This window comes from Takifugu rubripes, chromosome 3 (assembly GCF_901000725.2).
Source record: "Takifugu rubripes chromosome 3, fTakRub1.2, whole genome shotgun sequence".
NCBI classification, from domain to species: domain Eukaryota; kingdom Metazoa; phylum Chordata; class Actinopteri; order Tetraodontiformes; family Tetraodontidae; genus Takifugu; species Takifugu rubripes.
Window position 1 is genome coordinate 8,460,100 of NC_042287.1, and position 139,523 is coordinate 8,599,622.

A 139,523-nucleotide genomic window follows, 5' to 3' on the forward strand; every position below is an offset into this window, starting at 1 on the left:
CGCCGCCTGGCGAAGAGAGAGGCGCGTTGCTCCCGCGTGGGACGCAAATTACTATCTGACCATGTCAAACGCCACACTGGGAGTTTAAATGACACGATTTTAATCCCGGGTGCTGAAATCACGTGGTTTGCAGTTATCTCTGGCGTTGGCAGTTAGAAATGTTAAGATGTTTAAATGCATTAATGTGATAGGAAATTTAGCATGTTTGAGGCATATGGGAAACCTGCACTCCTAAATATATGAATGAATATTTACTGACGTACACACGTTACAAGTAAAATTGTTTTAACTGTCTAATCCAATTGTAGTAGATGGGGGGGGGGGGTTCTGTTAATATGCAGTGTTTACATGTTGAAGTTATAAATCTGAGTCACGCTTTATATTTATCCATGCAGTGTCTATATTGTCTTATTTATGTCAAAACTGTATCTTGAAAAATGTTTTTTTTAAATAACATAAAAACAGAACAATGACCAGATGTGAAATAATGTGCATCATCATTTATTTCAGTTCAAAATTCTAGCTTCCAAAACAGGGAGGTGGTTAAAGGAAATCATTTCCTGTACAGTTAAGGTCAGCAAGGTCAAGTTACAGTGCTGTTGAAAGAGACCATCTTGAGGCGAGATGTCAGTGGTTCTGAAGAACAGTTACAGTAAATGGTGTGCTCGTAACATGTCTTTTCTGATGTTCATGCTACATTCTCATGTTCTGTCCACCTCTAACGATAGAGGGTTATTTGTTCATGAGGCGCTTAGGAGGTTCAGAACTTCAGGCTGTGCACGCGCTAGAACGAGCCAGTCTATGAAAGACAACGGGGGACGTTGGACTAAGAGGAGCAATGAAATCTTTTGGTTACCCACTTCATACTCAAGCAGACACTAATGATTAGTTATGCATTTGTCTTCATGGATGATTGAAGTTCGGAACTTAATTGTTACGCACAAATTGATGATCTTTAGGCTGTGGAAAACCTGTGTACATTAGTTCCTCACCGACGCTGAACTCGGGACTAGTAACTTATCCTGAACATTCAACAGTAAATCATGTATTTAATTCAAACGAGTGTTTAGAAACAGAACAAGAACTAATAAAGAAAAAATAACTTGTCAATGTTTTTGGTTGTGGAAACAATTCTTGCGGCATCAACTAATCCTTGTTAAATATATGTAGATAATTTGATTTATGTATATATTCACAAACCCATGAGAAAAACATGAAAGACTTAACTTTATTATATTTGGACTTAGAACCATGATAATCGTTTCACACAAATAGGGTAAATGCAAATTAAAAAAAAAAAAAAAAAAATCAAACCAGATCTCCTTTTTCCTCTATTCAAAATCTTTTGTGGTTGCTGTTGATGTCATAGGGCGAGAGACAATGAACGTGAAAGATCCCTTAATCATCGGAGCAGGTCAGTTGATGTTAGCATGTGGTCCTCAGCCAGGTCGTCCAGTCTGTTTCTCTCTCATCCAAGTGTGGATCCTCTCCTTCAGTTCAGGGACTGAAGAATAAACAACAAACAGTGAGAAGCCGCCTACTAACCTGCACCTCAGTGATTCCTTCCCAGTAACAGATCCGAGGAAGCCGTTCCCTACGCGAACACACGGTTTAAGACGCGTTACCTGACTCCAGCATGCTCTCCGTGAGAGGCTGCCGGTTGAATGGGTCGGTGGGGGAGTTGAGCAGGTGCCGCAGGATGATGGATCTGTCCATGATGTTCCCGGAGGGCAGAATCACGGGGTCGGTCATAAGAGTGTCCATCAGTGGGTCTGTTGTCACAAAGTTGCAGAAAAACATTTAAAAAGGAATAGTGATTCTCATTGTTCTGCACAGAAAGTTGAGTCGTGCTGCATTTGGGTATTTTGTATACGAGCACCGAGAGCTGCTGCAGGATTTAATTACATTATCAAGGCCTTTGCACCCATTTTCAAGAACTGCGCAATAATTTAAGGGCTGTAAAGCAGTAAATTTATGTCGTGATGTCGTGTCATGAGGCATCACGTGCCCTGTCCAGCCCCGACAGCTGAAAAAACGATAGCGCTTCAATTACCGTGGCTGTCAAAACAGCAGCGAAGAAAATATCAAATATCTCCTCCGGAGCATTGGAAAAAGGGGTGACCTACGCCAAAATGTCACAAGGTACAGTGCGACATGAGAGCTACAAATATAATAGCTGTCGTGGGAAATTTTAAGCGCATAGAAACGTGATACTCCAAACTGCTGCATGGCACACTCCCATCGACTGTGGTGGGTTTGGCTGGCATAACAGCGTATCAAAGGAAGTATGCGGGTCGTGTTCTCTTCCCAGATTATATTAGGCTGGTGGTTATAGGATAGCCCTGCTCTAAGATGCCTATACGACCTCTGTGAGCCGTTGAATCCTCTGTAAATGTCTGGTATTCAACAGTAACACAGGCAGCGGAAGATTCTTTCTGTCTGCACTCGCCAACCTCGACTCAGATCAGAGATCTACATCTCACACCTTTCCTGCTGGGGGGACAAATATTTAGTGATTTATGGCTGTAAAACTTGTAAACACTTTCTGCATGACTATGATTCCTAATTTATTGTCATTATTTCCCATTTGTCCTCAAAGAATTTCATTGAAATTGTCACAGGAAGCTTGTTTGAGGTGTGTGGATAAAGTTACATACATAGAGCTTTACTTTGAAGGACACTGGATCCCAACAAGTGTTTACTGATGATATTAATGACTATAAATTCTAAGTGTTGACTTACTGCACTTATAGGCTTGTGCCAGCTAGACATACCTTTGAACTCATCAGGTGCGTCGCTGTAATCCATTTCAGACTGAGAGTTCTTGGCAACTATTTCCTCCACTTTCTCCAACAACAGTTTGAACTTCTCAATGGCGATGGAGGACTTAATACCGGCCTTCCTCATCTTTGAAATCACTTCTTCAAAGAGCTCGCGGCTGTAGGACCTCTGTACGCATGAGACAAAAGTGATAGATACTGTATAAGGGCAGAGAAGCAAACGACCCCTGTGATCTACCACAACTGCCTGCAGCTCAACTCATGACATGACCCATGCTTCATCTCTGAGAAAACTGATTGGATTTGCTATCAACAATGCCCACCTGGTCATCTGCAATTGCTTTAGCGAAGCGGGCACAGTCTAGCTGCAGGTAGATATCGGTCAGTTGGTCTAAGAGCTTCTTGGGCTCAAACCCGTATTTCTCCGGGTTCTCCACCTTCAGGTCACGACACTTGGGCCCACAGAGCTGTTGGAGGTTGTAGTTCAGCATGGCCGCTAAACGAGGCCCGAGCTCCTAAAAACAAACGTGTGGTTTATTAGATGGAGGAGGCTGTGACGTCTTGCTTCACAAATTCCACAGTAAGATGGGGGCTACTCTGTAAATCACTTACAGGCCTGAGGAAAGGCTTCTGAACCTGCTTGGTGAGGATGTGGAACATATCCACAGTCTCAGTGGCCAGGGCAAGATAGGAGCGAGAAACCCGCTCGTCCTGAGTCAGCTGGGACTGGCGGCTCTGCTGCTGCTCCTGAAATGTTGGCACAGAAATATGACACCATTCTCCTCTGCTCCAGACACCTTGCAGCTCAAAAGTAGGTGAGGTGACGACATTCAACACAATAACCACAGTCCGAGTTTTACCAAAGTAGAGACTGACCCTGGGCAGCTGATCCCACTGCTCCTTATTCCTCATCTCTTCTTGAACCTCGTGAATACGCTTCAGGGACTCCAGACTTTCGTCTAACAGGAAGGTGGTGTCGTTAATCAGCATGTTGATGTATCGCACAAACTGCTTGCCGGAGCTAAAGATGGGAAAGGTGGATGTTAGACTCAAAGTGGCACAGACAATTCAAAGTGCAGTACGCTGTGTCATCACAATAAAACTAACTTGAACTCCTCCAGGAAAGTGCCATGGTGGGCAAGGTTCTGCCAGAGGCTCTTGAAGATAGTGCTGATATGGTACCGTATTGTAAACTTATCGTAGAATTCGCTGGTGGCTCCAGTATGCTCGACATCTGCCCAGTGGAGAGAATAAAAAGCAAGAATATTTATTCTTCTAATATCAGGACTAATTCCTGTTCACTACTAGAGCTCAACAATCACTTGACAGACAGAACCCACCGGTGTAGAACTTCATTAGGGCAGGCACCAGCTGTTTGATGCACAGCGGATGGTTTTCCATCATTTCAGAGAATCGCTGAGTACGAAGCTGTACAGCTGGGTTGGTGACAAATAGCACCTCCACAAGCTTGGCAATAAGATAGGGGTTCCTGATATAGTTCTGGCTGCAGATGAAAACCACCAAAAAGGTGACGATGTCCTGGACACATGGCTCATATAAAACCTGGGGAGAATACCTTCAATAACAGAGAGGAGGGCAATCAGATGGAGAAAATGACTCATGCAGTGTTAGTATATAATTCTAAACTCCCAGGACAGTTTACCAATCAAACTTACTGCACAATAAAAAGCAGAAACTCAGTAACATCTTCAATGTAGAACTCAGGCAGAGCAGCAAAGCTTTTAGGAATCTCAGGGTTCAGAGGCAATGTGATGCTGCGGGAGAACCAATACAGTAGTTTAGCAGTCATGTTTCTGTGTTGCCTCATCTATTCTTAAAAAAACAATAAACATGACAGTGTAACACACTTAGGGTAAGCAGGGTCCACCATGCGAAGAATAAGCTGGATTACTGTGCTGTAGAACTGCAGACATCTGCGTAGTAGGTTCTCATCCAGAAGGCCCATGTCAGCACAAGCTTTGGCTCGGACAAGTTTCTGACAGGACAAAGTCAAACACACTGAGCATCAAAACTAGAAATGTGCCGCAGTCAACACTGCAATACATGTGAGCTTCATAATAAGGATAAAATAGCAGATTTACACAATTAGTTTCGTGTGGCAATTTGTGATATTTTTCCAATATATGTATTTAACTATACATTAGGGTAATAAACACTCAGAGTAGATTAAATCTTCCAGTCTTTGTTAATGAATACATTTTTAAAAGCCTACACAGTATGCAAAATGTACTCAAGAATGAAAACAGTTCCCCTGTATAAAACTTATAAATTGTGTATAAATTGTGTTGGTAAAACAAAAATGAAGTCATTGCTGGGTAACCTTTTCCTGATGTGGCTCAACTCTCTGTGAGAGAACGCAGAACTGACCTTGAGCTGGGTTTTGCATCGCTTCAGCATCTCTCTGTGTCGACTGGCAAGGGGAGAATCTTTCCACTGGCTTTCACTGTTCTTTAACTCTTCTACACTCCTAAAATGGATAACATCCCAAACTGAGCATGCTAGAAATGGAACTCACCATCTGTTTGCAAGTATGCATGTACCTGTTCAGTTCACGGATTGCTCGCAACCTGCCAATATAGCGCCTGCAGCTCGGCAGAATGGACAAATGGTGGGTGTGTAGTGTCAAGAAGAAACACTCAGTGGGGAATTTGGGTTCTGAGAACTTGCGGGGATCTTCATCTGTTCATGTGAAGAAATAAAACAAAGTTACAAATGTAACTACAGTAGTGTGAATCCCAAATGACCATCAGAGTCCCAATTTGTGGGACAACCACTGTTAGGGCCACCATAACAGAGAAAGAGCTGATCCATCCTCTAAATGCATCCTTCAAGGCCTGCACTACAAACAAAAGATCACACTCCTCCCTTCTCTGCCAAATTCCACCTTAAACACAAGCCACTGATCAACAGGACGTGCGGCTCACTGACACACTGCACAGCGGTGGTGGCCACACGGAACACAGTCTTACAAGCAGCCCACCTTCAGCGCTACCTGTACCAAGGGCTTTTCTTGGCTCTCGGATGATGTAATCTCCAAGAAGACGGACACCAGACAATGGCTCCCCACTGTGCCGTTGTCAATCCTCACATCGACGAAATATTGCTCCCAGCTCAAGCATATTGATGTGTTTGCCACATGGGCCATCCTGCTCTGCCTCACTGCACCTCATCCAGAGGGGCAGGCATCTGTGGTGACAGTCTCCTTTTGAGACTGAACAGAGCCAAGAGGGACATCCCTGAGCATTTAGGACCTGTCCCTCCAACGAGGTCAAGGCAACGAGATACTGCCATGATATCTTGAGCTTCCAGCACTTGTGCCACTCAGCTTCTAAGTAGAGCTGTTCAGCCACCTCTGCAGGGGTGCAGCAACAGCAAACCCAGAGGAACCACAGCTGAAATGTACATTAGTTTGCCCAAGAGATGAAGAAAAGTAACAGGTCAACCGACATCCCACTCAGAATAGCCCAAAAACGGTGCAGGAACACTGTAAGGGTGAGGTCTGGCTGTCGTAGTTACACCGTCCAAAGCCACCCTAGCCTCCTAGATATGGGAGGACCTTCAAGCCGAGACCGTAGAGGCGCACGGGCTGCAGCCTCACACCTCGTCATCAGCCTTGTGATCTGCCCGTGGAGGCATTATTAAGCAATGTGTGGAATTGTAGAACCATTGTACCATATGCCAAAGTCTGAAGTCAATCTGTTGTGGTTGACATTTGGAGGTGTATGCCCTCAACCCACCAGCGAAAAGACGCCACGCATCCACGCGCTCAGGAGAGATCGTGGTTGCAGCTACTGGAGGGCAACCGGTCGCTGCTCTGACAGCTGCAGAGCCACCAGCAATGGAGAACACGATACCTGTCCAGGCATGTCAAACTCAGTCCCCGAGGGCCACGATCCTGCCGGGTTTTCTATCCCACTGAATGCATTTTCAGCCTGGTAGGACAGAAAACCCGGCAGGATCGTGGCCCTCGAGGACTGAGTTTGACACATAGACTATTCAGAGCTAAAAGCAACGCCTCTCGCGGTCAGCAGGGATGAAGTAGAACCCATCATTTCAAATACATCAACACGTTAAACAAGCTATCAAAATAATCTGCCAGTGTTTTTTTATTTCACATGAAAGCTAATAATAGGATGATTTATAGAACTCCATTTATATTTATTTAAATCAATTAAAAGCAAAAGCTGCAGGAATACAATATGACTATACAAGAATGAGCTGGACCATCTCTGGGATGTCGAATTCCTTTTTTAAAGCAAATTTAAAGCAAAATGCCAAAATGGCTTCTGTAGCTGCAGTTAGCGAGTTTCTCGAAAGGGAAACGGACGGATGTAATGTTTTTCATTTCATAATTTCTTTTCATAAAAGCAACAGATAAAATTCTCAACATACTCAGCTCAGTAAGCCAGCTTTTGAGCTCCTCCATGGTGGCTTTCAGGCGGGTCTCCTCAGGACTGACAACAAGGCGACAACGTGGGTGGAAAATATAATAAGGGTCCACTGTTTCCAGTTTGATCTTCATACTCAGCTGCTGCAGCACCCATAAAAAGTTGAGCATGAAGCCATCCGTCGATACCAGTTTATCATCAGTCTAAGAGAGCAAATCAGACACAATTACATGGTTTACATTCACATTAAAGGAACATGGACTTGTATTTCAAATTTCAGAATATCAAACCAAAAGTTTGCCAACACATCCACAGACGCATTTATTTACTATCCATTTTAAAAATTTTGAGATAAGAAAATGAAAAACTTACCTGCATCTGAGCTTTCTTCACATTGTAGTTAACTAGAGCTGCCATGTAATTAAGCGCTGACTCGCGCGTTTCTCCATTTAGTAAAATGTTATGGAGCATTTTGAAAAGATCACCCTGAAAAAAAGGCACACAATATTTTCAACATTTACTCATATGCAACAAATGGACAATGAGGATGATACGCACCCTTGCTGATTCCAGGTAGTGCTGCATTGACTGGCTGACAACTCGCGTGTTCTCTATTGTGATGGCTGGACCAGAGAAATACTTCTCTCCTACTTTTGCCTGAGGATGAATTCAATATATACTTTAACAACAGAACTAAGACTATGAATGTCAACACAAATAAGAAGATAACTGACATCGTCCTCTGCAAAGACAGAGAGGCTGAAAAAGGTTCCCAGGTAGGACAGTCTCTGGAGCTCTCTGCCACAGCCAGAACTCAAAGGTTTTGGACACCATAGAGGGAGGGACGTTATCTGAATATTAGAGTCATGATGTCACGTTTTAGGAAAACAATCAGCCGGTTATTCAAAAAAACAGAATGTTGAAAACTTAGAAGAAGGAGCATAATTACCAAACTACAGACTGGATGAGTCTTTCCAAACTTGATTTCACAGAGCTCAGCTAATGCCTGTAAATACAACATGTAGCTAAATAATGGTAACAGATCCAGGAGGCAGAGGCTTCCTCCTTTAATGATTTCCTACAATAATCTTCTTTACAGAAACATTTATAAACATGATTTTCAGAATATTCATGAAATATAACTGGAATAATGCAGGATTTTATTCTCTCCTAAAGGTCTGAATTCTACATTGCCTTACCATGAGAGGGAATTTAAAGTTATCACTGTCAAAGGAACATTCTTTCATGGCCAGTGCCAGTCCATGGAGGATGGGGACAAATATCTGGAAATCACAAAAGAGGTTTTCTAGATGTTTTATGCCATAAACTGTTACATGAAGACTGAAGTTTACTGAATGTGGGCAGTCATAACCTAGCAACAAAGTAAATGTCAAACCATAAATTAATAATTAAAGATATTTGCTTTCCACCTGTCTGAAGACCTCGTCATCCTGGTGTGTAATGCGCACCAGCTCCTGAATGAAGCCGTATGGAAGGTTCCGACACAACATATAAGGTACCAGAAAAGATTGGTGGAGTGGGCTCCTGCACGTGGGACAGAACAGAACAGACAACGCGGTGTTGGAATTGAACAAATACGTGATGTGTCTTTGGTTGAAATGAAAGAGTAGTTGCTATGGTGACTGACATGGGAAAGGAACAGAATGTACCAGCATCCGTAATGACTAAGATTGTGAGCGATGGCGCTCTTACCGAGGCTGGGTCAGGGTGCCTTGCAGGACGATAGCGACGTGAGAAATACACTGAGAGCGAATGTTGCTGAGAAGCTGGCTGACGTTTGGTTGGCTGCACATCTGTGTCGCAAACAAGCGCAGACGAGTCGCACAGGTGGGAATAAAATTTAGTAAAGCTGTTTTAAACCTGGTGTTGGTTTGTTATAAAGGCGGTCACCAACCTTGGGAGCTTTCCTCTCCTCAATGCCAACACTGTCAAATCGCTCGATGAGGTAGTTCAGCATCTCTGTCTCTTTGCACGTTTCAATGGTGAAACGGTCGCTGGGTGAGTCACAGGACACCCCCCCACCACATGCACCGAGACTACAAGGTAAGAGAAAACAGACAAGGACAGAGAGGCGTTATCTTGTATATCAAATCAAACATAACCATAAATGTATGGTTAATAAAGCCACTCTCAAGGGTCCTGCAAGAAACAAACCACTGCATTAGTGAGGCCCCACAGCCGCTCAATTCTGGACCCCTGAATATGAAAAACATCATACATTTTTCAGAGCTGATGGCTTTTAGGCAGGTATTAGGATGTTGCCAACTAGAACCCAGAAACCTGAATTGCTGTTAGTGGTCATACAAAGCACAACCTCACAGAGTAACACATGTTCAAATATAAATCCATTTCAGAACTGCTTCATGCCAGATTAAAACAGCTTGATGATATTGGAGTTCAATATTTTTTCAGTGTTGAGAGACATTTATAACCAGCATTTAAACACCACTGTTTCCATTTCTACCACTCAAGAGTATATTTGGACAAAAGCACTGCTGAAAAAGGTATTTAATACTTACGTCCGTCAAGGCTTTAACAATGCGAAGTTATAGCTAAACCCCTGCTGAGCAAATGTACAGTACAGTAGACTGAAATGTGTTTGTGCATGGTTAGTGGTAAGGCTCACAGAACCACTGCAACATGCAGCGGACTGAGCAAGCACAGACAGGCACGTACACACCCACACCGTGCATCAGTGTGTACCTGGACCCAAACTGAACCCGTGCAAAATCCTCCTCCTCTTCCGAATCTTCGTCACTGCTGCCCTGAGACATGTCAGACAGGGCATGGAACAGGAATGACAAGGGGCTATCAAGACGGGGGGGAAAAAGACAGGGGGGGTGAGGGAAGGAACGAAAGTAACGATGGCGCGCACGCGAGAGGATTGGGGGGGCATAACAAAGATAAAAGTCGACTCTTTTAAAAAGCCACAAGAGGACAAAGATGATGGGATGCTGGAGGTGTGCATGCTTCGAGCCTACTTCTGGTGCCGCTGCTGTTTCTGAAAAATTCATTACTGCCATTTTGTCTGCAGCTTCAACTCACTGTCAGAGGTTTTTTGAACTCTTAACTGAACTGACTGTCACAGTCAGTCACTAAAGCACCAATCCACAGAGGTGCATGTCACATCTTTGCTTAACTATTCAGAAGCAATTCAGCACAATTAGAATTACAATCCAACATCAATAAGAGTTTCGAAAAAGAAGACAATAAATGTGCCTTAATATCAACTACCATGCATGAAGAAATGCCTGTTTTGGAATTTTAATTGGGCAACTGGTGTAGATGAAGCTGCTCTGGTCTAAATCTTGTTTCATATGAGAACCAACTGCATGTAAACTGATGAAAGGAAGTTACACAATAAAATGAATCTGATTTACATTCAAGTTTAAACTCTTCTAATTTCTAAATACTATGCTAGTAATATGTCTGTGTGCAGGTGGACCATAAAGTAGCATGCAACTGGAAGATGAGATACCTAGAGGGTGGGATCCTGGAAGCAAAGGCAGCTGGAAGGGTATTTGATCTGAGAGAGGAGGGCATCACCGGGGGGAATGCAGAGGAATGTGGGTTGTGAGCCCTGGGTGAACTCAAGGAGAGAGGCTGGTGATTCAGTGATGGAGCAGGAACGGGAGTGTTGGGAGGAACTGGAGGCCCCGCTGGACTAGGAAAGGGTCCAGAGACACTGAATCCTCTGTAGCCAGGGCTAGTCGGGGAAGGGGCCGTCCAGGGAGACATGACGGAGTAAGGCCGGTAACGCTGAGAGATGGGCATGGGGGCAGACGCAGCATTCGGAGTGTTTCTTTGACTTGCTGGGGTAGGAGGGCTGGGGGGAACAATGAACTGTGGTGTAGAGGGAGATGGAGGTATGGCGAGGGTGGTGGGGGCAGAGAAAGATGAGGAGGTCCCCCTGCTTGCATCCATGGTCACCGAAAGAGGACTACCACAACCATACAAACTGTGAACAGTATTGATGTTTTGAATATATACACCTGGCAACAAACACTGCAAAAATTCCAATTCTGGTAAAAGCAGATAAGATTCCCCAAAATTGAATAAATTAAATATAACTGGGTGTAGTAGGTGCAGTGTCAGAGCTCAATAAATCATGGTACTTGCCTGGACAGAGAGCTGGCTCCAAAAGACCCTGAACTGGGACCCATGGGACTGCCCCCGTGGCTGGAGGGCTGAACTAATGTCATGCGATGATCGGGAGATTTGGATGCTGTGATTGGTTCAGAAGTGGCGGTTAAGCTGGCGAAAGGGTTGTGAATACGCGACTGTGTAGACATCATTAAGACTTCCATTAGGATCTGGCCTATCAGGTCTTTAAAGTCGGAGTACACTGCAGGAGGGACAAAACCATCGGTCAGGCATAAGTACGAGTCAGGTGGAACGCACAAAGAGAGACAGCATGGGGTGACACCAACCATCTTTAGGGTTCTGATGGAACTCTATGGCCAGTGAAGGCAGATAGATAACATCTCTATCCTGCTCCTTCCATGACACACGGAGGATCCTACAAATAAGCTGCAGGGCTTGTTCCTCTGACACATCCGTGTTTGAAGAGGTTTCCTGAGGTGGAAGAAGCCAGACCGCAGTGAGATTTAATGCAAATGTACATGCAAAATAGATCGTCCTACTGTCATTCTGACATTTACAACTAATCTCCCAACTAGGAAGTCTGGCCTGCCAGAAAATAATGAAACTAAAAGTAAGAGCAGCGTGGAAAGTCCCCAACCAACTTCTCTGTACATAACAACAGACCATTAAAAACTCAAAAAGACAGGTTAAACATGACTCTTCTGTGTGGTGTTGGGTTCCAGTTTTGACCTTTACCTTTTCAGTCAGGTTTCTCTTCTCCCTGCGATCACTGTCCTCCACCTCCATGTTCTCTATCCCTGAGTCCACATCCACCTGGGACATGCTGGAATAAAACAGAGCGCGACTCTACATCATGTGTACAGAGCAGGGCAGGTAGCAGTTTATGACGCGTTAACTTCAGCTGAAACTGTAAAACACGCGGCTACATGACTTTTGATGCGCTTCTCCCTGAGAATCACAGCTCTTCCTTTCTTTGCAACGAGCTGACATCTCGACATGCCACTGAACAACAGGTACCTCTTTTCGCAGGAGGCAGTGTCGATGTCCATGCTCTGGGACCGTGACAAACTCTGGGATTGCGTCTCGAGGCTGTTGGAGGGGGAGCTGGAGAGGGAGCTGACGCCCTCGCTGCTCTGACTGCCGTATGCCACACCTGTCAAAGAAAAAATCCACCTATATTTTAACGGAAGGCTTGTATATCAACAGCAGTACCTCTGCATAAACAATTTCAGGGAAAAGTCAATGTAGCCATTTATAGTTGACCTGTATTTTGAACCATAGAAAATTAAAAGCAAGCATTTCCTTCATGCAGTAAACTTACAGCAAAATCAAAAGGCGGCGTATTTATATCTCAATTTCCTGCCTACAGGTCATAAACATAGACTCTAATCTTTAATTACGAGGTTATAAAGATATTTAAAATCGAAAGCGACTAAGGGCTAAAAAAAAACAACTCTGCTACAACAACCTGACCGTGTTAAGTTAAAGACACGCTGGATTCACAAAAGAAACACTTCAATGACAATGTGCACGTATCTTTTGGCCTGATGTGGTTCTTACCAGCGGTGCCTACTGGGGATGTGGCGGGGGTGCCGCTGTGGACGTTGAGTCCCAAAGACTGAGAGGCTGCTGGTAACGGCTGGCTGGTGGCACCTGAGGGTCCAGGGAGGGGTCCAGGTGGGGTCTCTCTCTGTGGGGACGTCAGGGGCGTGCTGAGGGGGGTGCTGGGCTGGGACGTCTGTCCACCTGCCAGTCGCGCAAGTCTCCTTCGACGAATCTTGAACACAAATGACAGCAGATATACATTATAAAGGGGGTAGTATGGAAGCCCTATAGGCCCAACTACCACTTGGAGATTATTTAAACTATTCGTGAAGGCTGTATCAAAAAAGAAATAAATAAATCAGAAATAAAAGGAACAAGTTGAACTGTATGACACAGATTATAATGATTGATCATTAATCGGTTTCATGTCGAAAAAAGAAAAGAAATAAAAAAAACAGACGAGAGCCTACACGAAGAAGCTTCTGAAAACTCCAAGTTTTAATGATTCTTAACGAGATGACAATGTATAAAGGAGATTAATGGGGGAAATTGCAATGAATTACAGTATGGAGAGCAAAAGCGCAACAGTCTCTGCGGCCCACTTTAACGCACAATGGTGGCCCGGTGGGTTTTTATGCTGAGTCGTCTCACAGGCTAATTTCTGTTAGCAAAACAATGTTAGCAACTGCCAGCCAGCTCGTAGCAAATTAGAAAGTCTACAAAGCATGATAACTGGTGTTCACTAACAATCAACAGGGCGCATTGACTTGATATAATGCCATTTATAGGGAGTCAACGTTGTCCCTGAACCGGATTATTGCCGAGGTTCTGACACTACTTTAGCAGGTTAGCATTGAGCACCGGCTAAATAAATTAATGCTGTCAAAACCGTATGACAAAGTTATGTGAATATATTCGTTTTAGTGAATGAAAACATGGGTTGTTCTAACTGGCACACAACCAACCATGCCGGTGATGCGCTCGCCGTGAAATTTATTTGGGGATTTGAAAAATGCTATCTATGCTATCGTACTATTAGCTTTACAGCAAGCTCCCTACTAGCGGGGCCATTTAAATGGATGTCAAATGAAATAAAATACATTTGTACTCACGCGTATTCATTGTAAATGTTAGAATAAATAGCAATACTTCTCGGCACGCATTCTATGTCATTTTCGAGTATCATCTTACCTCATCTGCGCTCAATTCCTCCATCGTAGCTAAGTTAACTAGCTATTTCACTTCCAATGCCTTCACTGTGTGCCAGCCAGAGCCAGCTAGCTAGCGTTTTTCGAACTAAATATGCATTGTCTAAATTATTCTGGAAGTGTCAGTCTAAATTGCACTACAAATAAACATAGGACGACAGATTGCGGTGGATGTGAGATATTGTTCCCCTAAAAAGCCTGTCGTTCGCTTGATTTCAACCTTGAAACAAAAAGAAAAGTAGGTAACTGTTACACGTCAAAATACAACAGCGGCCATTTTGGTTCTGCAAAATGTCACGTGATTCCGGGGACGGCGCATCTTGTACATTAGATGCAGTGACAGGCTGCCGTGTCATACCGTAAGAAATCCTAAATATAGTAAATATTCAAAAACAAAACACTGGACTTATGATTTCTTTTAAAACGTTTTATCGTGCAAAGTCCACAACACACTTCAGGAATGCAAAGGAACAGTTAGGGTTAGGGGTTGCAGTTAGGGAGGTTAGAGATTTCTCTCATCAAACCTGCTCTGACAAACGACTTTTCAGCTGGCTGACAGAAAACAACACCGAATGTTCAGTTAATTCTAAAGAACACAGACCTATATATACACATTAAAATCACCTCGTCTTGATTGCATCCAAAGCAGCTGTGTTCTATGAGCACATTGACAGGGAACCTCTGGTGGGGCCTCTGTTCTGCACCATTCCCATCATTACTGGCTGTTTTTTCAGTTCACAGATGAAGCTTTTAGTCCTTTCAGGATGATGCTGGAGGAGGATTTTACACTGGTGCATGTGACAACTGCACCAATGTTCGGATGCAGAGACTTCCAGGACGACATGACGGCAACGTGAGATGACACTGGGTTTAATGTGGCCAATTGATGTACAGTCTCAAAGTAAAGTACTGGCACTTTCCGGAGGGGTTTATTCAAATTCCAAATCCCATTAACTCCTCTTCACTCATTCACTTTCTTTTTGAAAACCTGTTTGCAGACTTCTCCTTCACAGAACAGCTCCTTTAAGCAACAAGAATACGGAACATTACACAACAGGCCTCCACAGTGCATGTCGGCTGGATTCATTCTTCTGTAATCTTACATACTCTTGTCTTACCAGGTGCAGCTTGTCTTCTTCCATCCAGTGAGTCCAACCTCGGCACTTTTTCTCCCCAACCTGCTCACACACCATTTTCTTGCCGTGCCATGTCACCATTGACTGTTGCAGATAACAATAGAACCAAATAAACAGGAGATCCACAATGTTCCCCCAACATTTGCCTGGAATTCCATCTTCACCTTAACGTGTCTGTTGTCCAGCCCTTCTGTGAACTCCTGGAACTCTTGACCCACCCTGAAAGTGGTGGCATAGTTACGGAAGGTACTGCAAGTTTTGATGATGTACCGATCTTCCTGCTGCTCGATGACCTTCTTCAGTTTCAACCTCAGAGCGATCTTACGTAAGTACAGGTTAATGCCTGGGGAGTTCGCAGAGGTTCCCATTTAAATTAACAGAAGACAAACTTTTCCACCAGCATTCTCTGTGTCAACACAAACAGCTACACAGAGGAGAACAATCCCCTTCTGGTACTCACCACAAGGGTAAACATTATTTGTGCATGTATTTCACAGCACTGGTAAATAACACACAGATGCCTTAAGTCCTCCTGCACAGATGCAACGTATGAAACAAAATCTGACAACTTACCAAGTGCATTCATGTAGCCTTCAAAGTTGACATTGCTGATTATTTCCCAACTACCACAAAAGCTGTCCGGCATCTTTGAGGGTAAAATACGATCCTCAAAATGCAGGGTTGATGAAAACAGGTTGTCGTCCGGGAAATGTGGAATTACAAATGCATAGGGGCCTCATCTGAGAGGCTGTCTTGTGTGGAGGGAGGAACCCTTCTCATCATTGCTGAGAAGTAGAGAAGGACGAGTCCAACTGGTCTCACCCTTCTATAAACCATGATTAATTGCAAAGAAATGTGTTGAAATGATTGAACAATGTTTGCGGGACTGCATATTTAACTGGTGGGTAGAATTGTGTGGAAAACCTGCAATTAAGTTACCTCAATAAAGTAGATTTTGTTCCCCTGTTAAGGCTGCCAGATGAGCAAAAGGAGGTAAACACATTGGTGTCACTAACACAGGAAGAATGACGCAAATGAACAAAAATGACTGTTTTTGTTAATTTATTTCCGACTAGAGGAGGGCAAAAGGTGAGACTTTGCAGAAAAAAGTGACCAAAGGTCTGTTTAAATTTTCGCTCTGTGTGCCAACGGTTAGCTTGAGCGACTATTATTAGAGCACAGGACGTGAACTGTCGACGACACAGAAACGACAGGAGCGCTCTGGAGAAGAACACACACGGTTTGGTTTATTTCACTCAATACAAACAGCACCACAACTCTCAAACTGTCAGCATTTAAACACAAATCCCCCAAAATCCTTTGTTTAGCTTCGTCAGCATCATGAAGAGGAACCAGATAAAACATCCAATACACAAGACTTAAATATTTTTCTGCTGCAATGAAATCAAATTGATCTTCTAATATAAAAATTCAAGCTGCTCCTGAATTATTGTATTTTCTAAAAAGTCCTTTACATTCAGGCTAACATTATGTAAAAACAGCATTTGCATAACAGGCACTATTGGAAGCATAAATAAAGGTGAGTGTGTGTGTCTGTATGTGTGTTTGTGTGAGTGTGTGTGCAATTGTGCGTGAACCTGTGCGAGAAAAAGAAAATGTAAACAGTGGTACGTGTTCTACTACTCAGATTATCTGCATTGCTCAGTCTAATCTTTGACTAAAGGCCGTTTTAGACCACAACTGGATCTACATTTGTGTGGCATCCTGATAAAAATGCAGAATTTAGAGCACTGACGTCCCCTCTTTAGCTGGAGGAAGCACCCGTGTACCTCTGCAGGGGGGCGAGAATCACATCTGCATTTTTCTGCTCAGTATCAGAGTTGTAGAGTTGGTGCTCTTGTATGTATTGGACCACGTCGTCCGGCAGCAGGTACCTGACACTCTGGCCGCGGCGGAGCGCCTGCCGCACGTGCGTGGCTGAGATCTCATTGGTCACCCACTCCGGGACCACGTGGATGTTCTTACGGTACTTCCACAGCAGGTCTGATTGGTGTATGAACTTGTACGGGTCGCTGCCGCTACGGGTGATGCAGACCAAACCGTAACGGCCCAGGATTTCAGCGATGTCGTCCTGCTTCCATAGGTTGGGAATGACAAAGGACTCAAGGACGTCCGCTCCGCACAGCATCATGAGCTGAGGACACTCTAGGCATGAAGAAAGAAGCTTAGAGAGAAAAAACAGGAACCAGCAGGAGAGTTTCACTGTTGTTCACAAGTGTGTTGTGCAACCAGGCGGGATAGTTAGTCATGTGATCACTGTTCATGTTGAAGAGGCTCACCTCTCACTTTCTCACATTCTGCTGTTGTCAAAAGCCACCCGCAACAACATTTCAGTATATTTAAATCAAAAATCAACCATTCTGTGCTCGTGCAGGACCTACCTCTGATTTTTAGATGAGTTGTACCCTCCAAATAGCGCCTCTTTTTGGCATACCTGACCGTGTCCACATCGTCTTCATTCTGCTCTGCAGCCATCTGTTCCTCATAGTGATGCCTTGGTGGATACAAAGAAGATTAACATGGCATCCTATGGTCAGATTCGGTTTTTTTATTTTTTAATAATGCATGACATTGTAGCAGGTGATCTATCATCATCCCTGGATGTGTGTCAATTCTGCCTCATGGACACTTGCATGTGTTTGTGTGCCCACTGTGACGACTGATAGCACAGCTGCAATTGGAATGTGTGGGTGTGTATGAAATGTAAAGAATGTAAATGTTGATCTGTGTAGAAGTGACTGGGTGTGGGTGTGTGTGTGTGTGTGTGTGTGTGTGTGTGTGTGTGTCTGCACACATGTCTGGGTGTAGGAATGTGTAAAAAAAAAATAAAAAAAAATACGGGATGCAACCAAATGGAAGAAACACAATGAAACACTGCAACATTTCCTTGAATCAGCACCAAGACTGGCATGAAAATCATCAAATTACCGGATGACTTTTAGCGTCTCCACCCACTCTGGCTGCAAACACTCCCAAGAATCCACTGTGATCCACTGTGAGTTCTCTGTGGCCAGTCTGGCCATCTCCACACGGTGGCAGGCCTCAATCAATCCCTTCTTCTTATAGCCGTCACTCACTGGGGAGATAATGCCCTTAATCACGCTGTACCGACCTACAGGAAGAGAAGTGAGGAGTTCATCACAGAAACATTTTAATTGTCAACTCAAAAATTCAAAATTCTAAAATTTGTAATTGAATATAGTATTGGTGACATTGATATCATTTAAATTTTGGAGAGGAAACACTCCTGGTTGCAGCTGCGTGCAGCCTGTGTTACACCATGATGTATACAATGTCGAAATAAAGCTTTTTTTTTTCTATAAGAACATCGGAAACAAATGATTAAAATGCAAACAGTGACAAAAAATATCTGTTTTTCTTGCTGGAACACAAATCTCCCACAAAAGTCCTTGGAAGCAGAAGGTTCTGCAAGATTTCTTTATTTTAAAAATAATAACTCTGAAGGTCGGCATATAAGCAACCACTCAACAAGATGATTCACAAATTCTTTTGTTGGTGCTGATGTGAGAAGATGAGTGTCCATCAAACACTAGGTGGAGTCTGACGCCCACAATACTCCATTTTGGCCTCATTAGACTATTGAACCCGTTCTGAGACATGTTCCCTTTAAGGCTTTTAAAGGAGCTAAACCATCTTTTACAAACCTGTGTCCTCCAGATGATCTCGGGCGAGTTCAAACATCCGTAGATGCATATTGGTAATGGGGTTGAAGGAACCACAGGCCAGCAGGACCACTTTGGACATGTTCTGACCCTCCATCTCTCATTATGGAGGTAGGCTTACCTGACATAAGGTGAAAAACATTTATCAAAACATATGTGATTGATCACAACAGTGCAGAATTGTATGGCATGTAATCTAAATCTGTTGTGCAACAATATCACATGCGTACTGAATCTCGCTTCAATCATTTATAACGTAATTTATAAAGTAATTTGACCTGATAACAAAAGTTTAAGTAGCATCGAGCATAGATTAAATGTAAAGTTTTATGGGAAGGAATGCATAAATAATGCTTATAATACCTGAAGGATCAGAGGATATTTGCTTTAGTTTTGTTTTTAACGTAAAGCGTTTTGGTGTCGTTACATCGAGAAATCTTATTGGACGGATCCGACCCGGAAGTAGAGAGCCGCACCCACCGCTGCGAGTTGCGTTCACGAACACCAGTCGAAAAAAGCCTCGACTGGCTTTAAAGACCCACTGATGACGTTAAAAGGTTGTTAGTTTTCAGAAGGAATTGGTAGTTTACTTAAATGAAACCTCTTTTCGCTGAATTTTCAAACATTTAACCTGTCAATCGACTGTGGAAGGCGGTGAGCTGTTTTTCCATTGCTTGGTAGCTAGCCTGTGAGCTATATGAATAGTGTCTGGAATCAGTTTAATCCACCGTTTATAGTAGGCGTATCGTCTAATATCGAACATTTTATATTGCTACTAGCTCCACCCTGCAAAGAAAATCGGATTATGTTGGAGTCTTGCTAGATTGGTTTAAGTTAAATAGCAGTATCGGAGTCAGCTTTATTTATTTGAGTAAGTTTGAATTTGACCGACATATTTTGCTGTAAGATTTTTCTACAACATACCGCCGAGAAAATACGAGTTAATCGAGGGTATGACGTACCATATGGTCGTGTTTATCTGATTTTTCTTGTGTTGTCAGAGTTTTGTAACTGCGACTTAGAAAATGGCTTCCCGTGGGAAATCCGAAACTGGAAAATTGAGGCAAAATTTGGAAGAGCAGCTCGACAGATTGATGCAACAGTTGCAGGACCTGGAAGAATGCAGGTAAAAATGTCCATTTAACACTAGCAGGTCCCTTTTGACATCCCGATGAGCGAGTCCACTCCAAAAATGCCTGTGTAGGCCTATGAAGGTTAATTTCCAGTTCGCTTCCATTGTGTATTCTCAGAGAGGAGCTGGATGAGGAGGAATATGAGGAGACAAAGAAGGAAACGCTGGAGCAGCTGCATGAAATCAATGACTCCCTGAAGAAGATCATGACAGGAGACATGACACTTGTGGATGAACTCAGTGGAATGCAGCTGGTACGAGATGAAGACCTACAGCTACAATTCAGAATGAGTGTCGTTTGTTGAACCCATCCCAAAATATGCCAGCCTAGAAATTACCTCCTGCACATTCTCCTCTAATGTGTTTTCCAGGCAATTCAGGCTGCCATTAGCCAAGCGTTCAAAACCCCAGAAGTGATTAGACTCTTTGCTAAGAAGCAGCCAGGGCAGCTGAGGACCAGACTAGCAGAGGTGTGTAAATGTGCACGCAGAGCGTGTTTTGTTACTCTGTTCCTGCGCAGCACTGGTATCTCCGCCTGCTTGGCCAAAATTTGTGTCTCATTTTGTGCAGATGGACCGAGACGTCATCGTGGGAAAGCTGCCGAGAGACGTGTACACGCAGCAGAAAATGGAAATCCTCACAGCCCTGAGGAAACTGGGAGAGAAGGTGACCTCACCCACAGCTCACTCGCTGATGGTCGTCCTGGGCCGACTCGAAATTAGCTGTATAAATATGATCACACGTCAGAAGGAGCTGCGTGTCGGAAGGCTTTAATAACACTCTGGTCCTTTTGCTTCCCGACAGCTGACTGCAGACGACGAGGCGTTTCTCTCGGAAAACGCTACAGCTACTCTCAGCCAGTTTGAGAAAGTGACGCCAAACTTGGGTAAGAGCAACGATACGCATGCACTGATGCGCTGATGCTTTTTTTTGGACTAATCCAGTCTTACTTTTTCCTGCTGTTTTAGGTTCTGAAGACAAAATTATGGCTTTAGCGAGTTCTGGAGTGAAAACCAAGGCGTAATCATTCTGCCAAATACTGATTTTAACCGTCACGATGAAAAATCAAACGTGCCAACCGATTTTTGAAATTGTAAATACCTGGTCTAACTTTAGGTGTTGCAGTAGATGCTATCACTTTTTAACAGCCTTGTTTTTATATGCCAGCTTTTGTAAATGTCTTGTATTTTCCTATTAGTTGTAAAATTGTATAAGTCCATGCATGTGATGTGTATATAGACATGTGAATGTTGGCGCCAACGATACTGTGATGCATACAAGAAATCCCTCACAGAAATCAGGTGTGTGTCTCTGTGTGTGTGTGTGTGTGTGTGTTGGGATTTTAGATACTGTATATAAAAAATGAGCAGTGGAGCAGAAATAACAGCCTCGTGGCATCAAAAAATAGAAACATGGCAGAACAGTAAAAATGAATCATGAACTGTGACTGAATGGTCTTGGGAAAATTTTGCAGCCATTTTGTGTCCTTGTCACACAGATTATTGATCCAGTCAGAAAGAAAACAACAAGACATGAAACATACTGAGCTGCAGTGATAATTAGATTAAAAACATGGGGAAAACAGTTTAGTATCCTTTCTATCATTTTGTCCACTCTACAGTTTATACACACCAGTAAACATTATTATTCACTTAGTCTGACCAAGTTAAACTAATTTAATAAGAATTACATTATATCTTGTTAGTTATATATATTCTTTTCTAAATCCGTTTGAGTCTACGGGAGGTTAGATTTAGGGGTGTATGTCCTCTGTGCGGCCACTAGGGGGCACCGATGTTGTAGATTTAGCAGCGGGCGTGTCCGTCGCTGCCCCAGTGCACCAGTGACGGTGCATGAGTCACGAAGAAAAGACAGCAATCTACCCCAACTCAACATCCTTTATTTTTGTTCACGAGCAAGCATCAACTTCACTTCAGTTTGCCTTCCAATTGGTAGAAAAGTGAGAGCAGCTCCAACAAACACAAAGGAAGCTTCCGCTTCTGAAAACATCGTCTCCTTCCATTGAGTGAACACCTCAAAAAAAAAAGATATATATATATATATCTATATATATATATATCTGGATGACTGAAGCAGACAATCTGAGATTTAGTATTGTATCAACATTTCCACTCCAGTCTCGACCTCACAGGTGTGCGCTCCCACATGGTAAAACCGCCTCACGTCTCGGTTACAACAGTATGGCTGCAATTCAGTTTGTCAGGCAGTGGCCTCGAGTCGCCCCGCGTCCACTTGGTGCAGATCTACCCAGAAAGTGTTAAAGCCAGAGAGTTGAAGATGGGAGTCGCTGTGGATGGAGACTCGGGAGTGGGTGCGTATGTGAGTGAGATCACTGTTTATGAGTGTTTATGAGTGGTGGACATCAAGTGTTTGGATGAAATCGAGCATTTGACGGGTTCATAACTGGTGCTTTGGTGAATTTCATGCTGCCCTCAAGATCATTTTCTCAACCACTCAGGCAACAGGACACTGTTCACTTTCCACTATACACAATCGACAGTATACCCATTTACGCCGTTAAAGCAAGTTCATAATGTTTCTGTACATCTTTAAAGGTGAATTCTGTCAATGATTAGTACACTATCTATAGAAGACACAATATGGATCTACGTCCCCTACACATCAACATGGACACGTGAACATCTATGTAAAATTTCACTTGTTACGACTAACTAAAGAGAGAAAGAAAATCGCCAGCGCTGGACAAAAATTAGCATTCAACAGTTAAAAAAAACAAAAAAACAGCCACAAATCAAAGAGCACGGATGAACGTTCTTGTTAGACCTGCTAAATGATGGGCTATGATCATAAAAAGGCACTCCCATCTCAGCCGGCTCAGACCTGATCCCATCCCTCCCTCCAGTTCCTTTTTTTTTTGTCTTTTTAAAGTCCTCATGGAGTCGAGAGTGTTCCCCTACAGACATCAGGAAAAAAAAGAAGAGACAAATGTGCAACTCAAACCCTCAAAAGTGGTCTGGAAACTGTCTCCAAACAGAGCCGTGAGCGTGATTACTATTTTTAATTCAATCGCATGCAAACAATCGATGCATTTGAAGCCCCGATCATCAACTGCATCGGTTTAGTGGAGGATATTTACAGTCGCGCCCAACATCCGTGTCTGAGAGGAGATTTAGGATCAGGACTCCTTTTTTCCAATCAAATGTAGTTTCGTACGACTAAAAGGAGGGAAAGAAGTTTACCAAATGTAAACAAACATCTCAGAACATCTCTAGAGGACAGTTCAATGTACAATAAAACCCACTGCTCTACTGCTAAAAATAGTTCCTTTTTAAAATGCTTTCTTGTGCGGTTACGTTGCAAAAGGAAGCCAGTTGAAAAATGGAGCTGACAGCGGTTTTTGTTATTTCAGCCACTGAAAAATCAACCTGCCACAATGTGCGTCCACGTCCCGTCTGTCCCCTGAACCAGACTATCATCCCGGCTCCACCCAGACCGCCGCGACGCTGCTCTTTCACCAGCCTTCTGACCTCTGCGTTCTCGGGTCGGCAGCTGGGCAGTGGCGGGCAGCTGGGCGCCCACGCCCTGACGGTGCGCGAGCGTTTGTCTGACTGAACAATAAAGAAAATCCCTTCTGTTCAACAGAGCTCTGCTGGGAATGAAGCGCGCTGACGCCTGGAGCAACGGCGACGCAAAGCAGGCCGACGGGGGCGGGGGGAGACAAAATGGATGCTGCGGCGTCCCGGAAACCCTAACGATCTTAACGCAAGCGTGATGGAGCAGCTTTCGTGGAGAGTCAGCGACATGCTACAGCCTCTGTGACACAAATAATCTACATTACACACTGCGTCACTGAGGTTATGGAACCTCGTTAAGTAGGGCTTCACTAACACATTAACTAATTACATGAGTTCTATTTACAAAATATTCAAAAAAGCAATGACTTCTTACAGGTCTTCTCAAATAGCCTCATGCACTAGATGGAGAGAAGAAGAAAGGAAAGATGAGCTACTTCTTAAAAGCGTCTGTTGTGGACCGGAAGTCGACAAAGCTCAAGTCAAAGCTACAGGTGAGCTCCTGAAACCTACAAGCGATAAAAGACCGTCAGCCGAGAGAGGAGGATCTTCATCGGAATCTGAGGGGAAACACAAAGTGCAGGGTTGGCTTCCTCACACAGCTCAAACTAAAATGCAAGCCAAGTTTTCCTGGGAATCCAAATATAATAAATACAAAAATAAACAGTAAAAATCAGCAATCCGGTGATGACTACACTACACTGAGTACCACCACTAACATAACAAGAGGAAAACCTTGACCATATATAAGCTGAAGGGAATTCTTCTCTTTTTGTATTTTTTTCTTTATATCACGGCTCCATGGACATGGAACTGTGTGTGTGTGTGTGTGAGGATCTGTGTGTGTGAGCCTGGTGTTTCTGCGTGTTATTCTAGTAGGTGAGGGTGGAGTCGTCCCACTCCAGCTGCTGCTGTCTGCTGGCCCCCTGCTGGTCCTCTGGCTCGGCGCCCTCCTCATCCTCGCTGCTCTCTGACTCAGCGCTTGTAATGTCATCTTCCTCCTCTCCGTCCTCGCTCTCCTCCTCTTCCTCCTCCTCCTCCTCCTCGCTGCTGTGCTGGTCCTCGTATGTCTGCGTTAAGGACAGGGCGGAGTTTGTGAACAGATGTGTGCTGTGGCTTCATGAATATTTAACGCCAAAACTTGTTTTTTTTTAAAAATAAGACGCGCGTCTCATTGTTCACCTTCACTTCTAACAGTGTGCCGCACATCTGGGTGTCTTCACCTGCACTGATCAGACAGACTCACCCAGAACAATCCTATAACAGTGGAGTGACCTTATCACTTCACTACTGCACCACTGAATGGTGTCACAGTGAACAGAAAGGTATTACAGCAGCTGTAATACCTGCAGTGACCTTTGCTGCTTGTCCTTCCCACCTGCTCTGCCTGTCAGCTCCTCACCATCTCCAAGTTGAGATCTGTTTCCCTCAAAGTTCTCCTCTTCCATAAAACCCCCTCTTTTTCTGTCGCTCTGCTACTGTTCAGGCTGTCCTCAGCAATTGATGATGCTAATATATAATTCATCCAACAACTGAATTTAGAATTTATGATATTCTAATTAGTAAGGTGGCACTCTGTCTATGTCAGGGCTGCCAATCACCAGCTCTCACATAAAACTAGGCCAGTTTCACAGCTGCACCCAGAGAGCTTTAGCAGGATCTGTCTAGACTACCACCCGCCTTTGGTGTGGGAAATTAGCTTCTCTCTGCCGGCTTTAATAAAGTGCTTAAACGGGTCCTGGTTTTACCTCCATGGGATTGACGGTGATGGTCAGGGCCGAGTCGTCCCAGTCCATCTCGTTCTCTTTGCCGCTCTCCTGGTCCCTCATGGTGCGCTGGTGTGCGGCTCGGATGCGGAAGACCCCCAGGATGATCATGAACACCAGGAAGCTCACGCACACCACGATGACAATGGTGGCAGCACTGGGAACCACTGCAATGGAGCAGCACGCCAACCCAAAATGGTTACCTCAGCCTTTTTCAGACATTTCACTTTGAGTTTCAGTGTAACTCTACACCCAATCTTGTTTCGATGGCTTCTTAGTTTTAGGTGTCTGTGTTTAAATAGCCTCGCCTACCTCTCCTCTAACCTGCCCCACTTTCCTCTATATTAGCAGCTAAGTGCCTCTCTTGTGCAGCAGCAGGCTTACTCAGCCTGATGGCCTAAAGGATTACTGAGGAAATAAAAGGTTGTTCTCAGACCACCGGCTGTACAGATGTCACAGGCAGCACTCACAAGTAATCCCTTAACTTGTGCCATTAAAAAATTAAACGGACAAACACCCCATATTTTATACATGACCCAGTTGGAGATGAAATGCCTGTAATCCCTCTTTAGTGGTGCTTAGTTTATGGTAGGTGGTCAAATGTTCTGTGGTAAACTGTACTGTATACTTGGAATCTGGGGTCCACAGGGTCAGCTTTTGTTCATGACCTCCTGTTTAACACACCTGAGGCCTGGTGAGCATTGACCAGGTTGTGACCAGACAGGTCCACAGAGGCGTGGTGCACAGGGTTAATGAAGTTGGGCTGCATCATGGCGTTGTTGGCGTGCTCCACAGGATTGGCCGTGTGAATAACATTCACCTACAGAAAAAGAGAGTTAAAAAAGAATGACATGGCCTTGTGTGTCATTCAGGCTCTCTCTTGGGTGTCTTGTTATGCAGCCGTTGTTAGATATCAGATGTCTTACCTCCACCTTGAAATCATTGCTGACATATCGACCGTTGAGCTCCGAGCAGACCAGTTTGAATTTCCTGTCAAACAGAGCCTCTGTGTGCCAGTTTTTGTAACGGATAAGATGCAGGAGCTGCTCATAGTTGGCCATGGAGTTCACCCCTAGGACATACAAAGAGGGGCTTGTTGTTGGAAATAACAGAAAATGCAAGCTTGTACTGTAACGTTACATCATTTATGTTCTGAGAAAAGTAGCTTTTCTACAAATGTGTCAGTCTTTCATCATCAACAACAGCTCAGGGGTCTGTACCGGTGATGACCAGGCCCAGGTTAGAGGAGCCCATCACCAGGCCACGCTGTTGCAGCTGGGACATGTCCAGCTCCAGGCTCTCGTGCTCCCCGTCCAGCTCGTCTCCCACGACCGTGACTTCACAAGTATCCAGATTGTGCATGATCTCCTCCGACACCACTGTCTCTTGGACTGAAGGCAGAACAGAGACAAAAGAACATGGACGTCCACATCTCAGCTCAAATTTGGGACTGTCTGTTGTCAAACTCGTGTCGAGTCCTTACTCAATCAACCAGCTTTTATTTTAAAAACAACAAAACAATGATTCAAGTTAATGCTACATTTTGCAGCTCCAGACCCAGTGAAAGGTCTAATTATGGTATCACCTGTTGTGATTCCTGATCTGTTGCCTGTACAACCTAGGGCGGGTAATGCTAGCTCTGGTCTCCATATGGCCTGCTATCCACCACAGGTCATCAAACCTTCCTGTATCTGTGTCAACCTCTGTGCGTGTCTATTGTCCTTCCTCACACACAAGCACAACAGATGGTGGCGTTCACAAGAATTAGTAAACAACTTATCTCTTTCCTCCCTCCCCCTCTCTCTATCCAACCCTGTCTGCTTCCAGACATAATCCTCCCTGCAACCACTTACTAAACATCTATGCAGCTATTAACTCTGCATTATCTGTGCCTACACATCCGTTCAGTGGAGAACACCGACACCTGTCTCACACTGCCTTTGGAAGCAAGGTAAATAACACAGTGGACCCATGGTGAGAGCTTAGTGACACCTAAATATTATCTGTAGTTTGCATCAGCTTACCTGTGGGGTCATCATCTGCTCCCTCAGCTACTTCAGACTCGGGGTCTGTCTCCACCTCGCGGGTGATGGTGCTCACGATGCGTAGCTCGGGGAATAGCGTCACGCCTTCCTGGCTCTCAAATTCTGCAGCGCTGCGGGCGAAGTGGTCGATGCCGCTGAGGCTGATCTTGGGCTCCTCTGGCTGCAGCACCATCACGTAGCCTTCCACGTCAGGCACGGCCACGCACGACTCGCCATTGAAACATCTGGTGGCAGACGTTAGAATGAATACCTGGGATATCTACATTTTTATAACTTTCATTTGTGTGAATATTCTGCTGCCTACTTGACAGTGGTGGAGATACGAAGGTGCCTGATGCCGGGGGTTGGAAACTGGCGCGAGTTTAGGTAAGAGATGTGCTGCATGACTTTATCGAAGGCATCGATGTCATCGCCTTCAACAGTCAGAGAGGACTGGCTGGGATTAAACTCCACCTGAGAAGAGAATTGTGACTGTGATTGCCATGACTTGGGATTCACTGTGTTATTTTTGGCCTCTAAAACCTTTTTGCTCTCCTCACCTTGACAGCTGCCGCGACCTCCTCAGGCAGCTGTACGTCCAGTCCTTCCTTACACGTATACAAGCAGTCGATCACCTTCTTGTTCTCTAGCTTGCCGGAGCGGATCATTAGCCCTGCCAGGTTTCCCCGGAAAAACTGAGCCATTCGCGCATTTCCACCTTTCCCGGCCAGACATGAGAAAGAGAACAGTAACACACATACAAGGACAAGTTAGCGCGAGTACAACCCAGAACGTTATTTGCCTGAAACATGCAGTGTCATTGTGCGAAAGCTGGTGTGGATGAGGGTCATGCACGTTAGTATGTGTGCTCTTACAAGGCCCTGAGCCCAGTAAGAGGGACGGCAGTATGAGCATGGCTTACACACACCTTAAAAACATGCAACATCCGCACTGACAAACCATTGCCTGAATGTAAATTAAACAAACCAGCAGGATACTAAAACACAGGAGTGGACCTAAAGTACAAAACTAAACAATACAACTTAACAGATGATAAAGAAGAGTAATGGATAAAAATCCTACACTGTTACTTAGTATTGCTGTGAAAATGAGCAATCCTGACTAATTACCAGGAAAAATCCGGTTCCATATCCCCACCAAACCATTATGACCCTAAAGTGACTGTAAAGTTGACCTGCAGCAGGCAGGCATAAGCATGAACAATGCTTCAAGGTCACAGTCATAAAGAGTGAGTGTGTGGGTGTGTGTGTGTGTGTTCTTTGGAATCTGATATGCAGGAGCTACTTCTTTTGGCTGAAAGGTCACGTTCTTTAAAAGACGCAGCCAAAATGCTGCAGCCAAGTCACAGTTTATTATTCAGCGTTATCTGCTTCTCCTGAAAACTCCGGCGAGGCTAGAGGTGGTGAGAAAAAGGTCACAACGGAAAAGAAAAATAAAAGCCGAAAAGAAAGCAGGCAGGAATAAAATGGCACCGGGCTCATCCAAACTTTACCATGCTTTAAAAAAAATCTGCATCCAACATGTATGAATCATTCTAGTAAACATGGTATGAAGGTGCAGTTAGCGTGGTGGGACACCGTGGACACATGAAGACATTTGAACTTTAAGGGACTCGAGCAACCTGAAGTGGGCTCAGAGACTGACTCAGTGTCATTGTCATGTCCTGAATTGTCTGTAAAGAAGAGAGTGGGGAGAGACAGGAGAGAAAGATGAAGATCCGCAGTAGAATCAGAGGTTACAATTGGGGACAACTTTATTTTGTCAAAGTTTGCTCCAAAATGTCATTTCAAAGAATGACAAGTGAAATGTTTCATCACAAAAGACAATTACTGACAGAACTGATAGGAAGAGCTGCTGAGTTTACCCTGCCAGCAGGCACCGATGGTGAGTTGAGTTTCGATTTTGGAGGCGTGCAGTGGGTAGTCCTCTGTAACCAGGAATGGCTCGAACATAGTTCCATCCACAAAGAGCGCCACGCTGGGGACCTCGACGTTCAACACGTAGTGATGCCACTCTTTGTCACATGCCTGTGAGACACAAAGAAGAAAAGTTGCTCTTAGAATCACTTCAAAGCCAACAATTGCGTCAGGTTCTGTCAGCAGTGGGGGGCTGACCTGGTCCAGTTTCCAGTGGAACTCAGCCGGTTTGTAGTTCTCAGCTTCCGACGGATCCTGGCGGAGGAGGAGGATCAGCCTGCAGTTGTGCACGTAAAGCGAGTAGTGGTGTCTGTTCATCTCTGCGGTGCAGGAAAGGAGAGGTCAGGGGTCAAACTGAAAGTACCGCACAAGCCAATCAACATCTCACAAGAGAGAACGGCATAACCATCTCAAATAACATATGTCTATAATTTATCTGGAGCAGTTCTGACTTTTATAGGATGCACACATGCGCCACATGAGTGGAGATGAAGTGTATGGGATCTTCCTGTCCACTGCACAGACACTCTGATGTAATCCTTCTTATATAAGCGGACAGAAGCTGATGAGCTATGTCGCACAGTCTGTGATGGCTGAGACTTTACTGTCAATAAGATCAAGAAGACTGTAACCAGACTCAAAATCTGAGGCTGACTACAAAAGCAAAAAGGGCAGCATGCGTTGGACGGGGGTGAAAATACAGCAGAATATGTTGTTATTACACAACCAATTCCTCTAGTCAAACTGAACCTATGATCTCACAGAGGTGTATTTTTAGATGCCATGTTGGCAGCAAGAATGAGAGTGTCAGTGAGATCCCACAGCAGGATTGTGGATATTTTCACATGCTTCCAGGGGAAGTTTAATGTGCTGAAGTAAAGTGAGAACATCAGGGTTTCGACGAAGCTTAACCAGTCCATATAGCACGTTACAGCATGTTATGGTGCACACGCGATGTGCTTTGCTAGTACGTTATTCTTGGGAGGTGATGTTACCTCTCTTATCGGAGTTGCAGAGGATGGTCTCCTTCTCATGGGCACCAGGGCCGTGTCTCATCCACACAGAGATGGTAAAGGGCTCCTTCAGGTTGGTGTTCACCATGCCCTCAGGAACCTTGATAGCCTGGGTACCGTTGAACTCAAAGACCTGGTCACTGTCGTGTCCGTTGTCTGTGGGCAGTCCGACAGTCCAGTTGGCAGAGCTGCTGGGCGCAGGCAGAAGCTCTACAGTGCCAGAACTGGCTCCTTAATTAAAAGTGGACAGAGCCAAACAATTAAGGGCGGGATGGAAGCGAACTACAGACGATCATCATCTCAATGGGACGCTTATTTACCACAGAGAGTGTGCAGAGATTTCTCAGAGTATGTGTCACGATCGCATCCTTTCCCAATATGGTTGGTTTCCAGCTCAATACTGGCCCGGATGGATGTGATCGGCTCGTCACATGTCTCCAAGTGCATGCTGGGGAAAAGGCCAAGGCTACCTGTGCCGGGCTCATATTCAATCCTCTTGCTGAATCCTAACAGATACATCAGAATGAAACGGTGACCTTCAGTACACTAACGACAACTACATCCAGTGACAGTGTGTACAGGAGGCCTTTGGCACCTTGCCAGCTGGGCTTGCAGGTGGGCTTGACGCTGATCTTGACCAGAACATCTTCAGAGGCTCGGTTCTTCCCGCAGTCATAAGCAGTCACAGTGAGCTTGTACATGCGCTCTTTGCCATAGTTTAGCTTCTCTGTGTTTTTGATGAAGCCTGAAAGAAGCAGGAAAAACAGATTAGTGAGCCCCAATAAATATATCCTCTTGCTAATATCTTAAGTCGTTGTTATTATATATTCTTTTTACATCAGTCTTGGGAATATTAACTAAGCGCTTGTACTGTGCTCTGAATGCCAAACCTGGATGACATTCCAAGGAGACCACGGCTGTCTCACAAGACTAGAGGCTGCTGTGAATTTGAACTGACTGCTGCATATTTATGCAAATCAATTCAGGATGTGATGCATGTCAATAAAATCGTGTCTCCGGCTACACATAGCCCATACCGTCTTTGTCAACCGTGAAGGGCACGTCAGGCGTGACGATCTCATAGTTGCAGATTTGGCTGAACTGGAAGGAGCAGTCGGCGTCCACGGCCTCCACTTTCAGGATGCTGTCGTACTTCTTCCCCTCGAGGACGGTGGCTTTGTAGGTTTTCTCCTTGAACACCGGCGAGTACTCGTTGATATCGTTCACCTGGATGTGAACAGTAGCCCTGATGGAGGCAAATGTCAGTTTAGTACATTGAATGTTGATCTAATGAATGACAAGCTTGTTAAGCACATGTTTGGCTTGTGGTTTGTTTGGGTTTTTTTAACTTTGCCCACTCACTTGTGAGATTTCTTCATGTTGGCGCCATCGGGACCCTCTCCACAGTCGTATGCCTGGATGGTGAACGTGTGCTCCTTCTGCAGCTCGCAGTCCATCTTGTCTTTGGCCCGGATGACTCCCTCTCCAGTGGACTTGTCCAGGACCACTGCCTCGAATGGGACATTTTGTCCGTGGATCCGGAAGCCACAAATCTCACCTAAGCAATACGTCAACAGCCAAAAGAGAATTTACTCAGAATGGCCGACACTGTTTTGTTCTATTGAAAATGGAAAAGAAAAGTCAACGGAAATGCAATAAATTCAGGTGGAAAAAAACGTCAGCCACAGGTTTTGAGGGTGCCGTTGTTGTGAGGGTGGGGGCTGTGGAGGAAAGCAAAAAGCACGGTCCTGCACTGCAGGTGAGTAGTCGGGATGATATTGGGAGAGGGTGAGGGAGTTTTAGTATCACAGAAGACATGGTGTCTCTTCAAGCCATTTCAAAATAGTGCATCCAGTCATGCAGGCAGAAACTGAAAAGATGTGGAAAGGCATTTCACAGGAGTACTTAAGATTCCAAATCAAAGGAGCGAAAACAAGCCCAAAATGTAAAAACAGAAAGAACAATATCTCAAACACCCACGTGTGTTCGTAACTGACAAATCAAAAATCCCTAAGAACAAAAACCATTTAAAACGTTAAAGATATAGTCTTATAATGACACGACAAACCTGTCCTCAGCCATCAAAATCCTGAAACTGAAAGGAAAAATTCCTTTTTCACCACCTCAAAAAGTAGATCTCTGAACTAAAGAAAGTCTTCCTGTGTAATTGTGCCCCTCGCCCAAGCTACGGCAAAAAAAACATTCCACGGAAAATGAAATCATAGTGAACAGTATTAGAACAAATTAAAACGCACTGGATGAGAACTGGGGTTAGAAATATCAACTTGCTTGACATCCACATTAAAACGACAACCGCAGCCATGCTAATGGAGACTGAACGGATCCACTGAGGCAGAGATGCAACAACAGAAATTTTGAGCAGAGAGAGTTTGCATTAGTTAACAATCTCAGCAGCTTTCAGTTACAGGTGTCAAAAGACCACAGGAGTCCGTCTTTTTGATCAAATATCAATTCTAGAGCCAGATTTTACTCCACGAGAGACAATCTTATTTCAATTTGGATTAGACTTGGCCGTTTTAGTCATGCTAATGTAACAATTTTAAACTGAGGGAGCAACTTTGAGCGACTGAAAACTCCTGTTTTCAACAGCTTTTTCCAGGTGGCAGCTGAAAAAACTGTTAGGTCTGCAAACTGCAATGGATGTCACATGCACAGATATTTCTAAGTGCAGTCAGCCCCACGTCACACTTTTCATCCAGCTCTTGGAAAACACAAAACCGAGAACCAAATGGGGGAATTACAGAGCACGGCGGGAGTTTCCGTATCAACATGGGGATGCTCTCTTTGCGTTAGTGGGTTAATAGTAACAATTATGCACAAGGCAGAAGAAAGAGCCCAAGATCACCTTCTTCAGTGAGGGTCACTTCAAAACTCTCTACAGAGAAGGAAGAGAAGATAAACCCAAGTCAGTTAAAAGGAAAAGTTAGAATCCCAGAAATAGCAGAGAAAGGACAGGAGGGAAATATTAACTACCCAAAACTTCTAAATTCTTTTTTCTCCTGTCTTCTGCCAGCAAAAGCACTGAAAGAGTTTAAACATTTATGAGAAGCTGGGGGTTGTTGAAGTGTTTGCGGTTTTATTTAAGGCTCGGTTTAGAAGAAACAACTTTGGAAAATGACAGAATCTCAAATTAAAAACCACCAGAAGCCAAAACTTTTGGATCATGTCAGCATGTTTCTGGATTCTGTGCAGTGAACTTGTTTGTTCATACATCCACAGTGAGAAGTCACACAGTCTGTTTCAAAGCCCCGTCAGGCCCTCCTGCGGGCCGGATCCTATTGTCTCCATCTACTACACAATTAAAGGAGAATGTGAAGCTGTTCTGGGCCAGTCATGCAGTGGAGTCTCAGTAATGACCACTTCACACTCGGGCTTAAGCCAGGGTTCAACCATCTTCTCAGGTGCCAATATTGATCTGTATTGATCCGGCAGTATGTTGAGTCCTTTAGTGGTCATTTAATTGTTGCTAACAAATCTTATGTGCACAGAAAAATATGGCAGCAGAACAATTTTTACCAAACAGGAAATGAAATAGCATTGCTTCAACCACTTACCCTGATTCTCAACGATTAATCAAATATCCAAATGATGTAACTAAAAAACATCTAATCGCGCCTCCTTAGCCTGTGGGTTAGCTGTAGCTAAAGCTAGAGCAAAGCTCCGGTCACCCTGCTACCGTGTGAAACCCAACAGATTGCTCCCATTTATCCAGGAATGCCGTTCGGTCCGAAAGGCTGCTTCATTAAAGCAGGGAGCCCCATGCTGGAGCCAGCAGTCCCTCCATTTAATGATCATTTACTGTGAAAGGAGGTCAACATTACACAAAAAAATGCATTCTCAACCCCTCAGGAAATGTCTACTTGTTGCGGAAGTCATTTATAAAAATAACACTGCTGTAAATCACATAAGTCGGAAAAAACAAGCAAAGGAGAACCTTGAACTGAACAGTTATTATATAAGCTATTCGATGGTAACCGCGACACAAAGTCGTGAGAGGCCGTGGCTGCTGTCTGTCCATGTAAAGGCAGAACTGAGCGGCGATTGTAAAAAGACCTGTTGGCCGAGCACAAACACACACGCAGCCGCCACGATGGGAAATATTGGGACGTTATAAATCCATGGCCAATGCTGTCTCGAGTCATAAAGCCCAATAATTATGGCTCCCCTCTGGGACGAGGAAACAGAAACATGAAAGGGGATTTTGATCTGCATATCAAAAGGCCAAAAGTGGAGGATATGGTAGCCAGCTGTACACCAGTATATGAGGCAAGCCATAAAACCTAACAGGCAGTCAGTCATCAAAGCGTACGGGCGATGATTGACGGATACTTCCTCCTTTGGTGATGTCTACCAATACTGAAGCCAATAAATCCTGCTTGAGTTAACATCACATGTTTTAGGTCACGGTTGTCATTGTTCAGTGTAAAACAGTACCTTTGATATTCAACACTCCCAAAAATCCATACATTAACATTAGTTATACATTATAGCCCATAATTCCAAGGACATGTGACACTGAGATCGGATCATCGGCAGTAACAGACCCAAGTGCTGCTGCTGCCAATCTCTAGCTCACCTCAGTTTACATTGACTTGATCATTTACATGATGTTTTAGGAAGAGACTCCCTCATATACGTAGCTCGTGCACGCCCTTATGTATATCATGTACAGCCTCATATAGATCATGTGTGCTCTTATATAAGTCATGTACACCCTTAAATAGATAATGCACACCCTTATATAGATCATGTATGGCCTTTTATAGATTGCGTACGCCCTGATACAGATCATGTACGCCCTTAGATAGATTGTAAACACCCTTATATAGATCTCTAAAGATAATCTGAGAAGCAATATGAAAACACACCAGAGAGAAAAAGACTTTGTTTTAATTGTAGCGTAGTTTTAATCGCTAGATGAAGGTTGAAAGTCGATTCCTAACAAAACTTTCATTTACTAACAAGTAAATATCTATCAGAAAGATTAATTTATATAAATATGAAGAGAATGTTAAATGGAACAATCCTGAAGGAGGTGAAGCAGGGGTATGGACTATACAACCTCCCTCACCTGCGTAGCGTAGGGGAGCATCTTTGTCCAGGGCGATCAGAGGGGGGTCCAGAAGAACTTTGTCATCATTTTCTGTGATGATCCCATGGTAGGTCGTCTCGATCCAGGGTTTGTGCTTATTGACTGAAACGGAGAGAGAGATTGCAATAGAATTACAAATAACGACTGTGATGGGGGCGTCTTTGTTTGTTCCCATCCGTTTTTTCCTGCTCTTCATTATCATTGTGCTAGAAAGCTTGTTCTTACTCTATTCCTTCCATCCTAAATGAACGTTTAATGTTTAATTCTAGCATAAGCTATTAGAGGGATAAAGTCAGCTGTTTATAGCCAGTCTGCCAGGATACGTCTGAGCTGCTAACAAGACTGTGATGGAGGTGCAGACGTCCTGCAGTGACTGACATGTCTGTGCTGCTTCAGACAGCAGCGTTGATGCAGGGAGGATGTGGCGCTCATCGTAAGGCGGTATGATGGATGACGCCCTGATGCACTGATCTGGAAATGTGATGGTAAAGATGGTTGACTGTTCACACGGTGAAACAGTGGGAGAGGTCAGCAGGACCGACTCCCCGGCACATCTGTTGAACACCGAGAGGCAGAACAACAGCGGAGGTGCAGACGAGAGGACGCAAACTAGACGTGTGTATGCTAGGAAAGAGAAAAACGCCATCAAGTGTGAACTAAGAAGCTGAGAGCGTGGCTGGCGCTGCTGGAAAATGAGATCGTTGCAAGCTAAAACAATAGTAAATGCAGTTATTATTCAGAAAGTCTGCAACACTCTCGATATCTTGGTGGGTTTTTCCACCTGCAGCCAGTACAAGTACGGTACTATTTTTTAAAAGCATAATCTAATTTATTGCATGTAGGTGTTTGCTGTCTAATGCCTAATTATCAAAGATTCGTGAATCCTGATGAATATTTGCTTAAATGAAATAATATAATAATATCACACACGGCGTTTTTGCCGAGCATTTTGCACATGACGTGGCGGAGTTTAGACGGGCTGCCAGGACAGATGACAGCAATAATCTGCTTTAGCCACACAGGACGGTTATAGTTAGCCCGGTTATAAACAGCCCTCTGCAGGAAGAATGGACCTCATGGTCATTTTAGTAATGGGTTTTTTCTCCATTTGCTCACATCATTTCAAAAGATCATGGAAACAATCCACCTGCCTATGGAATCAATTTAATTCTTCCTTCTGCCATCATGTAGTTACTTAGTTAGAAAGACCAACTCAGCTCGATGCTTAAATCTATTACAAATCAAATGCTTGGGCCACTAATGAGTCTTCTCAATTAATTTTGAAATCATGACTTAAAGAGGAACTCGGCCCACAGATGGTCGCCGCTGACTGGACCCACTTACGACGCTGCAACAAAGAGGCTTGTGCTCAATCCTGTTAGGAATGAAATGAAGGTATCCACATTTAATCTTCTGATGGCATATGTTGATGCGTTTGCTAACAGGGTAACGCAACGTCCCTAAAACCAGTAAAGCCAAGTTAATGATTTAATAACAGATGCAACTAAGTAATTATCGACGCCAACACGTGCAGCGTGTTCACGCGGTTGTTTCTTTGCATTAAAAATAACTTTCACATTTTCAGATTTCACATTTTGATTTTCAAGCCCTCCGTCACTGCACATTTACTGCGTTTAATTAAGAACTTCATAAAACAACGTGATGCTGCGTAATGTCCTCTTCATCATCGAGAAGCGGGAGGAAGAATTCCCACATTTCCAATAAATCAATAAACAACGACATATACTGTAAGAGCATCGTGTTGTTCGTGACGCTGGGTGATGCTGAGGGAACCTCTGAGGGCATGTTGCGCAATAACGATGCAGCCCAACATCACGCAGCCAATGTTTTCATCGATTTAGCTCAAAGTTTAGGGTCCTTGCGTACAGCCCGGCTGCTGCATCACCTACATATACACTGAAAAGGTCAAGAACTTTTTAAACGCCATCAGTTAATTATCTAGTGATTTGTTGTTAATGCTAACGTATGCTAGCGGTGCAGAGTAGAGGTTGGGCCTGTGCACAAGAAATTATAACTTCACCACAAATTCACACGTATTTTCCATTAGCAGCTGTAGACAGCAACAGAACACATCAAAGGTTGCAGCTGAAAAGGTTCTGGTGAAGGCGGCAACCTAAATAAGCCGCGCACGGTCTGCAAAGCCGACACACTCCCATGTTTGCCTTGTCTTACAAACTGCCCGGCTTGTTGATGCACGCCACCTTCAGCACAGACTGAGGGCTGTTGAAGGAGACCTCGAAGACCCCCTTAAAGGAAATCCAAACCTCAGGGGCCCTCGCTCCACAAACACACTGCTCACACAGGAGAGTCTCTCAGTTGGCCTGCCAGGCAACAGCATTTGTTTGTCCTCTGCGCGGCCCTAACCACCCGAGAGAATGAACACACCCTCGACGAGCACAGCGCTGATCTGAAGAGGGGGCTGGGAGCCACGGAGAATGCAACTCAATCGCTGCTCTGTGTGAACGCCACAAAAGAGCCAGTGAGAGCGGAGGGCCGAGAGTGAGACTAGCAGAACTCCGCAGGCACGCTCGGGTACAACAGACCTGACGCAGGTAATGAGTTCTTTGGTTACAAGTTTCCCATTAAGCCTGAACACACCCAGGATAAACAGGTCTGCGGGTCTCCAGGAAACAAGGGGGGGGGGGGGGTGTCCAACAACCGACTGGAATTAGCATTACTCAGCATCTTTTGAACACGCGACACCAATGTGACAGATTTACAGTCCGGAGCTCATCTACATGCCGACTGCCAAGACATCACTTGTGTTGTGAGGACATCATTTCCATTTTTAGGGAATTATTGGTAATAGAGGCATGACATGAACATCAGTTCAATTCCAAATTACTTTCTGAATGTCACCTTCTCAGTGTGTTACAATATTACCCTGTGGCTCATTGTGACAAAAGGTTCTTTCCCGTGTCTGATCTGACTTTCCAGTCTTCAGTCTTCACAACTTAATATTCACAACTGAGTGACCCATTGGTGACGGTTCAGCGGCTCCATTCAGCCGTGGAAAACGCTGCTGAAAGCAAAGTCACCTCGCTCCCAAACAGGGTCGATTATTCTGGTGCTGGCTCCCACTGGCAACATCACAGCGCCACGTAGGACGGCTCAAAGATAATACTGCAATTTGCATTACTGGTCAGATTTACCGGGAGTATCCAGTGAGCGTTAATGTTTAGGCTGTGACGACCTGCCTGTGTCACCGTGGGCACTAAAGATCTGTGCTATCTGGGTTTATCTCATCTAAATGTTCAGTTGCCTCGTTACAGTAACCTTTAACCTCACTTTAATAGCTTAGGTGCTGTTGTGCCGGTCAACAAATCGCATGATGCAACTGTCTACGTGAAATATGTTGCTTACTTTATGCATTCATTCTTTCCATCATCCCTGCAGTGTTGGTGCATAACGTCTACAGCCAGTGGGAGCTGGCCAAGTCAAAGTGCTTGAAAAGCTGAGCACTTTTAGAGGATTATGTCATTCACAGATTCTTGAGGGGCTTGAGTGCCAATCCTCCAACAGTGACCGCATTGTGGAGATATGGATCCTAACGTCTGCTGCTGAAACTGTGGTTCTGGGGGAAACCGACGGAAATAGTCGACAGTCAACTCAAACAAGGTCTCTGAACAGGACAAGCAAGTCATTAAAAGTCTTTGAATAAGCAAAATCAAGAGAAATGTGATGCAGAACTGACTCTTTTGGGGTTTCTGAGCCTTTCCGATGCCATGACAGGAGCTTTGGTGGCTGCAGCAGAGGCACTTTGTATCAAATGTCTAAAATACCGTAGCACCCGCGGAAACGGCAAATGTTGTTTTAACCCCTCGGCTCCAGCGGTACAACTGACTCGTGTCGCTGGAGAATTAATAACACGCAACTGTAAATATGAATGTTGTAATATCAGAGAGGAGTTTGTGTCTGCAGCCTGCAGCTGACCTCACAAATGATTTAAAGAGTCTGCCATACACGTCCGTGCCGGGCCTGCGGGGGATACAGCCCTCCTCACAACTCATGTCCAACAGAACCTTCATCAACTTAATAAACCACAGGATTGAGTGACTCAAGTCACTTTTGGGGTGTTTGTTGCTGCAAGGGCGAACTGAAAGGATCAACGTCAAAACATGGAGAAAGGCAGCAGGTGACAGGTAAACAGGCGAGCGGCCTTTGGTTTGTAGAGATACGCCCCGTGGAGACGGTGAGTTCAGAGGCAGCAGCATCTGATAAAGGCAGGGAAATGTGCAGCTGCACTTCACAAACACGTACCTGACAACAGGATAAAGAGACAGGTTTAATGACAACCAGGAGGGGGGGGGATAAATTAATTACTCTACCAACTGGTGCATTCTTTTGTTTACTAGTGCTGGTTCACAATTCTGAATCAGTACAGGATGTGTGTTTAAGAGCAAAACCATGTGCTCAGAAATGATGAACACAACATCTTCCCTTCATCATGTAGTTAAGTTCTTTAAATGTGGTCTATACCACAGTAGTTACCACTGTTGTGCAATTCTGTCGAAGGTGGAGTTCATCAGATCTACTTTTGTCATTTTTAGATGCCATTTTTTCAGCCTGTTGCTTAGCTATATTAGGTTTAATATACCACCAGATCACAAGTCATTTCACTATGACTAACACTGAGCAGGTTGAAGCCAAACTCCAGATTATCAATTAACCCGGAGGCCACGTGCCGCAAACAGGAAGTAATGAGGTTCTCCAGTCACATGGAGCTCTTTCTATTAGATTACTTTAAGTTACACTGGTTCCATCTGATGCCAAATGCAGTTTAATGTGGTATAAACTATTCCACTTGGCAATGACATCATTCAAAATGAGGGAACAATTTCTACAGTCATCAATAGGTTTGATGTTAAGAGTCAAGAAGGGGTGTTGCATGAAGGGAAACAACACATACTGCCCTGTGACGTTGGTGGTATTTATGCTGCCAGTGAAGAAAATGCACCTGCCTCCACACACACACACACACACACACACACACACACACACACAGACACTGAAACATTAGTCTCACACTGGGGAGTCGCTGTGTGCAGTTTAACGTTATAGCACAGTCTATAAATTCATGCAATGCGGGCGTCGATGTCTGGGCAACTGTGAGGAGGGAGGTGGACCTCCCTGCAGCAAAGACATGTCCATGCACGGCGTGCAGCGGTGTCCTGCCGACACACTCAAAAAAAAGAGCTCCATTCCACTTCTTAGCTCCCATAAACAGTCTCTTAACAGCATGCCCGGGCCCACAGAGGAGCATTCTATTTAAATCTGTGATCACAACCCATGAATTTTTAATTCCGACGACAAAAGCGGGGCTTATGTGGAGGATCTGCAATGCGTAGCGAAGCGCTCCATCCTGGGGCCAACGCAACCCTGTCAAACAGAATGTGACTCGCAGACAACTTATGGCTTCAGCATATGCGATATATGCGATATGTGCGATGATAAGTATATCATTTACCAACTGGGAGAGGGGAGTAAACATAGCAGCGTCCCTTGTGTTGATCCCAAAATTCCTAAAGCGCAATAATAATATTTTTTTAAAAACAAAAAAAAACACTGACGGGTACAATGAGTACCAGACAAGGGGGAGTAAAAAGAAAATATTTTTTCCAGTAAATACATGTTTAGATCTTTAAAAAACCACCAATAACAACAACCAAGGGGGACTAAATAGAAGGTGAAGGTGACAGAAGGAGGGCGTCTTGTGGCCTCGATATTATCTTCAAAGTACCCAATTATGGTGATTTTCACTTTCGGATAAATAATATCCCACTGTTGGGCTCAACCACAGACGTTAGTGGACAGTTTCTGGTGGGTTTCTTGGCCATTAAAGCGTGTTTAGCGGCCCCGGGTGCACTTGCTGCGGGATACTTGACGACATCCATCAGTTGCGGCTCCATCCCTGAGCAGGTTGGTGAGCCCGCATCACACCCTTTCAAATTTAACCTTCAACGTCGGAAAAGGGGCCGAAAACACGGGAGAACGCTGTCGACATTTTTACACGACGAGAACCTTCCCTGACACGTTCGCACAGACAAAACACAGCGGGAAATAAATCCCAGCTTAGTTACCTTTAGCTGCTTCCACCGCACATAATAGTCCCAGCAGCAGTCCCACAGCGGAGGCACACTGTGTATTCCCTCGGAATCGCATCCCGACTTCGAGTTCAACCGCAGCAAAGGAAAACAAGGAGCCTTCTTTTTCCTCCTTCAGCCAGGCGGAGTTTCGATGTGACAATAAGAATAAAATCCAGGAGATGAGGGTCGGTTACCACGGTAGCTAAGATGGCCGTCGTCGCTCGCCACCGCCGCTCGCCTATCCGCTTCAATCGCCGCTCCTCGCAGTTTTGCAGCCCGGTGCGTTCACTTACCGTCGGACGTTTGGCGAGACTTTCCCCGGCGCGTTGGATACCAATATGGTTTTCATGAATAATGAATTACAAATTAAACCCCCCAAAAATGCTGAACATGAAATCTCAAACAACTGAATTGAATTAGCACGATAAAATATTTGCCACTGATAACATTCGGCCTCGCCTAGTTCCAACAATAAATAAAATGTGGAAGTTCCTCAGTGGAAGTCAGGTTAAACTTCAAAACCATTTCCAGTCTTACTGGGTTGCTAATGAAAAAACAGTCCAGTTAAAACAACAGTCAGGCTGGATATTCGGGGTAAACTGCAAGGTAAACACTCCGATTGTGAAATGCAGTGGGAGCCCGTAAACGCATCGTGTGACCACCGATGTCCAGTGACGTCAGTACTTATATTGTGGGAGCTCTTGCAGCCAGTTTAGCACCAAGACAGTGGGTGGGGGCCAGAATGTCTTCTGTGCTACCCAGTGGTGATCTGAGATAAACCTAAACAAAGACCTTCAGAGACCTCTATTTGGCAAGACAATTTCAGAATTAAATTATAGTCGTGTCTTTGTAAACACAGCTTGTCTCAGAACAGAGGTGTCATTTGTAGCTGCCGTCTTGTATCAAAAGGATTGGACAGATGTTTGAGGCTGAGGCTTTTGCAGGAAGCGTGACAAACCATTTTGTATGGTTTGTCATGGTTTGCGCCCGATTCTGTAATCCAGCCATGGGGATTGTAAAAACATGACAATATAGAATGTGTCTAAAAGCCACACTTGTATTTTACATTTTCACATCAGTTATCATGAATTATGCAGGAAGTAACATTGATAATTTATGGCGTACGATTAAGTCTTCCAACAGAACAACCACACCTCAAAAGGTGCAGGTACTGAATTGCAAATTGGGAGGGTGTAGCCATGAATCAGACACCTTCAGATGTGGAAAGCTTCCCCTTTTCTTGCAACACCTGTGAACATCTGATTGTTTTCAGCTCTCATGATGTTCTGTGCCATCGTTTTATGAATCCTGTCAATACATTTTTTATGCCTGCATCAGATTCCAAATTTTCTGATTTGCCTGTCCAAAAATGCAAATAGCTAACTTTGTTAAAATAACTCAAAATCCATTATTGATCAATTTAATTTTATTACACCCTGTGTAGCAGCATTGGTTTAGGAGAAGCGGTAGAGAAAGGGAACAGTTACCGTATATGGGAGCGCAATTAAGTGCTAGGTCTATAAACGGGGTCAGTTTATGAGCACCAGAGCAGGAGCAAACTGACAAACAATGCTCGTCTGTTCCCACTTTGGCTTCATATAAACTGGCCAAGTGAAAGTGGAAGCCCACCACCCCCCTTCACAGATGCCCAACACTCTAGAGAGGACACAGCCACCATTATCATTCCTCCGGGGGACAATGGGTAAGAATGAGGCGGACGTGTGAGATATCAGCCAGTGTTGAGTAAAGGTGGAAGTTCCTGCAGACGGTCTCCACCACTGCTGAGAATTTCCATCACAAATGATGGTTTGTGCCCCGCTGTGAATGCAGACCAACCAACAATGCACTGTTTTGCAATGGAAAGTGATGCTGTGTAATTGAGTGCTCTCTAGCTGTGGCTGTCTTTTCCTCGTGCAATTCCGTCTGCTGCCCGTTATTGAATTGTCACATTTAGCTTTATTTTGAGTAAAGACACCATGAACTGACAAAATGCATTTATCTTCATCGGTCTGCCTTTAGTGTGGTTTAAACCCCCTCCTAATCTCTGAGACTTCTGAAAATAGACTGGCAGATGAGTTATGTTACAGGTATGAGTTATTTATAGCTGCAGCATTGTTTTCCAGCAGAAAACCACCTGACACGCCATCGGTCACAGAGCTGAGCTTGCTCTCGAGCCCCCAGACAAGGATTTTGGGATTAGTTGCGCCACGTTATTTTGATGGTCTTGGGTCGCCGATGCCTCATGGCTGCTCACAGTGTGTAAAATCCTTCTCCCTCAGTTTCCATCCTTTCGCCTCGCGCTCCCAGTCTATATGTGCAGACAGACATGTTTGTGCTCAGACAGATTTTGCTCCTGCATTAAAAGAATTTCCCTCACGGGACTCAAAGTTGTGGGGGCCATTAAACGCCACTGCCTCGCAGTATTCTGCTTCCTGTCTTGTGTCTAGACTGCAGCTTGTGCCATTAACCACTGCTTTCCTGTTTGCCCCTGCAGGAGATCAACAATCTTCTCCAGTTCTGCTGCAATAGCAAAGATTAATCCAGATAATAGCCCGCCAGATAATTGTTTTAATAAGTCTGATTTTCCTAATGGCATTTGCACGTGTGGGCGAACGGTAATGATGTGTAAACATGGAGACAGAGGAGCCGATTTGAAGAAAATATCTTCAATATTTACTCTAATTAGCTGAGATGCTCGGAAAAGTTATTTAGAGGATTTTAGCTCTGCATGCTGAATTACCTTTATTTGAGGAACACAAATCCTCATTATTTCTGTTTCAGATGATCAAAAATGTATGGAATAAAACCACTTCATAAATTTATGATCTTCAATCTTCAGTGGGCATTTTTTTTTGTTCAAATATTAATTCAGTCATAAAGCAAGCCTCTAATCTTTTTTTCTGCTTCAGTGCAGATGTCTGCTCCCAAATACATTTTTTAAAATTCTTGACTCAGAGGAAATTAAATCTCCCTTCAGAACTTCTGGATATTATTGATCCCCCTCCTTTCTAAGCCAGAGAGTCCGCGTGCCAGAAATCTGGTAACGTGCGCATGGGGAACCGCAGCGCCGAGCCTCAAATCTACCTTTGCTGTCTGATTCCTTCACCAAAGGGAACATTTAAAACCTAACCTCTCTGATTGATCATTGCCCAACTAAGCTGTCTGCACTTATCTTTGAGCTCCAGCCCAGGTTGGTGCTCATATTCATTTAGTCATCTCCAGCCTCCTCCATGCGCTCTACATTTTACATATGAAGCCAAACTATTACATTGCTGTGTTTTCGCTGGAGCCCCATTGTTACTGATAGAACGCCAACAACACATGGAGCGAGCGAGTGGGAACCCGACAGATGGGGGATTGAAAACCACACAGAAAACTTTGGCCCTCCCAGATGAAGACCTCAGCCTGTACATGCACAGCCATCTGACATTACGCTGATATTAATCGTGAAATTAGGTGGATTTCTGAAAAAAGGGAAATCCCCTTTCATCCAGAGATTCCTCCAGATGGGCATCAGGTTGTTGAATAGACTGCGGGTGACGTGGCGTCCATGTGCTTGTTTTGGGACCTTGACCCCTGACCCCCACGGAGGGTCGCCTCTGACGTGCCATGTGGACCGTTGACACTGCGGGTCAAGCTGGTGTCAAACTCTTGCCTCCTCGGCTTTAGTGCCTCATAGAATTTAAGGGAGGTGGGGGGAGACACGGCTGTCACAATAAATCCAATCATTCATTTGAGCGTGACAGGCACCTCTGGTCATCTACAAACTCTGGAAACTAAAATCATAAAAGGCTAACGTGAGGAATTATTATACATATATTAGCATATAAATAAATCTGATTCATTTTTTCAGTTTTAACTAGTTCATTTCCTTTTAACTTTAACTGATGCTAATAAAAGCTGACCCCCTTATGCAAATGGGGTAGTTCAAAGCGGACAAGCATTTGCTCAATTATCGTGTTTATCACGATTTTTGCAATATTCATGGTAGATGACAACAGTACGAGACTGAGTGATTGAGGTCACCGGCACGTTAGGCCCTTTAAACTGGCTAACGAGCTACATCTGAAAAGGTTCTCGGGTTTATGACTGTGAGTAATGACACGCTGCTGTAGAGTTCTGCACAACAAATGTCTCAGATGAAAAAAAAAAAGTGGAGGAAAAAAAAGCCCACATCCCGGATAAAGCCAATAACGCAGTTGCACCGGAGGCACATCGCCCACCCTTTGTACGAACCCCCAAGTTGAGGCACGTCTATGATTAAACCTCCTCCCCTCCTATTTGCACAAGGAAAAGGCAAAGCGGTGCCCCCCTCCCCCTCCCCATTGCCTCTGAAAGAGAATCAGACAGGCAGCAGTGATATTAAAGTGGGGGAGTTTAAAGTGGGCTCCTGTGCTCGGGGGGGGTGCAGTGTAGATGGCGGCCCAGGTGCCCTTGACAGTATCAACCTAAACTGTCCAGTTGGAGCGTAGTCCATCACAGTCTGGGTCATTCGGACTGATGATGGTTATTTCATCTGTTCCCCTCGTCTGCTCCGATCCTGTGATGCAGATCTAGAGGTCACGTCGGGGATTTCTGCCTCTCTCGAGAGTTCATAGAGTAAATCACTCTAATATCTGGGTCTGACTCCGGTCCCCTCCTAGCTGCTAATAATTATGTGGTTAGTCGAGATGATTAGGTCACCGACCCAGACAGGCCACAGTAAGTCTGTGATCCTCCCACCATGACAAAGCAACTGGAAATGACTTTGAGCTTCCATAATGGATGAAACATGATCCTCCAGCTTGTTCTGTACAGTCCTAAATAGAGCCACCAGAGGAACTTACTAATCCTTCTAGTCTGAACCTTCTGTTAAATCTTCCAACAATATTGGTGCCCATCATTCAAATGAAAGAGTCAGTGATGCAATAAATAATGAGTGTGTTTGATTCCCTGTTCAGGAAGTCTCGACATGACATCAAACCTGGAGAAACTAGTTCGGCCAGTGCCACCATGGTGACATGATGGACTGGGGATTTCAGTCATTTTGAGCCCATTAATGAGCACAGAAGAACCTTTTCAGTTTCATTTCAGTTTGGAATCATTAAATGGAGAAAGGGACTTTTTAAAGGTCCCTGATCCACTCAACGAGGATGTGTTGACCTTCAAGAGTTAACATGCTGGATGATTGCATCTTTAGATCTAAAACTCAAATATTAGATGATACCCAACATGTGGAGTAACAGGAAATATGTTAGTTGACTGGTAAGACAGAACTGGGTGATGCTGAGAGGAGGAGGACATGACAGCGGTACCGAGAGGAGAACGAGAAATAAATCATATCTAAAACCAGAGCGGCGGGATTCTGTCCCACTCTGTCCTGGAGCAGGAGGCCACCAGCTGTGAGCAGCTGGCAAACATCAGGTGGATCATTTCTGGGACCCAAGACTGTGATACTGTGTTTTAATAAAACACTGATGGCTGTGCATCAGGATGGGATGTTCTCTCCAGGTGGCACCTTTGATGGACCGGTGACGTTTATAAAGTCAAAATAATACCACTCCTATGACCGTAATAACAGATAAATAAGAGTTTATCCGGCTATCAGTGAAACCATAATTCAAACATTAAAACCAGTCCCAGAGCTCGCTGCCACTGGGACCACTTCATCAGTGTCAGTGCTGGATCGATAGCTGCTTTCAGTCTTTGGCAACGGCAGACTGCTACCTTGTGTTTTTAGAGGCTAATGTAATCCACTTAACCACGGCAGTCACAGACGGTGGTGCAGGGAGCAGCAGAACACGCTGAGTTTACCCCGTGGTGAGTTCAGATAGAATAAAAAATCAGTATTTATAATTCTTATGTCACATTAGCCCTAAACTCCTGGTGACCTCAAGTCACGAGAGGCAGATTTCAGGAGGTTCTTTCTAACTCCTTTCTCTCTTGCTCTCTCTCTGTCTCTCTCCCTGTCTGTCTCCCTGTCTGTCTCCCTCTGTCTCCCTGTCTGTCTGTCTCTGTCTCCCTGTCTGTCTGTCTCTCTCTGTCTCTCTCCCTCTCTCTCTCTCTCTCTGTCTCTCTCCCTCTCTTGCTCTCTCTCTGTCTCTCTCCCTGTCTGTCTCTCTCTGTCTCCCTGTCTGTCTCTCTCTGTCTCTCTCCCTCTCTGTCTCCCTGTCTGTCTCCCTCTGTCTCCCTGTCTGTCTCTCTCTGTCTCTCTCCCTCTCTGTCTCTCTCTCTGTCTCTCTCCCTGTCTGTCTCTCTCCCTGTCTCTCTCCCTCTCTGTCTCTCTCTCTGTCTCTCTCTCTGTCTCTCTCTCTTTCTCTCCACAGGACCTTTTAATTATTGATTTTCAACTCACTGGGCCTCATCTCTCCTCTCATCTCTGCTGTCTTCCCTCCTCTATCTCTCTGTCCTTTTGTCTCCAACACGAAATCTCTCACAACAGCATCAAACACACACGCGCACAGATCTAAAAACACGTGCGCCTCTCCTCCTCCTTTCTTTTTCCTGACTTGCCTCCATGGCAGAATTATGCAGCGTCAGTGGGAGGGCCCAGTGATGGTAATTCACCCCCCGGTCCGTCACATCACTACCTGGAGGTGAGTGAGCACAGCTCTTTCCCGAGGAGCCCAGAGCAGGAGCTCAGGGGCATCAATAATCCAGCACCTCTGCCCGTGCTAACGGCGGCCTCACACAGGCTCATTAAACGCAGCGTGTTGGTGCTGCAGGAGCACAGCGTGAAGCTAATGACAGATTTCTTCCACACGTGCACACCTGTGAATGAATGCTTGTAATATTTGGTCAAAGCATCACATTTTATTGTGGAGATTATGCAACAGCCCTCCGGATGAGATGCGATCCCAGCACTGGGATGTTGGCGCGTGGAAAGTCCTCAGCGTGTTCACGCCCACGAGAGGTTTGGGTAGATTTTCCATCGAGCGGCAACCCAACCCGGTGAGAGGCTTCCGTAAATAGGCTGTTGCTGCTCTCAGAGGGGCTGAAACACACGTACAAAAAGCGACGGCTACGTTTTCAGAGCCACAAGCGTGTAGAGGCACGTGCATGTGCGTCGCAGCCGAATCCAAACTTGATTGTTCTGACCTTGGACTGAGCCAAATACCCTTCAAAACATCTCCATTAGGAGCATAAATTGAGCAGAACGCCCCGACTTTGGCACATTCATACAGACACGAGCCCTCGTGTCCGCGAGGCCACTCCCAGGATACAAACACATTTTAAAATAGACACTTACAAACACCCAAAATGGCTCCCAGCTCCATTCCTCCTCTCCGCATCCTCCTCGGGATAATTCTGTCCGGGGTATTCTAGGACTCGGGATAAGATAATCCGGGGACAGCTGCTCTCTAATTTTAAGTGGAAGGCCCGAGGATACGGGTATCACAGTGCACGTTAAAGTGGGTAAAAATGGTGCAAACGCTGGGCAGATTCTTATTTCCCACGCTTCTTTGAGGCACTTACTGTAGTTTCAAGTGCCCTGAGCAGGTCAGTGTCTGAGCGGGCTAGGCTATAGCTAAGTCATGACTCGCTGGGAGCCTTTCGACTGCCGTTGCCATGACAACAGTGCCTGCAGACGGATAAAACCAGCACGCGGTTGCCTCACTGGAGACTGTGAGGTTTGTGTGTGTGTGTGTGTGCGTGTGTGTGTGGTGATTACGACAAATTTCATGCAGCCAGCTGGTCACATAACCATCAGTTACTGGCATAATCATCTGACGGTAACTGGTGCCGCTGGCTGTGGCCCTGCTGCTGCTGCTGCTGCTGCGTGTCGATGACTAACGATGATGTTGCGTAAGGTCCAGCAGATTCCGTATTAGCGTCAGCATTATCCAGTTGATGCAGTGATGCGATCTCAGCGGCACCAGGGCTCCGCCGTCACCCTGGAAGAGCATGGCTGTGGTGGGGTGCCCACAGTTCTGCTGGGCAGGTCCTGCATCTGCAGTCGGAGCACTCAGAGGTGAAGTTCATCCTTCAGATGTGAATCTTCGGAGGAAAAATAGGAAGGCTGGTTACTGTTTAAAAACTGGGACGTTGTTTTTTTTTTTTAGGTACATTTAGAATATTGTATCAAAAAAAGCTTTCTGATACTTTGAACATTCTCAGATATTTTTTTTTTCTGAAATCGACAAAAAAAAGATTCCAAATGTCACACGTTTTAACCTCCCCAAATCATGTCCTGTTTCATCTGCTCAGAAAAATGTCACAGTTCCATTTAACACTTGACCTTTCCTCAAAACCTGACATTTTTATGATTAAAAATGCGGTGGTTCACTGACACCAGGAAATCTCTTCAACGTTCCATCCGCTAATTGCCAGAAACCAGCAAACACAGGTTTTATTGACTCCTCAGTGGTTGGAACGGCGGAGGTGAAACCTCTAAAGCTGTGACTTGGCTGTTGTCTCAATCACAGCCAGAGTTTCCCCCTCCTCTGTTTCCACTGCTGTCAGACGGGCGGGAGGACCGGAGGTCAGGTTCCTCAGCAGAAGTCTGCTCTGTCCGCACTCTGCCAACAGTCACAGTGACCATCGACCGGCAGCGGCCCGTACAGGCGCTCTGATTGATGTCCCCCCCAATGCCAAACCCCCGCAGAGAACGCTGACTCATTCTACTCATTCCCAGCATTCAGCAGGAACGTCACGCATACCTCACCGGTCCAATTTATCCTGAGGTCAGAGCCCATGAATAGTTCAGCCGCAGGGTTTAACAGGCAGTGTTTTCCTCCCTCATCAAAGGAGGCGATTTGGTTGTTCGTTGTGTCCGTGGGAAACACAAACAATGCTGGCATTTTGTTCTTTTTAGCTTTCCCAGAAAATGGAATATGAAGAACAAAAGATTTGATTGTCCTTTTGTCTAGACTGCAGCTACGCTGGGTGAATTCAAATGAGAGAGTTGAGCATTTCTAAAGGAAGTAAGATCAAAAATGGGAGATGGAAGGTTCAGATTCTGATGTTTTCCACACCTGTCGTGGAAAAACCAGACCATAATCATTCCCACACAGTGTCATGTGCAGGAAATACATTTAGCAGTCCGGAAGCGCTCCAGTGGGAATCCTGGAGGTGGACAGGTATGGTGATCCGGAGGGAGCACCGTGTGGAAACCAGCTTCTGTCCAAGCAATAGAGCAGCTAAAAAGCAGCTGCAGCTGGCGGCTACCGGCCTCAGGTCCCAGCGGTGCAGCTGCAGATATTTTGGTGTCATGAAGGACGTCTCCTGCAGGCAGTTATTGATGGGCTTGAAACCGGATGCATGTTTCTTAAGAGGAGATGATCGTGACAGAGGCGGACGCACGAGCCGACTCAACCTTTGCTAAAATCGACACGGCCTAGATTTGGAGCAAACAGGTGCAGCGTGAAGGGAAAAAAAAGAGACAATAAAAGGCTTCCAACAACATCGAAGGTTTTATCTCAGGGTAACAGGGACCAAAGTTTGTGTGGAAACAATGACTGGTGTCTCCAATCTGGGAGAATCAAAGGTATTAATCTAAAATATACCAGCAGACGGGCAACAGGAGGCGGAATGAAATATTAATGCGTTCAGACAGATCGTCAGTCTTTGCTGTTGACCCCTCCAGCCCCACCGCTCGACCTCTTCAGAACCCCGCGGTGGAGCCACACTTTGTTCACATTCGCCATGTTGCGTTCTCCTAGAGACGCGAGACAACAACGTGCAAACTGGCTCACGGAAGCATCATCTGGGAAAAGGATGCAAACCAAGCAAGAACAAAACAGGGACAAAGAAAATCAATCCAAAAGCTTTTGAATGACGGGTGTGGTGAAGCAGAGTTGGCAAGTAGAATGATCATACGATGCCTTTTATGTTGGCAGGAGTGTGTTTGGATGAATGTTTTGCTCATTTCCTGGTTCTGGAAAATAAGGTGTGACAGTAAAAAAGGGATTTTATTTTATTTTTTTTAACTCAAAAATGCAATTTTACCAAACACTTTCAATATTCACCAGAAAGTCGATGAAAAAGTTTGAGGAGGAAGCAGCTTTGCAGCCAAATCCAATAAAGCAGAAGGGCCGAGTCTCAACCCGATAAACAGAATAAAGAAGGAATTGGGCTAGGAAAGCAGTTTTGTGTTAAAAATCTGAGTTGCTGCTCTGCGAGTGAGACCTTATTTTCAGATACATGAAATATTCATGCGAGCTTAAAGGCTGATCCCTCTAACAGATCACAGGGATTGAAATGAACCCAGGAGAAGTTGATCGTCTGATACATCAAGGGAGGTAATTTTGCTGCGAGCTGCAGGATGTGGGAGCAGAGCTGCTCTGAGTCAGGAGGTTTAGGCCTGACTCACCGAGCCTGCAGAGATTTGCCAGTGACGGTGCACGCTTGCTCCGCACTGTGTGTCCTCCTCACCTGCACGGCTCATCTCAGGTCTCCTCCCGGCTCGGATTAACCGGTGAGTCAGGGCGAGAGTCCCCTCCCGCACCGTGGCAGCACGTCCTGGATTAGAACCTTCTGTTTAAACTACAGAACACAGCAACAGAGCTGTTCTCCGGGCTGTTCTCTGTCACTTGTGCTTTTTTTTGTGTTAAATCACCACATCATTTGTGGACAGGGGGCACGTTTTTGTGCATTTTCGAGCCTGACCTTGAAACGCTGCCTTTATGCAGTTTTTGTCTTGGCCAGAAATGAATTTAATCACTCGATTTGGTTCCTTTTTCGTTTTGATTAAATTGACCTTCAGCATGAAATTCGTAGAACACTGTGCCAACAAGTGTTCCGAATAACTCTAATTAAAGTTCTTCTTCAAACAGAATTAAAAGGGTCTCTCAGTAACACACACACATGTTCTATCTTTGTGGGGACCTGCTCTGACATACTACATTATCCAGCTCTTCACTTTAACTCTAACCATCCCAGCAACCCCCCCAACCCCTGACCCTAACTCTAACTGAAACCCATTCATATTTTTGAACATAATATGTACCCCCCCCTCCACACACACACACACACACACACACAGTTGCGTAATGCGCTGTGATAGAGCGGCTGTGGCTGTGATCCCTCTGACGGCAGGATGGGAGCTCACGTGTACAGTCAGAGGCAGCTTATGTGGCTGGAAGGACGAGAGCGCACGGTCACATGACTGTCTGTTTATAATATCAGCCTGCAGCAGGCACAGCGTGGCAAACACAGTCCGCATGCCGCCGTCCCGCCGTCTCAGACCACTGTTAAAAATAAAACACTAGAACGGGTGAGGAGACACTTCTCCATGGTAACGCTGCAGATATCAGGGTGTGAAATTGCTCCTGTCCCAGCTTCTGATATGACAAATTATATTCTGCTGGCAAATCTGGTTATTTTCCACATGAGTTTGGTGACGCTATTAAAATATCACTAGGGTACATTTTAGAGGGACACAGATGGAGACCCAAACATCAACCACGCAGCTCTTATTAGAAGCACCTTTTGCAGCAGTTCCAGCCTCTTTTTGGCTTTGACGACAACCAGGAAGGACATGGAGATATTCTGATGTTGGTCTCTGCAGATCCTCTCTGGGTGGATGGAACATCAGGTGTCCCCAGACATGTTTGAAGCGTCACATCTGGTTTTCAAGTACAGTTTGTCCCTGGACCTTCCTACATCCAGCTGCCCCTCAGCCCTGGACAGTGTCCCTGTCCCCCCAGGCTTCACTTCTAAACATGTTGCCCAGAATTAGTAAGAAGTCTAAATGGTTTAATCTTGGTTCCATCAGTCCAGGTGTCTGATCCAGTGTCAGAGAAGCCCGACCCAATCAGAGGGACGCCTGGTCTCTGTCCCCTGAAAGTCTTGGTTGTTTGAGGATGATGAAGACCAAGTTTCATATCCTCCTCCAGATGTTGGGGAAGTTTCCAGGCAGTTCTGCCCTCATGGCTCGGTGTTACCCGAGTCGCACTCTGCTGAGCTCAAACACAATCAAGAGATGCAGAAGAAGCCCCAGAGCTTTTAAAGGAAGAGACAAAAGCAGCTCGTGAGTGTTTAAAATATCTTTAATGGATCAGTTGGTACTGTGTATGATTTGGAAGCATTAAGTCAGGACACGATCAGCAGCCGTACAAAACAGAACCCAACTAATGTCGACAGGGAAGAAAATCAAATACAAAAACAAGTCAGGCAACATCAGTTCATCACAGTAAAAAGATTCATCAGTCAGAGTGAAACTCAACAGCATGCTGAAAAATCAAAAATGTAACCATACAGATGACCTCTCACGCACGCACGCACGCGCACGCACGCACGCGCAGGCTTGAACGAAGGCTGGGGAAAATATACAGTAAGACGCCTTAAAGAGAGCAAAAAAAAAGATAAAAATGCATAGACAAAATGTTCTGAAACAACAGTAAACATAAGACAAAACACCGTTGTCCTTTAGGAGGACAGCGTGCTGGCGGGTTTACATTTGTGGCGATTTCCGAGCACATTCAAATAGAAGTTGCAGTCAACGAGTTAAAAATGGACAACGCATTTCAAACTCTTTAAAAAAAAAAAAAAGAGCTCCCACAAATGAATGTACATACAATGGTCGTCATGGCCGAAGACGAGGCTTTCAGAGACCCAGGTGAACGAGCGTTAGAGACCACGATGCAGACATGCTTGGCTTCAGAAACATTACAGTTATCTTAATTTATACAAGTTACTCAAAACACATTAAATATTGAGCCTGTCACTAGAAAAACACCTCGGCTTGGGTCTGCCGCTTTTTTTCTTCTTTGAGTCGCTGAAGGAATAAAAAGGTTTTCAAAATTGTTCTCTCTATCGACACAAACAGCGCTATGCTAAAAATCTAAATTGACTTTTTATTTTTTGCAGGTATCCCACTGATAATAGTGCAAGTGTTACAGTACAGTCAGAAACAGCACACGGTTCTTGTGTTTGGCCTCAGGTGTTTCCTCACAGGTAGTTCAAGATTAGAGTTTGAGGGTATTTTAGTGTGAACAGAGTCACAGATAAATGGTTGATTTTAATGATCTGTCGGAGGATTCGCTGAACAATAAATTATGACTACAGCTCTTTTTTTTTTATTCTTCTAATCATTTTTTTTTTTTAAATCTTTCATGTAAAAACAAAAAAACCCCAAAGAAATACAATTGGCACAATCATTTAAACATTGTATTTTCCCAACTATCTGTACAATTAAAAAGATCTTTCCCATGTTACAATAACACAAGAGCAGTGTTAGTTTGTGAACACCTGTGATCGGTGTGATTGTATCTGCTAGTGTCTTTAATTCTTGTGCCTTCCTTGTGACAAAAGCGCTGTTGCACTTGACAGCCTACAATTCAAAATAAAGCTGCAGGAAAAACACACACACACACCCACACACACGTGTACATACGCACACGCACACACGGGGCCTCATTTACAAAATGATTCAACACCATCCTCTCACGTTAACTTACTTCATTTAGAAAAAAAAAGTTCTTGCTAATGTTTTTTGGCCAAAGTGGCCTTTATGTGTTTGTGTACGCCTGCATCATTTTCTTAACGCACAGAATCTTTATGAATGAGGCCCCCAGGACAAAAATTTAAAAGAAAACGCCCCGTTTGGACAAGCAGATAAAAGCAGATAATAATTTACATGTCAATCGTTGCGACTTAACCAAAAAGAAAGAAGGTATTTGTCTTTGCTTCGTTGGCTGCTGACAGGTCAGTTCCCCAGCAGCAGATACCACAAGTAACACTGCCCAAAGTCTCATTCAAGACAAAATAATACAAACTAACAACACCCGACAGACAGAAAACAGAACTACTGATAATCATCACCGAATCTGTGAGTGTTTTCACTGACTTCCTCCATGCCGTTTGTATAGTGGGGGGTGTTAAGAGGACGGGAGAGAGCCGGGCAACGGCCTGCTGCTGCCTCCCCCCTCCTCTCCTGCACCCCTGCCTGGTGCCTCCCCGCCCCTGAGCTTGTCGTTGTGTTGCGTGGGTGGAGTTTCTGGCGGTGTGGGTCACGTACGGGATGGGAGGCGGGCATGGCTGGATGCGGTGGGATGGCGTGAGAGCGGGAAAGGGCAAAGGTCACTGGCGCCTGTCCTCCGTCTCTGACCGCGAGAACGCCGTCACCACGTCCTCTGCACCTGAAAACCACCAGGAGATTATTCACCTTTGTCTGGACCGCCGTAGTGGGCAGAGAAGCAGTGACGACTCGGCATATTAAAGGGATTTCCTGTCATTATTACCCTGTAAACGCTGTCGGCTGCATCTGTGAGCGAGGGGGGAGAAGGTGGCGCTATCCTGTTCTGCTATTATAACAGTTACATCGGAGGGTGCCAATCAGGCAGATTATAAACACGTACGTAAAACTCACTAAGCTGTGGAAACGCAGATGTGCCCGAGAGATAAGAGACGCTGAACTAATTTGATGATGAGCCCATCGATGGATCCTGCCACCTCCAACACTAAAGCCACTTTCACTCCTTCATTAAAGCATCGTCACAAATTGGTGAAGTGCGTGAAATAAACGGCGCAACCGTCAAAGACGCCCCGAATGTGAGGCAACTGTCCTCAAACTTTGATTAAATACTCATCTTTTAAAATAGGAAAACAACAGCTGGCAAGATTCTGTGGCCCTTGGCAGGTGTCAATAATCACTGCGGTACAATTGACAAGATACTTTCTCATAATTAACACCCTCCTTCCACCCGCAGAGAGCTCTTAACGGCACCTCTGGCACGCTGGCTGCGGGAAAAACTCCACCCTGCAAGGGCTCGTTAGCTTTAATTATTGCAAAGGTAAAAGTAGGACAGGCTGAGCTGCTGCGTGCATTTGGCACCAACTGCGAGGACTCTCCTCCTCAGACTGCACATAATGGTGCAGTTTTGTGCCCTCTTCAGCTAGCTGTACAAGGAGGCTAATTAGCATGTTTCTTTTCAGGTCAGCGTGATCATCTGGAGTTGTTTGGGGGGGAGGGGATCCCCCAGATCCTCTTCTCACAGGATCCCGCTGGTTTACCAACAGGCTGCTGAGGCTGTTGGTCAGGATGACAATAACTCCGTGTTATTGTCCTATTATGACAATTTATCAGACCTGTATCTCTTGCTAGCTCTATGAAGGACTCCATAACTGAATGGACAGAAGCAGACAAGTCTAACACGGTGTGTAGCAACCACGTCCCGGGTCCTTACAAACATTTCTCGTCACGGCAGTTGCCTAGTGACAGATAAAAATCAGACAACTCTAATGGTTGGACGCCTGCTGCGGCTGCTTCTGAGGGAACATCTCAAAGCCTCGGGCCTCCGCCACCATCACGGCACAGACGGCCCCTCGCCAGGACCTCCAGAAATAGTTTCAAAGTAATATACACGGCTCAGGAAAAAGATGTTTAAATCAGAAAAAAGAGGCCGTCGGCATCAGGAATAACACCACCAGCACACGACAGTGGCGGCTTCATCCTTCCTTTTCTCCTTGTTTTGATTGCTCAGATTTTAGGAGCAACATTTACAGCAACACTGAAATGGCAGGATTTTAGACCCCCCGCCGCAGCCATCAAGTCTTATCGGGTCTCCTGCCTGAATCCAGAGACGGAATGATACCGAGGTTGCAGCATTTGAGGTCACAAGCTGTGCAGGGTCAGCCGAGAGGATAAGGACCCCCCAGGAAAACAGCAGCAGGGGTGGGTTAAGAAGCAAGTATGACCCACTGCGAGGACGTCTGTGTGGTCCGGCATGTTGACGACAACAAACAGCAGGACCTCTCTGACATTTGAGTGATTAGCTGCTGTTTAAGAAGATGAAAATAAAAGTGAGGGGGGCAAAAGCATATTTGGTATTTGACGTTGGTGTGAGTCAGGCAGCCCGAGGTTCTGATTCACGCTGCAGTAAAGAACCCAAGAGTCAGTGCCACCCTGTCCGGCTGAGTAACGAAGGTGGGCCCTTCTCTGCGTAATAGCTCTGGTTTGAACAGACCGGAGTCACAAGGATTGCACAAGTCTGCAGTGTGACGGGGGCGTGACCATGCTTGTGAACGGCGAGATGGGAGCGGCTGACCGGAACATCACACCTTCTCGTTAACACTTTGGCTCGCGGACGGGCCCCCTAACGACAGCCGCCTTAATCTGCTAGATGCGGCACGTCGCAGCAACACCAAAGTCCGCAGGGACGCTTAGATTTCCTAGGACAAGCGTGGTTGCTATGGCAACGCCTCCGTCTATGCTCTTTTGTCAAAGCCCTTTCTGGAAGGAGCAAAGTTGTCACATCAAATCAGACAAAGAGGGAGGCGGCTGGGTTGATGTCATGTGTTCTGTCTGAAACACGCGGCTACAATTTAACAGGTGGTCCCAGTAACTGGACTCACACACAAACTCAGCTACCACACTATAAAGTATGATCCTCTCTTCTGCTGCATTTGGCAGAAAAACCATTTGGCCTCAATAAACTAGCAAAACAAGAATTTACATGTATGGTAATCAGCCAATTAAAACCATCTAAATGTAGACTCTGACCCATGGAATAGAAAAATGTGCATGATCTGTGAGTTGCTCCACACAAAGAGGGAGATTTGGGGTTTGGAGAGAATTATCACTCAAAGGGAAGACAGGAATGCTAATCCAAAAGTATGTTTGCTCTCGCCCACTTCTATTTAACACGTCCACGACGCAACCTTGAGCTCGGAGGAATCAATACCTGAGCGTGTCTTAGCTCTGCTCGTGTCTTTGCTGTCCTCTAAATGTGCTGCCGGTGGATCGATGGGGCCAGGCCCAGGACGTGACACCGTCTCTTCAATCAGAGACCCGCTGAGGACGCCGGTATGAGAGCGCCCTGAATCAGCACATCCATGCACTGTCCTCTCCTTCTAACCTTTTAGCTGGGTGGTGCCTGGAACTCTCACCCCTAACGGTGGTTCCAGTCCTGCCCGTCGATGCATTTACCAGTTTAATAATATCCCAAAAATTGCTGATTTCAAAAGGCGTGACCGAAGCTCTAATCATCCATCCGGTGACAGGAATCGTTTGAGGCTAGAAGGAGAAACTCCAAGGAGACAGCGTACTGACACACACTCTCCCAGACAGACAGACAGACAGACAGATGACCGAGGCTCCGCTACCAAATTACAGTCAAACACAGACCACAGTTAAAATCAATGTGTCCTTCCAACTCAGAACACAGCTTCAATCTTCCATAGTCATGGCCGATGACGACTTCGACATTAAAAGATTTAGTCCAGTGGATTCAGCTCTAAATTACAGGGAGGGTTATGATGCCCTCAGCCTGTAAATGGAGCTCTTGGAATGAAAATTGCCTTTTGATGCAGCCCGTTTAACAGAGAGAAACATATTTACCTGAAGCAATAACAAACATGCAATCTATCAGTAGGCAGGAACTGGGGTTGTGAGTTAACTCTTTATATCACCTGACATTATTGCTGAATAATCTCAGACCATCAGCAAAGTGTTTAAGTGTGATTAAATCTGCTATCTCTGTGACGCCTAATCACGGTTCAGACGCAGACCACTAATTATTTATGGGCGCAGAAGAGCAGGCAGAATGCCAGAGACTTTAAATGTGTCTGTGATGTATAATGCATACTCGTGCACCTTTCACCGCATCCTTCCATAATTAATGAGGCTCTTCTTGGCCCTTTTGAGTCCTGTAACTAACAGACGGCAGAAAGGCTGAGAACATGGGTATCCATTACAAATGTTAGCTGGGTCTGCAGGAGTTTGAACAGACTCCAAATGTACTCCTCTTGTTTGAATCACTTCAGTCTGGTGCTGATGGGATTGAGGGAGAGGACTGTTTAAGGTGCCTGTCCTACCTCATTCATTTATCTATAAAAGCCGCTGCTCTCAAGAAGATTCTATTTAATACTCCCCTAAGTGTGAAGGCTAAGCTAAGCCTGGCCAGCGACTGATAACTCGCTGCTTGCTCGTCCCCAGCGCCTCCTGATATTTGGTTGACTCCAGCGCCCTCTTGTGGATCAAAAACTCTGAGCTCCCCCTCAAAGCACGGGCGCGCGCACTTATTGGGATTTATGTCTACAGTAATACATATATTGCTTTTTCTCACCATCGGGGAGGGATGAATCTATAGCTGTAACCAGTGCAGCCGTGAGCGGTGACAGTGAAACTGGTGCAGCTCTCACAACAGGCCTGAGTCATGCGTTCCCAGCCGGCCACACTTGGCCCAGTGACTAATCGCACGGTGCCGCTGGGCAGCTGAGTGGGCCTCAGTGCTCCCTCAGGGAATCCGGGCCTGTTGTTCTGATGACTAAGGTGCAGCCTGTGAGAGGATTTTCCCTTGCTTTCAGGCTGTGTGACGTGGTCCTTTCGGGACGCGTGGAGGCGGTGGTTGTGAACTGATTTGACGTCACCACCAGCTCCCAAGATGACTATTTCAAACATGTAAGACTGAAGTTTGAGCGTCCTTCCCAGCGCCTTACCTTGGTCGATGTTGTGCTGTGGCAGCTGGCTCATCTGACTGTGGACCACACCCGCGTAATTCCGGAGAAAAGCCTCCTCGCTTGGTGTGAGCTGAGGAAAACCAAAACAATGTTATTGTGTTAATGTTAAGGCTACAGAAAACACCATCTTCTCCGGCAGGGGTAAACGGTGCATTTATGAACATTATTAGTGAGTTCAATGAGGGCGCGTGGCTCTGTGTGTGTTTAAGGCACATTTGCCGATGGGCGCTAATGGACGCGATCAAGTCTGATCACCATGGTAACGGTGTAAAACCTCTGTTTCAGCATAAGGATCCAGGTAATGTCACTTTCACAGTGCTGATGGCTGATGTATTATTAATGCGCGTGCAGAGAAGACGCCTTAAAAACAAACTTGCTCCAGAAAAAGCACACCTGCTACTTCAACATGTGACCTCTTAGAGCCGCGTACATGTGAAGTTTTAGTGAAAGCTGTGATGCTGCTGCTGCACCATTTATCATTTATTCATCCTGACCGTGCAAAGAGCATCATTTTATTCGAGTTCTGTCGTTGGCGGTCACGCACTCGAAAGTAGAGCATCCTCAAATGTTGGCTTTGGTTTACATATTTTATGAAATATTTACAGCTACAAACTTTACAAAACACTGTTTTAAACAGATGTTAAACAGCTGTGCTAGAATCTGGCTGTGCCGTGGAAGGATTATTTCGGGAGTCTAAATTTAGATGCAAGAAGATCTAAATTTTACTTTTGTCAAACACAAGTATTCGACCACAGAACTATTCAACTACATGGTTATAAGGTAAAATGCAAGTTATCAATTACATTTTTAGATATTTTTCGGCACCCATAGCGGAAAACAGGAGTTTAAAATAACGTGTAAATCCTGCTTACATTTGATCCCATTTTCTTTAACATAAGTAGGACCCGCACTTTCTGCTGGATGTACATGTCTTCAGGAGACTTCCCAGGGGCCTCCTCGCGGTTCATCCCCGCTTCTCCCGTGGCTCTGGAAAGACAAAGCAGAAACGTTGACTAGGAAACACTCAACATTCTCAGATTAGAATGATTTATTAATTGCCTCACATCGATGGTGATAGTTGAGATGCATACACACTGAAGAACGTACACAACAACCCCCCAACCAGGAGCCAAATGGGGCGTTTGGCAGCGCGCGGCTGATGACACTGCTAAGCTTCCATCTCTGATTCTCTCTGTCTAATGACCTATTTTTCCCTGTCAGTCTACAGAAATGATACAAAATCTAGTAAGGAAGGAGTGAAGGCTGGGCAATGACATGGCTGCCAAAGATAATGTGGGTGCCAGAGGAGGTGGAGGTGCTGTTACAACAGTGCACGCCGACATCAAAGTTGCCTGGATTTACATCACATCTGTGACGCGCCACAAAGAAAGACGCACGTCTTGGAAAGAGCTCTGAAGGAATTAATCACAGACAAAAGGCCCTGAAAATCTCGAAAGGGACGAATCTAATTCAGCACACGCAAAAACAAACGAAATGATTATCAGCATGCGAGTCAGGAGCTGTTGTGGCCTTCGATCTCAGGCAGGGAAACGGGAGCCTGGGTGTGATGCTCCTGCCAGTTACTCCGGCAGCTCGTCTACGCAAAACACTGCTAATTCACGTTGACAGGCTGTTTGATGTGGGACTATGTTTAATTGAGCAGCCGGCTTGCCAACCCCACCTCAGAGCCTGGGGTGTGTGTGTGTGTGTGTGTGTGTGTTGGAGGGGAATGAAGCACCACTGACTGTTTGTGAGGATACAGAGCAGCTAAAGACCGTGTTCCTGCTTCCAGTCCTTATAATTACAACAACCGTCGGTGTCTGTTTACAGCAACCGGGACTTTGTCTCCCCGTCTTTCTTCAGCCACACACAGCGGCGGGACCCTGAACGCGGACAGGCGGACACGCTCGCCGCTCACTTTTGTGTAGATTCCGCTATTTAATTGGGAGAGCGTCGAAGAGGACGAGCCAGGCCGACATGAAAAGGGGGAAGCGCCCGTGCTGCGTTCCAGCTCCTCTGTGCACCTTCAGGGTGGCGGTGTGTGGTTGTATTTGGGACGGGGGGGGGGTGGAAACGCAGCGAGGCGGTGCCTTCGTGTCAGTGTCACTGACATGTTTGATCGTGCGTCTGAGCTCCCGGCTTCAAACGGATGCAGGAGCTGAGTCTTGGATCAGAGGGAGCCACCAGCGAGGAGCCATACGGAATGAACGCCGTCGACTCGGGTGCAAACTGGGAGGAAAAAAATGAGCTGGCGCACGTGAGCACGTGATGAGATGAAGAAAATGACTGCAGAAGGGGATCGATTTAGAGCGCCACAAGGTGTTGAGAAGCTAGCAAGGTGTAATGAGCGCGACATACATTTTAAGATGTTTGACGGTTTTTGTATTTTAGCTATTTGCGGCAGAACAAAAGGCCGATGTTTTCCATATTTATCGTCAGTATAAATAGGCTCGCGGCTTTGATGATGGAGGCAGTTGATGCCAGCTTTTGAAGTCTGAAAAACAGCCATATTTAGACGCCATTTGGAGCCTCAGCAGCATCTGAAACATTTAATCTGATCCCACTTTCACAGAGATTTCTGCAAGGATCCCAATAGGGAAACATGGAAGGCTGCAGAAATGGGGTGAGATTGGAAATGAGGGCAGCTCTTTTCTGCTGTCGTCACGTGTTTAGGGAAAGATCTGGAGAAAAAAAGGGCTTCTTTCTTACTCCTTTTTTAACCAACCTGATCTGAAGTCGTGCTGGGGGGCACACTTTACCAGGTTCCCACACATTTTTATGGTCAAATTCAAGCACTTTCAAGGGAGCTTTCAATTATTCCATCACCGCATTACTGGGATAAAATATATATCTAAAGAAATACATGTAAATGGGATTTTTGCCCTGACTTTTTTTAATCGCAGTGATATAAAGTGATTGTATTATGCTATACACATCAAAAAATGATGTTTTATAACAGCAAAAAATATAATTCAAGCACTTCTCAGACCTTGAAAACAGTATGAGACTAATCCTTTGGGAGGAGAGGAAGGCAAGACACCAACACCACCAACCTGATTAGACTTCTGGAGGTTTTCTCATTAAGGAAACTGAGGAGTGACCTATACGACCTTAGCTCATGAAAAGGAAGAGAGCTACCGTGCACTGAGCAAGCAGGTCAAATTCAACCCTCCCCTAGCTGTCAGTCAAAGACCTTTTACTGCGAGGAGACGCCAACACAAAGGAGAGGAAGACACAGAAGGACATAAATGTAAAAATAATTGAGTTTATATACCGGAACCAGCAGCCACCGTTGGTTGTGGGCGACTTTGGGTCAAGTGTCCACTGAATGACTTGGATTCACGTTATAATCATGATCACCGCAGATGTAAATTTGACCTCTCTTTCCATAAAATGGTTGTTTAATCGTTCGCCCACAGTTAAAGCCGAGCCACAAACAGGTGTCATGTTGTTTACACCCTCAAACAAAAGATTTGTCGATTCTCTAACCTCTTAACTTAGTTAGTCTGATTAAAATAAACTAGCGTTATTATGCTTAATAGCAGCGCAGGAGTGCCAAACATCACTCGTGCCACTGGATGACAACATTTACACGACAGTAATGAACACGTAATTGTATAACGGGCTCGTCCATCCAACCCTACTGAACAAACACCCTTTACAACCATTTCCCAGATGAGCTTCGACTTTGTACAATTCCACACACGTGTACACAAGTCCTAGTTTCATCTGCATCAAAACTGGATTACAACAAATCCAGATTCCAAGATCCACTAAAAGCTGCACCTACCAGAGCAAAAATATAGAAAAACCATATAACGTAGACTACAATAAGGCTTCTGTCAGGCTCCTTTGTGTGCTTGATGTCAGATTGTAGAGGTGGGCTGGCGGAACACTAATCCCTGGAGATAAGCTCAGCCAGCCTCAGATGTGTGGGGCTAATATTTGTGACACAATCAAAGGAATTCTTTAATGCTGCTCTGCTTCTCGTCCCCCCGTCTGTGCAACCCGGGATTGTAAGAAATTCCAGCTTCGTGATAGGTGGAGATTATGCTAAAGAAAAACATGCTAATTATACAAACTGCTCATATTAGAAAAAGTCTTCCAGCAGTCCTGAAGCAGATGTGATAGATCTAGCAGATATATCTGGAAAAAGGAGCTTTTTTAACACATTTACACCTGATTTCGTCCTGACAGAAAGCCCATTTGGTGCTATAGTAGGATGAAACGGCCAGAAAACTGACACAAAACAAAATGTAAGCAAAGAAAAATGGTTTGTGCCCAAATGAGCCGGGTCAGAAAACACGAAGACTATTCCAACACTGTGACTAGGCCACATAGTGCGGCCAGGATCTGCTTCCAGAGATTACTGTATGCAATGTGATAGCTCCTCACATTTGCTGAGGGTCACGCAGGACAGAGGCTGCTGCGGCCCAGTCACACATGGCCAGGTCCACTTACTGGGCTTTTTCAGCTGCTCACAGGATGCACAATGTCCGATTGTTTCTGAAATCAAATTCTCCAGCAGCAAGCAGAGAAGAGAGGAACCCAGGGCGGGTTGAGCAGGAACAGCGGTGCCACTGGGAGGCACACTTCTGTGAGCCCTCTGAGAAAGACGAGGCGGATGGAGAAATAACCTCAGTCCGGAGCTGCAGCGACAAGCTGAGAAAACGTGTGAGAAATTTAAGAAGGTGGGAAGTCTGGCGAGGCCGCCAGCTGGACCTTCAGCAACCTGTTCTGGTGCTGCAGAGCAGCTGTTGCACGGCAGGTACACACACACTCTAGTTTCCTGACGACACAGACACACACTCTCTGTTGCCTGATGTCCAACTATGGCACCAACGTCCACAAAGCTGCAGATGGAGCAGCGATGCTGAAGTCAGGGGCGGGTGTTCTGCTTTAAAACATCAGTTTTAAAGAGCGTCGGACTCTCTCGGGGTCGGGGCAGCGCGGGGGGGTCTCAAAACAACCAGCGTGAGCCAAACGGGCACAATATTGAAAAGAGCTCCGACTTGCAGGGCGGCTACGCGCTGTTTTTGTGCCGTCTCCTTACATGTACCGTGCACACAACAATGGCGGCAGTATTTGGGGACAATGCTGCTGATGTGGATTGTGGAAAAGATGATTGATAAGTAGGTCAGGCCTTGTTGTCAACATGTGAGGCATGAACTCAAACAATTCTGCTTAACTGTAGCAGGCCTGGTCCATAGCTGGGGTTCAGGGTGCGCTTCATTATCCTTTGACTACGTCCCATCCACATCACAGTGACACCGGGACCCCCAAGACAATGAGTTACAGTACAAAGAGCATTTAGTACATTTACCTCTTGAAAAGAAAAGTGATTCATTAATATAACGTGACTACGACACCACACATAATACAAAGCCTGTACGCCACAGCAGGATTAATGCATATTGCATGTGTTCTTGATATTCTGCAGCCCCAAATTTCACACACAACAATGCTCTATAACATATGTAAATTGGGTATATGATCTCACAACATCTTAGCTCTCTCCTCAGGGCCCCTCAGAAGAACTGAAACAGAAGCTGCTGCCTTAAGCTGGTCCCTCGGGGGAAAGGCTGCCAGCTTTCAAAAACACCCGTGTCTATGTAGTGCATAAAATTCTGAAACTTGTGCGATCAAAGAGATGGGGGAGACATATATATATATATATAAATATATATAAACAAACACACACACACACACACATAAAGGCATGTAAATGCTCGGGATCCCGTCCAGAAAAGACCAGATTGCTAGCTTTAAAAACCATTAAGGCGTTGTATTCATTTGGTGGCCTCGGTCACACTGGGGCGAGCGGCTCTTGAATTAAGTCAAGCCACGACCGGCTACGCTGTGCGTCAGTTAAAGCTGACAGATTGCCAATTTCTCGTGCCAAAAGCAGAGCGAGAGATTGTGAGATGACATGACCCACCCTCCCAAACAGTCCGAGCAGGCAGCTGATGAGGTCCCCCTCCAGCTCAAGGGGGCCGTGCCAAGTGCTGGAAAGCACCTGCCTTGAATATGAAGAGGCGAGGGAACGAGACGAGGTGAGGCCCAGGGTCCTAATTTCACTCCAAAATTGTTTCAGGGGAATGTGCAAAGGAATACAAGCCAGGCATGCTTTAACCAACGACGGGAAGCACTCTGCTGCTACTGAGGGCGATTAGGAGCGTTTGCCAGCAGCCTGGATCCCCACTGGGTGCAGCCGTCGTCAATGCCCCGGCCATCGACAGGGTGTCTGCTTCAACGCTCTGGACTGCCAGCTATCTGACAAGTGGGGGAAAGCAGACACTATAAAAGGCAGGGTGGCACAATGCACCCAAAGGTGGCAGGAACCAAAAATAGAAAACTAATGTAGGATGGGAAAACAAATATCAACACAAAAATGAATAGATCACTTGTTCTTGCTGCTTAAAGGGCATTTGAAATGTTAGAAGGTAATAGCTAAACATGCTGCTCTGTAAATGTACCATTTTCTGCCCAATTCCTTTTAGGAGAAAACTATAATAATATAGAAGGACGGGTCTGTGTGCACGTATATATATATATATATATATATATATATATATATATATATATATATATTTGTGTGTGTGAATGAGAATGAATTAGCACAGAAAACTAAATTGTTTGGGTGAGAAACGTGAAACATGACTGAGGGCTTGTTGTTGTGCTCCAGATCCCAGACTCCTCTAACTGTAGCCAAGCTTTCGCTAGCGAGGAGCAAACCTTCCCTGCATTTCGGTTCGGTTCGATTCTCAAGCAACAATCGACACAAAGCGACTAATGGTCCGGCGTTCTCGTTGACTTTGAATCCCTCCGTATGTTGACTTCATAAACGCCGAATACAGCGTCCGCCGAACCGGCGCGACTCTTAGCAAAGCATCCAAAGCTAATAAGGCATGCTAGCTTGTTAGCATGCCGGAGACAAAAGCCTGAATGAAGTTCCTCTGGGTGAAAACACCATCCAGGTACCGCCGCTCTACCCGAGGTGGAAGCGCCGGAATTCAAACACAAAGATAGTTTTGATAGAACAGAAAAAGCCCAAACCCTCGCCTGAACAACGAACCACTCGAGCTTACCCCTCCTGGTCCAGGTTTTCTTTCTTCTGTGCTCCGTTTGAATGGTGTGTTGCTGAAGGAAGGCGTCCTGTTCCGGGGTCACATCCCTCCAGTCGGCGGAGCTGCGGAGGACTGAACGAGGCGAGAGCTGCTGGAGGCTGCGCTCACCGCCGGCCGCCGGGGGCGCTGTCGAGCCGCGCACTGACAAAAAACTACAGTCTATTGCGATCATCGCCCGAAAGAAAACACCTTTGTGATATCGTGTCAATATACGTAGAAACACGTTGTACTCAATAACTAAAAAAAACATCGTGGAAAAAGACACTTTTTATTTTTTTAATGCATTTTAATTTAGATTTTATATATCAAATTTTCAGGCTTTGAAAAAAAAAAAAGTTTCCTAAATATTTGTATTGCTCCATAAGAATGAGGAAAAATACAGCTGTCTTTGATGGTTCTGGTCTTTATTCATGATCAGCCTTCACTGATGATGTAAAAAAATAGATAAAAAGTAACTGATGGAGAAGGATGGAGAATTGAGTGTTTAAACTCACCATTGCTCATTATTTTGTATATTTTACACCTTTTGGCTCATGGCTGCATGGCATCAAGATTCAGAATGTTCTGCTGTTGCCTGCTGAATGTATAGCCCATCTCCATACACTTACACACACACTTGATATATTAGTATGGCTTTTTAAATATGCTTCCCACAGCTCTCTCTTTCTCTTATATAAAAGTCACCATTGTGCATATTAGACATTTAAAAAAAATGCACAGCATAACAGATTATAAAACCACCGTGTCTTCTCCAGAGGATTAACAACAAGATATAAGCATAATACAAATAATGTCAGCGCACACACTTGTATCACACAGCATATAATATTTTATACCAAAGCATAAAGGTTTGTGGGAATATATGGCACCTGGTCCATCAGCGATGGGAATGACACTTAAATGCACCTCTCAGAAATAAACACAAGCGTGGACACGGAGTCTTTGTACACTCACTCTACATTATTGTCCAAAGTTAGAAAACAGATGCGTGCACAGTACAACAGTTTTAGAAACACAACCACACATCTATGGCTTCTCCCTCTACAAGTTTAGATTCCTTACAGTAATCTGATTTGTAAAACCCTCTGGTCAACCATCATTCTCTGCTTAAACGTGTGATGTAATGTGATTGTTTGTTATGTTTCTGGTAAAACTATAACCTTTAACAAACCTTCAGTGTTTTTCATTAAAGATGCTTCAGGTAGGCCAGGCTAGCTGCTTCCAGGCTCAATGCTAATCTAAGATATGAGTAGGCTGACGAATCACAGCAAGAAAAGGAAATTTTGCACAATTTTGCTTAATTGCTTTCACACCAGTGGCTAGAAAGATACCAACACACAGAGATACCATCAACATAAAACGTCAATTTGACATTTAAATTCAACTTTAGGTTAATATGCAAATGTTACAATGCTTCCTGTCTACTGGCTCTACAAAGGCAACATACTGTACTCTAGTGCAAGGCAGTATCACACAGCAATAACTGATACAGCAGTAAAACGCGTCTTTTAAAATATCCATCATGACTTTTGGCAAATTAAAATAACATCATATAAAAAAAACAAGACCCTGTCGAAGAAAACAAGACACTGGCGAAGAGGCCCTTTAACAGAAAATAGTAGTCAAGGGTTGTAAACCTTAAAGTTTGGAGGTGGAAACGTTCATGTATTCCATGTCGTAATGTAAAGTAATGACAAAAGTACGTCCCTTTGAGTGATGCAGTCAGTGAGGCGAGGTTCAGTTTCTACCTGTTCTCAAGCGACTGGTGTTATTTTCACACAGTTTTCAAGTAAGAAGCACAGTTTAACAGGTTCCTACGTCCTTTAGCAGGTCTTCGGTTCATTCTTTGATGGGGGAATGAGGAGTGTGAAGCATAAATATCTCTTCTGCAGTAACACTGCCGTGATCGTGATGTCCATGAGTTCATCAGTCTCATGTAAACAGCCTTGAATGCCACATTGTTTTTTTTCCTTTCCATGTAATGTACGACCATAAATAAACAGAAATCCAGTATTTTTGGTTGCCCTTCAGGTTCAGTTGTTGTTCTTCAAGGTCTGTTGTCTTTGGCCAGTGAGTGCATCATCCAGTTGACCTTTGTCTTCCAGCTTTCTCGCAGAGCTTCGTTGAACTTCACTTTGAAATTCTTCAGGGCTTCCTCCTCCGATTTGCCCAAAGCTAAAGAGTCCTTAAGAAAACAGAGAGCAAAGTCAAACCCGCTGCGTCCTGTTACTCAGCCGCATCATCGCTGATGTTTTTAATACCTTTAAGTACTGGATGTCTTTGGAGGACGTGAGCTCTGGCAGACCTGCTGCCTTCATCATAGCGAACAGGTTGACAAACAGCATTCCGTTCCGACACAGGATCTTATAGGCCCGCTCACAGTATTCCCTGAACCTGACAACACGGACAAAGTGATCCACCTTTACTCACATAAACCTGTGAACAGGATACAGGTTTTACCTTTCACCTCTCAACACTTTACCTCTCAAACTTCTCACTGTTGTTGGTCCGTCCTTGCTGAATCACGTGCACAAAATCATACGTCAGGATGAATGGAACGCGCTCCCTGTTGATACCAAGTTTCCGCTTGAAGTTTCCCAGGAAATGTCCGAAATCGATGTGGAAGAGCTGAGGAGCAAAGACAACGTTCAGCACACGAAACCCTGCAGAACCTTTGAAAATGACACTTCCTATAGATGAAACAGGGAGTTTGATCAAGTCCCAGGCCAGTGAATCTACATCGGTGCTGAGTAGTGAAGGATTATAAACAACCCTCTTCACATAGACAAACTATTACAGTCAAATATCACCTTACCTGTCCGGTTTCCCTGATCATGATATTGTCATTGTGACGATCCCCGATGCCCAGGACGTAAGTAGCTACACAGTAGCCAGCACAGGACAGCGTAAATTCCTCTATTGCTTTTTCAAGTTTGCCCCTAGTAACAATAAGACAGGACAAGGAAGTGAGCCACGAGTGGCTTTTGTTCTAATAAACATTCCTACGTCTCTCTCGTACACTCAGCAGGGACCGCGCTTGCATTCAGTCGTCCCCACCAATCATTTATTTGACTGATATTGGGGCTTTGGGAAACCAACTTTGTTATTTTTAAGCTACATTTCTCATCGGGAAGTCTCCTCATCGCTGTCTGCTTGGAATTACTTTTTTTTTTACTGTGAATCTGCACATATTCTGCACGCTTCTTTGTGCATCTTCCCAAAAACGATTCCAAAGCTAATGTGTATGGACAACCTTCCCAATATACACATATTGCGTGGTTTCTACTACAAATATTTTGATGAAAACTGTCACACTCACTCCGGATTCTTAGATTTGAGCCAGTTGAGCAGAGCGTCCTTGTTGAAGGCTGCAGTGGCGGCACTGTTGCTGCTGTTACGCTGGATATTTGCGATGGTGTCCGAGTTCTTCACGACCTCGATGAGACCCATCTTGTTCCCGGTGGACAAGCAGCCGTATGGTATCATCCTGGGTGTAGGGCGACAGTAACACTGCTGGGATCGATTCAATGAAAGCTCATCTGACATAGGGTGCTCCCCCTGCTGTACCTGAGGTCCAGGCCCTCTTTCTTCCATAGAATCTCCATAAGTCGGATCATCTGGAGGGTCAGCATGTCTTGTCGAAGATCTAAATTGAGACCGAAGAAGAGTTAGTTGTTTAAAATTTTAACATACAGTTTACTTAAAACTGTTCTTCACATTCAAGCTTGCGTCCAAACCTTTTTTTTTTCTACTAAAATCAATACAGCTAAAACCCCACACTGATACTCACCGTCGCCATTTTTAAAGATGATGCCCATCATATCTCCTTGAGCCCAGGGACTCTTATACATCAGCCACAGAGGTTTCATCTTGGAGTCCATAAACCTGCACTTGTCTGCACTGCAGGGCCAAACAAAGTCAAATTAGTCCCAAAGAAAGGTTCTTGAAAAGGCGTTTATTTACAGGAGCCTATTCTACTGTTATATAATATTCTCGTTAAAATAGGCAGCCAACAATAGCGTTTAGAGCTGTTAGCAGGGTCATTTGATTAATTTAGGGGCCTGCTCTTCAGTATCTGAGCTGAGCTAATTAGCAGCTGCTGGTCTTTGTGCGACATTTTCTTGGAAAAGCAGTGGAAAAAATTGTGTCTGTCCTTTTGTAGAGATTACTGAGTGACAATATGAGTGGATCACAAAATGGGAAATCAGTTAGTCACTGTCATTCTATGCACTAGAAGATTCCCACAAATGCATTTACACAAAAGAGACGAGAGGGTTGGCAGCATGTGGGCCATTAGTATAAAAATGGCACATTGGCTGGCAAAGCCGGTGTCAGCTACAACGCGAATAACGCGAGGCAAACACAAACTCTGAACTGAAACTCAGCTGCAGCTGGGGAAACCCAGCTGGCAGAAAACAGAACCATGGACTGTCTGTACATGTCCATAGACCACTGCTTTACATTACTGTGCACACAGATGCAGCCTTCAGTTACATTTGAGCATAGCCAAAGACTGTTCTATCACAGTAGCCATAGACATCGCTGGAGTTTTTGTGTCAGAACAAGAAGTTCAACCCTTTTGCATTTTACACCATGTCTGCTGTGATGAAAAGGGAGTGCCGTGGTGGGTTATTTGAGGGAGAGGAGTGTGTGTGTGTGTTAAAGAAAAGTTGATAAAATAAAAAGGAGATGCTTCATCGCAGGATATTACAGCCGGAGACCATGCGTGTTGCCTGGGCTCAAGGTCTTCAATGAATGATGATGACATTTTCCAGAGATCTGATTGCTCAGGCGGACCTTTGATTTATCTTTAATCTGGAACACAACCTCCTCTGCAGCAGGGTAATATGGTGGTGTTTTGAAGTGACCCAGCTCTGTTTCTCTGTCCATTTAACCCTGTGTTTACTGCAGTAAACAAAACCTGGTTTGCAGAACAGACAAATTTGATATTTACGTACGGGCTTAACCCCCCCAGCAGAGTTCCTGGATTATGGATGCTATAAATAACACTCATCTGTCAATGTGGGACATATTCTGTTAAATGTTTTGTATGTGTGTGTCTGGCACTAACCAGATCTCAGCAAGGACCACGCTGGGGTTGAGCGGTGACAGCAGGTCTGACAGCGTCTCCAGGTAGGACTCCTGCTTGATGCACAGTTTCAAATCATCCACCGTCATCTTCTGGGAGCCCGACTTGACGATGTCGCTCAAAGTCTTCATTTTGAGCAGGGCTTCATTCTGTGCGTGTGTGTGTGGGGGGGATGCGGTGAAGGCTTAGAACTGGTGGCATGGCGCCAAAAAAAGGAAAGATCAGCGCAGTTTGAGCTGCCTACAACTTTACCTGTTTGATTAAGAGCTTGATGTGCCAGATGTTTCCCCTGCAATAGGCCTCCAAGATCAGGCTAAAACGCAAACTCACAGATGGCACATGAATTTCTGACCTGTAATAAACAGACAGCTAGTCTTCAGTTACAGCCATAAAAATGGGAACGCGTAAATTTATAGCCCCCGTACTCACTTGAGATGCCAGAATAGAAAGTGTCCTATCCTGCTGTTGGAAAGAGCTCTCTCCAGGAGGAACGTGGTGAGGTCACAGTCGAGATAGGACTCGTACTTCAACACCTGGACCAGTTGGATCAAATACTGCAGCAACTCCTCATCGCTGCGTGCAGACGAAATGTGTCAGAAGTCGTAAAAAGCCATTACGTCTGGGTGACGTCTGGGTGGCGGTGTGAGCAAATACATGAGTGTTTGCACCTGAGTTTCCTGAGGCACCTGATGGTGAAGGCACGCACCGCTGGATCAGGAAAACTGTAGTCCAAGAGCTCCAAGGCATGGATGGCGGGAAGGTCCGACCAGTATCGCAACAATCCCACCATCTGGACTACGTCCTCACGTTTATTCCACTTGGTGATGAGGAGCAGCTTGGACAAGCTCTCAGGATAATGGTCGCAAACTACTGACCGCAGCTTCCACAGGAGCTCTTTCTCGTCCTCGAAGATCTCTGTGTAGTTTTTATTGTCCATGATCTCCTTTAGTTTGATGTGCTGCAGAGAGCAAAGACTCATGGGTAAACAAGAGCAGACAGGGCTGTTTCTACATCTGCAAATGATGTAAAAGTCTTACTTCCACTTTTGTTGCAACTACAGCAAACCCATTCTTCTCCAGGTCACTAATCTGGAAACAAATTTGCACTTTGGTTTTTCTTAGTCTTCTGACTTGTGCTGCTGAAATTTCAGCACATCCACCATGTTTCTGCCCTCAAAGAAAGCGAACAGGTACCTTCTCGAGCGGTGGATAGTAGAGAGGATGCGGCCGGACATTGGGGAATTGAATGAGCAGTCCAGCAGCACTGTCTACATTGGGGTTCTTCTCTACTGTTCCCATTGGGTTCAACAGGTCCCCTTTGTCATCTGTGATGGCACAATGTCAAATATCAACTGTAACATTTTGTAGATTTGACTCAAATCACTGCAGTTACATTGTTTGGAAAAAGTTGGTGAAGTCGCCTACAGAGGACCTCTAATGGTGTCCTGAAAAGGATTCTGGGGGGGTTGTTGGGTCAGAAAATGTCTGATTGTCAGCACTCTATTCCTGCATGACAGATTCTTGGGGGGGGGTTGTTGTCATGATAAACGTAGCACTATGTGGCCTAGCATGATTAGCATGAGCAGAAATAGAACTTCCATCAGGTGTTTTTAACAGGCCAGAGAAGCTTCTGTAGCTCCCACAGCACAATTATTTACCCAGAAACACCTCTTTCAGAAGTCTAATTTAGCTTCTACTTTGAGGTACGGTACTACAACAGTTACAACAGGGCCTGAAGTAAGCGTCCAACGCGGCTATTGTGCGTTTGTTGCTGGTGCTGATGCTGCCGACGGCCACATGTTACTGTTTTTCTGACAATCTGGCAGCAACAGAAAGGGTCAATTCCACCGTTGAAAAATGAGCCATTAATAAGAAAAATATTATCTGGTATGGAGGAACCATGCAATGTGTTGGTGCAGAGGCAGAGATTAAAGCACCAGGTACAGACGGCCAGGTGGACAAGAGGAACTCCCCGGTCTTCAGCTGGTCCTTGTAGTCAAACACCATGGTGTTGACCCAGGCGATCGGACAGTCCTGGAAGCAGAAACATGCAGAATATTATAATTATGTTTATAAGTGATGTTTGCTGCGTGGGTAAATGTGGGATTAGCGACTAAAGTAGGGCTTGTGTCTGTATTTTTGTTTTATTTTTTCTCTCTGCAGGACTTTGGTTCCGGGAAAAAAGGCAGAAGTCACAAAGAAAGCAGAAGTGGTCTCGATGCTCAGAAACCTTGCGCCCACCTGGGCACCAAGCCACTACAAACTAGAAAGAAGAGTTTTTTTTGGTGTGAGCTCAGTGGATGTGTGCAGTTTCAACACTCTCATTGAGGAATAAGGGGATTTATTACCTATTAAATAGGTGATTGAAGAAGTATATTTTATGTGTTGGGAAATGAGACAAATTTTCTAAAGCTCACTTGAGTTTCTGTCAAACTGGGTATTTACTGTACATTCCTGTTTATTTAAAGCTTTAAATGTTGCAGTTTGGTGCATTTTACATAGGATGTTTAGTAGTTTAAATTAAAAAGGGAGACTCTGCAGGCTGCAGCATACACAGCAATGATAGAGATGGATTTAGAATTCCTTTAACATGTTTGCCATTGACTTCCTTCCTTTAAGTGGTGAGCAGATAAAAGGGTGGCTGAATAGTTAACCGCAGCCGCTGAACACACTTGCACAACCAGAAGCAGCAGCAAAATACACACTCACACCCACAAACACACACCCACCCACACACTCACACACAGTGGAGAGGAAGTGGATCTGTTTATGCTTGTTAACAAGCTCACCCCCACCAGCACCAATAGTTGTGATAAACCTTTTCAGGCACCTACCGCCTTCTTATTCTTCTTTTTAGTGCCTCTGGGTTTCTTGTTTTTCTCAATGACGGCGTAAAGAGCGAAGCACAGGCGGCTCATGCGAGGCAAGTCGGAAAAGTTGATGTCGAATTCCAGCTTCTGGTCCCACACCGGCTCGGAGCACACCGCCACCTCCGTGCTCGTCACCATCTTACAGAGCAGCTCGCTGCCGTGGAACAGGCCGGCCTGCACCACCAGCTGGATGGGGAAACAGTTAAATGTAGGGTTGACAACTGAGTGAGATAGACGTATGTCACCATATGATTCAGAGTTTCCTGTATCACCCAGGCCGTGACTCAGGGGTCAAAACTAATCCGAGCAGGTGGTGTTGCCTTACAATGTCCTGGTTAGATAAATAATGGCAGCAGGTGAAATTCAATGTTAAAAAGCCATTAAGGTTGTGCCTATTGGCAAATCAAGATAGGCTGAATCCATATTAGTAAACACACCGGCGGACGATCTCCCCAAGGCCATGTTTTCAAGCCTTGGATGGCCAGCAGCGGCCATGATTGATAATTATGTGACAGGTCAAATCCGCCATCGGTCATGATGCGGCGCAGTCGGAAGTGCACTTAATCACCCATCAGAACGCTAACACTGTTAGCCACAAGCTCCATTTACACACAGAGATGTGCAAACACACCACACGCCGCCATGTGCGCTTTTTTTCTTTTGTATTTAAATCTGTTCTCATCCTTTCTACATTTACGCTTGACTTTTGTTTGTAATAGTAACAACATGCATGCGCTGGGGGAAAAAAGTGCGTTGAAAGCAAGAGATGGGGAGACTGTGAACTGTCTGTTTTCTTAGAATCTAGGCCTGAGGGTGATACGCAAAAATAAGATAGGCCGTCCCCACTTCCTGTTTTGAAGCTTCAACCAACCGCCTTGATGAATTATGAGAAACATAGTCAGGACCATGTGACTCCTTGTCATGTCACCCCCGAACTGTGATCTTGAAGTGAGACACTGGCAAACACACTTGGCTTTCGCTGAGCTGCAAAGTGGAACAATACTGGCAGCAAACAACACCAACCTTCATCCCCTCGGCTGCGTTGACTCGGCTGCCGTGCAGCAGGCGAATGTGGAAAGGCTCATTGATGGACCACAGAGACGAGGTGTTCTGCTGGGAGAGAGTCATGGGAGACGCAACTGATAACTATCTCTCTAGCTTGACATAAAGCAAAGGGGGGTGTAAATTATCAACGCAGTGGTGCAGAGAATGTTCAAAGTTCAGAGTCTGGGATGAGGACAGGGATGTGACAGGAAGGGAGAAAGAGAGCAGCTCTGTTAATGAGAGACAGCCTCCGGCCGCTGACCTCTTACCTTCTTCAGCGGCAGTGGAGGCGGCCTGGACGGGCGATGACACTTGTACGCCTGGCTGCACGCCCGACCCTGCTCCTCCTGATATTTACGGATGGTGGAGTGGTGCACCATGGTCAGGTGAGGGTTCTGGCTGTTTCTCAAACACGAGAAGATGTACTGGGAGAAAAAAACAAGGAGAGGAGGAGCAAAGGACACGTGTTTTATTTACAGGTTTCCCCACGGATACTTCTCAGCGTCCCACTAGCCGCGGCTGACTCCTGCGGGCTGTTCATTCACTGCAGGCTAATGCAGCCAAAATCTCATTATGTGTAAATAGATGCAGTTGCCTTCTGCAGAGACAGATATGAGTCACCCCTGGAGGTAGCTGGGGTTTCAGAATCAACACTGGGGTCTCCTGCTACCCAAAAGGCCTGACTCATTCTGATATTAGATCGTTTCAGCTACTACTGGCCTCCTACGCAGGGTGAAAACGCAGACAAGGACAAAAACAAGTCTGAGAATTGACACATCTAAAACCTGCTTTCAGTGGGGTTTTTTACGCCCCAGACTAATTTCACAAACGCACCGTGATGAGCTGGAATGAGAATTTTTTTTCCCAACATTGTGGAATGTTGCTCTAGTTTATTCCACGTTGAATGGAGGACGCTGCCTGCACAGCTTCTCATGGCCACTCACTTTGAACTGAGACAGCGGGTGCCTCCCATAGATGTACTCCCACCTCCCGTTGACTTGGAGGGTGTAGTCCTCCGGCTCTTGTCGCACCGAGCGAAAGACCGTGGCCTTCTTCTTCAGGGCGGCCCTCATGAGAGCAGCCGGGAGGTCCTGAGGGTCCTGCTGCAGCATGAAGCTCTCCTGAAGCAGAAAATGAAGGCATCAAGCTTCCAGGTAACTGTAACACTGACATTTGGCTCAGTTTTGAAGGTGTTAGAGGTGTTGGAGGGGGCTTTCCAGAGGTGCCTCTCGATTACAATATTCAAAATAAGCCTCCACAGAGTGCCTGTTTTCAGGTTTTATTCCCACAGTTGGGGATTTGTCAGTGCTGTCCCATAGAGACTAATTAGAACGAATAACATTTGCAGGCAATTCAGAAAACAGTGCAATAGCAGACTCACGTCGGAGGCCTCGAACTTGACGTTGATAAAAATCTTGGTATTTTTTGACTTCACACCCCCGCACTCTACCGGAGAAGAGCAGGGTTCCAGTTCGCAGGGGAAGTTGCACTCCATCCACTGCAGCCACGGCAACACTTGCCGCTCCTGAGCCTTCTCCTCACAGAACGTGCGCATCTTGGCCCGGAACTCGTCCACCTCATGGTTCTTCTGGGCTTCGAACTCGTGCAGCCCTGGAAAACAAAACGGCCTTGTTAGTGGTACAACACCTGGACGGAAGAGTGAAGGACGTGGATTGATTAATGGGAATCATACATATCTCTTTATAAAGATATAGTATTTTAAGAAAAATTCCAAAACCAACAAGAGCGTTAAGAGTTGATGTGGCATCTGGTTACACAACACCCCTGCATTTCACTGTTATGAGTGACAAAGTTAGTCAGACACGTAGCGCAGCATCATCAGTACTACCAAATGTTAGTTATCCATTTCTTCTGTGCTCAGCGATGGATCGGTCGATGAGAAGGCTGCACTAAACCAATAAATCCATCTTTTTTTCCCGTCACTAACCTTTGCCAGTTAACTGGCTGATCTGGGTGTTGGTCAGCTTCTCTACACGGTCGCCCACCCTCGCCACCAGCCGCAGGACGCACATGAAGGGCCTCACGTCGCTGATTCGCCTGGACTCCTCCTCCAGCTCCTCCCTCTCCGCTGTCTGGTTGATGCAGGTGAAGACGTACGAGTCTGGGTCGCCCAGCGCGGCGTACAGGGCCTCACTTTGGGCGTTTTTCCACACCATCTGAAATCAGAGGTCAACCACGCCGGTTTCTGTCTGTATTCATTTCAAAGCAAGAGACCCGCTGTCACGTCTGTTACCATGGTGATGCCTGTGTTACATTTATGTACATGCACAATGTACAATTCAGTTTTGTTCATAACATTAAAGCGAATTAAAGAAACCCAAAAAGAAGAAATTCCCAGATGAATACTGCATCGGGCCACTTCTCTAAACATTAAATAACAATGGAAACTTTTTGTAGGAAACTGGGTAAAATCAAGTTATTATGACACGTTTATAGATGGAATAAACTCACATTTGCATGATGTTGAACATGAATGCTGCAAGAACTCTGTTGAGGTTTAGGCTAAAACATGAATGGCAGCAGAGGACCGGAACACCCCCCCCCATCCCCCAGCATGGTGGAGAGCAGATCATGAGTAAATGTAAATTTTAGGCGAACTTTTCCTTTAATCTATACTGCATCGAAGGCCCTACAGGACCCTTCATTCAGACACAGTGTAACTCCAGGAGTCCTCTTTGCACCAATGAACAACACTTCAGGTAAAAGCATAAACATATTAGAAGCAAAATTGTTTATTGTGAGAATGGATTTAAACCTCAAAGTGAGTGTGGACAACTTTAGACTTTCCCAAAAAGGCCTTTTCACTTCCTGAATGCAATAATATGAATCCTGTTAGAATCTGCGCAGCGTCATTGGCATTCAAAATTTAACGCGGCTACACCAGACAGGCTGAAGTGGCAGCCCGGTTGGCATAGAAACCAACACGTTCACATTTAGCAGCAGAGCTGTTTCGGCGGCGAACACTGCAGCTCCCTCCAACTCCAACAAGCCTCAGAAGCCAATCTGAGGCAACGTCTGGGTTGTGCGACGATTTAATTAGCCTAATGTCTGCAGGGAACGCAAGTCAATCAATTTGCTTAAAAGCGCGTCGACTTAATAACAACGGAGGTTATCACTGATTTCATAATCTTCCTCACATGAATAGCAGAATTTCATCATATAGTTGTGCAACAGAAAGTTCAATTGAGGTATATCTGGAGTAACGTTGATTAAATTGGAATGGGCTGCACCTTTTTGATGGTTCTGATGGTGTCATTTCGAGACACAGGGAATTTGAGGAAGATCCCAGTCGGCAGCAGGAAGTCCATCACGATCCGCTGGTCCCCCTCCTTCTCCCACTCCTCCTGCATCCCATACTTCCCTGGGGGCATGGTGACGGCCTCTCATTTACCGTCAGCTCCTCTGCTGCTCACTGGAACCCCCCCCCCCCCCACACACACACACACACAGACACACAGACACACACACAGGAAACAGGTTAATATGTTCACTATTAACAGGCGTGCAATGAGAGGAGTTGTGCACTTAATCTGCATTTATGCAGCTATGCTCACAGATGTTCCATTAAAATGGATCGAAAAGTGCTTCATCTAAGAGCCAAAATGGAAGTCTTCCAAAATTCTAATTCGCTCTTCAGTCAACAGACTCTTCATCAACGTTGTAAATCGTGGAAGCGGCAGGTCCCTCTTCACCATATTTAATTTTGCCGTGAAGGTCAGGTCTGCAGAGGGGACATAAACGACCCCGCCTGACCCCCCTGACCCCTCCACGATTAACTGAATGCATTTATATTCATATTAGGTATAAAAGAAAGTCGGAATAATGCCTCAGTATACAGACACGGCACCCATTTCACCTCCATAAAGAAGCTGCTCTGGGGTCATATGAGGTGAAGGCCAATATTATAAATAAAGAATTCAAATTGAAAGAATGAATAAATAAATAGACAAATGCGAAGTACAGTTTTCTGTAAATAGACAGATGGTGCAAACAGAGATAGGCATCCTGTAGTTTACCATAAAGTAATCCAAGACTATTGATTTCAGTAAGAAGAAACTTGCTGTGAGGGCAGCTCTCCTCTACGGGGCTGCGCGCCGTCTTATTCCTATAAATAAAAACTGCAATTTCTGTCAGAGCACGGCCAGAAAAACCCGTTTCCAATAGCCATCAATAGTGTCCAGGGAACAGGTGCACGGACAGACATGGCCTAAAGGAAAAGCGCCCCTCTTCCTCTCCGTTTCCACTGCCTAATCACTCCATTTACGCCGCTGTCACGCACGAATCCTCGCCAACCTGTTAGCGCGGACACTTGCCTGTGAGCTGCGGGCGCCGGTCATCTCCTCACGGCTTGAACTGAAGATGGAGGCTGGAGCATCGCGTCGGTGACGTCGGAAGGCTGCGGTTCGACCCGTGCACGAACGCTGGAGATCACACGGACCGCTCTCCCCCGTCCCGGTAGGTCGGGTCGGGCGAAGGTGTCTCGGGTCCCGCAGTGATGTGTCTGCGCTGAGCCGGACTGCGCGGCTGCTCCGTGCGCGCTCCGGGCTGCACTCTGCGGCTCTCCGAGCGCCAAGGGACCGTCCACCAAAACTTCAGTTTATGCAAAGTGAAAGTAAACGTCTCTCCCTCCCTCTGACTTCCGCCCTCCGCCTCCTTTTGGCTGTTATTCCGAGAAAAAAAAAAGAAGTAAAATTTTGTGAATGAGGATCGTTAGATTCCCGATACGTCAGTAGATGTATTGAATATTTGTATTTTTTGTTGTTTTGTTCGTTTAAAAAAAAAATCGTTTGCAACTGTTATTTGATAAACAAGTTGTTGTTTTTTTTAAAATATACGTTTAAAAGTCAGAAATAGAAAATGAGTAAAGAGTATAATGTTTAAAATAATATGTGTGCGTTTTATTTATTTGTACACATTGATAAACATTTAGGGACACCACGGCCAGGTCACGCTCCAATTCATATAAATCTATAGAGGTGTATTACTTCCCTCTTTTGTGAAACAGTGTGTATGTGTGTGTGTATGTATATAATTTACATATGAGCATAATGTTACATTTACATAAAAGAGGTTGGGACAAATGATATGATAAATGATAAATAATGATAATTAATATAAGGGTATAATATAAGGGTTGATTTTTTTAAGGTGTAAATATCATGAATAAGCATGGGATGTGGAGCTGTTGTGACTCTCTTTGTTGCCCTGTTTTACCTTCACATGAACTATGATATCGCTCTGATGGGAGTGGAACACACATCAGTTACACTTTATTAAAAAGAGGAAATTGCGGGCTTTCCATCATCACTACAAATATTGACTCGGGTCGTAACGGACGTGTGCGCAATTTAGACGTCGCAGAGGAATAACAAGATTCTCCGTGGTGTTTGTTTTTATTCCAGTTCGGTTTGCAGGTGCCGATGGTCTCTCCTTGCAGACTGGCTTCCTGTTGTGTGATATCACACCAGATCTCAGTGCTTGTGAATTTAGAGCAGCCAATGAAAACAGGAAGTGAAAGTTTCTGGCCAGAGCAGACGGCTCAAAGCATGAACGTCCAACAAATACAGCTGAAGCTGCTTTCATGACCTTGAGATCATCAAGCAAGACACATGCTGAAGGAAATCCATTTACCTGGAGGAGAGGTGATTGGAATAGGAGTGTGAGCGCAGTGTTTAAACCTGTAAATGTGCAAGAGAGGAAATAACTAAAAGAAGATCTAAAGAAGCCAAGTAATGAATGTTGGAGATGAAATGACCGTTTGCTGTAGCTTGAAGAAAAAACCCATCAGGTTGGGATTTTACTGAAGCACTTCTGATACTTCTGCAGCAGTTTACAAGTGTTAATATAATCTGAGGAGACCTTTTAATTTATCTGACCAGTCAATGAGCCGTTTCCCCAAAGAAGAGAAAAAACTAAACTGCGATGTAAACAAGTGCAGTTAATTATTTGACCAGAAGGGGCGCTGTAATCGCTCTCTAAAAACATCTAAAAATAAATTGGAGCGAAAATGAAATAACAAAATTCGGCCTAACCAAGTTTAAAAAAAACCCAAACCAACATATGAACTTAAGATAATAACATAATTACATAGATTAAATTTATATTGGACAGTCAAGATACAATATATATTTTCATTTTTACAAATTAAAATCCAAATTCCACTTTACCTGTAATAATCTTTATTTATACACACATACATGCACACAGTTTATACATGAAGTATAAATGTCGAAGTCTAAGTACTGAAATCTATTTGAGTTATAGTTGTGTATTTACAATAGCCAACAGTGAAATGCAGTTTACTCAAGAACTCGGATGTAATTTGGTTTTTAAAGGGAGCAGCATCCTCCAAGAGCTACGCCAGCCGAGGAACAAAGTGCAGAACAAGAATAAAACATGAACGTCAAAATTCAGCAGTCTGTCTAATATAGACATTAAAACAGGTGTTGTTTTTTAATTTAAACCAAATAGGTGCAAAAATATTTCAAATTGATCATAAATATGCTATGAATTAGATCAGCTCAGTTGTTGGAATTTCCAAAGGTCTTAACGTGTTTTTTTGGAATTGAAATGAATGTAGCCCAAGCTGCTCACTGCTGTTGCTGCCTGAGTTAAAGAGACAACTACCGTTAACGGGGTTTAAAATGTACAAACACTCACAGCTGAACATTTAGAGGAGCACCAGCGCTGTAAAAACAGAGCGTTTAAAAATCCCTTGGTCAGACGAGTGGATGTCAAGAGGAGGATTACAGATCAAGTCGACCAGGAGAACCAACCAGGGCTGCGCTTTATTTCTTCTTCTTATTGTTAGGAGTGGAAGTCATTTTAAAATTATTCTCCAAAAGATTGTTTCAACATGGGTAGGATTTCAAAATTAGGAGACGGTCTTCAGATGCTCTCAAATGTAACAGTTATTCTCAATTCTTCTTCTCATTTATCAAAAAACCAAAAACAAACTGGGACCTACAGCTAAGTCACCAGAGGATGTCTGACAGGTTACTGGATTTGTGTGCAAGACTCAGAACCTTGTGAGGGAGCAGGGATGAGAGCAAAGCAGTTTTGACAGAACAGTACATATTTTATTGCACATTTCAACAGTACGGATCTGAAAAGCTGTGAAGAGCCGTTTCAAGTCTTTAAAAACCTGCGTGTTTGTGTCAGAAGGCCAGCGACACGCTCAGGAATCAAGCTGATCCACAACAGTCTCGGGGGTTCCACCACGCAGCTAAACGACTGGGAAAAACCAGAGGAGGTGTGTTTCTGGGCTGCTGAGGGATCTGCTCCACACGTGATGGAGGCCGACTCACTCTGCATGTTACGATGGCACGGTGGCGGACCCCCACCTGTGGTACACGTAGACGCAGGCGAACAGCAGGTTGGCGGTCAGGCTGGTCAGTAAAAGCCCCGGCCAGATTAAACGCTTCAGGAAACCTGCAGGGGGCAGAGCAGCATCAGATCCTGCTCTGAGGATGCACATTCCATGCTCAGGGTGTCAGGGTCCCCACTGCTGCAATATTAACGCTGACAAGAAACTCTTCCTGGTCTTCTCTCATGTAAGTTTGAGTCTGTGAGGATAGCAGTGGCGGAGCTACGGGGTGGATATTAGAGCGTGTATGGGAGTGTCTGTGTTCCCGAACAAACATGTACAGCCGGGGCAAATATGGATGATAAATTTTGTCTGTTCAAAGAAAAGCACCAAGTTTCTCTGCTTTTGTTCTAAACTCCGTGACAGTTTGTCTTATTAATTACATTGAATATTAATATTTACATTTGCAGAGATTTTATTCATTCGTTAAGCTAATTGAAATGAATGGTGGCAGACCTAATAATGGCAAACAGAAAACAACAAACCTGTGAAAACTGTAAGAGTAACCATTAGAATAATGAAAACAGCCATCTATATCCTTCTGCTATCCACTTATTACCCACCTATGTGAGTAATGGTCCCCACCCTGGCCACCTATGGATGGCTTTAATCAAAACTCAGTCTGTTGCTTCTGGTCCACAGAAACAATAAGTTCCTTACCTTTGACCCTGACTGACCTAGAAGCCCAAGCCCTAACCGTCGCCAGATGACATCTGATTCTAAATCTATACTTTTATTTGTTTCTATATGGAACATTCTGCTGTATTCACATGAAATATTTTACCTTTCTGTGGAGTGGTGCTACCCAATCCCTGTGTAGTGGTGCCAACCAGACAGGTGGAGGAGTCTGAGGAGCTCCCTCGCCTGTCGTCTTCTTCTTCAATAACCCTGCTGTCTCTTAGTAGAGAACTCAAATCTGAAAGATAATTCATTCACTTTTAAAAAAACCTAAATATTAATGAGTGTAAAGTCTTTTCAAGCGTTCGTGTCTAGCTTTGGACAATGTTTTACTCTGCCATCTAGTGGCAGCACCATGAATGAACTTTAAATTTACCATTGTGGCTCTGAAAGTGTGCTGCTTTGTTAGAAAAGCAGCTGCTGTAAATGGAGCTCTGCTCAGCCAGAAAATATGGTGGAGAAACTGGAGGAGACATGATGGGGGATTCCTGTTCGGTTGAAAACAAATGGAGCTTCTGGCCGCTGATGTTGAGGCGAGCGGGACTGATGAGAGGACGCCGCCTGGCAGAACCTGAACTGGATGTAACGGACCCAGCCACTGAAGGAGTTGGAGAGGGGCCTGGGGACGATGGACGGCTTCCTGACTTCAGTGAAAAGTAATCTGAGACAAAAAGACATCAAAAGTGTCAAACGATCCGAGAGACAGGGACACAAACCGATGATTGAATACCTGAAGACGGAGACTCCTTGTACAGCGAGGCCGGTCTGCTGCCACTAAACAGGAACCCAGAATCTGAAAATGAGACAATCGCAAGCTGTAACACCACCAAACAGTTTAGACGTCTGTCTCCAACATCCCAGCCCTGAACATTTCTTTCATACCTGTCCTGGAGAGGGAGGGGATCGTGCCGAGGGAAAGGGCTCTGCTGAGGCGCCCGGGCAGAGAAGAGGGGGACGCCTTACGCTCCCGGGGACTCTGATGGTGATTGATGAGCTTGGACAGGTTGGGCGGTGGGGCAGGGATGAAGGATTCCACCAAGTCAGGAGGCGGGAAGAGAGGTTGGCCGCTGAGGGGGGGCGCCGTCGAGCCACCTGCAAGGAATCTGCAACACAAGAGCAACGCAACAGACTCCAACATGAACTCGTGATCAAAACCAGCACGTGCAAAACACTTCCACATCACCGCGGGACACTTTGCTTAAGGACATTAGCTGTCTTCATGTCCCGCACACAACGTCTACAGTTCAGCTCCGTCCCCCGTTGGAGTGTGAAATGACGGCACAGCTTTCAGACAAATGTCACTGCAGCTGTTGTGATAACAAACGCGGCCCTGTAACGCAACAGGACACGCTCACATTTCCAACGCACACGTTATCTTTTCAGATAGATCAACACACACAAGCAGACGAGTCTGATTATATTTATCGTTTATTATGTTCCATTTACAGCAAACGCTCTCACAAAATGCTCAGATTGGGACTCCAAAATGTCCAGCTACAGTACCCAACATGGATGAAACCTCTGAGGCTGCAATAGAAATATACAAACACTGACCAGGTCACACTAGTTTGGAAGAGTTATTGCTCTAATATTAAAAACCTGTTAGTATTACTGCAACTCGCATTACAGAAAAGGGTTAGCTACATACTGGAAATTCCTTAACAGTGCGTTCAAACATTAGAAAAATCCTTCTAGCAATGATTTCAAAGTTGCGGGTTCATAGTGCTTAAAGCCATACAGCTTATTGGGATGGCACATTTTCTAAAATGCACTCAAGTTAAAACTGTTCTACATGAACATGCACACAGGCTTGAAAGCAAACACAAAGATGAGACCATGACAGGTATAACTTTGGCAATGATAAAACAATTTCAGATTACATGTAAAAACAGGTTACCGTGATACTGAAATGAAACCCAGCGAGATGCAGATCAGACCCACATTCTTTCGTGCAGGCTTTTATCCCGCAACAGTTTCAGGCTTCAGTACAGCAGATCAACTCGGGGCGTACCGGAGGAGAGCAGGCTGACCATAATCAGGAGTAAATCTGATCTTTGTCAACAGTTTCAACAGCAGGGTCTTGGCGTGATGCAGTTCATAAGACGGCCAGAAAACGTTCGTATGCTACAGTATTAGCATGTTTAATACTCTTATTCCAATGCCGACTAATCATCCAGGATTCATTCTGTATCAGAATTTAGCATTCATCTCACATTATTCTTGTAAAAATCATCAATTCCAAGGTCCAGTGCGTAAGATATTGAACGATCTATATGAGCAGACATGCTTTTGTAGTGTCTAAAATATCGAAACGGAGGTATTTCTGTACACATTAATGTGGGGCCTCTGTGGGTGACAGAATGTTTCAACAGTAGCCCACAACACTTTAATACAAACTTGAATATATGCTAATATTACATCGGTAATAATAATAATAATAATAACAACTGCTGTGGAAATATTTGTCATGGAATAACTCATTTGGATGCCCCACAGTTAGCATAGGCCCCGAGCCTTCAAGCCAAAAAGGTTTTAGAGTGTACCGTTTTACTGTTGTGGTCTGAAAACTGACCTCCAGATGCCACTAAATCTTACACACTGAACCTTAAAAGCTTGCATATTGTGACTCCAGATTCATGGCATGCAAGATACAAAATTAACATTACTCAGTGCAACCTAATAATCCATCACAGCTTTTACTTGTAACACGTTTACCTATTTCTGCCATGACTCCATTATTCTACTCAGCACTGACGCAGTATTTGGGTTAAACTAAAGGAAAGTTCGACTAAAAAAATGAAAAGAAGTGCTTAGTAACTGTATTTTATCAGTTTAGCTGCAAATGAGAAACATTTTCAAAATGATTAAATATTGGTCAATAGTTAAAAATAAAGTAAATGGCAGTTAAATTCTGCAACGGATGAGATAAGCCAACACATTTTAAAACAACAAACCATGTGATAATCACACAACAAGTCAACATGGGCTCAAAACCTGGCAGCGACACACACAAAGCATCAACATTCAGTCCTTACCAAAACAATGATAAAACCGCGACCGTTTAACAGAGTACGGCTTCAGCGTTCGACCCTCAGATGGTGAAGCTGCATCTCAAATGGTAACATTTCTCCACAGTCTACAATGATGCTGAATTTCCTTGGTTATTTACACTGCAATGATGCACAGTCGTCACTGTGTGTGCTACAGCGTAACCTGTTGTAGATGCTTTAAAGGAATCATGTAAAGGTAAAAGCAAAACATATCGTGTTTCTGTTAGTGTTAAAGGGGTTACCTCTGGGTGTTTAGAATTAATACTTAACATGGGTTTAATTTTAAACATGCAAATGATTCTTCTCAGTTTTGTTGTTACAGCGACGCAATCATTCCAAGTCCAAGGGCAGAAAATAGGAGCAGAGAGTATCAGACAGATAAAAACCCAGCTGAATGAAGATGCATCATGATCTCCACGCTGGTACTTTACAGCATGAAAGCACCATCGATGGACTAATGAAGACTGGACGCAGTCAGCCAATTCAGGACAAACACAAACTTCAATCTTTGATTCTAAAATCAACGGTTATGTCACCGATGATGTAATCCTCTGCAATTCCACAAAAATAAAATAGTAGCCTCAGATGATTGATGATGGATTTAGATTACACTGAACACAGGAGGGCAAAGGCCATGCTGCAGTACTCTCACACATTAGTAGTTCATGCAAAGGTAGTGTTTTCACCCACAGCTACACGGAACTAGGGTTAATAAAGGAGGACATTCAAAAGTCAGCAAAACTCTCTCATGTTGGATTAGTTTGGCCCAATATTCCTTAGCATCAATGCCCTTGATGCAACCTTCACCTCAAAGGAAGCTGAGATTTATTTGCTTTTGTGCCAAGTGCACTGTGATGTGTGTCGCACTTAAAGTAAAAAGAGTGGGAATCATCTAAAAAGGTGTTCTTTGTACTGTTGAAGTGTAACATCATAACATCCTATTTTCCTCCAACACTATTTTAACATTACTGCTCGGGCTCTGACCTTCGGTATCGGGCTCTTCTCGGACCCAGCGGTTTGTGAGTAGCGACAGCAGCAGCGAAGGAGACTAGGCAACAGAGGGAGATGGTGCAGCGTTTGGCTGTGTCCATCCAGCTCAAGGTAACAGTAAAGTAGCTCTCAGACAGGTAGAGGCACAGGATAATGAACCAGAGGACAGAAGCCATCACGTCGATCCTCCTCAACCTGAAACGTAACACGGATGTGGTTGAAGCTTTGTTACGGTCCCAAAGAAATGTGCTAAGCTAATGCTTACCTTACGGATCCTGCTAAAAATATAGCAGTCAAGCAGGTCAACAGGCCGAGAGAAACTACAGCAATCTGGTTGTCTCTCCCGTGCTGCCACACGACCCGGGCGTTTTCAGTGACCTGATCTGGGAGAAGCGCCAGCAGGTCCTGAAATGCTGGCGGTCCTCGAGTGCCTTGTTCGTTGGGTTTGGACTCATTGGTGGGCTTGTTAGGAATGACTCCACCACTTAAGGTCTGTTGGTCACCCGGTGAATTTGACTTGTCTGGCAATTTGCAGAAAGCGGCCGCAATCATGAAAGCGCAAAGGAGGAGGGCGAGGATCCTCAACAGGATGACGCCCAGAGGAGAAGCCACAAACCCGGTTCTCTGTGAGAGAGAGCACAACCTTAAAACAAATCCTGGTTTCTGAAAACATTCTGAAAACATTGTGGAGCGGTATGAATAGGAAGCCAACTCTGATCTCTCTCTTCAATCATCTGCTTGGCTTTGCTTTTCTAGTGTTAGTTATTACCTGTTTATAGAGTCAAACACTAACGCAACAACTAGGTACCAAAACATAGCTCAGCATTTCATAACAATGTAATAAGATAAGTAGATCAAAACTTCTAGCCTTCTCGTGCTTCCTCTAAAATCACTGACATTTATTTTTGTCACTCTGGAACAGTGGCGTACTACACACCTTTAAAAAGGCCCTGTCTGATTCCCGGCTCCGTCGAAGTTGATGGTTTAAAAGTACTGTTCGCAGTTGTCGGTTCTGATATTTGATGTAGTACTCCACCGCTGTCTGACACGGCCTGCATAGCTTGTAGGTCTGCTCCAGGTGGTGCTTGTAGGCTTCTATCTCCTCATCATAGTTCTCCTGAAAACAAACCCTAATTTACTGCCTGGGGTACGGACAACAATTAAAGGGTGACAACTGTGTAATACCGAAACAAGACCACTGTACGTACTTCATTTCTTGGGATGAAAGAGGCCAATTTCTTTATCTTTAAAGACTGATTGTTGTTGCACTTCCTACATAACAGCATCTGACAGTTGACCCACTGATGCGTCTTGGGTGCCTCAGATGTAGGAAGCCCACCAGACACGCCATGGTTCAGATGCTCCATGTACTGTGCTGGGATGGGTTTGTTGTAATCCCCATTCTGCAGACGAAGCACATCAACCACACAAAAGGTCTTTAAACACAGATCTTAGCACAAAAGGGAAGGGTGACAGTTGACAACCAAGGGAAGGAAATAATACACATGGACCACATACTTTTCAAACCCACCTCCTGAAAACCATTGTACTGGTCACAGTTTGGGCAGTCCCAACAGTTCCTGTTCCCATAGGGGACCACAGTGTTCTGGTTACAGAACCAACAGTTCACGTTTGCGTGGATCGGCTTCTTTCTGTACAAAAAAGGGATGCAATGCAATTCATTAGCCTTGAAGTATACGACTGAAATATATATGTATTTGATCTTTCGGGGCACTGCATATTCATATTGTGGTAGCTAATAACTGCGTTAGCAAACATCTAACAGTATCGATCGAGTTAGCCGAATAATCTCATGAATCCAAACACTTATTCTGATGTTTCGAAGCACAGAGATGAGTTGTAAACAACGTTTCGTAACCTGGGACTGTACCGGGTAAAACGATAAAAGCATGTTCTTATTAACTCATACCTGGTGATAAATTTATATATCAGTGCTCCACCGGCGAGAAACGCAGTAGCTCCAACCCCGCTGTACAACAGTTCGGGATACTCCAACATTAAATGGTTAAACGCTTCCATTTGCGGCTACAGCGGTACACTCGCTAGCAAAACATGAGAAGCTCGATTAGCTAACCGTACCGCAACACAAGGCTCAGGGGTGCACGCGGCAAGCCGATGCCCTTTTGTTAACGCCTGGGCAGCGGAAACGGAAACTACGTCACCACTCGGGCGCGCGCAATTGTCAGCTTCAAAGGTGAGTCAATCGAAAATGGTAGTTTTATGTTCGCAATATGTGTTTTGTAAAAGTTCATGTCAGATTAGAAATATAAAAATCAGTTTTAAGCAGAACCTCGTGCAAAATACATTTTTTATGTTTTTAATTACACAAATCGATTCAAGCCTTGAATTTCAAGACTCGCTTATAGATTATTTTAATATCTTTTATGACATGCGTTAAACAATCATATAAACACATTTGAAACTTGAAGCTGCTAATTTGATTGTAAAACATAGACCGTTTTATTGTAAAACGAGAGCAAACATTGGCATCGCAGTGATAACATTTATTGATGATAATTAATGTTCTAGTTATTCAAAATGAATAAACAAGACCGTGCTCAAATACTGTATATGCAATCAGCCACAAGTTTGGCTGAATCAAATCTTGAGGCAAAAGTCAATTTTATTTAAACACAGAGTCAATTAACATCAGCCAACATTCAGAATTTACTAAGGGACGTTGTCAGTGCTAAATGTGAGGGTGAAAACCCCCCACCAGAAATAAAATAAATAACAGAGTCACAACTTCACCTTACAACAACTGAACTGTCCAACAAATAAAAAAAATCATTTACAGTAAGAACAGAATGTATCAAAAATACTTTTAGAACGAACAAGCGATTCAGCGTGAAAGAACTGACGTTGAAATAATGGAGCCGGTGAGCTTCACATGTCAAATACAGCATAAGAGCTGACCTGCTGGAAGTTACAAGCCATGGAAACGGACCCCCCCTCCGGGCTTAGTGGCTGGGTCACGGCACCGTAGGGACACGCGTTGTGGGGGGGCGGGTGGAGGTGGTAGGAGCCGTAAGGTGGGTGGCTGAAGTGAGGCGGACAGTACGACGTCACCGGGGCGGTGGGGGACACCAGGTGCGTGTGGCCGTGGAAGAGCTGCGATGCCGGGTATGCAGGGGGCTGGGGGGCCACACCCCAGCGGGCCCCGACGTACGGCTGCAGGTACAGGGACTCCAGACTCGGGGGTCTGCAGGGCCTCTTCACCCGCCTCTTTCGCCGGTAGTCTCCCTTCTCGAACATGTCCTCAAACGCGGGGTCCAGCACCCAGTAGTTCCCCTTCCGATCCCCGCCGGTCTCCTTGATGGGCACCTTCAGGAAGCAGTCGTTCAGGGACAGGTTGTGCCTCACGCTGTTCTGCCAACTTCTCTTATCCTTCGAGTAATACGGGAACCTGGTGGTGATGAAGTCATAAATGCCCCTGAGGGTCAGCCGCTTGCCCGGGCTCTGACCGATGGCCATGGCGATCAGAGCCACGTAGGAATAAGGTGGCTTCAGCGGGCTGTAGATGTCCTGCGCATCTGGGGCCTTCAGGGCCGGTGAGCTGGAGCTGATGTCCAGGAGCTGCTCCTTCTGCTCGGCCAATGTTTCCTCCCTTGCGTCCATGGTCGGGGGTTCAACGTGCATGTGCGTGCGGCCAGAACTACTGCGCGCCCACTCGGGGCAGAAATAGGACGGGAGTGCACTTGCGTCGCAGGTGCGCGCACTCCTCCCACAGGTGCATTGTTTCATCTCAGCGAGTTCCCACGGTCTTTTGGACACTTCAGTGGACTTCAGGGTAGCCGAGCTTGAAACGAGTCGCCAGAATGTTTATAAAAAACAAATCAGAAGTTGTGAGGTGCTTGATGTCAGCGGTTTTAGTTGTGCACAATGCGCATGGATGTGAAGGAAGGATTAAAATCACCTCTGCAGACTTTTATGTTCGTTTTGAAGTGCGGTGAATCTCAAAGCCTTACAAAGTGCCTTCATCTCACATTAAATGTATACTGTAGAGGGCTTTTTGAGGTGAAGGCTGGCAGATAATGAGCACCCACGCTTTCTCTCCAGACTGTGCGGCTCCCACACGCTGATAATGAAACTCATCTGAAAATGTGTGGCAACCCAAGAACGACAGGAATTTCTTTCTCACGACTTCCTCACGATCACCAGGGACATCAAATCAGATGATAAATGTCTATTCATTACTGTTAAAGCTTCAGCCTCTATTCTCAACATTTTAACAGTTTTATTGCGTGCGGCGATTTTTATTGTTTTTCCCTCTTTGGCCTAAACCAAGGAAACGTTTTACAAGATATCAGCAGCATTTAAATATGAGATATCATTTTTAGTTTGATTTTAAAATAGCAGAATGTGAAAGTGGCCATAAAATGTAAGCCATAAAGTCTCTGAGTATACACTGTGTGTCAAAGACTATTACAATTATTAAAGACGTTAGTTAAATGATTATTACATAGTTGTTGTTGTTTTGTAAAGAACATGAATTTAATTACATTGAATTATGAATTGAATATATTATCCATGACTCACAAGCTAACGCATTCGCTGCCACCTTCTGTCTCAACCAGATGGAAAGATCCTGAATTCTTTGTCAGTTTCACATCTCACGTTGACGTTGAAGACCTGATCTCTGGTCAGCATTAGAAGGTTTGTCACTGGCAGTTCGACTCAATCTTCTGGACTCATGCAACTGTGCACCAAAGGAATTTGCTGTGAACTATCTGTTTGGATGTCACTAACCTGTTAATCTAGCAAAGATCTCCACCAGCCGGCCATCAGCAGGAGGGTCCCCCTACAGGAGCCTGGGCCTGCTCAAGGTTTCTTCCTGTTAAAGGGGAGTTTCCTTGCCACTGTTGCTTGTTGGGGTCAGGCCCTGGGATTCTGGAAAGCGCCTTGAAACAATTTTGATTGTAACAGATACTATATAAATAAAGATTGATTGATATAAACTAGCATAATATGACTGCAGGAGGTTGAATGGGAAATAAAATTGACCTTCTGTTTTCTCTTTTATAACCTTAATTTCATTAGGGTAACATAGAGCAGGTTAAATTAATGTTTAAAATTGTTTTGGTGTTGAAAAACCAGCTTTCTTTACTTCATACAGCGGACACCACCATTTCAGAGAAATCACTTCCTGTCCCAGTGACGGGATTGTCACCTGATCGCCACACCAGGATCAGTTAAGACATTATTATCAGCACGATGGAATCTATTAGTCATGTCCGCATGCCCATGAGAGCGCTATCATACCCTTCTTAGCGCCAGCAGGCTTCATGATGTCACTCAGCTCCCACAATGCATTGCTCATTCAATAGGGTTCTGCTTGATCAGTTCTCGACTGGTCTGACCCCGGACACGTTTCACATCCTTTAATTCTGAGGCGTGATCCTCTAAACAGAGTACAGCATCTGCTACAGTAAACAGGTTTTAGCTGTTGGAACAGACGTTCCTCTCCTGAGGTTAAGACAACACTGTTATGCTCTCCTGTCAGTTTTGAAAGATAAAATCTGTTCTGTCTATAAAAGAAAGATAACAAGGACTCCCGAGATGACAGATTACATTCTGAGGAATCCAGTGTTTTCCACATTTCTTATATTACAATTAACCTCAGTTACCTTCTGATGAACTCACCCAGTAGTCAAATTTATAAAAACAATGCATGCAATGGAAATGTATCACTTGTGATCACTTGCTCAGCCAACAATTATAATGTATGTTGTATATTAGATTATAGATTGTGACTCAACTTGAAGTTATTTGTGGATGACACAGCTGTAGCCTTGATTTAGGTCTGATTCTTCTTTGTATTTATTCTCTTTTGCAAAAACCTACATTTCTAAATGAATTTAAATAGGAAATGCATCATTTCTTAAATCTTACATCGAATGTAGTGTAGTAGCAGCAGTATTGTACTGCAAATGATCTATTTCTTTCTATCCTCTGCCATCTTGTGGAGGCAAGTGGAAAGACTACTAATAGAATTAAAACGTGGTTGTAACCAAGTTAAAATGCAGCTAAACATATACCTAAAACTCAGTTCTTATAGGTGGGCTATATATTTCACAAAACGCTTGTTTCATAATTAATATTAAACCTTGCCACATGGATATTTCAACCATTCTGCTGATAAATCCGCTAAAGAGATAAAGATTTTAGATGCTATTCTTACATAAAACCACTAGATGGCGGCAGAAGAGCAGTGTTCAAGGCTGTGTCATGCAGTCGCGGGTCTATTTTTCCGTTTATGTGCAACCTGATATTTCAACCACACGCACACACACACACACACACACACACACACACACACACACACACACACACACACACACACACATATTAAATCTTTCACACATAAGATGAAAGACTGCAAATTCTTAATACTAAAACATGTAAAATAAACACAAAACAATCGACTTGTAATATCCTGGAACCAAACAATCTTATCATTGGTTTGCTGGTTTTATTTGTGACAAACCATTAAAAGTAACATAAACAGATTGTTTTGTAGGAAATATGTCTGCTTTATGCCTTCGTACACCCATAACTTGCCCCCATAACCGCATGCGTTGACATCATACATTAAAACGAGGGCCAAGGGTGCAAACTGGATGAGCCTTTATGTACTCATTCACTGCAGGGTGCATCTCATAAATTAAATTTTTTATCAAAAGAAGGGGGCCTTCGTTAGACCCAGGCACAATTAGCAAGAATGTTTGACCCATTGTGCTTATTCAGTCTGAAAAAACAACAGAGCTTGAGAAATGTGTTGTGCTGTGCCCTGTGGTGACTCCGTATTTGATGCTCGGTGTGAACGTTGGTAAACAACACCCAGAATTGGACCCAACGACCCTTCATTTTCGTCATTCCGACACGTCCCATTTCAGATAGCTTTGAAGTCAAAGACAAAAAGCAAAATGTATCCCTGGGGGCTTTGGAATTCATGCGAGAAACCACAAAAACAACACTTCATCAGGGGCACCATTCTGAATGGTGATCAGCAATATATGGGGAAATTCAAATGAGAAGCATTGTGTGCGGGAAAAGCCAAAGAGATTTGTCTTGTCCGTGGCCCCTTCGTCTTTTTAATGCCTCCTCTCATGAGTGACTTTGATGTGCTCTTGATGGCTAAAAAAAACAAAGCACTGTGGTTCAATTAAATTCCAGTGGAGAATAGGTTTGTTGGACAAGTGGGTGGGATGCGGGAAGGGCAAGAATGCCATTTCATAAAGAAAGACACAAGAAAATCACATTTCAGCCAGTGTATCAATCTGAGGAATAAAGGAAGGAAGGATGGAGGAAAGACGGAGGGTGTGGAGGAGATACAGAGCGGGATAAAGTGAGCAGGGTGTGAGAAAAGGAGCTCCAGTTGATCGCTCTTTAGAAAAGGCCCCCACTCTCCTGCTGGGCCCTGCTCAGCTCTTGTCCTCCTGGTACAATGCTGGTGGACCAGCTGCCCTCCCCAACATCTACCAAGAACCCACCCCGCCTCTCTTGTGCCCCCCAACTGCCCTCCGTGTACTGGAGCTATGCTGACAGCCTGGACCCCAGACCTCAACATATGGAGGCCAGACCAAGAGGGCTGCGCTCCCATGTGCTCCACAGCTGGGGATCTGTTGGAATGGACGGCCGAGCTTCTTCCCAGCACATGCTCCCTCTGTGACGCCCTTCAGACATCAGATTGCAGGAGATAAACTAAGAACCTGGCAGGAACTAAAGGTTTCACATCTAGTGAAATCACCGCTTGCAAATTGGAATGTTTTCAAGAATCTGTTGCTGAGATTATCCCATTAATGAGGTTGTTCCACACAAAACATGCTCCAATCAAGTCTCTAATGAGGAATTACTACATATAAATCCTAAGGAAAATGCAAAGTTATGTCTTAAATGTAAAAGCAAGTGATAGTGGAACTCGTGGAACAGAGGAACTCGTTTTGTCTTAGAAAGATAACGTTCTATTGTTACTTCTGGTTTCTGATGTGCATTAAAAGGCTTTTTAAAGAGCATAAACATGCTTGAATGTTAATATCCGTATTTAGAACACTTTGGAGCATGAAGTGAGTAAGACATTGAGCCGGGTACTTCTCCACTAGTGCATCAGTGTTGTCCCACCATGTTTCCACACTAGCCTGGAATGTTAAGTAAAATAAATAGCATTTGTCTAACTAAAACTTTAACTTTAATTTCAGAGGTAATTTTGAAATATGTCTAAAACAAAACAACAAACCTCTGGTTTTGTTGATGCAGCGGTGTAAAATTGAACTTTGTCCTGACTGAAGATTCACTCATTGTGAAATCTGTGCTTTCACCACTAGGTGCTGCCAAATCCAACACGATGGACCTCTAAAAGACACGAGGAGGAAGTTCTGAAATCCCTACTGGTTAAAGTTGTCAAATGAAATCCAGCCGTCGTGAAATAAATCCTTTTAGTCAAACTCTTAAAATGTCAAAACATCATCTGTAAAAAGACGAGCTTCCCCCCTTCATGATGTGTCTGATACATTTTCTCTGCCAGAGACAGTAAATTTTCTTGAGAGACCCAGAAATGATAAAGACTGCATCAGTTTTAACCCTGACGTTCCATTCCTATACATGTAATCTGAGTAATTATTCAGTACTCAATCATAAATAATCATTATCCTCAATATTATTTATTTACAGGCTAAAGAAACCCCATATTATTTTACGCAATCATGCACTGACAAACATACAGGAAGTTCCTGTAGCAAAGACAGAAATATAATGCGCTTTGATTCAGTCTGTATATCCACCACATCTCGTTATATTCATTTGCACGATGACCCTCGCCTTGACCCACGGGAATCAAACCGTGAGTTGAGTACACTTCAGAGTCGCGGCGAGAGATTTAGTTTGCTGCCCGACCTCAAGTCTTCAACTCCGCCATGAACTAATGTTGACTCATGGCAGGAATATGCAGCCATTCTGATGCTAATGGTGCTTTAACCACCTACTTAACTACACAGACCACAGTCTCTATAGCTCCCCTCAGTGTGTGTGTGTGTGTGTGTGTGTATGTGTGTGTGTGTGTGTATGTGTGTGTGTGTGTGTGTGACAGAGAGAGAGAGAGAGACAGACATACAGAGTGAAAAAATGGCCTTGTCCACCCGAATTATAGAATTTATTACACCAATAATGCAGGCTGGTCTTTGTCTCATGACAGGACTGAGGTTATTAATTATGGAGGGGAAGTCTGGGTGGCTTCGGCTGTCAGGGAAGGGTTGTTGGAGACAAGGATCACCAGTTAGCAATATGACCCCTTAATACCACGAGGGAATGCTTGCTGCTTGGCCTGGCATGGCACAATACAGTAGTGGAAGAAAGACAGGTGGTCATTAAAACCGCTGTAATCCCCTCCATGAATAGTTCACGGGCAGGAACACGGAGAGGAAAGAGCAAAGGATGGACAGATAGAGAAGGAAAGATAAAATAAAGGGAGACAGACAAGGGCAGCAGGGGTAAAAAGAGGTGACGGTGGGGAGCATTATACGCTCGGACCATGAGGCTCTTTAGCACAGTCTGCGGGCCGCGCTTCAGAGCGGATGTGTTAACAGTTTCAGGCTCAATGGAGAGAGAAATCCCCACAAAGGGAGGTGTACAAATATTGTGGGAAATCCGTCCGCTCTTTAATATTTCATGAAGGCCCACAATCTATTCATGGGACTCCATTCCTTTGGAGGGGCCCGCATTCAGGCTCACTCCGCGGGCTCAATGGGCAGCCCTTAATTGAGTGCCCGCTCATTCTTCATCTCCCTGGCAGATTGTTCACCATGAAAGCCCCTGCCTCTTCATCCTCCTCTTCTTCTTCCTGAGAGTAGTCATAGAAAAGGGGGCATGCCTTGCTGGTGGTGCATGTGGGAGGGTGAATATGTAAGGTAGGGGGAGGGGGGTAGCCGTGGATCAAATATGATAATAGGGCAAGAGGGGATGGCAATGAGCGGAGACGAGGGGGTAGGGGGCTAATCCTTGGGGTGGCCGATAGGAGGGGGGCTTGACTCCCCTACAGGGCCAAGGTGTGTGTGGTTGAAAGGCTGTGGGTATTATTATTGTTCCTTCTAATAACAATAACAAAAATACTAATAAAAATAGGAATAATAACATTATTATCAATAATAATACTAATGCTGCGGGACCCCCCTAATACCATTCCATCATCTATAAACAAGGGGCATTTGTAGGCATGTTTGCATGGGCGGATTTGGATTCTCAAGGATTAAATAAGATATTACATCAAACAAAGTCAGCTGATCATTAGATTAAAGCAGTTGTTAGCAATACATGCCCAAGCAGGTGCACAAGGTGTGGATACTTAGCTCGCAATGTAACAATCCAAGAGATAAAAATGCACTTGTACTGATGTACCGATGTGCCTTAACATTGCTCATATAATCTGGCCACACTGGACAGCGTTATCCACGCAGCTGTAGGGATGAAAGATGGGAGTTTGACTGGTCCGTTGCATGCTATGTCCAAAACACACCCTAGGGCGTGTGTGTCGGAGAGTACATCCAACAGATTTAAATCAAATGTATTTTCCACCGTGGCCAAAATAGCATCATTGATTTAGACACGCCCTGACAACCTTCTGTGGAAAACTGGTTCTCCAGACCTTGGCAATGGGTTGAAAACCTTGAAGCTTTATTGGGGTTTCCAAGATGTGGCACAAAATGTCTGCTTTTATTAGCATACCGACGATGTCTGAGTGGTAAATATCATGGATCTGTTTTAGCTCAGGAGTGTTACTCCTCCTTTTTCAAGAAATTCCCTTAGAATGTCTCAATGCTGTGATGGCATCATAAGATATCGTCAGTTCTCACTCCAAAGAAGTCAGTTGAGAAGTCAGTGCTGATTTACAGACCCAACACATGACAACGATTGCAAGTTTGGCCAATTTTCCCTCGCTAAATGAATGCCAAAATATTTGATTTGCTGCTTTTGATCTTTCAGTGAGATGCACAATATTTGGAAGAGTGGTAAATAAAATAAAATCCTGAACATGTAGAGTCTCTGGACCATATATGGTATTTTCAGTGGGTGGATGAAGATCTTGGAGATCAACTTTGAGGCTTCATCATAAATGTACACCTCATGCTTGCACTGAGTGCTTCATCTTGCCATGTCAGTGTCCTGGCTCAAGGTGGACAGCCAGCTGGGGGGTGTGACCTGGAGGGGAAGGGGGGTGTTTCGAATATAATCAGGACTCCTGTGGTCTTCCAGCTGCAACCCAAGCACCTGATCCCTGATTAAAGGTCATCCTGCTCCTCCTAAGGGCCTGTAAGACCCTGGGAGCCCGGTTCACCTCTAGTGACGTCCCTTCACCCCACTGATGTGTGTCCAACAGGCTTATGTTGGTTCATGAGGACCTGCGGTGTCCCAGAAAAGAGGAAAATCCTCCACATACACCACACACGCACATCTACTCAGAGAAAACAGAGGCAAGCACACTCACACAAATACTGGGTCCGCTGGGTGCATAAATTATTCCCCTGGTGCAATGACTGGTATCCAGCACAAGCACCCCCCTGGAGGAGTGTGGCAGAGCCATGCTAAATGGATTGTGCAGAGGAAGAGATTTAATGCTTTCATGGATCTCAGTTAGTTCCAGGCGGACGCTCATAGGACCTTTGATTCATTGTTCCAGGGTTCATTTCTGGATTTTCTGAGATTTTGGGCAGTGACCTGGCTGTGACTCACAGGGATGTGGGTCTGCATAATTAAGAGACTCAGCTTTGTTTTAAAAAGTCAAAGTATAGAGTTCTGTTTCAACACCAGCCCTTCAACATCTTTTGAGGTTTGCTCTGTGATCGCAAGGCTGCAGCAGAGCGAGGAGGATGGAGAAGTGGCATCAGCAGGGCAGACGAGAGAATAGATTGGATTTGCAGTTTTGCTCGAGTCTTTTTTTGGGCGTCGTTTTTCCAGCAAAATCAGTCAAACATGCAGTTCAATTCTTGCACACATAATGTGTTTTGTGCCGTTGAGCGAGTATATGTTTCTCTCCAGGGTCACTCTCTGTAGGAACGCTGCTGCGGCCCAGAAGAGAAAGGACTGGATCTTGTAACATCATTGAACTTTGCTTGTTAACCTAACAAGTGGAGATGATTAAATTCACCGACATAATCCTTGGCGGCCCATGGGCTCAGGAGGAAGTGGACCAGGAACGGTCTAATCCAGCCCTCTCCGGATATGCGAAGCTCCCACCATGCCGCTCCGCTGGGCTTTTGTAGTAGCAGGTATTAACACCACCAATGCTGCTGGAGCCTGCAATAGGCACGTGATTATGAGAACGGCTGCAAGAAAGAGAATTTCACTCAAGATGGAACTATGCAAGACTGATCGTTGTGTTTGAGCATATGACACACATTTTGGGATCTTCTTTCATGCCAGCCCTTGACCCATCACAAGTCTATAAATTAATTCTGCTAAATGGCCCCACACAACCTCCCTGAATTATTTATACCTTTCCTATTGGTGAGGGTGTCACTTAGATAAACAGCGGAGGTTCATCTCATCTGATCCTCAAAAGGCCAGAGTGTGCCACTACCAATAGCTCCGCTGAACTTTGACCCTCTTGGGTCAGGGAGAGCATTTGTCCCTCAGTAATTGGACAGAAGGAACCTTTCGCTCCTCATTTAACCTTTGGAGTCCAAATCTGTCTTCGCCTGCTACCATAGAGTCTCCGGTCCTGACCCAGTGTTTTCAGGCCTATCCTTCCACCCCCATCACAGGCCTTTGAAAGCTGGAGAAAAGCTGGAGTGTGCTCGCTCTGTCGGAAACAATGGCAGAGTTAGTGACCCCTGACCCTACAGGCCGAGGCCATTCTTCCTGGATCAGGCACAGCCTTTCGATACGGTAGGCTACTGCTCCACAGCTCGGCAACAGAAAGAGGGTAAACACTTGTAAAGATTCTTCTCCTCCAGCCTCACTCCTGGCTTCTTTTCTCCTCCTTATATATTTTTTTCCTCTCCTTTGTACTGTTTGGGTTTCTGTTTAAGCCAGGCCAGGAGTGAAAGCAGGTCGCTTGTTTGAAAGTCAGGCAGCAATTTTATAATACATCATTCTGACGGCTCTTTGCCAACTGTCCAAACGGGACGAGAGTCGCGGCTGTTCCGTGTCGGCTTCTGCTCTTTTTGAATTTGCTTATAAAAAATATATATATCTTTAACATTTATTTCTGTGGCTGGAAGAAGATCTCAGCTCTAAAGGGATGCAGAGAATCTTCACAATCTTGACAAATACCAACGCCATTGTTATTATTGGCCAGTTTACCCTGCCATGATTATTGCTTTTGTGAGGCTCTCCTGAATAAACCACGCTTGTTATCTGCATGGGGCTAATTCTGCCCCCTCTGTTTCGTGTTCATCGGGGCATTTTGCTCTGTGGGGGTTTTGTGACTCTAAATCCAACAAAATTGGGATTTCTCTCCATCCACAAGTACTTCCTTTCCCTAATCTCTTGAGTACTGCCTGGGATCCTTGTGCATCCCTGCGGTGTTACCAGGGAGACCCTGCTGCTCTCCCTCATGCTGCAGCGGCAGAGACAGCAGACCTCGTGTGTCCAGATGCCGAGCAGGCGGCCGCAGCGAGCGGAGCATCCTGCGAGGTGGCCGCAACCATATGGGCTGAAAAGGAGGACTCCTCTGGAGCTGCTGGCCTTCTCTTTGGGGACAGAAGCCTATTGTCCCACGGCTGCCCTCCATGCCACTTAATGGTGCAGAACAGCACTGTACAGGATTGTAAACTGCTCTTTGCTCCTTTTGCCATGTCAGAGCCTCAATAGCAAGACCCTCTCCCTCTTTCCCTCTCACTCAGTGGGGGTTTTAGTGCCCTCTTCTTTCATCTCTTTATTCAGTCACCTCCTCCCTCGGCCACTTTTTCTGGGTTACTCAGTGTCTTCTTGAGTGATGGTCTAATTGTCAGGGAACAATTAAGCCATCTGATTTCTCCCCTCTCCTCTTGTTATATATGCTTTGTTTAAGAAGGGGGCTGCCCGAGTACAGGAAAGGGCTGGAGGTCACTTCAATATCTGTCTGCGCATCAATGTAAAGCAAGCAAGCAGGTGGCCCTCTGGAGCTCAGATGCCTTTTCAAGATTTTGATTTTGATTTTTTTATTTCTTTATTTTTGCTGTTGATTGATTCAATTGTTGATGAATAAAGTCTGAAGCGACTACTTAAGTCTGTTGTTTATTGTTGGGTGCTAGGTCCCCTCCAGCAAGAGGAAAGGTGATTTATAAGCCCTTTTCAAGTCAGAACTCCATTTTCATGCGTCCTCCTTGTAAGCCCGATAAACCTGTCTCTTCTTGAGTGGACAATAAGAAATATATCACTTTTAATAGATGGGTGAACTAAACAGCTGGGAGACAGCTTTAACCAGGATGGGATGTCTGCACAGTTTAAACCAGTCTCTCTCATTGTTAGTGGAATGTCACATCTGTGTCCCTGTCTACTCCCTTGTTCCATTCTTCCTTTCATTCCCTTCTCTGCTGTTACCTTCCGCTCCATTTCATACCGTCTAGGTTCCTCCCTACACGTGGAGGCGAGACTCCGGTGCGTCATCCCCCTATTTCAACCTTTCTCTGAGGTCAACATTTGCAGAGAGGATAAATTCTCAGACCTGTGATTCCAGAACAGGCTGTCTGGGCCTTTTATCTGTGAGTTTTTACATAGTAGCCACGCTCCTTGTGCACTCCGCGCCCAACTCTGTACATTCTTACACACAATCTGCAGACTTCCAGCATGTTTAGTGACATCTGTCCTTTTCCCCCCCTCAATGTGAATACCATATGTTGCTAGGGAGAAGATTGAGCTCTTTAATGGCTGATTCCCTTATTTAACTGATATTATTCATTTTTACTCATCTTAGTTTTGCACATTTGATTTTTATGAGATATTTTACATTGTAATATGGATTTTGAAGACGTGAAAGTCAGACAGTGATTGATAGTTCTTTCGTGTAACCTCCAGCAACCTGCGAGTTGATGAAATGATGGCTGCGTCATCATTTCAGTGATGATTCTACACACGTCTGTAGGCCTTCTTTTCTGTTCTGTGACAGTTGCTCATTTTCCAGGTTTTCCAGGAGGCTCCTTGTAGCTCTTCTGGAAAAACAGATGCGGAGAAGATGTGAATCCTTACAACAGCTTTTAGTGTTCTACACACAGAAAGTGTGTAGGTGCTCGAGAGGATGAATATTTTTCATCTCCCAGCCGGTGGTTAATGATTTGCCTGAGAGAAATCAGTGTGTGACAGCAGAGCAGAGCACTGTGGTGCTAATGAGAAAAGAGGACGGCCAGACCTCCCTTACCACACATACTGCCCTTTGTCTTTCCCTCTGCCCCCCATCATTAGCTTAATGTGGTCTACTCCCTCAACTTAAAAAAGGGCTACTGCCAGTCTAACACTGGGTTCACGGATGCAAATTGCCACCCAGTGCTAATGGAGGTAAATGAAAATTAATTGATTCTCATTCACAGGCCCTTTCAAATGCCTGTTCTCCCTCCGTGTTGTCTTAATGTGCAGCCCTCTCGCCAATACAAACTAGATCCTCTGACTCAAACACATGGCAGTTTAGCTGCTATTGCTGTGCGGCAGGGACGACACAAAAGTGAGCAAGGGAGAGCATCGTCCTGACACTTTGGTATGCATGAGATGTGTACCTTTGACCCACACCGTAGCCTGGGGTGTGGCCCTCGTGTTAACCAGTTAAATGGAAGAGCTCTGCATTTTACTAACTAGTGGAACTCAAGCTGACATCCAGCCACCAGTGTGCAAAGAAAAAAGAAGTGAGTCCCTAAGACACAAACACAGCCCCCGATCAGAACACAGCTTCGTTGGTGCAGTCTCAGGCCTATTTTTTACACATACCCAAACATGCTAAACTTATGGGATCCTATATTTGATGGAACTGAAAGGTCTCACCTGTCTCCACATTCTCTATGTCCTGCCAAATCATGTCTGTGGGACTGGATACTTCCCCTGGGTGTGCCTTGGATATGGATTACCATCTGTCCACGGTACATCCTCTCAGCATGTTTGGATGCTATGTTGAATGAGCAAGTGTAGACTAACGTGATTCAGAGATACTGGACAGTCTATTTTGAAAGTACATATGCTTGAACCTAACTGGTCTGGCTGGAGACAGTTACTGGAGCTAATTTAGCTCAAGATATAAAGTTTTAATTTCTAGCAATGCGCTTTTTTCCTGCGCCTTATTTTGAAACGCCAGTCCCTTCCTGTCACACCAGTGGTAATGAGGTATGATGGATGGAGATGTCACATGTGTAAGATAAGGAGGCTTGACTCCCTGGGGACCGTCTCCTCTGCCGCTGCCTGCCTGGCCCGTTTGTTTACCAATCAATCGATCACCCTCTGTTTTCCTTTTGTGATTACCCAAGTCTCTTCTGCTTCTGTTTCTTCTGCCCCTCAGTTTCAGGCTGAGGAAGGGGGAGAAGAAGACGGAAAAGAAGACCAGGGGAAACATTAACCAGAGTGAGGACAAGTGACAGTGATGAAATGAGCCCAGAGGGATGATGCCGTTGTTATCTGCCAAATGGGCGATTGTTCCTGAGCCCGTAAACTGCTCTCCGGGGTCAACTTACAGGTCACAGTGGATGTTCAGCTGGGCTTTATCTTCTGGAGGAGACAGGGGTTCATTATAGGAATACACAAGAGCATATTAGGCAAATATACAGCGTTCAAACTGAAAAGACAAAACTAAATGCAAGGGATTTTTATGCCTTTTCTGAAGAAACAGGATGTTATTAGCAGCGAGGACGCTCCTTAAAGAAGTCTTTCAGAAGATCCCAGCTGACAAGACAGGATATATAACCGACGGGGGAAAGTCTCATCGTTGTGAGTCCTGTGGAATTTATGGAAAGCAGTGGAAATGGCACACATGGAGTTTATCTCACCGAGTGAAAAACAGCACGACCTCCCAGGAACTCTGTTCATGACCCCCCCACTGCAAATAAAAAAAACAACTGAATCACATTCAGGGCCTTTAGCCAATGACAGATAGCTTTACATCATTGCATCTGCAGACCATACCGTGAGACCCCGACCCATCAATTTAACAAGCAAAAATTATACAAAAAATACCCCCCCATCTTCCTCTACACACTCCCTTCTATGACACGCACCTCCCACCCAAAATTCACACACACAAAATCACACAAAAACCAACACGTTTTAGAATCTCAAACCAATCAAACCCAATAAAACTAACAAAGCCGGGCAAGTTTTTTCTTCTTCTTCTTTTTTTTTGAGTAGGTCATGAAAGAAAACGAGAGATGGCTCCTACAATGAGGGCCGGTGAATGGAGGGCCATTTGCTAAGCTATCATTCATGAGGTATGGGTCCCATGCCTGTACAAGCTTGCTCCCAGCTCTACACACTTGTTGCCATTGTGACACACTGGCAGAGAGAAGCCTCTGTAGTCCCAGAGATCAATTCAAACCCTGACAACACCGCGCTAAACCAGGGTGCCATTTGTTCAGAGGAACCCCCTGAAAAAAAACCCCTCTTCCCATCTGTCAGGGGGCCTCTATGGCACTTTGTGTCCATGTGTATGTGTGAATGTGAGTGGGTGGGAAAGGGGGAGTGGGAGAGGAGGTTAATCAAGATTTGGTTGCAGGCAGGGTGTGTGTGTGTGTGTGCAGCAGGGAAGCATGGTCATTATGCTGATTTCCCATTTTCTTTCAGAATTTTGGAAGAATACTTTCTTTTTCCATCAGGCGGGCAGGCTTCTGCCACCTATGCTGCCCACTTTTATGCTACAGCAAGGGTGGTCAGAGGGACAGAAATCTGGGAATCAGGTCAATTATGGACGGAGGCTTGCTGATAAGAGTGAAAGAAAGGGAGAGAAAGTGCGAATACCAGGGAGAGGGAGTGGGACTGTGTTGTTTTTTTTAATCGTTTGGGTGAATACCGCAGGGTCACCGCTGCAGGCCGGGCCCGGCCCGGCCACCTGTTTCGTTGGATCAGCTGTGTCGCTCTTAACTAGATCTGTTCTCACACGGACCTCCCTCTCGAGTGCCTCACAAACTTGATTTTCTCTTCTTTTTTTTAATTCTCTCGGCGCTGCTGTTTCCTGCAGTCGTCTCACAGGCATCCGTGCACACCTGCGAATTCTCCAGCCACAGCTTTGTTGTCTATTTATGTCCATACCATTGATGGTACAGAAAAGACACCGCAAAGCAGGGCACCTACTTGTTCTTTATTTAATTAAGAAACTCAAAGAGTCCCTTTCAAATGCTTCCATGCAAGCAGGCGGCCTGAAAGCACAACTCCTGTTCAGTTCACACATCCGTGGCCCTAAAAACCAACCGTGCACTGTTTCCCGCTGACCGCGGTGCAGGACTGGGGTTCATGTTGGTTCTAGCTCACAATGGGACAAGTGCTGACCTCTGGCCTTGGATCTGACCCCCTCTCTTCCAGGGGTTAGGTGCTGAGACAGATGTGGGTAAACTTCCCCATGTGAACAAGAGAGAGAGGCCCTCCCGCTAAAGGACTCTGTTTTCTCTGTCACCTTGTTGTAGATGTAAACCTCCGAAAGGAAGGTGGGTCTAATTGGGAAAGGTCTGGATATGGGGTTCAAATAGCAGTGGATGCAGTGAGCGGTACAAAAGACATTAGTGAGGACATGGGAGGCTCGTGAAAAGGATTTTAAACATCGAGGCTGCTAATTGGAAGTATGAGGGTGTGACGGGCTTTAAAAGGGATCTTTTCTTTAACCAACGAAAGTAAATTTCTACTTAACAAATACATTCAAGACTGTCTTAAATGTTTAAGAAATATGAAATATTTGAACGTTCCTTTATTATTTACAAGCCGAATTAAAGATATGCGGTGTTCTACATGTCACCAGTAGGTGGCACTGCAAGCCCAAAATCCTTCACATACGGAGGATCAGACTTTCTCTGCTGTGATCACAGAAAAAAGGACCAATGATGCATTTACACCAATCATCAATAGTGTAAAGGATGTTATGCGCAATAAATATACAATAATGCTTTAACCTTCTTTTATATATTTATTCGTATTTCAGGATTTATTCTGGTCAAGACCGAGTAATTCAAACAGGATAGTACAAACTGGTACCAACAAACCTCCATTACAGCTTTCTCTCCATTTAATTCATCCCAATTTTCCTAAGATTCTGAATGAAACATTAAATTATTTGTTCAATGAAAACCAGCTATGACTCTTGCTACTGGCCATCTTTTCACTAATTTTTGATGACTGTTTATATTTTATGCTTCGGTCGTCAGAATAACCGTAATCCTGGGCTCATAAATGTTGACTGATTAAGTGCTGGTGATATAAAACATTAATTTAATCAAAGTGATTTTTAAATACTTCTTGATGACATTAATAATAGAAAATATCCTTAAATTTGCCAAAGACCAGTTACCATGGTTACCACCAGTAACTTTCCAGGCTTCTGATTCTGCTGGTTCCTGTCTAATGACGGCACCTACCATAATTAAAAGCAACATAAGGCTGGAATACCAGCAGGGAAACAATGGCTGAGAAAGGTAATAACGGGCCCTTTAAATCACCCCAAATGGGACAGCCTGGCGGAGTTGGGGGAGACCTTTTCTTCAACCTTTCAGACATGATCCAAAAATGTGAACGGCGTCTGCCCCGAGCAGCATCTCTCCCGGTGAGTCGGTGGGAGGACGAGAACCTTTCATTTTTTTCCTGGGCCGAGAAGTCATAAATGTCTGTTTCCTATTGTGTGGGAACTCATCTTGGACATTGTCCCCCTGGATCTGCCCACCAGTAGCCAATAAGTGGAACATGGTCTCCTATCGAGCAGCAGTCTAGCATTCCTGGCATTTTCTAGTCGGCTGTCTGGCATGAGGCCCAAAGAGACACCGTCAAGCTGGGGATCCCTACTCCTGGTCAGGAGGTCTCGGATGTCTCCGGTCTGGAATGCCATTGTCTTTTTTATTTCCATTGGTATTTTATCTGCTGATGGACCGGTAACATTTCACAAACGGTGTGTAACAAATGAAAAGGTTTGATATTTTCAGTATATCAGAGGGATGATATGGGTGTAGATGCAGTGGAGACACATATTCTGGACCCAAACCGCACGAGCCAGTTAAATATCCAGGAAACCACTGCTGCCAGAGCAGCCCGGATCTCTAGGTAGATGTTCCCATCAAGACCAAGGGTGTAAACCTGTATAAAATCTCATTTCTTATTGGCATCAACAACTTCAGCTCCAAATTAAATGAGAGGACGCTGCAGGTCAATGAATAACCCCAGACCCCGGGGGGGTCACAGGGGTGAAGACATTTGCAGCTCAAAACTGCAGTGATAAGTTTTATATTTTTGTCCTCACCCACTAAACATTCATGACGCAGCTGAAATGCTGTCTTACAGGCTCATCTCCAAATGTTTTCCACCACCTATTAGATGTCGGATGTCTCTGGTTCTAGCAAGCCTTTATTCAAGCCATAGAAAAATCAAGCACTTTTTAAAGTTCGAGTTAAATCCTGGAAAGGAAAAGCTTCTCATCTCTCATAGTTGAAAATCCTATCCCTAATTATTCCATAATGGTTCTTTTGTGCCCTGCAATTCTGACATCAGGACGTCTCTTCTGCTGCCTGTAGGAGAGGCGAAAGTGGACGAGGAACATAAACTCTTACCCGCGGTCATAAAATAAAGTGTTAAGGGGGAAACAGCCGTTCCCTGTGTCCAGCAGAACCCCCGGGCCCCGTGTGTTTTACCGCTCTGGATTTAAAGTCTCGTTACTGGGAGCTTATTAGATTTAATCTATTAAAGAGGAGCGTGAAGTTCCGATCACCCCGAAGGCCTTGGAGCTTCTGCAGGAACAGTAGGGGAATTCATCAGAGATGGCCATATGTCACCTCCCTCATGTGAGCTCTGTGAGGGGGGGGGGTTGCTAAAGTGAAGCCCGTTGGAACACCACCTGAGGCACTTCGCTGGCAGGTAGTGCCACTGAGCAGTCCCACTGAGCCGGGGTGATGCTGATGGACCCACTGGCTCACCCACTGAGTGGAGGAGGGGGAGCCCTGCCCCGGGGCAGCTGGTGCCTGGATAGCTGCGGAGCGCTGTGGTGGGGTGAGGAGGGCGACCGTCATGGGAGCCCTTTGAACTGCTGGCTGCAGGTGGAATGTGCTTAGTCAGCGTGTCACTCTTTTTTCATCCTGATTAAGGGGTGAGCCTGGAGAGTCAAGCTAATGCTAATTGTTTTTGATGTGCTTGCTCTGAGATTTACCAGTCATCATGACCAACCCATCGTCCGACTTCACCCGCAGCGTCCCGGAGCCGTCCTCTTTGATGTGAAGAGCCGAGGATCCCCGTAAATTAAAACCAGGAAGGTCAGGAAGAATTGGGTTGAAGCCATATAGAAGAACGCGGATTATGAAAGAGCAATCAGAACATGTTCATCTTATCATGTTCATCTTATCTTTACACATCATTTAAGATGTCATTGCTCTATTGTCTTTTATTTTTGCATTTCCTGAAACAATTGATAATGTCGCTCTTTAGCAAGACACTTTCTATTATATGCTGCAAACGTTAGCGTTAGCAGCCATTAGCACTGCAGATGCAACTGCAACAAACAACATTTTTGTGCAGAACATCTACATATTTTATGGGACATGCAATAAAATCATCAGAAATCAGTGTGTTTTACAGCAAAACTACCATTAAAAGTTCTATTGACTTCCGAAAGTTGACATTTCAGCATTTGCTGTTGTTTTCAGGGATCCAACTGATATTCTCTTAAAACCTGTTCAGGCTAATCAGACTAATCAGCGCAGCAGAAATTAGTTTTTAAACATCATCATGTGAAAGTATGTAAAATCGAATAATTCCAAGGCCGATATCTCTGTCTGGGATTTATTGTTCGGAAACTCCGATGTGGAAGGGCAACTTTGGTCTGTGTGACTGGAATCTCATGAATCGGCTCGCTGGTCCCTCCTTTGTGTCCCTCCAGACCCGGGCCACCTGACCCTGGGGGGTCCAGACCTGCTGGAGTATTGCAAACAGACTCCTACCTCCAACTCACCCCACATCACAACTGACAGTCAACAGCAGCCAAACTACCCCCCCACAGGATTTGTTAGTCAAAATAAAGAGGGAGAGGCGCCACTTAACGGATGGTGATTTGCATATTGTTGGACTTCAAAGAGAGGACAAGTGTGACGATAACATCAATAAAAACAGGCTCTGTGGACACGGAAGGGTGCGGCTCTGCTAACAGGTTCACCTTTGTCAGGTCAGGATGCAGCACACGCCACACAGGAGCTGGCCGTCGGTGCCCCCGTCCCCGCCGTGTATCGCCTCGCTGCTCAAGACAGCAGATTAAGGCCTCGGCCCCCGCTGTCCCCTGCTAGCCCGCAGCCGGCCTCCAGGTGGGCGCCGCTAATGAGCTCCAGTCGCAGCAAAGGCGTGGGCCTCTTCTTCCCAGGGCTGGAGGGAGGGGGGCATGGAGGGGACAGGGGGGGTCTGCTGGCTGGGTCAGCCCCAGGCGGGGGGCTAGGAGGAGAAACGCAGGAGGGGAGAGCTGAAAATCAAACTTTTCAGACCTTATTAATGGACTGTTTGTGTATGAGTGTGGGAAGAGGGAGTGTGAGGTCCGTCTCTGGTCACATGGTGCATCCTGAGACACAAGTGCCTCCGCTGCTCTTTGATCGGTGTTGATTGTAGCCGGCTGCACGGAGGTCGAGCGGCTGAATGGCTCCTCTCCGCCTTTACAGTGCAGATATTGCTGTGTAAACGCGCCCTCCTTTGCCCGGGCTGTGATGCGCGTTGAAAGAGAATGCAGTGACTAATGGGAGCGTTTGTCTGACGCTGCCAGGCCTGCGCTTTTGTTTCCTGGCCGTTTGATGTGATTGATACGTGGTGTTTTCACGGACGCGGCTGGTAAACTCCGCCGTGTTTGGCCCAAAATAGAGCTCGGAGCGCGGCTGCACTCTGAAGTGTGCGAATCTCCACATCAGAGGGGAAAGGAAGAGCGGTTGTGTTTTGGGGTGGAGTAAGGCCTTTGATGATGGGATGGCACACCCACCACAGCCCCCCACCCCCACCCCCCCACCCCCCAAACATGGAAATATAACGTCTTGCTTTTGTGTCTGCTCATAAATATCGGCCTTTAATCCTTCACAATCGGTGCAGCTCAGCGTCCTGACAGGGACGATCTAAAGATCCTGCTGACTCAGCACAAAACTCACGTTTTTGTTCCGCTGCAGCCTGACACACCTGGCGGCACCTGCAGCCAGCTGCTTTGGATCTGTTGAATGTATCCTAGAGTGCTGGGATGTATCCAAGTGATCGGTGGGCACCTTGTACGGGTCACCAGTCCATCACTGGGCATGCACGCTCTTCACTCACACACCCAGAAATCCTTTGTTGTCTCCGATCAACCCGATGTGTCTCAAACTGTAAAATTCTGATAACTGGGAGTAATCCAGTTTCCATATTTCAGCCCACTGATTGCGTTTCTCTCAGGAGGCGTACGTGTATAGTGAAGTCAGACTCAAACCTCTTGATTTATTTCCAGCCTTTTGTCTCATTTTTGGGAGGTGGCGACGGCTTCAGGCCTGTCGTTAGCTAATGGGATAACTGCCGTGATCTGATAAAGCTTATCACTGTCTGTACAAGATGACATCAGATCTTTATTTATGGTCATGTAAAGGCGTTCTCTGCATCGCCTTAGACCAAAAGTGACCTAATTGTTTTTCCATGCAGACGTGATGCTCAATAAATCTAAGACTGCCTGATTGCTGCTGTCATGCTAAACTTTTAGCAGATTCTGCGTTAGGAAACTTTCCTGGTGACATTAATCTAATGCACTTTGGCCGTGTCACAGTCCTCCCTCACAGGATTACGGCTGGGCTTTTTTCCAGCTCTCCAACCTCCTTTCATTGTGTAGCAAGAAGCATTGGTTATAGCGGGTCACCATTTTCGCACGTGCTGGATCTCCTGCGGTGCCGGTCAGTCAGAGCGGAATGGCCCCGCTTCATGGGTTCACACCAGCACCATAAAAAGGTCTTTGTGGTCCACAAGAGGGGTCATCTCTCCTCTCGCTCTGGCCAATGAACGGTGCCATTTTCCACCTCTCTAATAAATTTCTTTAGCTCGCAGACCCAAACTAAAGCTTGAATAATTCACAGAGAAATGGATAAAGGATCCATTTGCATTGATTTTGCTCCAGCACAATAGAAGTCATTTTATTCAATCAATCAATCAATCAATCTTTATTTATATAGCGTCTTATACAATCAAAATTGTTTCAAGGCGCTTTCCAGAATCCCAGAGCCTGACCCCAGACAAGCAACAGTGGCAAGGAAAAACTCCCCTTTAACAGGAAGAAACCTTGAGCAGGACCAGGCTCATGTAGGGGGACCCTCCTGCTGATGGCCGGCTGGGTAAAGAGAGAGGAGAGGTGGGAGGACAGGTAGAGGATAGGATAGGTAGGAGAGGAGAGGGGTAGAGGAGAGGAGAGGTAGAGTGAAGGGGAGGTAGAGGAGAGGAGAAGGAGGAGGAGGGGAAAGAGGAGAGGAAAGAAGAGGAGAGGGAGAGGAAAAGGAGAAGGAGAGGAGAGGAGAGGAGAGGAGAGGAGAGGAGAGGAGAGGAGAGGAGAGGAGAGGAGAGGAGAGGGAGAGGAGAGGCACAGAGCACAGAAACACAAACAAAAAATATGCACAATCACTTCAACGGGGCCGGCGGTCATTATGCAGCTCCGATGGCAGTGATACCTGCAAATAAATAGAGGGGGGGGGGGGGAAGCAGAAAAACTACACAAGAATCAGCATAACTAGTCTGCTTGATGAGGAGAGGAAAGGAGAGGAAAGGAGAGGAAAGCATGACCCAGTGGAGTGACAGAGGCCTGTCAGGTGATCATGTTTCCGGACCCCGGCAGCCTTGGCCTATAACAGCATAACTAAGATGTGACCTAACGATTAGACGACCCCCTAAGTATGATAATTTGTCTGTCTATGATAGTAGCTGGAACTACTGAATTAGTAACAGTAAGCTTTTTCAAAGAGGTAGGTTTTGAGTCTGATCTTAAAAGTAGCGATGGAGTCAGCCTCCCGTACCTGGACAGGGAGCTGGTTCCAAAGCAGGGGGGCCTGGTAGCTAAATGCTCGGCCCCCCATTCTACTCCTAGAAACTCTGGGAACCACAAGTAGACCAGCATTCTGAGAGCGGAGCGGTCTATTGGGCTGATAGGGTATCACTAGCTCCTCCAGGTAGGATGGAGCTAGGCCTCTGAGGACCTTGTAGGTCAGAAGAAGGGTTTTAAAAGTTATTCTAAATTTAACGGGCAGCCAATGAAGCGACACCAGTACAGGAGTAATGTGATCTCTTTTGTCAATACCTGTCAGAACTCTGGCTGCAGCATTTTGGATCAACTGGAGGCTTCTTAAAGAGTTGTTTGGACACCCTGATAATAAGGAGTTACAGTAGTCCAGCCTGGAAGTAACAAATGCATGGACTAACTTTTCAGCGTCAGGCTGTATCAGTAGCTTCCTGATCTTTGAGATGTTCCTCAAGTGAAAAAAGGCACTTCTAGAGACTAATTTAATGTGTGAGTTGAAGGAGAGATTTTGATCAAAAGTTACTCCTAGATTCCTCACAGAGAGACTAGATGTTAATGAGATACCATCTAGAGTGATCATGTGATCTAATCTATCCCTGAGAGGTTCAGGACCAAACACCATGACCTCAGTTTTTCCTGGGTTAAGGAGGAGGAAATTTGAAGACATCCAGGACTTTATGTCTTTAAGACAGGTCTGAAGCTTCACTAACTTCTCTGTCTCCTCTGGTTTCATGGATAAATAAAGCTGAGTGTCATCAGCATAACAATGAAAATTTATCCCATGCTGCCGAATAATGTTCCCTAAGGGAAGCATGTACAATGTGAAGAGGATTGGTCCGAGTACGGAACCTTGAGGAACTCCATGGCTAACCCTACTGTATGAGGAGGGAACGCCGTGGACATGGGCAAACTGGTATCTATCAGATAAGTATGATCTAAACCAGTCTAGTGCTGTCCCTTTAATCCCAATCACATGTTCCAGTCTCTGTAACAGGATGCTATGATCAACTGTATCAAAAGCAGCACTGAGGTCCAGCAGAACCAGCATAGAAACCAGTCCATGATCGGAAGCTATGAGAAGATCATTAGTGACTTTAAGAAGTGCTGTTTCTGTGCTGTGGTGAGCTCTAAAGCCTGACTGAAACATCTCAAACAGGCTGTTCCTCTGCAGGTGCTCCAGTAACTGAGTCACCACCACCTTCTCTAGAACTTTAGAGATAAAAGGAAGGTTGGATATTGGCCTATAATTTGCCAAGACATCAGGATCCAGTGATGGTTTTTTAAGCAACGGCTTAATCACTGCCACCTTGTAGGACCGGGGTACATAACCTGACACTAAAGAACCATTGATCTGGTCCAGGATAGAACTGCCTATCAGTGGTAGAACATCCTTCAACAGGTGTGTTGGGATGGGATCTAAAAGACACGTAGTGGTCTTGGATTTCTGAATTAGCGATGACGCCTCAGAAAAATATATAGGGCTGAAGGAGCTTAAGGGCTCGTTGGAGACCCTGTATGTTCCCACAGTCGGCACATCTGGTGATGGTCCAGTTGTAGGGATGGCCTGGTTAGCTTTCTCTCTGATAGCTAGAACTTTATCAGTGAAGAAGCTCATGAAGTCTTCACCACTAAGGGAAGAAGGGATACGTGGATCTAAAACACTGTGACTCTTGGTTAATTTGGCCACAGTGCTGAAGAGAAACCTGGGGTTGTTCTTATTTTCCTCAATCAAAGAAGAAAAATAAGCTGTTCTAGCCTTGCGAAGGGCCTTTTTGTAAACTAATAGACAGTCTTTCCAGGCTACATGGTAGCTGTCTATCTTACAAGAATGCCACTTCCTTTCCCTTTCCAGTCTTCGCACTTTCTGCTTGAGGGTCCTGATATGTGAATTATACCAGGGGGCACACCTCCTCTGATTTACTATTTTCTTTTTCAGGGGGGCAACAGAATCAAGCGTGATTCTCAGTGAGGTTGCTGCACCTTCAGCAATAGAGTCAACCTCAGCAGGGCTAAGATTATAATGATTGATCCCTGGGGAAACACACGGTGGTCCTGGGATCAGCACAGGGATCACTTCCTTAAACTTAGCTACAGCATTATCTGAAAGACATCTGCTATAGTAAGACTTTGTTCTGAGCATAGAAGAATCCTTAATCATAAATGTAAAAGTGATCAAAGAGTGGTCTGACAGGACTGGGTTCTGAGGGAACACTGACACATGTTCTACCTCAACACCATAAGTCAGAACTAGATCTAGGGTGTGGTTAAAGCTGTGAGTTGGTTGGTTTATCTGCTGGAGGAAACCAACTGACTCAAGTAATGAAATGAAGCCATTTCTAAAGCTGTCGTTTATAACGTCCATATGGATGTTAAAGTCTCCAATGATAATGACTTTTTCCGTTCTAAGGACCAAGTCAGATAAGAAGTCAGAGAACTCAGATAGGAACTCTGAATGTGGCCCAGCAGGGGGCCGATATACAACTACAAACAGAAGTGGCTTTTCTGTCCTCCAGTTCAGATGAGTGATGCCAAGAGTCAGGCTTTCAAATGAACTGAAGCTATGTTTTGGTCTGGGATTAATTAATAACTTGGAGTGATAGATTGCTGCCACTCCCCCTCCTCGACCAGTAACACGTGGAATATGATAATTAAGATGGGTAGGAGGAGTAGATTCATTTAAGCTCACATACTCCTCCTGAAGCCAGGTCTCAGTAAGACAGAATAAATCAATGTGATGATCCGCTATCAGGTCGTGCACTAACAGGGATTTACACAAAAGAGATCTAATATTTAACAGTCCACACTTAATTGTGATATTAGTTTCTCCAACTTGTGCTTCAGTATTAATTTTAATAAGATTTTGGTGATTGACCGCTCCCCTGCTCTGTGCTTGGTGAACTTTTAACCGTGGAACAGAGACTACCTCTATAGTGTTAAATATGTTATTGTTGGTGGATGAGGGTTCTAAGGAAGCAGCAGAGAGGTGTGTAAGACCACAACTCTGCATCCTGGTCTGGACCCTGGATTGTCAGGTCACTTTGGGTCTAATAAAATTAGCCAGATTACTAGAAATGAGAGAAGCGCCATCTCGAGTGGGATGGACACCGTCTCTCCTAATCAGACCAGGTTTTCCCCAGAAGGTGCTCCAATTGTCTATAAAGGCCACCTGGTTATCGGGGCACCACCGTGACAGCCAGCGACGAAGCGATGACATGCGGCTAAACATCTCATCGCTGGCCAGATTGGGGAGGGGACCAGAGAATGTCCAGAAGATATGGAGGGAAGAGTAGAAAAGGTGGCTTTGTTAGATTATTGGTTTGAAAGATTTTCCACTTGGTTTGAGGGGACAGAATAGACATCTTAGTGTGTGAAATTCACGCTTTTGGTCCTGAATTTCGACGGCATTGGTTCTGATTGAAGTAATTTGGCCTGTAAAGCTTTGGCAGGATGCTATAAATCAAAAGTGAGTGAGGAGTCTGTATGCTAATGCGGCGACAAATCCGCCTTTTTTTCTGCTGTGTGTTTGTCTGATTGACTTATTCAGCCGCGCTCGCCACGGTGTGTGAAAAATCATGTTCCCCTCGTGCACGTGTTTGGGCTGGATGGAACGGATTAGACACAAGGCCCGGTTTCAACTAACAGAGGGTGAAAAAAGACAATTTTCTGCCTGATTTTTTGGTGTGAATTTTAGCTGTTTGCAACCTGAATTGTCGCCTGTGTAACGCTCATTTCAGGGACATTTAGCTGAAAGTAAAAGTCGTCATGTGACTTTAACAGCAAGTCAAGAAGAGTAATCAAGGCTAATAGGAAAATATGCACATTATGCTTGTGACACTAAGTTGATTTTTTTGGGGTTTTTTTACATTTTCTCCGGCCGCCACATTTGATCTTTTGTCTTTGCCGTGCCCACCCTCTGCTTTGAAACCCCCACAGCTTGTATCTAGAGGGGGTTGCCAGTCCCGTGGAGCGTAACCCTGTTGGAGAGTACCCGAGAGGGCCGTGTCTGTCATAGCACATTCCAGTGGGGAGCTCTGATATGAATGAAGTGCTGCGGCGCGCCCGAGCTGCAAGTGTGGAAGTGCTCTAATGTAATTATGCGGACAGTCTCTCAGATCCGTCAGCTTGAAATGGTTCTGCAGCTCCCATTCAGTCAGAGGCCTACGAAGAGTGTGTGTGTGTGTGTGTGTGTGTGTGTGTGTGTCAGGGTGCGGTGGGGGGGTTGTAAGTCATCTGAAAAGACCTCCTCTGTACTCATTGTGCTCATTGTCTTTGAAAGCCTGTTATTAGCAGAGGAATCAAGTTACCAAACTGATGAGAACTTAAAAGGGCTCGTAGTTAAAAACAAGGCTAAATGTGTAATTTTTAGTCTACCGGCAGCATTTGTGCATCAGTGTTATCAGTCATTGCAAGGACACAGAGGTTTGATTTCTGACTTTATCACATGCACGCGAAGAGTTGTTTTTCCAAGAAAGTGGAAAGTGTTTGGTGAATGTACATTTGCTTCAGCCCTGTTAGAGGAATTATTTGAGGGGTTTTGAGTTTTTGCTTTACCCGAAGTCAGGTTTTAAAGCAATGTATGAAAAATGATTATACATCACATCCTCATACAGACGAGATAAACAATGCTGCTGTATGGATGTATGGGGCATAACTTTGTTTTCAGTTTTTAACTACAGCTTCACACTTTTGGCCTTCATTTAAATGGTTGTGAAGTTGTGTGCGTCTTTTTTCATTCTTTCCATTCAGAATTAAATCTTGTTTAATGCCTCATATCCCTTCATCCATTGGCAATTCAAGTCCCATCTTGAGGAATGAAAACAATTAAACTCTATTCATTTCACTTAGAAAGTATTTACCAAGTTGTCCATGGAAGCGCCACTCCGGTCCAAGCGAGTTGATGAAAGTGCAGATTGCATTAGCCGTGTAGTTTACAAAACATGCCTCAGACATTTATTTAGGCATCAAATTAGAGGTTCCAGCAATTTACAAAATTTGATTTGGAGCTTTGTGTTTACATAATCTCTGGTACTCACACAGACACCAGTGGAAATGTCCAAATGCGTCAGTGCACAATTTTAAAGGCCTTTCCCGTCTATAGCAGCCTAGTGACCCATTCTAAATAACCTATATCATCGGGGAACTGCGGTGTATAAAGGAGTCCATTGGGACCTCTGCTCAAAGGGTTTTTTTGGTGGAAGCCTGGATGAAAAGTGCAGAGAGAGGGATAAAGGAAAAGTATAGGAGATGTCAGGACGCCTTTGGAAGGAAAACAAACTGCAGAGACCAATGTGAGTTGACTTAATCTGATTAGACTAACCTCATCAACAGCCCACTTAAAAGGGAGAAGAAAGCCTTGAATTGGGGCGAGAAGCAAGAGAAAAGGGTCTCTCCCGCTCTCTCTCTCTGTTCAGAAAGCCAAAAGGGGCTCCTTGAATGCACCACATTGTACTGGACATGCTGGTCTGCAGATGGCAAAATGACAACAAGCCGCTTGAAAAGTGAGGCAAATATAATTGATCTTGGTTTTTTTTTATGCAGGTATGAAAACAGCCCAAGAAGTAATGAGATTAAGGATGAATAAAGTCAAAGTCCATGAAAAATACCACTTTCTCCCACGTTTGTGGTGCAAACATGCAGCTTTGAAGTCTGCGGCTGAATGCGGCCACTCCTGCGATGCCATGAGAGTATTCCCAACATCAGATTCATTTATTCTGATCCCAGCCTCTTAAGAAACACCACGCTGGGCTGGTAATACATCAAACATGGAACAGCTAATGGGAAAGTAGCTTTAAAAAAAAACAAACCCCAACACACTTGATAGGTGTAAAATTGAATATAAGAAAAATCCGTAACCCCAAAGCACCTAAAATATTTCAGCCTTCCCGGAAAAATAACCCGTCAGATCTTTTGCCAAATTTAAAACCCATTTACGCACAAATATTTGTTGACCCACACTCTCCCCTTCTTTAATTTAATTCCCTAATAAATTTCCAAGCTTGTGGGGTTTTTTTTATTCCTTAAATCCCCCTATTTTAAGTGGAAGGTGAATGCAACAGCCACAGGTGTCCTTTCACCCAGGGGCTTAGATCTGCTGGAGCTGGGGCTCTTGACTTGTTTCAGGAACCGCGTGCGGCTAACTAGTACTAGCAGGACCTTTGAAGTGTTCTGTCATCTCTGATTTGGAAACACAACATCAAATGGTCGTCTGCTGATCGCCATCATGTCTCTCACGTTTAGAACTCCACGCTGTAAAATCATGTCGTTACAGGTCCAAATCCTGCAGAGAAAAGGAGCTTTTTAGAGTGGCCAACTCATTGTAGAGCTTTATTTCTAGTGGTTGAAGAACACAAGTATTTGTATTACTCGTCATTTCTGAACGCACCCACGACACTGAACCTCTGGACTGGAAATTCCTGTGGATGCTGTTGCCGAAAATCACATTATGGGCCACCCTCGGCTCTTGGAAGAGAGGCTGTTTACAGTACTCACAGTACGTGTTGGGTAGTAGAACCCTTCATGGCTGCTACACTTTTAACTAGCTTCTTTTGGATTTTTTTTTGACCTTCTTCCCTGCATGTGAAGCGAGGCCATTGTGACGGCTCAGCGCCTGTTACCACTTTATTGGGCCGTGTGTATAAAAGGATCGTCCAGCCAACACCAGCTAATGCAGATATAATTGACTCTCCTTGTGCACTCGAGACCTGGATATTCAGAAGAGCACTGGCTCATTGTAGAACAACAAATTAAGCAAGCAGCAGTCAAAAGGACCCGCAGAGCATTCCCTGCATCCTAACAACAGACTACTGAACTCTGCTAAATCTGCAAATACAGCCTCTCCCCCCTCTCCGGCCCTTTCATCTCCTCCTGCAGACACCTGCCTTATGAAGCTAAGTCACAACACAAGTACTTGTGGCTTTCGTCTGGTGAGTGTTGCTAGTCGCTTTAATAAACGGCAGTGATTTCTGTGCTCTACATTCCTCAGGCCGGTGATCAGCTTTAATGATGCTTTAATAGCAGGCGGGCTCCTCAACGTTCCGGTGGAGGGGAAATCCTGCTCCCTTTGTCATCTGAGCCTGATATCCTTGAAATGCAGGAATGAGGAGAGGGAATTATAGATGGGCCGAATGTGGCGCAACAAGTGCCGTCAGCCCGGCTACCACAGGTGCCGTAGCACCTGTGCACGGCCGTTATGCTGCAAATCCTGCAATCCTGTAATCTGTGGAGATCTGCAGAATTAGATCTGCATCATTTGGGCCAATCTGTGAGCAAATAATGGCCATTTGAGCCCAAGCACACACAGCTGGCCCTTAAGACTCGGGATCCTTGGTAAACATGTGTCCAGCACGCCTCAGCACAGCTCACCCACGGTGGGGTGGGGGACATGAGCCACTGAACAATGGCTGATACTCCACTAGAGACTGCACTGAGGCTGGGCTTAGTAAAATTTTATTACATTTGGTCACTTTCAATAGACTGCCAACCAAAGGAGGATCACAGACTTTTGTCGTCAGTTTTCTGATTACTATGACATCTTTGACTCCTAAGACTTCATAATGCTCCTTTTGTTGCAGAATATGCAGGGATTCACCAGCCGAATTTGCATTTATCTGTTTTATTACGGGAGGGTAAAATGGTTTCATTGCCATTAATGTTTTTCACGCCAATGTCTCTCAAACAACAAAGTCTTCATAGTTTCTGTGTGACTTAGTGCAGATTTTTTGTTTAGCTGTCACATCTTGGTTGTGTGTCACAGAGTGATGCATTCCAACATTTTCCCGGGAATAATGAAGCTCAAACATGATAGAACTGCATGTTCCAGACAGAGAGAAAAACACTGCATCAGAACAATCTACACAGAGCAAAATCAGACCTTTGAATGTGTGTGAGTGTGTGCATGGATTGAAATATTAAAAAAAGAATACAGATTATGCTTGCAAAACAGTTGTAGAATTTTAACATTTATTTTTGATGCTGTTAATGACATCTTTTCGTTTCCCCATTTCTTGTCCTATATCAATAAGGGAAGGTGTCGTTTTCTCGGTCAGAAATGCGCCTTCTTGTGGTCATCATGATACAGTAAGAAATAAACTTTTCTGTATTCTTACAGACCGCAGTTTTACCACGTTTGTCCAAAAAAATCTGCAAAGTTCAATGAGCATATAAAGACTGTCGAATGATTAGCGCGCGCGCACACACACACACACACACACACACACACACACACACACACACACACGCACGCACACACACGCACTCTCTCTCTCTCTCTCTCACACACACACGCACACACACACACACACAGTTTTTCTGCGGCAGTTTGTTTTTTGGAGCCCACTGTCATTATGTTACACATCAGCCGCTAGGTGACGCTGTTGTCGTTCAAACAGCATTGGCAACGAGCGCAGCGAATTATGATGACTGGTAAAATGTTGAAATTGACCTTTTAGTTTGTTAAATTCTTCCTTTTCGCCTACCGTGATATTTTCCCTAAAGGTTAAAGTTAAACTCCTTCGGGAAAAAAAACTCATGCAGGCTAAAAATAATTCTATTCTGTTCTATCCTATACTTCCTTGTCAAGCCTTATATTTTATGGCTCTTGGTCTATCGCCTAAATTCTGCTGGTTGTGGCACGTGCTCCGCTTAGACCGGAGAAGATTTTGTGGGAATGGCACGCGGACAGATGTGGGCCCCTTCTCCCCCTCCTCCCGCCCCCTCCTCCTCCCTTCCTTCCGCCTTTGAACGGCTCCCGCGCCGGGATGATTGACACGGTGCAGTTCACACCCAATCAAAAAGCTCCTTGCGTGATTTGCTTGAAGTGGCCGCATGCCATTGGGCTGGTGCGTGCTACTGCAAGCCGCCTCGCGTGCCATTACAGACCTCCGCTCCTTCTGCAAAATCTTAAAGTGGACAGTTTCACGAATAAAATAAAGGTTAGATCTATGATTCTGAATAATTAAGCATCCCACTATGGAGTTCTAGTGACGTCTATACGGAGGAAACCATGTAAAACTCACTTTAATTATTGGAGCGCTTCGTGCACCATCTGCACAAATCTGACCACATTTAACGACACACACACACACACACACACACACACACACACACACACACACACACACACACAGAGAGAGAGAGAGGAGGGGGAGCGAACAGTAGCCTTCAACATTTTTGACGAGCTCGGTTTAAAGTTGGAGGCAAACATCGAGCGCATTCCCTCCTCCCTTATCACGCGCGGCGCAGCGCAACGCGGCCGCTCGCTCCGCTTTGTTGTTTGTCCCTGCAGGGCTGATTGAGCAGCGCGTGACTGACGGCCCGCGGGGGTGTTGTCCAATCAGCGGTCGGCCCCGCGCCCAATGGGTGAGTCCTCGCTGCTATTGGCTGAGGCGAGTGTGGGAAAGAATGCAGAGAGGGATTCACACGAACCGGGAGCACGCGAGCCGTCTATAAATAGCGCGGCCGCGCGTGGCGGCGGCAGAGGCTCGTCGAGTCGCAGCGCGGCGGAAGGTGGCAGCTCGGTGATAACAGAACACCAAGTGACTGGTGGGATTTTCAGGCCCCAATTCAATGTGTTGCGCCTCAGTTGAACTTTTTTTGAAACATCTCCGGGTGTTTTAAACTTTGTTTTGGTTTTCCCTCTCCTCCACCTTCGCTTCCAAAGAGGATTTACTTTTAAAGACTTTTTACTGGTTTTGACAATGCCAGCTGACACTATGGAAAAGCAGACGGCGTCTCCTATTGCCGGCGCTCCTGCAAGTGGCTCACACACACCGGACAAACCTAAAAATGCCAGTGAGCACAGAAAAGTAAGAATCTTTACTTTTACGAACAAATAATCACGTTTCCAGGCCCGTGAGGGTGCGTGGAGAAAGCACACACAGTCGATAGTGCTGCGCCTTTCATACAAAACGAGCCATTTCGGGACGGACATGTCAACAGGACATTTATAAATGTTATTGTCTCCTTTTGCAGTCATCCAAGCCGATCATGGAAAAACGACGAAGAGCAAGAATAAACGAAAGCCTTGGGCAGCTCAAGACTCTCATCCTGGACGCACTTAAGAAAGATGTAAGTTTGAATAATCCTATTTTGCTCTTGTCTTCAGCTCTTGTTAACTCTTGTTGTGAAATTAAACAACTCATTATGTCCTGCAGAGCTCCAGACACTCCAAACTGGAGAAAGCTGATATCCTTGAAATGACAGTGAAGCACTTGAGGAACCTGCAGCGCGTCCAGATGAGCGGTAAGTTTATTTAAGACGCGCACGAGTGCTCAAATCGAACAGATAAACCGTCATTAGCTCTTTCTAAATCACGGATCCACTGTTGCCCCACTCATGTCCCATCTCTCTCTCTCTCCTAGCAGCGCTCTCAGCAGACGTCACCGTCCTCAGCAAATACAGAGCCGGATTCAACGAGTGCATGAACGAGGTCACCCGCTTCCTGTCCACCTCAGAGGGGGTGAACACGGAGGTGCGATCAAGGCTCCTCAGCCACTTGTCCAGCTGCATGGGTCAGATGATGTCCATGAACTATCAGCAACAAGCTGCATCCCAGCAGGCGCACCTGGCTCAGCCTCTTCATGTGCAGCTTCCATCCTCTTTGCCCATCAGCGGCGGCGCTAAACTCAATACCCCCGAAGCTGTGTCTCCTAAAGTCTTCGGTGGCTTCCAGCTGGTCCCCGCCACTGATGGACAGTTCGCCTTTTTGATCCCGAACCCTTCTTTTGGCTCCACCACCGCGCCTGTCATACCCCTTTACGCAAACGCAGGAGTGCCTGTCGCGCTGAACGCCGGTCCGGTGCACGGCAGCTCGGCTCCGCCTGCATCGTCTCCGGTCCACGGCATGACGTCTTTCTCTGGGGGATCCCAAGCGGTCAGCCCGGTCGGGGTCAGCCCAGGCTCGGAGAGCAGCGAGCCTGTGTGGAGGCCTTGGTAACGCAGGCTAATGCGGGGCCGAAAAGACACTTTTGAAGCCAAGATCGAAAGATTCAAGATCAAAGTAACCACCCAAACACCTGTTGCGGAGGTTAAACACTATTCCGCTGGGACAGTAACTCCGATTAATATTCCCCTGTGGCTGTTGTTTCGTTTTAAGGAACACAGGTTGCCTTAACCGGCACATGATGTTTAAAATTTATCTCCTGATTCCAACATTTGGACGTCGGTGATAAATGTTGTACATGCAGATGGAAGATTTATAGTTAACTTTTGTTATGAAGTACTTTTTATGGAAAGATTTAGTTTTGTACAGAGCTGTTATTGATTGTTAAACCAAAGCTGTTTTATATTCTTTGCTGTTTTGTGTTGAAACTGCAATTGGACGACGGGCCAAATTGTTTGAATAAAGTTTTTAAAAAAAATAAAATATTAAGGACATATCAAGTTTTTTGTCTAAAGTCCCTTGATGTTTAATAATTTCCTCTTGATAATGAAATAACAACTTCACCCATTTACTTATAAATATGAGGCTGATATTAAAGCCGCCCGTTTTGATGCGTAATGACGCACAGCTCACAGTAAATGCGAGAATCTGAAACCTATTTATCACTCCCAGAAATTAAAAAATTAAAATACTAATACTAATGACCACATTGTCAGTAAGTTTGGCGGGAGCTTCTTCTGACCTGCTGGAGAATGACCCGCTGGACAATAGGGGTGTGTTTTTCTATTGCTATAAAAGGTAATTAAAAGTTTGAAAAGAGTCTCATCCAGTATGCAGCGGGAGCGTTACGAAGTCTTAGAGCCTATTCATGAGCCTGGGAAATGCGCTCAAGGGTTAATGTCACTAACAGATTGCCTGGTTGAAAAAGAATATGGACGGATCCTCGCTTCCTTTTATGCGCCATTTGTTCAATTCCCCTTCCAATAGGCTCAGACCTCCATAAAACATAAAACGAGGGAACTTGTTCCGTTGTTTGATTGTGGGGGCATAAAGGTCGTCTCAAATTTTGTCGACATCTTTGAGGGCGATCTAAACAAAACGCTCAACACGAAAGGCTTTTTTTTTAGCTGTCTAAAATTAGTCAGGTGAGTTTCCTTTAAATATACGTGTCTCGACCTCCTTCCCCTGTCTCTGTATATCATGTAAATTTATACTCTTCCACTGAGTGGGGTCCGGAACTGGAACTGAGGGCTGCGCACCAGCGTCGGGCGGCGTGGCGCTGGCCATGTGTCAGCCACTTGCAGTCAACGGGCCTCTTGCTATGGGGTTAGGTTACAGCCCCTGAACATTTAATACTCCGCCAACGCGCATGGCATGGCACGGTTCAGAAGCGTTTCACAGATTTGAGATACAGCACCGGATAAACATTGTCAGGGCTTCCTATATGTGAATGTCTCACCGCACCTGACTCTTAATGTGCACCGCAGATCTGGGGCTGTTTCAGCGATTTACGGGAACATACAGGCAAACGCAGATGCGTAAAAGAGTTTGGAAGCAGCGAAAGAACACAAACCTGTTCTTGATCACTAAATATTTTCAGCATCAACTGGCCCACGCGCCTCTCTCTTTGTAGCATCTAAAGTATTTTGTAAGTTCCTTTCTCACTTTCTCTCCTCACTGCCTCCCAGCCTTGAGATAAGCGTGTCCTGTCGGTGACACCGTCTGTAAACTGTGTAAACTGCCGAAACCCCAGTGTCTGCAACTTCCTTTGGCGAGGAGGCATTCTGAAACCCCAGATGGCATCGCGCATTGGTTGGGTGGTTGTTCATACTGTCTTCGTGTCTGTCTGAGTTAATAGTTCAGCGATGCCTTTGTGGGGCTGAGGTCGTGAGAACCGAGCGAACTAGTCTGCCTGCGGTCGGGCGCTGCGCCAGTCAGTAAATCCCCGCTGGCAAGCCAGGTCGTGCAGCCGCTCTGCCGAGGTGAAGAGGAGTGCGCGCGCACACACACACACACGCGTGGCCGCCAAGAGGAGAGTCTGGCCCGGTGTAAACAAGAGCTATCCTGGGGGTAGCCGGGTCCCGAGAGTCCTATTTTATTTTAAAAAAGGAAACACGTTAGCAACTGCCCATGCTGCGGTCACGGCTGTTGGGAAATATGGCGATATAAATCCCATAATCATACAACAGAAATAAAGTAAACAGCAGTCTCTAGGAGAGACGCGCGGAGAAGCGTAGACAGATGTATTATATGAAGTAATGACAGAGTAATACTTTATGGATAAGCGGAAGAAAAAGCAGATACGCGCCTCTGAAACCTTCAAATTGCGCAGGTGGGATATTCGCAACAATAAACCATAAACAGAAGTTGACTTTAACCGCCAGAATATGAACTAATTCGGCGGGAATCCGGTGGCGATGAAAAGGATTCCTATAGAGGGCAGGATGTCCCTCGGGGACCTGCGTCTTCACGTCCCCTGGGAGAGAAACCTATTGAGGGGGTAGGGGTCGTCGGGAAAGCCACAAATTATCATTCTCATTAGCGACTGAATGGGGGAACGCGCGCACAGCATTGCCACCAAACTTTTAACATCTCTTCTCCCTCCAAATTCCCGTTTCCCATTGTTGTGTTGGAACGCCAAAGCTTTGGGTATGCATCTTTGGCTGCAGCCAATTACAATGAGCATCTTTCATGCACAATCAAGAGCGCAGGGGGGAGGGTGCGAGTCTCTCATTACCTCATGATCCAGATGTTTTAATTGAGCCACACTCACCGGAACAAAAAGTTTATTTAAGCAGTATATGTAATGACCTCGTCTGTCACCAGGATTAAATCATTATTATTTGTACATAATGTTGGAATTAGCACATACAGCATATCTTTAACTGCTGGTGCGGAAGAATTCAGCGAAACATTTGAATTGACGTCTTCACCAGCTTTTCTTGGTGTCAAATCCCCCTATCAAGAGTCCCTTATGAGTGATAAATGCACCAGTGCTCCTTGTGCCCCACCGGGTCATTAAACCACATGAAATAAGGAAGTGAAGCAGAGTTCTGATCAAAAGGGGTTTTTTGTGTGTTGTTGGTGTTTAGTGTTTACACTATTACTTAACTCGTGTGTATCACTCAAGTTGAAACTGGAAACGCAGAAGTGATGCAGTTTCACACTACATTAAAAGACAAAGGGCGTTTCTTTCTAAACTTCCACAAAAGTATTTGCTAATACAGTGAATAGCTCACGTGATGCTATTGTTGTCAAGAAATGAGAAAAATTATGTGTCTTGTAGACGCTAACACAACATAGCGGCCTTCACATTTACCTCTGAATCTGGAGATACTGAGCCAAATGCTAGAGAGATGGAAGATGTTCGTGTGTGTCACTGTGCACACACGCCACACCCGCGGGTAAGGAGAGGGAGTGGAGGATCAGGTGAGGAGACAGACAGACAGGGTGACATCGGTACAGGGAGACGTGATGCAAGAATGTGTTAAAACTCAGGAAGGAGTGTGTGTGTGTGTGTGTGAGGGTGTGTTTCTGGTTGTTTTTTTTGCATGCGAGGGTGTCTATTTCTGAAGAGCACTGAAGTGAATGATAAGATAACCATCCCAGGTATTGTGATCAATAATGAGGTTTAGCATTAAGGACACATAATCATCAGTTTTCATGGGTCCCCCCTCCCCTCTGCTCTGTTCGGGTGGCCTACAAGCCCCTGTTCTGTTTTGGTATTAATAGCAGAGGAGCGCTCACCCCTGGGACCGTGTGTGAGATGTTGGGTGTGTTCGTGTGAAGGAGATGAGGCAGGATGAGCCGACACGCGGGGGATGCTTCACGACTGATCAGATATCACAGGGCGCTGGTGCCGCACGGGCTCCGCTGATCCTCGCCGCCTGTCTGCAGGATATATTTCTGACGGCAGGTTTGGATTTTCAGCAGCTCCTCCGGTTTCAGCGCAGGACTCCTGTGACTTATCGCCTGTGCAGTGGGTGCAGATTCCAAAAGAGAAAGTAAAGGGGTCCTCCTGACAGAGGTGAGGTCATCCTGCCGACACCGGAGCGGCCTTGAAGGAGCCGCATGCAGACGCGGTCATGTGCACCCTTTTGGGAGACGTCCCTGTTTCTTTCTTGTGCAGCTTCAGTAGCTGTTGCTCTACTCTAGCTGTGACTCAGAGTTGGGGAGTACCACCACAGGGAGGAATGGGTAACTCCTCTACTGTGTTGCTTATGTTGAAAGGGAACTGGTTAGGCAGAATGATAGTGCAATAAAAGAGAAATAAGTTACCTCAGGTTCAATTAATATGCAGGAAAAAAGAAAACAACACAAAATAAACAATATAAAGGCCTATTACGCACAAAAACAAATGCAGGAAATGTCTCCATAATGCAATTATACCAATTTTTGGCCTCAACATCGTATTTTATGTCGTATGCTTGGTCAGCGAGAAGTCACAACAGCTGCAATCCATCTCCCCCCTCTCTCCACCTCCCTTCCTCTCTCTCCACCTCCCTTCCTCTCTCTCTATCTCCCTCCCTCTCTCCACCTCCCTTCCCCTCTCTCCACCTCCCTTCCTCTCTCTCTATCTCCCTCCCTCTCTCCACCTCCCTTCCTCTCTCTCTATCTCCCTCCCTCTCTCCATCTCCCTCCCTCTCTCCCTTCCTCTCTCTTCATCTCCCCCCTCTCTCTCCATCTCCCTCCCTCTCCCCCCTTTCTCTCCATCTCCCTCCCCCTCTCTCCCTTCCTCTCTCTCCATCTCCCCCCTCTCTCTCCATCTCCCTCCCTCCCCCCTCCCTTCCTCTCTCTCCATCTCCCCCCTCTCTCCATCTCCCTCCCCCTCTCCCTTCCTCTCTCCTCCTCTCCCTCCCTCTCATCTCCCTCCCTCTCTACCTTCCTCTCTCTCCATCCCCCCTCTCTCCATCTCCCTCTCTAACTCCATCTCCCTCCCCCTCCCTCCCCTCCCTCCCCCCTCCCTTCCTCTCTCTCCATCTCCCCCCTCTCTCTCCATCTTCCTCTCTAACTCTTGCGCTGTTTCACTCTCACACACTGCTATCAGTCACATCCAATACAAAGACAAAACATGCTGTAATTGAGGCTGCAGGTGTATTTATAGCCTATATTAATATGTTGAAAAACTGATTTATAAATTTATTTTTCTAAATCCCTAGTTCCTCCACTTCATGGTTCAAATGGTTTCATCATTCATTAATCCATTAATGAAGATGCCAAGGCTTACATCTAACATATCAATAAACCTGCTCCAAGTTTGATTTAAAAGGAAAGCCTCAGTCCCTCCCTCACCTCTCTTTTTTCCCGTCATATGCTCAGACATGTACTCAATCTGACACTTGATCTGACTCGTGGGTTTGCTGCTCTGTGTCCCACTGTGCTCTTTCAATTTATAACTTTATTACTAGCGTGTGTGTACTTGTACTTGCCACAGACTGAGTAGCACAATCCTCATTCTACTATCAATGTGAGGACATTTTTGGGAAGAGGACATACTGGAAGTCCTCACTTTATAGTTAGGTTTAGGTTAGGGTCAGGGGCTTAGTTGGGATGGTTAGGGGTTGGCTAAGGGGCAGGGTAATGTGCACGGCGTGATTTGTAAACTGCACATTCAGCAATCATAAGATGAATCCAACATGGGCAGAGAACGCGCTCCGCCTTGACACTTTCAGCAACTGTTACTCGGAGATCAGGTTGCGGAACATTGTGAGGTACCCGTGTGGCAAACAGGGTGCCATCGTGAACTTTCTGGAAGTGTGTTGCAAACATCCATTTGAAAATGAGGATATAATTTTGGAACACAATGAAATCTGCCAGTGTCAGCGATGTCTGACATGTTGTCTTGGTGCTATATTTAATTAAATGAGGGGTTTCATTGTGTTGCAATTCATCATATTGTGTTTCATTTTACCCGAAGCTCAAGTAAGTTTGTGGCTATGACATGACTTTGGTGTCATAACTACTAACAGTTCTCTGCACTCCTCAAGTATTAGCAGAGTTTATCCACGTGCGCTTCCCTCCCAGTCTGGATTTGGCATTATGGCAAATGTCAAAGTGATTTTGAATGAGCGTTTCTTTCTTGGAAACAGAGCTGAAAATGCAGCGTTGGCATTCTACATATTTTCTTGTCACACGAGTTGAAAAAGAGCATGAGAATTCTGACATTTATCAAAATCAAATCCAGAAATTGGAAAGCAGGATATTCTTCGGGAAGAGGTTAATTTCCTGAGTGGCTCTGGGTTAAATTAGGTGGTGACAGCGACAGTGATCCGCGGGCATTAGCACCTCCCAGAGGGGGGCATTGTCCCCTAAACAGGATGTCCTGGTGTCTGGTCCCATCTCTTCCTCTTTGTCTGTGGGTCCGACGACACAGGACCAAATCCCTGCAACAGCTGTGAGCAGATTGTGAAAACCATGGGGCCCTTCTGTCCCTGCACATACCAGTGTTCGTGCTTCAGCTAGGACCACTCGAACACAAACAACCACATGTAACCAGTCGTGTGTTATTGCATCTTTGCCGCAGTGCACATCACAGTTCAATCAGAGTTATCAGATAGGCTCCCTTTGCTCTTTATTTCCCTTTGCTCCTTTTCCTTTCTTCTCTCCTCCCCGTCTCTTTTCAAGCCCTGGGAAGGTAAACACTCATCGTCTGTGCTCTTGTTTTTCTTATGGTAACTGTTGAACAGTGTGTGCTCCACTCTTGGTTTTATTGCCTGGATTGTCATGCGAGAGGCACGAGAGGCAAGTGTCAATAAGTGGATGGTCTCAGTCCAAACAGACGCACCCGCAGAATGGGACAAGAGACGGGAATGCAGCTGGGCACACACACACACACACACACACACACACACACACACACACACACACACACACACACACACACACAGTTTTCCTGTGTTTGGTGTGTGTCACTGCCAGCCTATTTAAGCAACTATAGACACATTTTGCCTCTGTGGCGTCGCAGACACGCTAAAGTGCCTGAAACCGTGTGAATCATCTTTGAACTAGTTTCACTACTCCTAATGAGCAGGTATCTTTGGCGAGTGTTGAACGTGTGTAGGTGTGAAAGGTGTGATGTCGTCAGAAACCGGCTTTGCAGATTCATTTACAAATGAATTAGATCTTTAATTTCTTTGTCTTTCAGGAGGGTCATGTGTTAGTCAAATCCACACCCTGAAACCCAATCTAACGTCCCACTGCTGCAGACAGCAGTCACCTCTTATCTTCATCAAGCAGTTTACAAAGGCCCGGCAGAGAGTCTGCAGCCGACACGCGGCTCTCCTGATGGGTTTGCGTGTGCTGCTCCCGGATGGATCCTTGCAGCATCATCACTCCATCTCCAGCACTCAGCTGTTGAAAGCAGAAGAAACTGGGCCCCATGATGAAACCATGTTGCTGTGATAAGATTAACCCGGGTCAAAGACACATGAGGGACTGTTCAGCATGTTATTCTGAGACACAGTGTCTGGCTGTGTGTCCCACTGATGCTAGATATTTCTGTCTTTTGCTAACCCTCCTGTTAGGAGTGACCATGTCCTTTGTCTTTAAGGAAATTACTATTACTATACTATTACTGTGATCTTCAACACTTCATTACATAGATACTCATCTGTCCAAATTTAAGGATGGACTGGTATATCTGGTGTCTTAATGGACAAATAAAATTCAGCCATAAATCCACATTGATATTTGAGTCATAAAATAATCATGTAAGTGGACATTACAAGGTTGTAGTAGACATTGGATCTTTGGTTTCAAAACTATCCAGCACATTTAGAGATAATAATGTGTAATGAAACAGCAGCATAAAGAAAAAGAAAAAAAGAGTTCTGAATCTGAACTAACCTAAAATTTCACAAGCCTTACTTTTGGAATTTCTGTTTGTGTTTGTGTTGATATTGACTTACATCCATGATTTCTAAGATTATCCAATTTATTCTGAGATTTACATTGAGGACATGAATTCTTAAATCAAGAAAAATGTACTCCAGAATCAGTGGGAAACTTGTCAATTCTAACATGTAACCAGTTCATCCCAGAGAATAGATGCCTGAGAGCATTCAGATTTTAATTTGGCCCAGATGAACACAAAACAAAACCCTTCCAGAATTGGATGAAGATGATGAAGAGAGACAGCTTTTAGACCCCAATGCAGACTTGATGAATGAGGTATCATTACATGCCTGGGAACACTGGGAATGCTGGAAATAAACTAAAGAAGTAGAGAACACAATAAAGACAAGTAGTGACTAAACTTATGAACTGACACTCTTTGACCACAGACTCAGAATGACAGCATCTGAAATTTTGCCCTGGAAGTGACAAAAAAAGGGGCATCTTTCACACCAGAGGGAAAAGGTGAGACGATGAGGCACAGGTGAGGAAGAGCAGATCAATCAGGGAAGATCAGGAGAATGGCATAAGGAAGGCTCACAGAAGAGAGATAAGGCTCTTTAATGGATATTTTGATGGGAATAACGGGTCAATTACGACAGCCCAGCGTGTGCGCATGTGCTTGAGTGTCTGTGAGAGCGACACCTCCTGCGGTGCAGCCCTGCCTTGACTGACAGCACCAGTGTGGCTGTACAATAGTTGATCTTTGCTCAGTGTCTGACTGTATAAACACAGAATCAGATGCTCCTTCAGGCAGAACTCCAGTATTGATCACTACAGAGAGATCCCACAGCCGCGCCCATTGTCCTCCATCCCTTTTCTCTCCTGTCAATCAATAGCTCTTTGTGCTGATTTTTACCCATTGACTAATCACTCCGCGCCGTTGCTTTTGTCAGGCTGTCAATCACGTGGCATCTCTCTCAGAGTTTGATGTTCCACAAAAGAGCATCAGCAACAAATAGAAGGATGTGGTTTAATCTCAAAACATAAACCAAGAGCTGAGCCATTAACACCATAAACTGCACGCACCATTTGTAACAGTATGCATTAGATGTCCCTCCCTTCAGCTGATCAAGTCTTCTCATGTTTTCAACTGACTACGCTCTGTACACAGCAGCCTAAAACAACACAGCAGGTAATTGCAACTTAAATAGCGCATAACATGAACTCCACCCTTACAGCCCGATGATGCCGACGTCCGTCAAACTGTCAGCAGATAAAAGTCTCGCGAGTCATTTAGCCTATTGTCCAAGGAAGGCTCTCCGTCCCTGAGAAGCGTCCCCAGCCCCGCTGTGCTGACAGATGATGATAACGTTAGGCACAGAGAGGCTGCTGACACGCCAGCGTGATCAACATGTGACCGTCAGTGTTGAAAGAGGACTATTTCAGAAATATTGAAGGTGACTGAGTCCACAATAGATTTATTACAGGCAGATTTTCACCCCTGATGAAAACCTTCTCACAGTTATTTTGCACAATAATTACGCAAGGTTAGGCTGGTGAATTACGGTATTCCCTCTTTAAAGGAAGTGAAACCAGTTTCGAAGAAATTGTTCACTGCCTCAACTGGATCCCGGTGCATAGGTTCCATTGTTAGCTGACACGTATGTTTTATCTCATGCTACGGTCCATTCTTTCACATATGGCCGCTTGCCACGAGTCAGCGTCAGTGATCAGAGGTTTCCACTCCTAGACACAACAATCTGTCTGGGAAAAACATCTCTCTGATGCTTCAGTCCTATATTGTCTGGGATGATTCCGAGTCAGAGAGAGGCTTATTGTTCGGATGCCTTTGTAGTGCGGCTGCTTTGCTGCGGAATGGGGGGGGGGGGGGGGGATTTCCTCCCTCACGGGTATTTTTAGATCTCTGTGTGAATTCAAGAGAGCTCTGCAAAGGCTGCGCAGTGTGGGGGTCCGAGGGTGCAACACCCATGCACGTGTGTGGGAATCCTGTTGTATCCTCTCGTCATGTGATTTAAAAAAAAAAACCCAAACCGGATGTGCTTGGTGACACGGAGGCCTTCACTTCAACTGCACAATTATTGTTGTGCTGTATCAAAGTGGATGGAAATGCTCAGCGGAGGCAAAGCTGCGCTGGTTCAGACGGACCTTTGACGTGACTTTCAATTGAAATTTCACGGTGTCTTTAGCTGCTGTTTCCGGTTTGACAGGTCCGGATTGGGCTGAATCGCGGCAGCTGGAAGCAGCTCTAGTCTGGACACTGGTCGGTCGCTGAAGTGTTTCGAGGGGTCTTCCCTGGGGTCACCTGAGGGTCCCTGACCTCCCTGGGTAATGCTCTCCGCCAGGTCTCTCTCTTTGACAGATGTGAATGGAGGCGACCATGCGGGGGGCAGCCAGGCTCATCGCTGGGGTAAATCCAGGGAATAGACAGGTCATCTCCAGGAGGACCTGTCACCTCTCCCTCAAAACAAGTCAAAGCTTCTTCCGGGTCTCTATCACAGCCTTTCAGTTTCACTGACATCCAGTGACACCTTAGCTTTGTCATTATGTGAGTGTGCATGTGTGTGCTCACGTGCTCGTGCTCGTAGTGATGTGAAGTCTAGTGAAGATCACAATCCCAGTGAAGCCATAATTGTTCATTACATTTCAGGATGAAGAGGACAGAGGCATGAACCATAGATGAAGTCATGGTCAAAACTTTGATTGCAACTTTTGTTGCAGCAAGAAATTTGGTTTCAAAACTCGTCATGATAAACATGGAAATAGAAAAAACTAGAAAGAGCCTCGTGATAGTCATTAAAAGAGAGTTTCAAAGATCAAAGAGACTTGCTGCTTTAAAGTATTACAGAGAACAACAAATTCTACAGATCAGTTTAGTTTAATTATATACACATCTTGCTTTATAATGTATTTTTAGAAAAGAATACAGCTATAACTGTAAGCCTCACGTTCCTCATTGAGTTATGGACGTTTTCACTACATTAAACTAATGGAATTGCTTCCATGCGGCAGCACGTGGGAAACGCCTGCGTTGATGTGAATGGTCGACCTAATGCAACCCTCCTCTCATGACATCATCACATATCTCAGTGGTGAGTAACGAAATAGGTCGACTCTTAAATGTCTTGTTCACACACTGCTTATCTTTCCAAATGGAATTAGACCTCCTCCACTCGGATCCCAGTTGTCCGAGGGGGTTTTCCCCTCAAACAATCAGCACACCTGTTTTCATATTGGATTGCGGCTTATTGTTGCGTTGTTCAGTTCAAAACTGCCCCTAATGGGGCCAAAACTGACAGGTAAGTTAAACAAATAAAAATAAACTATTTTGTTGCTCATTTCTGGCCCTTTATGCCATTATTTGATTTGGTGAGGCAAATTATTTATTATTTATTGTAGTATTATTTAAGGACAATGGTATTATAATTAGACTTTGACAGAAACAGAAACGTTTCACATGGCACTTCTGAATGTATTTATATGGCTTATTTTCACATGGGAAGTGTGCAGCTGACTTAAGCAACAAGCACAAAGACAGCTTCTTTTGCTGGAACACTATGAAAGCAGCAACAGGAGTTTTAAAAAGTAAGATACACAAAGAGTTAAGATGCACATCCATACTTTACTCCTCCATCTCTTTCATTTATAAACACAAAGGGGGGCCTTTAATGTGCGTATTAATGTAGAAGCAGGTGGTAAAGGAGCCTTTGTTAATCACTTAATGATGAATTCCCCCCACTTTACATGGTGGCTTTTTCACCAGCGTTTTACTTCTTGTGCACGGGCTGTGGAAACTTTATAAAAAGTGTATTTTACCATGAAATGAGTAAGCACGGATAAATAGCTAATGCAGGGTTTTGTCCATCAATGCAGTTGGTCTATTGGGGGTCCACCGACTGGGCAGGTTTGGACCATATGTCATCATTCCAACCCTTTGTGTGGGCGTGTCTCTGGGGCAACCGCATCAGCTGTGGCCATTGTGTGTCCGGATTCAATGGCCCATATATTCATTGCAGGACTAGTGGTGGCCCTGCAACAGAAACAAATTGATACATACAAGCCCCCCGTCCCATTTGGCTCGCATGACACATTTCAAATGGACAGAAAAAGGACATTTTAGCCTGGTGAAAATCTTGAGAAAAGCTTGGTTGTCAGGGCGACGGTGCGCTAAAAGAAGCTACGGGCCATTAAACTCCAATCAGATGTAAATTTGGGCGGCCCCCAAGCCCACGGATGGCACAGCCCTTCACACAGCAGACACAAATTAAACAGTTTGTTTGCCAATTCACATGTCATCTTAATGGGCTTTTATTCGGGGGCTCTTTGTTTAAATGAAGAGAATTACAAACCTTCATTGATTTATAATATTGGACCACTTCAGCTGTCTGTATATAGTCTATCCATTAGTCAAAGGAAGTCAGGTGGTTAACAGAGATTAAGGCCACTGAAACTTGAGAAATGGAAAAGACGAGTCCATAGCAAAAGGATTTAATGTCTTGCTATAATTTTGCCTGTCCTGGCTTGTTATCAGCCGTGAATTCCGTGAATGCTGTATGTATGATTTTTTTTCTTCTGCAATGACTTTTAGCTCCATAAAATGTTCTGTAAAACAGGAAACAAGGTTTGTGGAAAACAGGCATCCATCGGCCGGCAGCATCTCCAGGACAGGAAACAATGTGCTCTTGCGATCAAGCAGAGAAAATATTTTGCTGGACGGGATGGGTGCAGATTTGTCCCGGCCCGTCGTGCCCTCTGAGTCACGCTTGAGATCATATGATGTATCTGATGTTATTGTAATAATCGGGATTATTATGTGTCACGTAGGCTGATCTCCGTCACGATTTAAATCCCCAGAACACGTGCTGCTCGATGACTGTGCGCTTTGTACTGTCATCGGGCTTTTTCGGAACCCTTGGTCACGTTCAACCAGTCACATGATGGAATCATTTCAGAAACATTTTATATCTTATAGTAGTTCCGTACCAAAGCACGTGAAAAGGAGACAAAGAACAAACTGCCGCTGATGTTAATGAGAAATGAGTGTGTGTTCCTATGGTTCAGACTGTATTCAGAAGGCTGCAGCTGGCCTCGTCTTTCCTTTGGCCTCATACAGTAAAGCTGCTCTGTTATGACAACACGGAACGGACAGAGCGCAGCATGGTCTTCCCCTGGCTCTGGACCAAGCTGACCTGGGACCTGACATTACCAGTATAGCTGCAGCCTCCCCATTGCTGGCCCTTTGTTGCTGGGTACCTCTAATGATGGACCGCCTATTTGCCGAGTGGTCCTCCATGGCGGGCTGAGGGAATGCTAATTTGACAGAGGCGTGATTAACTACAGCGGCCGCAGTGGTATCCCACCTCATTTTCATGTTTTATTATTTCCACAGTCCCACCTCCCATAGCGGTTTGACTGCTCTATTATCAGGTTTGGGAGGGGATATTTATGGTACAGTTGCTCACAAGTTTATCAAAAACTCCTTCAGTGTCATCTTGCACCACATTGCGTATGAAGAAAACCACCTGCTCCAAAGCATAATCTATTATCTAAACACAGAATTCCTGACAAATCACCCTCGAGACTCCATGCACAACCTTTTTGAGCTATAGCAGCATATACACAATAAGGGTTTGGTTACGTGTACGAAGGGTTTTCCCATAATGTCTCGGGTTTGAGATGTCCTTTCCTGTAAATTAAGACTAAATCTTTAACTGTGCAGACAGCAATTGATGTGGTCAATCCACATTTAAATCGTAAATAAACAGTCATTGATATCTTTGGTGCTGAATTGCTGAATTAGCATCCTGTAACTTATTCAAAGCTGTTTTTGAGTTTGGTGTTCACAGAAGCTCAGTCGGCAGCAAAAAAGCAGTTTCTTCAGAAACTTCAAAGGCAGCAGAGAAATATGAATCAATAACCCCCATTACCACAGTTTATATAACAGTATGCAAATAAGAAAGCATTTATGAAATTATCAATTTTTCCAGGATGAATACTTTAAGAGAACAGGTAAAACCCTCATTATGAAAGGGTATTACTCTAATAAAAATGATTTTCAATGTTATTTGTTCATGTCCATGTCCCGCGCATGTACGCTACTGTGCTGAGGGAAGTTTTACTCAAGAATCAACCCTGGCAGCTCCAAACCTCCTGAGACCTCCGAGCTTTAAAGCACATGATAATCAGATGAACTAGAGGACAAAACTAATGGAATCCGTCACGAGGTAATAAGACGGACGAAGGGAAAGAGTGAAAAGGGGGCAGGATGGTGTACTGCCTGGCTGTCTGGTGTCCACACAGTGCTGTGTCTTGTCCACTGGTGGCTGTGGATGATTCATTAAACCCCACATTCACTCCCCCAGCACGTGAATGACGGGTCCCTACACCCCGGCTCGTCCCTCTGTCTAAAGACCCTCTGACTCCTCTCCCAACCATCTGGATGCCTGGAAATAATAACAAGGGGTGTCCTCCAGTTATAAGAGGCTGCAGAGAAAAGGAGAAAAAGTTAAAGACTTGGAGATCCCACCAGATTCTCCGTGGTCTGTAGGCTCCAATTATTCAAAGCTTATCTTTTCAGCTTGGCTGATCTCCAAATGAATAAAGTGCGGGCCGTATTACTGCCGGCCTGGTGCACCTCTAAAGAGGCAGAAGGAGGATCAGGGCCGTGGGTTACGGTGTCAATCTGGCCCTGACCCCCGGGGTTAGGGAGGTGATTTAATGTAGAGACAGCACCTAGGCACCCCCCTGCATTGCCTATGTTTAGATTCTGTGTAGATAAAGTGAGAACGGCAATCACATGAGAGGGGATTTTTTTTGTTTTGTTTTCAGTTTCAATGCCTTAAAAAGAAGAGGGAAAATAAATCAAATAACAAAGTGGTGGCTCTTGACTTTAAAGTCAGTTCCAAATCTGCGGCTGGAAATGATAGAAGTCAGAAGGTTAAGCTGGCAACAGTGTGTTCTGCCGCTGCAACTAGTGCCCCCCCCCACAAATGAATCCTTTATGTGACGTTTCCTATTGTAACAGAGAGGCATTTTGGACCCTGAGTTGCCCAGAAGACACTTTCAAGTGCGTCATTTCAGGCTTAATACTTCATCAACATGTGCTGTTCACTGCCAAATGCATTTTCCTGTCAATGAATGGAAAAGAATTCTGGAAAATTTCCCAGCAGGCATTCAGAGTTGGTTAAATGCAAAGATTGGACACATTGCAGGTTTAAATGAAGCAACAACCCGAGACAAGTCCCACTCTGCACTTGGCACCAGACTGGGGCACAATGAGAGACTGGTGATCCTTCCTTTGCCAGTGACCCCCTCCGTCCCTGAGAAACTCCAACCCTCAGATCTACCGACAAGTGTTGCAGATGCCCCTCTTGTCTACTGTTTTCACTGGGATGGCTGGGAGATTCTCATGCCACCGCACAATGCCTAAACAAGCGGGTATATCTAATTCAATTAAGTCCACAAGGCCGTGCCAAGTAGGTCCCAGTCCTGTT

At 45.1% G+C, this 139,523-nt stretch overlaps 10 protein-coding genes and 1 long non-coding RNA gene across 23 annotated transcripts; 3 read left to right on the forward strand and 8 right to left on the reverse strand.

The window, feature by feature from the left end:
* Positions 1–485: 485 nt before the first annotated feature.
* ube4b (ubiquitination factor E4B, UFD2 homolog (S. cerevisiae)) lies at positions 486–14,361 on the reverse strand. 3 transcript variants are annotated; one of them, XM_029833366.1, is made up of 29 exons: positions 14,051–14,361; positions 12,875–13,091; positions 12,332–12,467; positions 12,050–12,137; positions 11,641–11,785; positions 11,330–11,555; positions 10,689–11,168; positions 9,914–10,018; positions 9,105–9,246; positions 8,903–9,003; positions 8,620–8,734; positions 8,389–8,472; positions 8,139–8,195; positions 7,924–8,040; positions 7,748–7,846; positions 7,562–7,675; positions 7,194–7,392; positions 5,342–5,480; positions 5,169–5,268; positions 4,649–4,776; positions 4,457–4,555; positions 4,121–4,356; positions 3,888–4,014; positions 3,657–3,801; positions 3,393–3,527; positions 3,104–3,295; positions 2,775–2,949; positions 1,626–1,772; positions 486–1,504 (listed from the first exon to the last, which is right to left on the reverse strand). In XM_029833366.1, the coding sequence occupies exons 1-29, from the start codon at positions 14,072–14,074 to the stop codon at positions 1,440–1,442; spliced, it is 4,137 nt and encodes a 1,378-aa protein (XP_029689226.1). In that variant the 5' UTR covers positions 14,075–14,361; the 3' UTR covers positions 486–1,439. The 3 variants fall into 3 exon arrangements, with proteins under 3 accessions (XP_029689226.1, XP_029689227.1, XP_011620291.1); XM_029833367.1 differs by lacking the exon at positions 9,914–10,018; XM_011621989.2 differs by lacking the exons at positions 9,914–10,018; positions 10,689–11,168.
* Positions 14,362–14,483: 122 nt separating this feature from the next.
* On the reverse strand, positions 14,484–15,911 carry rbp7a (retinol binding protein 7a, cellular). The gene is made up of 4 exons (XM_011621981.2): positions 15,777–15,911; positions 15,368–15,546; positions 15,186–15,287; positions 14,484–15,088 (listed from the first exon to the last, which is right to left on the reverse strand). Exons 1-4 carry the CDS (start codon positions 15,847–15,849, stop codon positions 15,029–15,031), a joined length of 414 nt encoding a protein of 137 aa, XP_011620283.1. The 5' UTR covers positions 15,850–15,911; the 3' UTR covers positions 14,484–15,028.
* Positions 15,912–16,425: 514 nt separating this feature from the next.
* nmnat1 (nicotinamide nucleotide adenylyltransferase 1) lies at positions 16,426–20,000 on the reverse strand. Of its 2 annotated transcripts, none has more exons than XM_011621984.2 (5): positions 19,870–20,000; positions 18,890–19,028; positions 18,153–18,336; positions 17,606–17,718; positions 16,426–17,369 (listed from the first exon to the last, which is right to left on the reverse strand). In XM_011621984.2, exons 2-5 carry the CDS (start codon positions 19,002–19,004, stop codon positions 16,969–16,971), a joined length of 813 nt encoding a protein of 270 aa, XP_011620286.2. In that variant the 5' UTR covers positions 19,005–19,028; positions 19,870–20,000; the 3' UTR covers positions 16,426–16,968. The 2 variants fall into 2 exon arrangements, with proteins under 2 accessions (XP_011620286.2, XP_011620285.2); XM_011621983.2 differs by lacking the exon at positions 19,870–20,000 and adding an exon at positions 19,271–19,410.
* lzic (leucine zipper and CTNNBIP1 domain containing) lies at positions 18,997–21,336 on the forward strand. 4 transcript variants are annotated; one of them, XM_011621988.2, is made up of 7 exons: positions 18,997–19,018; positions 19,909–20,033; positions 20,158–20,293; positions 20,411–20,509; positions 20,610–20,705; positions 20,844–20,925; positions 21,008–21,336. In XM_011621988.2, exons 2-7 carry the CDS (start codon positions 19,933–19,935, stop codon positions 21,061–21,063), a joined length of 570 nt encoding a protein of 189 aa, XP_011620290.1. In that variant the 5' UTR covers positions 18,997–19,018; positions 19,909–19,932; the 3' UTR covers positions 21,064–21,336. The 4 variants fall into 4 exon arrangements, with proteins under 4 accessions (XP_011620290.1, XP_011620289.1, XP_003963172.1 ...); XM_011621987.2 differs by lacking the exon at positions 18,997–19,018 and adding an exon at positions 19,345–19,464; XM_003963123.3 differs by lacking the exon at positions 18,997–19,018 and adding an exon at positions 19,390–19,561.
* Positions 21,337–21,917: 581 nt separating this feature from the next.
* clstn1 (calsyntenin 1) lies at positions 21,918–41,895 on the reverse strand. Of its 4 annotated transcripts, XM_011621978.2 has the most exons (19): positions 41,548–41,893; positions 35,426–35,548; positions 33,200–33,229; positions 31,696–31,891; positions 31,371–31,579; positions 30,929–31,078; positions 30,654–30,839; positions 30,316–30,564; positions 29,519–29,640; positions 29,269–29,431; positions 29,026–29,076; positions 27,944–28,101; positions 27,709–27,857; positions 27,384–27,628; positions 26,580–26,750; positions 26,286–26,431; positions 26,044–26,179; positions 25,342–25,526; positions 21,918–24,663 (listed from the first exon to the last, which is right to left on the reverse strand). In XM_011621978.2, exons 1-19 carry the CDS (start codon positions 41,627–41,629, stop codon positions 24,466–24,468), a joined length of 2,949 nt encoding a protein of 982 aa, XP_011620280.1. In that variant the 5' UTR covers positions 41,630–41,893; the 3' UTR covers positions 21,918–24,465. The 4 variants fall into 4 exon arrangements, with proteins under 4 accessions (XP_011620280.1, XP_011620282.1, XP_011620281.1 ...); XM_011621980.2 differs by lacking the exon at positions 29,026–29,076 and having other exon boundaries at positions 41,548–41,895; XM_011621979.2 differs by lacking the exon at positions 33,200–33,229 and having other exon boundaries at positions 41,548–41,891.
* An 11,609-nt stretch (positions 41,896–53,504) lies between these two features.
* ctnnbip1 (catenin, beta interacting protein 1) lies at positions 53,505–67,173 on the reverse strand. Its single transcript, XM_003963119.3, has 4 exons — positions 67,023–67,173; positions 60,807–60,921; positions 59,914–60,004; positions 53,505–55,613 (listed from the first exon to the last, which is right to left on the reverse strand). The coding sequence occupies exons 2-4, from the start codon at positions 60,900–60,902 to the stop codon at positions 55,555–55,557; spliced, it is 246 nt and encodes an 81-aa protein (XP_003963168.1). The 5' UTR covers positions 60,903–60,921; positions 67,023–67,173; the 3' UTR covers positions 53,505–55,554.
* A 150-nt stretch (positions 67,174–67,323) lies between these two features.
* On the reverse strand, positions 67,324–80,678 carry pik3cd (phosphatidylinositol-4,5-bisphosphate 3-kinase, catalytic subunit delta). 2 transcript variants are annotated; one of them, XM_011621976.2, is made up of 22 exons: positions 80,398–80,678; positions 79,315–79,496; positions 78,012–78,240; positions 77,445–77,674; positions 77,008–77,184; positions 76,333–76,488; positions 76,043–76,129; positions 74,984–75,205; positions 74,087–74,183; positions 73,344–73,474; positions 73,188–73,238; positions 72,819–73,108; positions 72,580–72,723; positions 72,403–72,502; positions 72,133–72,299; positions 70,852–70,961; positions 70,629–70,707; positions 70,381–70,548; positions 69,877–70,000; positions 69,544–69,689; positions 69,323–69,455; positions 67,324–69,246 (listed from the first exon to the last, which is right to left on the reverse strand). In XM_011621976.2, exons 2-22 carry the CDS (start codon positions 79,453–79,455, stop codon positions 69,109–69,111), a joined length of 3,120 nt encoding a protein of 1,039 aa, XP_011620278.2. In that variant the 5' UTR covers positions 79,456–79,496; positions 80,398–80,678; the 3' UTR covers positions 67,324–69,108. The 2 variants fall into 2 exon arrangements, with proteins under 2 accessions (XP_011620278.2, XP_029689319.1); XM_029833459.1 differs by having other exon boundaries at positions 76,043–76,132.
* Positions 80,679–82,246: 1,568 nt separating this feature from the next.
* Positions 82,247–90,263, reverse strand: tmem201 (transmembrane protein 201). 2 transcript variants are annotated; one of them, XM_029833765.1, is made up of 11 exons: positions 90,099–90,263; positions 89,700–89,820; positions 89,377–89,571; positions 89,106–89,285; positions 88,434–88,792; positions 88,163–88,363; positions 85,011–85,231; positions 84,859–84,921; positions 84,505–84,789; positions 84,235–84,366; positions 82,247–83,515 (listed from the first exon to the last, which is right to left on the reverse strand). In XM_029833765.1, exons 1-11 carry the CDS (start codon positions 90,206–90,208, stop codon positions 83,400–83,402), a joined length of 1,983 nt encoding a protein of 660 aa, XP_029689625.1. In that variant the 5' UTR covers positions 90,209–90,263; the 3' UTR covers positions 82,247–83,399. The 2 variants fall into 2 exon arrangements, with proteins under 2 accessions (XP_029689625.1, XP_029689626.1); XM_029833766.1 differs by lacking the exon at positions 90,099–90,263 and having other exon boundaries at positions 89,687–89,823.
* Positions 90,264–90,355: 92 nt separating this feature from the next.
* On the forward strand, positions 90,356–96,760 carry LOC115249162 (uncharacterized). Its single transcript, XR_003887864.1, has 3 exons — positions 90,356–90,383; positions 92,767–92,845; positions 96,514–96,760. It is a non-coding gene; the product is annotated as an uncharacterized lncRNA (long non-coding RNA).
* foxl2l (forkhead box L2-like) lies at positions 90,558–92,220 on the reverse strand. The gene is made up of 2 exons (XM_003963226.3): positions 92,106–92,220; positions 90,558–91,988 (listed from the first exon to the last, which is right to left on the reverse strand). The coding sequence occupies exons 1-2, from the start codon at positions 92,168–92,170 to the stop codon at positions 91,076–91,078; spliced, it is 978 nt and encodes a 325-aa protein (XP_003963275.2). The 5' UTR covers positions 92,171–92,220; the 3' UTR covers positions 90,558–91,075.
* Positions 96,761–122,725: 25,965 nt separating the features above from the next.
* her9 (hairy-related 9) lies at positions 122,726–124,672 on the forward strand. 2 transcript variants are annotated; one of them, XM_003963118.3, is made up of 4 exons: positions 122,726–123,100; positions 123,267–123,362; positions 123,449–123,536; positions 123,656–124,672. In XM_003963118.3, exons 1-4 carry the CDS (start codon positions 122,993–122,995, stop codon positions 124,228–124,230), a joined length of 867 nt encoding a protein of 288 aa, XP_003963167.1. In that variant the 5' UTR covers positions 122,726–122,992; the 3' UTR covers positions 124,231–124,672. The 2 variants fall into 2 exon arrangements, with proteins under 2 accessions (XP_003963167.1, XP_011620273.1); XM_011621971.2 differs by having other exon boundaries at positions 122,731–123,100; positions 123,659–124,672.
* Positions 124,673–139,523: the final 14,851 nt, after the last annotated feature.

Bases quoted from the DNA above. Each gene is read 5' to 3' on its own strand.
- ctnnbip1 (XM_003963119.3), bottom strand. From the start codon at position 60,902: ATGAACCGCGAGGAGGCCCCTGGGAAGTCTCCTGAAGACATGTACATC. The intron at 60,005-60,806 runs GTAAGCAGGATT...GGTTTTCCTCAG, and splicing joins TAAAGAAAATGGGATCAAAT to CTCACACCAAGCGAGGAGGC. The intron at 55,614-59,913 runs GTAAGGCGCTGG...GGTGGTTTTCAG, and splicing joins ACAGCACAACATCGACCAAG to GTGCAGAGGACGTGGTGACG.
- her9 (XM_003963118.3), top strand. From the start codon at position 122,993: ATGCCAGCTGACACTATGGAAAAGCAGACGGCGTCTCCTATTGCCGGC. The intron at 123,101-123,266 runs GTAAGAATCTTT...CTCCTTTTGCAG, and splicing joins ATGCCAGTGAGCACAGAAAA to TCATCCAAGCCGATCATGGA. The intron at 123,537-123,655 runs GTAAGTTTATTT...TCTCTCTCCTAG, and splicing joins GCAGCGCGTCCAGATGAGCG to CAGCGCTCTCAGCAGACGTC.
- ube4b (XM_029833366.1), bottom strand. From the start codon at position 14,074: ATGGAGGAATTGAGCGCAGATGAG. The intron at 7,676-7,747 runs GTGCGTATCATC...CCTTTTTTTCAG, and splicing joins ACTACCTGGAATCAGCAAGG to GGTGATCTTTTCAAAATGCT. The intron at 4,015-4,120 runs GTGGGTTCTGTC...TCCACTGGGCAG, and splicing joins CCTAATGAAGTTCTACACCG to ATGTCGAGCATACTGGAGCC.
- nmnat1 (XM_011621984.2), bottom strand. From the start codon at position 19,004: ATGGAGGGTCAGAACATGTCCAAAGTGGTCCTGCTGGCCTGTGGTTCC. The intron at 18,337-18,889 runs GTTTGTAAAAGA...CTCTTCCTGTAG, and splicing joins AGATCATCTGGAGGACACAG to GTCGGTACAGCGTGATTAAG. The intron at 17,719-18,152 runs GTAATTTGATGA...GTATCCACCAAG, and splicing joins GAGACGCTAAAAGTCATCCG to GCATCACTATGAGGAACAGA.
- rbp7a (XM_011621981.2), bottom strand. From the start codon at position 15,849: ATGCCGGACAGCTTTTGTGGTAGTTGGGAAATAATCAGCAATGTCAAC. The intron at 15,288-15,367 runs GTGAAGATGGAA...TATCTGCAACAG, and splicing joins TGGACAACAGACACGTTAAG to TCAATGGTGACATGGCACGG. The intron at 15,089-15,185 runs GTAAGACAAGAG...TGTTGCTTAAAG, and splicing joins AAGAAGACAAGCTGCACCTG to GAGCTGTTCTGTGAAGGAGA.
- pik3cd (XM_029833459.1), bottom strand. From the start codon at position 79,455: ATGCCCCCAGGGAAGTATGGGATGCAGGAGGAGTGGGAGAAGGAGGGG. The intron at 75,206-76,042 runs GTTGGTGTTGTT...TTCCCCATCCAG, and splicing joins ACGCAGCCGAGGGGATGAAG to CTGGTGGTGCAGGCCGGCCT. The intron at 69,456-69,543 runs GTAAAGTGTTGA...CCGTGTTGTCAG, and splicing joins AACAGTGAGAAGTTTGAGAG to GTTCAGGGAATACTGTGAGC.
- tmem201 (XM_029833765.1), bottom strand. From the start codon at position 90,208: ATGGAAGCGTTTAACCATTTAATGTTGGAGTATCCCGAACTGTTGTAC. The intron at 89,821-90,098 runs GTATGAGTTAAT...TTTTTTGTACAG, and splicing joins ATATATAAATTTATCACCAG to AAAGAAGCCGATCCACGCAA. The intron at 89,572-89,699 runs GTGGGTTTGAAA...CTTCGTCTGCAG, and splicing joins AGTACAATGGTTTTCAGGAG to AATGGGGATTACAACAAACC.
- lzic (XM_011621988.2), top strand. From the start codon at position 19,933: ATGGCTTCCCGTGGGAAATCCGAAACTGGAAAATTGAGGCAAAATTTG. The intron at 20,510-20,609 runs GTGTGTAAATGT...CATTTTGTGCAG, and splicing joins TGAGGACCAGACTAGCAGAG to ATGGACCGAGACGTCATCGT. The intron at 20,926-21,007 runs GTAAGAGCAACG...CTGCTGTTTTAG, and splicing joins GAAAGTGACGCCAAACTTGG to GTTCTGAAGACAAAATTATG.
- clstn1 (XM_011621978.2), bottom strand. From the start codon at position 41,629: ATGCGATTCCGAGGGAATACACAGTGTGCCTCCGCTGTGGGACTGCTG. The intron at 27,858-27,943 runs GTGAGGAGAGCA...TTCTCTTCTCAG, and splicing joins AGGTCGCGGCAGCTGTCAAG to GTGGAGTTTAATCCCAGCCA. The intron at 27,629-27,708 runs GTAGGCAGCAGA...GTCTGCCACCAG, and splicing joins CGTATCTCCACCACTGTCAA to ATGTTTCAATGGCGAGTCGT.
- foxl2l (XM_003963226.3), bottom strand. From the start codon at position 92,170: ATGAAGGCACTTTGTAAGGCTTTGAGATTCACCGCACTTCAAAACGAA. The intron at 91,989-92,105 runs GTGATTTTAATC...ACTCGTTTCAAG, and splicing joins GAACATAAAAGTCTGCAGAG to CTCGGCTACCCTGAAGTCCA.